Genomic DNA, 144,179 nt, shown 5'->3' with positions numbered 1-144,179 from the left:
ACAACCTGGGTGTTATGATTGGCATCTGAAGTGGAAGGCAATCTTGTGGGACTGACCCCTTATCCTGAGGGAGTCTGTGCTAACTCAGTTAATGTCAGAATTGGGTTAAATTGTAGAATATTCAATCCGTGTTTGCTGAGAACTGAAGAATTGGTTGGTGTGGGAAAACCCACACATCTGGTGTCAGAAGTGCTTTGTGGGTAGAGAGGAAACAATAGTTTTAATGATGTACAGCGCACAGCCCCTGTCTCTAGAGGGGAAAGAGTAATTCCCATACAGTGTAGCACATAAGCACCATCAGGTCAGGAGTCGTGCAGTCTTGTTTGCAACTGTAGCCGCTACACCTACTCAGCATAGTACATCGCAATAAGCACATGCCCCCAAAATATATTGAATTAATGCATACAAGCCTAGCATTGCTTCACTGATGAAAGGGTACTCTTAAAGCCTTGTCTGGTTAATGTTACCCTACAGCCTGCCTGAGTTGGCCTCAGGAAAAACAAGCTGTGTACATTCAGATCTTGAGAGTGGTCATCCAAAATATATACCGTATGAAAAAGTAAGGATATTCAGGTTGAGTAACGATACACTCGGTTTGCAAATAACACATGTTCGTTTTCATGTTGCTAAAGACTCCTTGCTAGGAAACGAAACACTGGTAATTTAATATGCAATGTTCTCAGAGTCCACAGCCAAACCACCTCAAGCTGTGAACGCCTTGGCTCTGAGGAGCCAGTCAGGGTCAGGACAGGGCAGTACTTGGCCTAATGCCCCTTTAGAATAAACCAAACAGTTACAGGAAGTGGTTTCTGTGATTCAGTAGGTGGCACACTTCCTTTTGAGTCACAACTGAATCACAGCTGTGAGAGGCGAAAAAGGCCTATTTCTTTATCCCGTACTGTTTTTTCATTCCCAAATGTAGTAAGTTTATCCCAGTCAGATAATATATCCTGTTTAACTTAACCAAAAAGCATAAAAAAGTAAACCAACCATGAGAAGGCAAGAAAGGTGTGGGAAACACGGCAAACTGAAATGGATCCTCATCATTTCATCAGAGGGCAATATTCTCTGAGGAGATTGAAAAGAAGAGCAATAGTCTGATTTCATTGGGGTTATGAAGGCCCCTGGTTCTCTTAATTCAAATCTGACCTATTTCCAGTGGAAGCAATTAGATCACATTTATATAAACCCTGTTGCTTTAAATGGCCTGCTTGCCTCTTCACTCACTGACCTGGCATGTCTGCTGGAAGGCTGTTCTCGGTGCTGGCCCAAGCATGGCCCTCGTTCAGCTGCGGGTGAAATGACTCTGTTCTGAATGTACTGAATGCTGCTGGCAATGCTGTGAATTGTTTTGAGGCTTAAGGAAAAAGCCCATAGATATCAACAAGTCATAAAAACAGACATATTTTCCCCTCATCTTCTCCCCAGTGTGTCTGTTATTCTTTAGTATTAAAAGTTCTGGGATCATATGTAACACCTTAATAAATAAATAAATTAAATAAATAAATAAATAAATAAAAACAAAACAACAACAAAAAAAAGTTCTGGGACTATGAACATATGTATCCATATTTTCATCTGATGAATTAGATTCTACTACCTGTTGCTTCCTCCTATTCCAATTTGTACTTGATTGGTTTTACGTTGCAGGAAAAAAAAATTTAGGAACTCGTGCTATATGTCTTGTGTTCCTTTTACTCTTGAAGACTAATCATGAGACTGGAATCAGAAGTCTTACTGTCAGGTTAAAATTCCACAGCTCCTTCTGGGAACTCTTCCTTTAGTTTGAAAAACAAAAGATTTAAAGTCACATAGACCTGTGTTCAGATTCATGCTCAACAAAAAATTGTGGGGCTGTGTGCTCTTGGTTAAGTCTCCCAGCCTCTCTGAGCCATCATTCCCTCAGTCCGTAAAATGGGGTTCTAACGCAAGGACAGTGTTTCTGTGAGAACTAAATAAACCTTTGACAGAGTTGCTAGGATCGGTCCTAGCTCATGTCTAGTATTTAAAACAAGCTAGTGCCCTTTCTCTTTATGTACAATACTTTTTCGCCGTGGGCAAAGAACAGGGTTTGGACACAGCAACTGCCTGGGCACGCTAAGTCCTGTCCTTCCCAAAGACGTCAGTCACATCCAGCTCCGTTAGCACTTTCATCAACAGCACCTGCAGTACATGCGATACCAAATGGTACCCTTAATGGAGTGGTAGAGAAGCCCAGTCAGGAAGCAGGTTTAAAGCCAAAGCCGGATCTTCCAGACAGGACAGTTGTGGCTGATTGATGACAGCCAAGTGTGAAGGGAGTCCTCATCTGACACACTGAACTGCGTGCCTAGAGGATGGGCAGGGGAAGGAACCGGCAACAGCACTAGCCAGGTGGAGCAGCCGTGAGGGCCCAGGTCACACAAGGTGGCAGTGGGCAGACAGGTGGGAATGCTAATGCCCAGTTAGATTTGAAAAGCCCACCATCTATTCTCCCATACCTCTGCGACGCCTCCCACGTCTCTTCAGTTCCCCCAGATGGCCGTTCACAGAGGGTGATGGCTTTTAGAGAAGGGTGGTAGTACCCCTCAAAAATGAAGGTCCAGAACAAAATCTTGTACTTACCTGTCCTAGAGTCCTCACCTCATATATTGTTGTTGCCTGGTTTGCCTGTCTCTTGCACTAGACTATGAGCTGTGTGTGTCTTATTTACCCTGTAACCACCTTTACCTGTAGCTCAGTGCCTAAACCATAACGGTTGTTCAATAAATGTTTGCTGACATGAAAGAAAGACCAAAAAAAGATAAGTCAGAAAGAGCATGAGAAACTCTGAAACAGGAATTGGTGGCTTCTGGGGCCAAGGTCCCATAGGAGGACTGGCTAGGTAGGCTCGTTTTGAGAAGAGGAGCCAGATGTCAAACCTCTAGTGTGACAACATGAGGAAAAGAGGACAGAAACTGTTTTGAAACTTGTACTTTGGTGGGGCATCCCCGCTGGACACATGACTTCTGGGTGTCTGGGCATTGTCAGAGCGCAGTGCTGATGTGTGTCTGATGGAAGCTTCTGTTTAAATAGCTACCAAGAGTAGGATGACTCAGCAGCCAGATGAAGGGATGCTCTTGCGCAGCCTCCTTTAAGTGACAAGTCACATTGCCCTGGGTGTCTGTGGCGGTCTCCGATATGACACACGATAGCTTCTTCCTTGCCAGCCATCAGCCGGGGTGCCGAGTCACCCAATTCCTAATCTGGGGACTGACAGCTATTATTTGACAGGCCTGGTATCACACCCCAAGCATGGAGATTTCTCTTTAAAATTGACTCTTATCAATGGGCCCATTTCTGAAATTTAGAGACTGCTTTTAAATTTATATCCTATTTTCATATTAAGGACTCTTGACTGTCTTCAGGATAAAGTGAACATTTGATATCCTAGCAGCTGAGGTCCTACAGAAACTGATCTACACCTATTTTCCCAGCATGATAGAATCCAACTTTGTTTTGTTTGTTTTCCCTTAAGGCTGGCTTGCTACAGTTTGTTTGTTTTTGTACCTGATAAACAGCAGCAGGACAAAACTTTAAGAAAGAGGTCTGGGAGGAAATACTATCTAGTAGCTATTTCCTGAGAATTACAGAAGTTGCCATTATTAAAATTTAGCAGCACAACACTTCCATGTTGGTCATTACAGAGCAGTGTTCTCTGGATTTTTTGTTTCGCAAATGCTGGTCAACTCTCAAGTAGGGATCCAAGAATCACTTAGATACAAGGATCAAAAAGTATGCCTGCAAAAGGAGCACTTGAGATCTTGCTCTTTGGCATATATTGTCAGTTTGGCTCAAATAAGTGCTTATAAATTTTTTTTTAAAATTATACCTGTAAGAGCCCATATATGTAAATTTGTGATTTGGACTAGCTTCAAAGTGCTATGCCTGAAAAGAACTAAATACAATTTCAAACTTTTAATTTTAAGCAGACCTTTAATTGTATCAGACCTGCGGGCAATTAAGTGTTTAAATGCCCGCAGGTCTGATACAGCTTTCACATCACATTTTTGCAAACCCTGGCTCAGATGAAGGGAATAACCCACACCATCCACAATCCCACCCTTCATCTCTACCACCATCTTTCCCACTTACTCCAAACAGCTTTCCTGATTAAAATGTCTCAGCTGCATCAGTACAGTAGTTTCTGCCGTTTTAGTTACCAGCAGTCAACCTCAGTCTGAAAACATTAAATGGAAAATTCCAGAAATAAACAATTCGTAAGTTTTAAATTACACATCATTCTGATTAGCATGATGAAATCTCACACCCTCCAGCTCTGTCCAACCTGGAACAGGAATCATCCCATTGTTCAGTTAGGTTATCAGATCTTTGTCATGCATCACAGTCCTGTGTCCAAGAAACCCTCATCATCAGAAGGTCAATGCTAGTCTATAGCTATGGCACAGTGCCTAAGTGATTCATCTCACTTCATCTCATCATGTAGACATTGTATCAGCTCACATCATCACAAGAATAGTGAGTACAGTACAATAATATATTTTGAGAGACCACATGCACATAACTTTTATTACAGTTTATTATTATAACAATTTTATTATTAGTTATTGTTGTTAATCTCTTTTTACAATTTTTTTCTATATTGACTAAGGTATTACATATGTATCCTTATTGCCCCATTGCCCCCTCACCCCCTGTTGTTAATCTCTTAATGTGCCTAATTTATAAATTAAACTTAATCATAAGTCTGTATGTATAGGAAAAAACAAAATATTTATAGGATTCAGTGCTATTCGTGATTTCAGGCATCCACTAGGGGGTCTTGGGATGTATCCCCCTCAGATAAGGGGGGGTCTACTGTATTGTTACTGCTGAGCAAGGACATTGTTCCCACATTTTGTGTTTCCTCAGAGTTTAGTTCAGTGGGTCCGATACATGTAGTGGTGCTTATTACCATTTATTTCATTTGAATTTGAAAGAGGACCTGTTCAGGTGCCCCGATGCCTCCAACCTCTGCAGATTCCACTCAAGAATAATGGTGAATTGTGACCTTGTGTTCAACACCCCCCACACACACGGCTTTCACTATCTACATGATTTTTATTTGCAATAATAGTTTCTGTTGGCAGATGGTGGTAATTCTACAAATCCCTTTTGGAGCCCAGAGAGAAATGTTACACTTGAGATAAATGTTGGGTAACCGCATTAAAGAGAAAATATATTCAGATATTTTTGTGACTCTAATTCACTTGCGAATTGTACTTTTTTCACTGATTTTCTATAGTTATGAGTCCTTAGGAAATCCATTTTGAGTTGATTATAATAATTTTTAACACTACTGAAAAATGAAATGAAATAAAACCACACTTTGTTTCATGAGTTTATTGTAGATAGCTCATAATGTGTGGATAAGCACACAGAAGAAACTATAGAATCTCTAATCTCACAACCCAGAAATAATCATGATTAATATTCTGGAGTTCCCAAAGCTTTTCCATGCATAAGAAATTATGCGTGTTGACATAAGAAACTCTAAACCTACAGATAATTTTTGTGAGAGTTTATTTGAGCCAAACTGATGACAAGTGCCTAGAAGCAAGATCTCAAATACTTCGGAGAATCACAATTTTGCAGCTTTTATGCATTTGAAATTAAGGAGGGAACGTAAGGAAGGTTACATGCAGGTAGGAGAAAGCAAGGCCAGGGTTGGATTACAAACTAGTTAGGATTATCTGCTTTAACACTTGTCTACGCACCATGACCTGGCCAGTTAGGAATTTATGATCAGATCATCCTGTGATATTATTTTTCATAGAACCACTTTTTTTGTCATACGGAGCATGCTACTTTGTTATCTACTTTTATTTAATTTTTTATAGTTGTTAAGCACTTATTTTATTATATATATTTTTTTATTTTATTTTATTTTATATTTTTAGCCATTTTTATTTTCCTTTTTTGTTACCTACCTTTAAATTTTAATAACATTCGATATGCCACTCTCTATAGCAATACAATAGCTATAATAACTTATTACTTTACTGGACGGGTGGGGTCCCTCAGCCTGGCCGGCGATTGGGGCGATGGGGACAGAGGGAGGTTGGCCAGGAGGAGGGGCCGAGGGAGGTTGGCCAGCTGGGGGAAGGGGCGGTGGGAGCTTGGCTGTGGGAGCGCACTGACCTGCGTTGACCATATGCCCCCTGGTGGTCAGTGCACATCATACCGACCGGTTGACCAATTGTTTGGTCATTTGGTCATTCAGTCGCTTAGGCTTTTATATATATAGATAGATGGCTTTTTCATAATATATTTAACCAAGCCTCCTTATTTTTCTCACTATTATATGAAAGTTACAGGCACTTTTGTCAACAAATATTTCTCTGAATCTCCTATTATGCCCCTGTAAGTAGAGTTTCTGAATCGAAGGTCATGATTTTTCTTGAGATACAGTAAAATTTCTCCTTACAAAATTTGTATCAATTTATACTCCTTCGAGTGGTGTAGATTTTTTAGAATCACCATGAAAATCTCTGCTGCCATATACTTTTAAAATAAAAGTGTGTGTGTGTAGGGGTTAACAAACATTTACTGAGCCTCCTGCTCAGTGCCAGGCACTGTTCTGGGCACTGGAAAAGTGAGTGAACAAGACAGGCAAGGACCCTGTCTCAGAGACCTTAAGTCTTATTGATGCCATTGAACAATAAACAAATAATATTGATTTCAGGCTGTGATAGATGCTGTGAAGTAGAGTAAGGCAGTGTGTCTGCATTTGTGTAAAAGTGGGGGTGGGGTGAAAGTATCACTATTTTAGATAGATGGTCAGGTGAGTCCCGCACAAGGATGCAATATCAAAATAGAAACTGTTTCTAAAACGAATGCCTGATTATTTCAGAAAGCCTTGAATGTGGACAAGTATAAAAAGAAAAAAGTTACCTATAATCCTAGCAATTTGGTTTACAAATTTTCAGTTTTTGTTTCATCACACACACACACACATACACATACACACGCATTTATATATTACTAGGATATTACTGCTTAAGGTATGCATACTCATTAAGCATGTGTAGACAGTGGTTGTCAGAAGTTTGTACAGCCAGTGGGTCTAGCAGAGATTTCAGTGCTCAGAAACAGGGTTTTATTCTGAGGCCTAGTACTTCCCAAGAGTTTTGCAATTGCAGCACCCCTTGGTAATTTGTTAAAATGTTCCCTTTTTCTCTTTCTCCTAAAAAGGCTGTGTGGCATATACATGGGTTTGTTTGTTTTTCATTAAAGTGGGATAAACTTCGTTCCCTTGGGTAGGAAATATTTGCCACAGTCTAGAGATCCTTGGAGAAACCGTGGAAGGCCACAGGACAGGCTCAAGGAATTAGTTTTGAGATGAACATTACCAAGAGGAAAAACTTGCTAAAGCAATCTTGTAGATTCTTGGAGGATATCCTCCCACTTCTGAAAAAAAAACTACAGTCGATTCCTTCTCTGTCAGGCCTCTAAATAGCACCTTCCTGTTACACAAATGTGTTAACTGAGGAGTCTTTTCTGATACTTTTTTCTCTTAAGAGGCCATATTCAATGCATCAGCAAGTCCTGTTGTCTGTATCTTCAAAGTAAATCCTGGCTCCAGCCATTTCCCGCTACCTCTGTCATCATCACTGTGGTGCACAGCGCCATCATCTCTCACCCGAAGTACTGCAATCGACTCCTCACTGGTCAGATTTAATGGGTTTTATACCTTTCTCCTCCTGGTGCACAACCCCCTCAAATAATCTTTTCCTCACAAAGCAGCCAGGCCCTGGCTGCCAGGGCAACTATATCTATCAGCACCTGGGCAGGAAACAGATGTTCGACACAAACTGGGTAATTGGAAGAGAGTTTAATAAAGAGACAATTTACAAAGGTGAGTAGTTTTGAGGGAAACCAGAAAGGAATGGTATGGTATTTCTGGAAGTGGTTCCCAGAATCCAGAAAGGGGAATGCCCAGACCTCACTCAACCCGAGTTCTGGGATACCCTCCTTACAGTCCAATCCCATTCCCCTGAGGCTACCAAGCCAGGGGAGGTGGGTAAAGAATGGATCTGGAGGGGCCAGTAGAAGAAATCCTCTAAAAATGTGAGTCAGAGAATTTTCTTCCTTGCTCCAGATCCTCAAATTAGTGCCTGTCTGAGTTGTTAGAAGGATATACTTTTTCTCCTCTCCTGCTTCCCGTAAGAAGAGCTATTCCTAAGCACACCCTGGCTTCTGTCTCCAGACAGCCTCCTGGGAAGATGGACCTACTTGTCTGACTGATAAGTGAGGGATGGAAAGCCAGGCGTGCTCCTTCACCCCTTTGGGAGGGAGCCAGCCAGCAAAAAACAGGTGCTCTCCTCTGCCATGAAGTAAATCTTCCTCAGGCTGCCCCTGCCTCTGTCACTTGATGCTGACTTCACTTGTCACTCAGTGGTTCTTTCTGCCTAATATTGGAGTTCAGTATCAGCAAGTCCACTTGGCTAACTAACCTAAAGCAGCAACCAACACCTGCACCTCTATTAGTAATAAAGCTGGTGTGTTGGCCTCCATCTGAGCTTTAAAACAGAATTTCTTTCACTCACTCATTAAGTATTTTTCAAGAGCCTATTGTATTCCAGACACTATTCTGCTACTTAAGATACATTACAGAGGGGAAAAGAAAAGAACAGATTAAAATGTCTCACTTTATTCCATCAGTTACTTAAAATCTGGGTGAGGCACAATTTATTGGGGATCTCTTCTGAGGCCTTCAAGATGTATTCAGAGTAAAGTTCTGATTAAAATAGAAAGTTTCATCTTAGCCAACAAGGCTCTTCTGATAGAATCCCTGCTCCTTCTTTCTTCATCTCTGACCATACTCCCTTTCCCGGTCACGTTGGCTTCCTTGGTGTTCTTGGAACACACCACACGCAACCCCTCCTCTGTTCTCTTCATGTGCTGTTCCTTCCACCTGGACCACTCCTCTTCTAGAAGGACCCTTGATCAGGTCTCTCACTTCTGTCAGGTGTCTCTTTGAACATGTCGATGTAAGAAACGTGAAGTCTGTAGATGATATTTATAGGAGTTTATCTGAGCCAAACTGATGACACTTGGTGGGGAGAAAGATCTTAAATGCTTCAAAGAATGACAGTTTTGTACTTTTCTTTTATACATTTGAAATTAAGGAGGGGACCTAAGGAAGATTAAATGGAGGTCGGAGAACATAAAATGGGGATCAGATTACAGGATAGTTAAGGTTATGATTATGCTCTGGCCTGTGTGGATCAGTGGAGAGAGCATTGGCCTGTGCACTGAAGGGTTGCGGGTTCAATTCCTAGCCCCGTGTGCGGATGTAACCAATCAATGTGTCTCTCTCTCTCTCTCTCTCTCTCTCTCTCTCTCTCTCTCTCTCTCTCTCTCTCTCTCTCTCTCTCTCTCTCTCTCTCTCTCTCTCTCTCTCTCTCTCTCTCTCTCTCTTCTTATGCCCTCCCTTCCTTCCACTCTATCAATGGAAAAAATATCCTCAGATGAGGATTAACCAAATAAGAAAAAAAGCTTTAGAAGCAGGGTCTGAAAGGGGACATTTCAAAGGTGTGCTAACCTAAATACACAGAAACAATGGACAAGGCTTGCTTAAGGCAAAGATAAGCCTTTTAGTAAAGAAGTTGCATGCCTGGTGTGTGACTACTCACCAGGACCTGCCCAATTATTTGTGATTTATTACAGCATCCCTTTTTTGTCCACAAATGCTATCATCACAGTGAAGCTTTCCTCATCCATCTGTATACAATGAACACCCACATCTGTTTCTAGTCCTTCTCTATTTCCCTTACCCAGTTTTACTTTTCTTCACGTCATTTATCACCACCACATGTATGTGTCACATGTTTAGAAGACTGGCTGACACAAAGGAAGTACTTTATGTTGACAATGATCAGGACAATGAACATGGACTTACACAATGCTCACTGTTTGCCAAGCACCTGTTCTAAAAGCTTTATAAGTATTAACTCATTAATAGCATCATATCACTTCATACCAACCATCCAAGGTAGGAACTGTTATCACTTGTATTTACAGATAAAGAAGCTAAGGCACAGAGAGATTATGTAACCTGTCCAAGGTCACAGTCTATTAGGGATAGAGCAGAGACTTAATTGAATCCTTGATGGGACTTATATACTGTAGTAGAATAGAAACCTTCTTTTGTTCATGTTCTAACACCAGGGCTTAGAATAATGCCTGGTACTTAGTACAAATGTATTAATAAATGAGTGAATGATATTATCTGCTTCTTAGTTTTGAAAGTTAAAATTATTAATATATGTAAAGGGCTTAACTCAATACCTGGCACATAAAGCTCCATAAAGATTAAAAATAAAATAAAATAAAATAAAATAAAATAAAATAAAATAAAAAGGAAGCTCTCCATAGCCGCCTTACAGTTAACCTTGGCCAATATTAATACCCCCATTCTCTTTCTTCTGAGTAGCAATATATTGTAATGGGTTCTCAACTTAATATTGGAAGAACAGTTTTCAAACTCTGCTTAAATCTATTATTACTGGACTGTGAGCTGGACTAAAATCTTCATACTAAAATCAAATGATGGAATTTTCTCAACTCTCTGAAAAACCTCAAACTAGTGGGATAAAAACTTTAATTTTTAAAAAACATATTTTTATTGATTTTAGAGAGGAAGGGAGAGGGAGAGAGAGAGAAACATCAATGATGAGAGAGAATCATTGATCGGCTGCCTCCGGCAGGCCCCTACTGGGGATCGAGCCTGCAACCAGGTATGTGCCCTTAACCAGAATCGAAACCGGGACTCTTCAGTCCACAGGCTGGCACTCTATCCACTGAGCCAAACCAGCGAGGGCAGAACCTTTATATTTTTAGAGTTTCTTTCGTCGCATTAATTTTTCTTAAAACACCAGAGTGCATCTTATCTGCCAGGTACAAATGTGAGTGAATAGTAGCAAACAAATACTAACAGGAAAAGGTAGAAATAGCCTTACTTGGAAACCAGGAAGCAGCCTTGTTTTGTTTATAAATAGAAGATCAAGGGAGTGTGCTTTCCTCACCAACATTGAATATTCTTGAAAAATAAAATAAATGCATAAATAATCATATATCTATATAGATATCTGAATTTAGATAACAGACACACAGGTAAGTCTTTTTCTACTAAAACAGAGTTTTTTGGATTGAATAAGCACATCTATACTTTATCGCGTGACACAGAGAATTAGTTCCTTGACTTCCAGGATGTTCTCCTTCCTGAACAAATCAGAGAACCATTGAACTTGGAAAGCCAGAACAAAGGAAAAGTAACCACCTGGCAAACCCAGTGTCAGAGATTTCCCAGTGGCTCACTCATCGCTCAAGTGAGGAAACCCTCAAGGACTTAAGCAGAACTGTATTTTTGGTATAACTTGGTCTGAAGTTTCTTTTCTATCCACATGGAACTGTAAAGTGTTTAGAGTGCCCAGAAATGCAGTTCTACAATGTTGCTTAGATGCTGTAAAGATAACTCATTGCCCTAGCCCAGTGGTCGGCAAACTCATTGGTCAACAGAGCCAAATATCAACAGTACAACGATTGAAATTTCTTTTGAGAGCCAAATTTTTTAAAGTTAAACTTCTTCTAACGCCACGTCTTCAAAATAGACTCACCCAGGCCGTGGTATTTTGTGGAAGAGCCACACTCAAGGGGCCAAAGAGCCGCATGTGGCTCGCGAGCCACAGTTTGCCGACCACGGCCCTAGCCTGTTTACTCAGTGGTTAGAGCATCGGCCCTGGATTGCAGGGTCCCAGGTTCTATTCTGGTCAAGGGCACATGCCTAGGTTGCAGGCTTGATCCCCCGGCCCAGTCAGGGTCTGTGTGGGAGGCAACCAATTGATGTGTCTCTCTCACATTGATATTTCTCTTTCTGTGTCTCCCCCGCTCCCTTCCATTCTCTCTAAAAAACAATGGAAAAAATATCCTTGAGAGAGGATTAACCTAAATAAATAAATAAATAACTAAATAAATAAATAAAATAACTTTATATTTTTTTTTGTTTTGTTTTTACTTTTTAATATATAACCATCAAGTAAAGCATGGCCCTGGACAGTGTTACTCAGTGGTTAGAGCATCTGTCCACATACCGAAGGGTCTTGGGTTTGATTCCTGGTCAGGGGCACATATCTGGGATGTGGGTTCGATCCCCAAGCCCAGTCGGGGCGAGTGAGGGAGGCAACCAATCGATGTGTCTCTCTCACATCAATGTTTCTCTCTCTTCCTCTCCCCACCCCATCTTCCTCTCTTCCATGCTCTCTAAAAAAATCAATGGAAAAAAATATATTCTCGGGTGAGGATTAACAAAACAAAAAAAGAAAGAAAATTATGGTTGGTAAAGCTTAGAAAAGAAAAGCCAAAATACTTTTTTTTATACGTTATTTAGCTACCTCCTAGCACCTTGCTTAATTATTTTTGCAAAGTAATTGTCTCAATGTAGGCACTAAATGGCAAGAAAAAGTTTGCAGCTTAAGAGTAAAAATGTGAAAATAACATGTCATTTGAAGGGCCTAATTATGCTTTTGGAAAGGGCACTGAACTGTAGCTATTTTCATTAGTGGGCATTGGCTGTGCAAATTCCCACTTCAACAGGGCCTGCCATTGCCCCCAAACCTTGCCCCTTGTGTAAATATTAGTGCAATTTCCACCGCAAGCATAAATCATGGGGATATTAACCAGATCTCCTTGAACAGTTTCACTGAGTTCCTCCTGGTGGTAATGAATCTCATCCAGCAGTCAGCTGAAACATGTTTATCTTAGAAGATTTAAACATTTACTTGGTGCAAAATAAGGGAGCAACAGCAGCATGTTTAATGGCAATTTTCTCAGCAAAAAAAGGAGAAATAGATGTATGCATTTACAGTAACTCCTTACCTCACAAACACACACATTCCAAATCTGAAAAAGAGGAAGATAAAAAATCCCCACCCCCCTAAAAGTTGCAAAAGAACCCAAACAAAACAAAACAAAACAAAACAAAATCCTCAAAACTTGGAATGTCCCCTTTCCCTAATTTTCCTTTCCTCTTCAGTGTTGGCACTCTATTTCTCTCTCCACTATATCTTTCATCTTGGTAAATCCCCTTAGATCCTCACTATATTATTATTTTTTTTAAGTTTCTCCCACAGGCAGTGTTAGTGAAACCAATCTAGTCTCACAGTACAAACTAGGCAACCAGGGCAGTAGTGTGTGCCACTAACAGAATAAATCTTACTCCAAGAATCAGCTAGGTTCGCACGCACGAGCAAACAAAACAGCAAGACAGGTTAGCAGGTCTCTACATCAGTCTGGAACCCTGTCTGTCTTCCTGGACAGGTTTCCACATCCGCTAAAAAAAAAAAAATTGTACATAATATGCTTCAAAAATTATTTATAGATAGATCTGAAATTCTTGCTTAAGATATGGAAAAATAGATAAAATATTGCAAACTGCCTATTTTTCTTTGGCATTTTATTTATTTTTTATTGAAGGGGGGGGGAGGGAGAGAGAGACATCAATTTTGTTGTCCTACTTATATATGCATTCATTGGTTTCTTCCTGTGCCCTGGCCAAAGATCAAACCCACAACCTTGGCCTATCAGGATGATGCTCTAACCAGCTGAGCTACCCTGCCAGGGCATGTACAAGCTGCCTCTTATTGTGAGCCTGGTCTTGTGATGATACCACACAAGCCTCATCTTGTGATGACACCGCACAAGCTGCTTCACACTGGTGCTCGGCCTCATGGAAGATGTCACGCACTTTCTGTTGCATTTTAAACTTGTCTATTCTTCCTACACAACAAAACAAATAGATTTTCCCATAGCTCTGCTTCAGTTTAGTCTCATATATTGGTGGCTCATACAGGAAGTGGCCTGATCTGTTGCGACTCAGTGTTGCTTAGAATGTAACACAAATGTAAATATCTGAAGATCCAATGCTTATATTTCATTTTTGCTTACCTTTCCATTAAAATCTGTGAACATTTAAAGAATGTTATGTAAAAATAACCTCTATGTTTCCATACAGAATAAAAAAGGATAGAAGACTGCAGTTAGCATTTCTAAAAATAAGGTTAGGGACGTTGCTCTTGCAATGTAATTACAAAGCCACTAATGATTATAGTGAGTTATGAAATGCAGAGGTTTACAAAATTCAATTGCTACTCTAATACATGGGCCACATCAGGAGATCATAGACTAACTTCTAGAAAACATTCAATGCAAATTCACAAATTCATATTCTGCAGTTGTGCACCCTGAATCATAAGATATATTGTAAAATACAAAGTCAAGAATAATCTCTATTTTTATTTTTTTAAAGTATATTTTATTGATTTTTTACAGAGAGGAAGGGAGAGGGATAGAGAGTTAGAAACATCGATGAGAGAGAAACATCGATCAGCTGCCTCCTGCACACCCACTACTGGGGATGTGCCCGAAACTAAGGTACATGCCCTTGACCGGGATCGAACCTAGGACCTTTCAGTCCGCAGGCTGACGCTCTATCCACTGAGCCAAACCGGTTTTGGCATAATCTCTATTTTTAAAAAATAACTGGCGTGGCCAGCATTAGTAAATCTATTTCATTTTCAAGTTTAAGGTTGTTTGTTACTACCTTATGTCTAATCTACTTTATTTAATACTAGCTTTCCCGTTGCAGGAAAAATCCTGCAATAGGATTTCCTGCTGCACTCTACCCTGCCTCCGTTCCTCCCTTGTCCCCCACCTCACCTTCTCTTCCAGCCCGCCCGAGTTTCCCTTCTCCCCCGGCCCGCCTCCGCCCCGCCCTTGTCTCCCGCCCCGCCTTCTCCTCCAGCCCGCCCACATTTCCATTCTCCCCCGGCCCCGCCTCCGCCCCGCCCTTGTCCCCCGCCTCACCTTCTCCTCCAGCCCGCCCACGTTTCCCTTCTCCCCCGGCCCCGCCTCCGCCCCGCCCTTCTCCTCCCCCCCGGCTTGCTTGCTTCTTCGAAGCTTTACTCCCTTCTGCAGCTCTTGGCTTCTTTGGACGCTGTCTTGATATGCAAATTAGCCGCCATCTTTGTTGGGGTAATTTGCATACTCGTCCTGATTGGCTGGTGGGCGTGGCTTGGCTGGTGGGCGTGGCTTAGGTGTAGCGAAGGTGCGGTCAATTTGCATATTTGTCTATTATTAGATTAGATAGTTCACACAACTTTTACAGTGAAGAACATAGTATAGCATATATTCTGGCATTGTCAGTTTATGAAAATAAGGATGGGGAGAAAAATAATTATCTAGCAATATTTTGGGTGATATTTTTCTGGCTCCTCACCCAGTCCACCACTAAGTCCTATCTATTATATATTAAAAATCTACCTTTCATCCTCTTTGCTACCCTCCCTCAGGCCTAGTTACCATCCTCTCTCACCTAGACTAGTCCAGAACCCCCTTCACTGTCTTCCCACTTTTACTCTTGCCTCCCTCCCTTCCCCTGTAATATATTGAGCACACAACAAAGAGATATTTTAAATTTTAAATCAGATTACCTGACTCCCCTTCTTAAAAGCTCATAAAGGCATCTCCCTGCCCTTAGAGTAAAATCCAAACCCCTTAGCTTGGCCCACATTGTGCTGTATCCTCCAGCTCCTCGTGTCCTACCACACTGCTTTTTATTCCCGTGTTCCAGCCATGCACTGGCCTTTTCCCTGTTCCTTTCATGTGCCAACCACTTGCCGCTTCCTCTGCCTGGAACAATTGTCTGAATACTAAATACTAATTGTATTTCCAAACAGCAAAGTTATTGTTTAGTCATTTTCTTTTCTTTGAGCCACTGGGTAGAAGAGTTGGGGGGGTCCCCATGATCTGTCCTCCCCTCCTTCTTGGGCAAGAAGGAGACTCTACTTCCTAGCCCACTTATAGTAAGCTGAGGCCATGTGATCAGTGCTAGCCAATGAAATGTGAGCATGAGGAAGATGTGTCACTTCTGGGCTGAGGCAGTGGACCCTATGATTTTTGCATGGCCAATTCCCCATCATCATTCAGGTTTGGGTTCAAATTCCGTCAGTTTAGGGAGTTCCCTCACCTCCAATCTGCCCAGATGATCCTGTTTTTTCCTCCTCCATTACACTATTTACTACTTGAAATCATTTAGATGTTTATTTAGTGTCCTCTCCTCCACTAAAAATATTAAAATATTAAGTTTCATATAACAGTGACCTTTTTTTTTACCTTTTGCACTGCGTTTTTCCCTATGCCTAGTGTGGTGGCTGACCCATAGCAGTGCTCAAGAAATATGTATTAAATAGATGAACAAAGTGGAAATAAAAAACATTCAACCCATCCACAAATTTCAAGACATCAAATGTGGCAAACCTCATTTAGTAAATCATTAATGCATTCACCCATCCACAAATTTATTCAATAACTTTCACTGAGCACTTACAGGCATTGTACTAGATAATGCAAAAGTGAGTAAAATGGGGTCCTCACCATTGCAGCACTCATATCACGGTGGGACTGTAGGATGTAAGCATATAATTATGATAAATATAGTGAGTACATTACAAAACGAAGATTGGTACCAAGTGCTGGCAGAGCAACATGGAGAGAGGAATTAGTTATCACACATTTATTAAACTGTTTCACTAGGAATCTATATATATAAAAGCCTAATATGCTAAGTGTCCGACCATTTGACCATTCAACCAGTCGCTATGACACGCACTGACCACCAGGGGCAGACGCTCCAACCTATAGGTTAGCTAGCTGCTGGGGTTTGGCCAGTGGGTGAGACTGGCTGGACATGCCCTGGAGCCCTCCTGCTGTCCCTTCCTGGCTGGCCAACCTCCTGCAGCCCCTCCCTGGCCAGCCGGCTCCGATTGGTCCCCATCGGGACTGGGCGAGACAGGCCAAACACACCCTGGAGCGTTCCTGTGGTCCCTCCCTGGCCCCAATCATACACTGCAGTCCCTCTCTCGGCCTGGCCTGCACCCTCTTACAATCCAGGACCCCTCAAAGAATGCCGATCCCCGCAGGCCAGGCCAAGGTACCCCACCAGTGCACGAATCCATGCACCGGGCCTCTAGTACTATATGTTATCCAGTATTTTGATATAGAAGTGCTAAATTGTGAAGCTTATGTTATGCTATGATTGCAATGATCCTTAAAAATCCTCAGAAAAGCATTACCAGTCTAATAAGATGTTAAGAATAGTTTGGCAAATTCAAATTTATTTATTTATTTTTGTTAATCCTCACCTGAGATATTCTTACGTTGATTTTTTAGAGAGACTGGAAGGAAGGGGAGAGACAGAGAGAGAGAAACATCCATATGAGAGAGACACATTGATTGCTTGCCTCCTGCACTCGCCCTGACTGCGGTAGGGATCGAACTTACAAGCCAGGTATGTGCCCTTGATGGGGAATTGAACCTGTGATACTTCAGTTCAAAGGCCTACACTCTATTGAGCCAAACCAGCTAGGGCTAGCAAATTCAAATTTAAGTGGCATGCCACTTATTTTCCAAGAAATGCTATTCTGTTTGTATCCACAAAGTGAAATTGTCATTATGCCTGGGCTGTACAACTGGATGTGGAAACTCTTGTTTTAACAAATAGAATTTGTGAGCCTGGTTAGTAATTTAATGTCTTTGTGCTTTGGTTTTCCCACTGATACGACATAATGTCAGAAAAATTTATTCTCTTAACTTCATAAATACAGAGATCAGAGTGATGATTGTCCAAGGGGAGGGGACTTGGGGGACTGCATGAAAAAGGAGAAAGGATTAAGAAGTACAAGTTGCTAGTCACAGAACAGTGATGGTGATGTAAAGTACAGCACAGAGAATATAGTCATCAATATTGTAATAGCTATGTACGGTGCCAGGTTGGTACTTAAAATATCGGGGGGATTACTTTATAAAGTACTAGAGGCCCGGTGCACAAAATTCGTGCATGGAGGGGGGTTGTCCCTCAGCCTAGCCTGTACCCTCTCCAATATGGGACCCCTCAAGGGATGTCCGACTGCCCGTTTAGGCCCAATCCGGGATCAGGCCTAAACGGGCAGTCGGACATCCCTCTCACAATCCAGGACTGCTGGCTCCCAACTGTTTGCCTGCCTGCCTTCCTGATTGCCCCTAACCGCTTCTGTCTGCCAGCCTGATCACCCCCTAACCACTCTGCTGCCAGCCTGTTTGCCCCCAACTTCCCTCCTCTGCCGGCCTGGTCACCTCTAACTGCCCTCTCCTGCAGGGTTGATCACCTCCAACTGCCCTCCCTTGCAGGCCTGGTCCTTCTCAACTGCCCTCCCTTGCAGGCTGGGTGCCTCCCAACTGCCCTCTCCTGCTGGCCATCTTGTGGTGGCCATCTTGTGTCCACATGGGGGCAGGATCTTTGACCACATGGGGGCAGCTATATTGTGTGTTGCAGTGATGATCAATCTGTATATTACTCTTTTGTTAGATAGGATGACTGTCTAGCAACCAGTATGCTGTACACCTGAAACTAATACAAAATACTATTGAATGTAAACTATAATTGAAAAATTTTAAATATAAAAAAGAAAAATTAAAAATATAAAAAATAAAATAAAGCTTTCAGAGTAAGCCTGTTATTTGAATCAAGACTTATAGGAAGTATGCAAGCTGACTGTGCAGAATTCCAGGCAGAGGGATCTGCCAGTGCAATAGTCCAAAGGCAGAAAGCCTGTGTGGAATGTTCGAAAAGGAAGAGCAAGTGGTTAGAGGTGGCTGGATGGTTCTCTGTGTGTGGGAAAGTAAGAGGAAATGAAGTTACCATGAAGAGAGAGTACAGGATCTCCTAGACCAGAGGTCGCCAGCCTTTCGGACCTCACAGACCACCAGTTGGCTACCGCTGTTTTGGCTTTCACTCTGAATGGAATAGGGAACCACTGAATGGTTTTGAGCAGAGAAGGTACTTGATCTGATTTTTGTTTTTAAAGGATCACTCTGATTGCCTTGTTTGAGAATACCTTGTAAGAGGGCAAGGGTGGAAGCAGAGAAAATATTTGGGAGTTTAGTGCCGTGATCCAGTGGGGAAGTGATAGTGACTTAGACAACGATGGTAGTAGTGAAGATGGTGAGAAGTGGTTAAAATCTTGGTGTATTTTGAAAACAGAGCCATTGAAGTTTCCTGACAATTTAGGAAATGTGGAATGTAAGAGAAAGAAAGGATGTGGGATGTAAGAGAAAGACAGAATTCATTAATGTGTCTGTGGATTGAGTAAATAAAGGGCAGAGGTGTCATTAACTGAGATGTCATCTATGTTTTACTGAGCTCTGCACTGTCTACCAATCAGTATGAACTTAATCAGATTGAAGCATGAATGCACATTGGTTAAGGGTGTAGCTTCTGGAGGCTGACTGCCTAGGTTCTAATCTTAACTCACCACTTACTAGCTGTGTGACACTGAGCAAGTTACTTAACCTTTGCTCAACATTTTTTTATTTGAAATGTGCATACTTGTTGTAGGCAACAGGAACGGCACCAGGTGTCTGACCGGTGGGGTCAGACTGGACCTGGGTTCAGCAACTTCAGTACTTTAGTTCTGGCTAAGAAAAGAATTCAGAGCCAAGACCCAAACTCGCTAGAGAAGATAAGATTTATTAGGCAAGCAAAGAGAAAGTACACTGGAAGAGACATTTCAAGCAGGCGGGTCAAAAAGTTGCCCTGGGGAGTGGGCTAGGGCTCCTTTTAACCCCTCGGATGGAGTGAACTGCTTCCTTCTTCAAACTGACCTATCAGGGCCTGTCCAGCCCCCTTGTTCTCCTCTAAGGGTGGGGAACTATCACATGACTAACCACATGCCAGGGGAGAAAAGACCAGAAGAATCTCACCTGTATGACTGGAGGCATTCTAGGGTGAAGAGGGGATCTTAGGGGTGAGGTCCTGAATAACAATACTTATTTCCAATACCTACCATTCTAGGATGGAGACGGGGTTTTAGGGGCAAGGTCCTGAATAACAATACTTATCTCCAATATCTGCTCTACCAGTTCTTTTTCATAGCTAGATGTCCAGGATGTCCCATCCAGGTGACCTTGTACCTGGCCCATCAACCTTGCTCTGCTCATGTCTGTCAAACTGCCTACAACATAATGACAATAGCTACCTCACAGAGTTGATAACATTCAGTGAATTGATATACGAAAGCACTTAAAAATAGAATCTAACGTGTATATGTTAGCTAACAGAACCGTCTAAACACTTAATGTGAAAAAGTTGCAATTCTTTTTCCCATACCCCGTTAGAGTTGGTTTTTCCCATTTCTTTCCAGAGTGAGTCACTTGGTGACTTTCAGTTAGGAAGTTGTAAACCTTTCTGGGAACTGCAGAATACAGGCTAAGTGTGATTGCCATTTGCCAGTTTGTCAGATGAGTGTTTAAGGAACAAAAGAAGTAACACTCAGGCCAAAGGAAATGTTCACACATTCAAATATTAACATTAAAAGCAATTATTCTCAGATTCAGCCTTTAATTATGTTAGAATAAAGAGGGGAAATGTGTGTAAAAGAGACTTTTGATATCAACTAGCTTAACCCTTCCTTTAGTCATTCTACATTGTTGTTTACCCCGATTGCCAGCATCCATTGTCCTGCTGGGGAGCAATTAGACCTCTAATAGTGGCATAACATCTACTCAAGACCTTTTGATAATAAGGGGTATCTTATTTCAATATCTCCAAAAATTTTAAGGGACTTACATTTCTCTTCATCTTACTCCAATTTGCTGTTATCTGTTGCAATCTCAGTCTCTGTCCTTCTCTGATATCTTTTTTCCATCCTGTTCCTAATGTTAGACGCAGCCTGGATTGCTCCCATTTCACAAAGCACAACTAATACAAGGTCAAGTCTGTAAATCCATTGTTGTACTGGAATTCGTACTAACAATAAAGAGTTACAGAGCTGTACAGTACAGGAAGCATCCTCAAAATCATTACCATCACTCTCCTAAAATCTAGCAGTTAGTCCTTGTCAGAGAGCATTTCTGACTCTGGAAGTCACCACTCCCAGTTATATTTTTAGGGCCCTAGGTCTCTCCTCTCCCATAATCAAATTGAAAAACCTTCTAATTTTTATTTTATAGTGCAGAGCAGTTTAATAGTTGAGCTAAACTCTTCCCATGTAAACTATGCCTTGCAGTATTTCCCCTTCCATAACAAGGAGATGCATTAAGATATCCTATATAATAAAGAGGTAATATGCAAATTGACTGTCATGCCCTTGCACAAGATGGCCGCCCCATGTGATCACAAGATGGCTGCCACAGATGGCTGGCAGGGGAGGGCAGTTGTGGGCAATCAGGCCAGCAGGGGAGGGCAGTTAGGGGTGACCAGGCCAGCAGGGGAGGGCAGTTGGGGGAGACCAAGCCATCAGGGGAGGGCAGTTGGGGGCGACCAGGCCAGCAGGGGAGGAAGGGCAGTGGGGGGGACCAGGCCTGCAGGGGAGGGCATTTGAGGGCGACCAGGCCAGCAGGGGAGGGCAGTTGGGGGCAACTGGGCCAGAAGGGGAGGGCAGTTGGGGGCAACCGGGCTGGCAGAGAGGGCAGTTGGGGGCGATCGGACCAGCAGGGGAGCAGTTAGGCATCTATCAGGTTGGCAGGGGAGTGGTTAGGGGGTGATCAGACTGGTAGTCAGAAGTGGTTAGGGGCAATCAGGCAGGTGAGCAGTTGGGAGCCAGCAGTCCCAGATTGTGAGAGGGATGTTCCCCAAGGAGTCCCAGATTGGAGAGGGTGCAGGCTGGGCTGAGGGACAACACCCCCAACAGTGCACAAATGTTGTGCACCAGTCCTCTAGTGATAAACATAAGAGACATTTATTTCATCCCCATCAATATGTGTTAACTATCCTAGAAGGCAAAACCTGGGATCCATTTATTTAATAATGTTAATTGAGCTACTATATCAGGTACTCTGCTGGACCTTAGAGAGGGAACAATGAGCAAACAATGACTCTGCACTCACAAACTTACAGTCAACTGCATAGATAGATATTGTTTTTAAAAATTTACACAAGTGTATAATGTACATTATAAATAGTATTAAGAAAAAGGTACATGGGGCTATGTGAGTTTATAGCAGATTGACCTCATCTAGTGAAGACTGATTAAAGAAGGTTTCCTGGAATGGAGATTAGATCAGAAAGATAAGGGATAAAGAGGGGTGGGGGCAAAACTGGAAGGACCTGAGGTACAAGGAATCATGACCATATGAGCAACTAAGAGGCCACTGTGGTTTGAGGAGACAGAGAGGGAAGGAGGGTAGAAGGGAGGAAAGTAGATTCTTCCGGGTCTCATAGGTCAGTGACCTTAATACTGTCTACAGAAAGGGAAATAGCCATCAGTTAAGCTATTCTGGCTGCTCCAGGGAAGAATGGAATAGAGAGAGCAGAAGTAGAAATAGGGAGGCCAGTGAGGAGGCTATGAGAGAAGTCCACGCAGGAATTTATGGTGGATACTTTAGGGTGTTGAAAGTGCTCATGGCAAAAATGGTCTGTGTTAAATTGTTTTCTCTCTCTGTGCACTAAATTATGTGCTAGGGGCTCTGTGTCACATTGCATATCCTATATAATAAAAGGCTAATATGCAAATCGACCAAACGGCAGAACAACCAGTCACTATGACACGCACTGACCATCAGGGGGCAGATGCTCAATGCAGGACTGCTCCCTGGTGGTCAGTGTGCTCCCAGAGGGGGAGCGCCACTCAGCCAGAAGCTGGGCTCATGGCTGGTAAATGCAGTGGTGGTGGCGGGAGCCTCTGCCGCCTCCGTGGCAGTCAGACATCCCCCGAGAGCTGGAATGCAAAAGGGTGCAGACCAGGCTGAGAGACCCCCCGGCCCCCAAGTGCATGAATTTTGTGCACCGGGCCTCCAGTTTCAAATAAAGAGACATCAAGGCTTCTCAAACTTGACAATGTTGACATTTTAGATGAGCTAATTTTTTGTTATGGGGCTTGTGCTCACGCATTGTAGGATGTTTAGCAGCTTCCCAGATCTCTACCCACTCGTTGCCATGAGCACCTCCTCCGCTCCCCCAGTTATGACAATGAAAAATGTTCCCTGAACAATGCTAAATGTCCACGGGGACTTGGCAAAGGTAGGGAACACATAAAATCATCCCTGTTGAGAACCACTGTTCTATATGAACAGATTGATTTGGTTGAAATTCTCTGAAAAAAAAAAAATTAAGAATTTCAGAATAGCTTTTCTGAAAATAATTAAGGTGAAAATCACAACAAAACTGAATGTTTGGGGAGGTATTCTGCAATAAAATTTCAATGTGTACAAATAAGAAATAATAAGGAAAAAAATAAACTGATCTGGAAAAGGGGGACTTGTGCATTATCAATTTTTAAAAAAATCTTTATTTTTGAAAGTATTACATAGATCCTCCTTTATCCCCCATTAACCTCTTCCAGCCCGCTCCCATTCCCCCCGACTCCCAGGCCCTCACCACCCCATTGTCTGTGTCCACAGGTTATGCATATATGCATATAAATTCATTGGTTGATCTCATTATCAAATTTTGTTTCATTATTTCAAACTAAGTTTTCTACATCCTTCTATCACTACAGGAAAAAAAAAAATACACCAAGAAACCTTTTTTGCCTAAACTTTTTAAGAAGGTATTTCTCAAGGTTTTCTTTTTTTAACTCCGACAGAATCTTCCGGAATGACTGTGATATGCTCCTGATTATTTACATAACATTTCTTTGAGAGGAAGCAGGCACATTGTAAACACAGACACAGACAGTAAATTAGAATTTGGGCAGATGATGATTTTTTTTCCCCTTCTCGAACATAGGGCCTGGATATTTTAGATTCACATGAAGAATAATTCATGTTTAAGGCATTAGAGATTCTACTTAACACTTTATATTTAGGACTGGCAAAAAATGTGCCAAATAAATTACTATTTTAAAAAATCTCTAAATTCGACTAGCTGTAGAGATTACCTGGGGGGGGAAGGGGGGCGGGGGGAATCTAGCCCTACATTTTGTTCTTTAAATAGTTCATAACTTTCTTTAAAAGGAGGTAAAATTAAATTAGCATAAGGATTTTAGTATAATTGGTCTGACTGAGAGTAGATCTGGTAGGACAATAGTGCGGTGATAGAGGGGAAGGGGGTGGGGTTAGGTAGAGGTGGACAAAGCGGGGATACATGGGAATGGAAAGAGACTTGACTGTGGGCAGTGAGCACATGGTGCGGTGTGCAGATGATGTTTTATTAAGTTGTACACTTGAAACCTGTATGGTTTTATGAACCAATGCCACCCCCCAAAAATACAATTTTAAAGAGAGTGGATCTTTCAGTATTTTTATAGCATAGAAGGCATTTCCTTGTCCCTGTCCCCACCTCCCACATTCTACCACCACGAACTGTCCTTTGGGCAGACTGTTCTCAAAGGCCTCAAGGAAGGAAAATTTCCCTTGGATTTTGTCCTTTCCCTTCCCCAGATGGGTTCAACTGAATGGTCTATGATTGAGTTCCAAGTCATCATTGGCAGATAACCGGAGTTTAGAAAGATTTGTTGCTTTTTTTTTTTTTTCTTTAATGTTCAGAAAGCATTGCATTCTGAATGTAGACCACAAAGTACACTCTTTGATTGGCCTCTTTCTTCCACCCAGAGCACTTCAGCACCATCACCCACTCAGGAGCTCTAGATTGTTTCCGACTTTTCTCCCAGGGGCTAGTACGAATCTGAGTTTACAGATACTGTGGGATCAAACTACACTTCCCTTTAGGCACTTTCAGAATTTAGAAGCTCTGGAGATCTTGATCGCTCGTTTATATAGTTGATCACTGAAGCCAAACACTGAAGTGTAATCTAGAGATCATCAGAACATTTTGCACTGTGTTTTGCACATCAACCTAGTAAAAGCATGCGACTTTCTCTAGGGGCTCTGATGGAACATACGTGTCATTAGCAGACAGAGCGTCTGTGCGCAATGCGATTTCCCTCCAACATATACAATCTGTGTCTCACACAACTGCAGCCCCTGCCTACAATCTGGGCAATCAGTTTCTTTTTTCACAGGGATTTACATTAAGAGAAAACACTGTCTTTGCCATGTCGTTTTACATTTCTTATGCACTGCATCTTAGGGAAAATAAACGTATAACTTTCCATGGGTGGCAAATACTGTCTCCAAACTGAATCCTTGGATTAGAGGAAGGCTTAGGAAGCTGGTTATTGGAGAGTGGGGGCAAATGTCCTAAAAAGCATTTGGTGTCAGACTGAGACACAAAGAGTGAGAAAAAATTTTCTCCTGTGAATAATAATTTCCTCATTGTAATGGGCTTAGTTCTCCTGTCTATGAGAAACATGTTTCTGGTTGCAGGTAATTGAAGTCAGGCTCAAACTGACAGTGAAGGAAATGTACTAGCTCACAGAGCCAAAAGGTGCAGGGGGCGGTCAGGCTTCAGGCGTAATCAGATCAAGGCTCCAGCTCAGCCCCTCTCTGTGTCTGCGTCATTTTTAGCCTGGTTTCCTACACAGTATATAAACAGCTGAAGTAGTCCCACACACGACAGCTTCCTCTGGACGAGAGAATACCAACTCTTTGGTGAGAACAAGGAAGTTTCCCAGAATTTTCTCACAAAATTCTTTTTATATCCCTCCGGTCAGCACTGGGTCATGTGCCCATCCTTGAATGTTTCCACATATCAAAACTACACTAGCGAGGGCTTAAGGCGTACTCTTTATTAGCTCATCCATACCTAAAAGTTACAGAGTAAAGAAAACTATTAACAAGAAGGAGGCATAGAAAACTGGACTGAGATACCTTTTTAAGAAGTTATACAGCCGGGAAGAACCTTCACTAATTATGATCATCCTTTCAGTTGCTACTTCACATAGAGAAAAAAATATCTGTATGGCAGCTTTTCTTCTCTTTTCCTCACAAGGATAAAACCTGAATTTGTAAAAGGAGAAGGAAAGCAGTACTGGTAACACCACCTTCTCTCAGTGCCTGTCAGCACAGGTTGCCATAGCACATGATTTTACTGTTAACGTAAAAACATTCAAACCTGTAAAGAACTTTTGTGAGTTTATTTGAGCCAAACTGTCAACAATTGCCGGGAAGCAGAATCTCAACAGATTGAGATAATGCTCCTGAGCGTGGTGGTTTTGCACCTTGTTTCATACCTTACATTAAAGGAGGGGACGTAGGTGGGTTACATGAAATCCATTGGTGATAGATTAGAGAGGCGGGAGAAAGCCAAGTAGGGGGACCCTCTGGGGTTGGATAAAGAGTAAAATGATGGACACATACTTAGGTGGGTGCAGGATAGTTAACAGTCAACAATTAACACGATAACAATAACAATGAAGGAATTTGTGGTATCTGTCCTGGCACCCAGGCACATTAGGTTGTACCCTGAGGGGTCTGGAGAAAACAGAAGTTACAAGTTACCCAGACATTTCAATGATATGTTATTGTAGATGCAAAAAGACAATAAGCTCAGTTATGGTAAAGATTGACCTTGTCAGGGAAGATCCAGCCTAGGAGGTGACTACCCACCATAACTGCTTTTAAAGTTTAATTTCCGACCATCCTTTGTGGTTACGTTAGGTCTCTGAGTTTGCAAGACTGCCATGCAGGCCTTCCTCGAGCTTGTCAGGTTAGCATGTGGCCCCCTTCGTCCACATTACTTACATATGAAATCTAAAGAATGTGAACAAACAAACAAAACAGAAACAGACTCACAGATACAGAGAACAGACTGATGGATGTGGGGTGGGGGGCGTTGAAAAAGGTGAAGGGATTGAGAAGTACAGATTGGAAGTTACAAAACAGTCACAGGGATGTGTAGTACAGCATAGGAGATATAATCAATAATATTAAAATGTATGGTGCCCATTGGGTACTAGGAATATCAGGGGAAGCAGTTTGTAAAGTGGATGACTGACTAAGCACTATGCTGTACAACTGAAACTAACACAACATAATATTGAATGTAAACTGTAATGAAATAAACTGTAAAAAGTTTATTTAAAAAATGTGATAGACTGTGTGGCTTAAACAGCAGACATTTATTTCTCACAGTTCTGGAGGCTGGGGATTTCGAGATCAGGGTGCCAGCATGATTGGGTTCTGGTGAGAGCCCGCTTGTACGTGGCTGCTTTTGGTTGTTTCCTCACATGGCGGGGAGAGAGATCATCCTCTTCTTATAAAGCCATAGTCCTATCACATTAGAGCCCCACCCTTTTGATCTCATTTACCCTTATTTCCCTTCTAAAGACCCTATCTTAAGATAGTTGCATGAGCATTAGGATTTCAACATATGAATTGGAGGAGGACCACTTTCAGTAAACAGCAGTGCCCAGATGTTAATGATTCCTAAGTATTTGTTGAGCATCTTCTTAAAATACATATATTTTTATTGATTTCAGAGAGAGGTAAGGAGAGGGAGAGATAGAAACATCAATGATAAGAGAGGATCATTGATTGGCTGCCTCTTGAAGGCCTCCTACTGGAGATCAATCTGAGCATGTGACCTTCTGGTTCATAGGTCGAGGCTCAACCACTGAGCAACACCGGCTAGGCTTTTTTGAGCATCTTAACTGTACTCAGGCTGGATCAGAATGTAATAATTGGGAGTGGGCTGGAGTGGAGTGGAACAAAATACTGGGGAGGCTTCACCAGTAGATCATAAACTAGAACAAATGCTGTGAGGTAGAATAAATGCTGTGGAAACTGCAGAGTGGCAGGGATCGATGAGGGTGGAGTGGTCCAGAAAACTTAATGGAGGAGTTGAGGCTTACCCTGGGATTTTGGAATGGGTGGAAGAAAGTAACACATCTGTGACAGGATAGAAACCTGGATCAGGAGGTTAGCAATGGGAATGGAGGGAAAGGGCCAGGTACCATAGAGGTCTTACAGAGAATGAGAAAACTTTATAACTGATTGGCATGGAGAGCACTTCCTAACTGAGGCATGGAATGAATGGGCGAGAAGATTGGTTCTTTTATTATTATTTTTTTAAATATATTTTATTGATTTTTTACAGAGAGGAAGGGAGAGGGATAGAGAGCTAGAAACATCGATGACAGAGAATCATCGACCAGCTGCCTCCTGCACACCCCCTACCAGGGATGTGCCCGCAGCCAATGTACATGCCCTTGACCAGAATCGAACCTGGGACCTTTCAGTCCGCAGGCCGACGCTCTATCCATTGAGCCAAACCGGTTTCGGCAAAGATTGGTTCTTTTAATAGAGATTAGAAATTCCAGAAGGAGGGAGGATATGGGGGGAGCGGGGAGACATTAGGTACATAGGGAACGATGAGGAGTTTATTTTAGAAATATCAGTTTCAGAACTTGGAGAACTTACTGAGTAAAATGTCTGTAATGTCATGGAGAATAAGGGCAAAGAGATGAGAAAAAGGATAGGAAATAATGGGTATTTTGAATCATTATCTTTGGGTTGATAATGGAAGCTAAGGAAATAAATGATTTATTTGAGAAAACATGCAGAGAGATGTATGGAAAAAGAACTAATAGCTATTATCATTACTCTGAAGGGCCTAGCAATAGCAAATGGTATAAGACTCCTGAAAATGTGATGAATTTAATTCTGATTTTCTCAGGGTATGCACAACACGTAGCGCTATGGAAAATGAACATTTGCTGGTTGGCTTGATGGTTGAATGAATGAATGTTAGAAATTTAGAATCCATAATGCCTAGTGTGCCTCAGATGTTTTGAAGTCAAGCAGCTTTCCCACTTCCATTTAATTGAGTGTTTTGAGCATTATTTACTACTCACACACTGAAGATAATTAACTAAAATGCTCTCCTATCCCACTGAAATGTGAAAATTGGACTGGAATGCGTGATGTTTCTCTGGGCAGGATGATTCCCGGGTCCTTGTCCAGTGGAGTTGAAGAATGAAACCATGGACAAAAGGTGGTATAGTAAAAGACGGAAATTTATTGACAAACAAGCACAGACTCCCACATGGGGAGGGGGAGAGAGTCCCACTAAGTTCTTTTTTTCTACGGTTTATAAAGGCTGCAGTTCTTTGTGCCCTGATATCCCCTCTGATTGGTCACTGTCCCCTCTGATTGGTCACTATAGCAACTCCAGAGCTCAAACCTCCCATGAGGTATGTGAGGTTCTCCTCTTCTCCCTTATTGTTTCCCTATTCCCTTTGGGCTTTCCTCTTCCCTCTCTGAATGAGGGGCTTCCTTCCCTTTATTCTGTAAATGTATACCTTCTGCAGCTCCCAGCTCCCTTATTCCATGGAAATGGACCTTCTGCAGCTCTCAACTCCCTTATTCTATGGAAATGTACCTTCTGTGGCTCTGTAGCCCTGTGCTTTTTCCATGGACCCCTTAATTCCTAAAATTACCCAAACCTGCCTATTTTACCCATAAAAACTCCTTTCACCATGAAAGGGTTAATTAGCACAGTTTTCAGAGAAGTCATCTGACAGTCGGACTAGTACAGGTACATCCACTGAAGCATTTGCAGGGGGGAAGGAGCTTGGGAGAGCCTGGCCCTGCTCTGTGACCTAGGTTTTCCTCTATCCTTAGTAATTCTGCCCTCACTGTCTTCTCTCCCTGTACCAGCCCCTGCTACTGACAGTCAGGACTTAGTTAGGGTGCGAAGGCTATCTACAGTGTTCTGCCTTTATTTTTCCTGCTCCCCGCTTAGGACTTAGGGCTGCTGACAATCACACCCAGTATTTTATTTCCTCCAACCTCTTCTCTTCTCCTACTAGCAGTATTTACCATCCTAGTGTTTAGTTCTTATGGGCGCCTGGTGCAGATGAATGAATTTTAGGCTAATTGGGGCTTTCTGAAGACAAAGTCTTTTTTCACCCAGCCTCCCAACCTCCCTCCCTTCTGACAGCTATTCATATCAGTCTGTTCTATGTATCTATGTTTCTGTTTCTATTTTGTTTGTTAAGTTATTTTGTTCATTTTTTAGAGGGAAGGAGAATGTTCTGGGTTCATAATATGTTGATGCTCTAATTTGCAATATTTCAGAATGTGACCTTATTTAGAAAAGGGTCATTGCAGATGTAATTAGTTAATATAAGGTCATCCTGGAATAGGTTAGGCCCTTAATTCAATATGACTATCTATAGATATAAAAGCCTAATTAACCATTACGACCGGACAACTGGATGACCGGCCAGTAGGTATGATGCACACTGACCACCAGGGGGCAGACACTCAACACAGGAGCTGCCCCTAGTGGTCAGTGCACTCCCACAGCTAACCTCCTGTGGCCAGCCAACCTCCCGCGGTCCCTCCCCGTGGCTGACTGGCCCTGATCAGCCCCGATCAGGGCCGGTCCCGATCGCCGGCCAGGCCGAGGGACCCCACCTGTGCATGAATTCATGCACCAGGCCTCTAGTGTCCTTATAAGAAGATGAGAGACTCTGAGAGAAAGCTGTATTCAGAGACAGAGACACACCAGGAAAAGATGGCCATTAGATAATAGAGGCAGGGATTCCAGTGTTGCATCTGCAAGCCAAGCAAAGCCAAAGATGGCAGCCACCACCAGAAATAAGAAGAGGCAAAGAAAGATTTTCCTCTTCTGGACTTGCAATGAATCCTGCTGTGATTTTGGACTTCTAGACTCCAGAATTGTTAGAGAATAAATTTTGGTTGTTTTAAGTCTTCTGATTTGTGGTACTTTGTTAAGGCAGCTATAGGAAACTAGTACAGAGGACAACGGTGCCCTGGCTGGTGTGGCTCAGTTGGTTGGGCATCACCCCATGCACCAAAAGGTTGCCAGTTTGATTCCCAGCTAAGGGCACATGCCCAGGTTGTGGACTTGATCCCCAGTAGAGGATGTGCAGGAGGCAGACGAATGATGTTTCACTCTCATATCAATGTTTCTCTCTCCCTTCCTCTCTCTCTAAAAATCAACTAAACATATTTAAAAATTAATAATAATACAGGGAACAGTGGAATGAGGCCATTTATTGGGCTTATCCTGATCAATATGCTCCAGGAACTCATAAAAGATCACCAGCCAGGGGAATTTGTCTGCTGCTTTCCTGCACAGCATGGGCTCCTCTGGCTGTTTCCTTGCAAGGATTTCCTGGAGTTGGCTCTCCAATGGGAGGAAGAATAGTGAAGGGGAGGAAACATTTCTCCTCTGCTTTTGCAACTTTGGAATTAATAATTTGGAGAAGAATGCAATAAAGTTTAGATAGCGTTTCCTTTTTGCAAAAAAATAAAATAAAATCATGTCATCAAAAGTAGTAACAGTATAATACTTTGACTTTCACTAGTATCATTACTGTAAGGTATCCAAGTTGGCAAAATTAACATCATTTTATAAGCTTAATAATTAGGGAAGTATATTTTAATCTTTCACATCCTTCTATTAACTGGTAAGACTATTTTGTATAACTAGTAAACAGATGTCTAAATTATACAAAGTGATGTCCTAACTCACTCTTTTAACTTTATTAATGTTCCCCAGGATCTACCAGGGCCAGAGGTAATAATTATATTGTTTGGATTGGAAACTAATGTTGAGAGGTTATATAAGTATTGAATTTAGAAGTAGCAAAAATCCATTTCTAGTAGAATGCATCTATAATGTATCAGAATTTCTTAATATAAATGTTATAAGCACTTGTTTTCTTGAATAACATTGGGCTATATACTTTCAACATATAAATGCTAAAAACTATTATAAAACAAATTTATTGCTTTTTGGTTCTATAGAACACCTTGACATCACTTATGTAAGTTGATATCTGTGAATTGGGTTTGAAAAAAAATATTCTTTTGTTTATATGTTGAACTTTGTGCCATTTAACAGTCAAAGACAGTGCTACTGGTTCTACTTCCACTTGGGCATGTGCTTTGGAATTTTTAAACTACTAGTTGTTTAGGATTTGAAGTGACCTCTCCATATTCATGTGTTTACCACATCTCCTGGTTTATTTTCTTTAAACTATTTTTTAAAAATATTTTTTATTGATTTCAAAGAGGAAGGGAGAGGGAGAGAGAGATGAAAACATCAAAGATTAAAAAAAAAAATCATTGATTGTTTGCTTCCTGCACACTCCACATGGGGATTGAGCCTATAACCTAGGCATGTGCCCTGACTGGGAATTGAATGGTGATCTCCTGGTTCATTGGTCAACGCTCAATCACTAAGCCATGCTGACCAGGCTCTTTAGACTATCTCTATATATAAAAGCCTAATATGCAAAGTGTCCCTTCGGGAGTTTGACCGACTGGGAGTTCGTGTGCTGACCACCAGGGGGTGGTGCGGAATGAAGGAAGGCCCTGGCCAGCAGCCGGCAGCTGGGGAAGTGACGCCCTGACCGGCACCTGGCAGCTGCTAGGGACCCTACCTGAGCACGAATTTTGTGCACGGGGCCTCTAGTCCTATATACCGTATTTTCTGGCGTATAAGACGACTTTTTAACCCAGGAAAATCTTCTCAAAAGTTGGGGGTCATCTTATATGCCAGGTGTCATCTTATAGGGCGGGTATATCCCAAACTCTATATTTTAACTGGAAAAGTTGGGGGTCGTCTTATATGCCCAGTCGTCTTATACGCCGGAAAATACGGTAATAAAAGCCTAATATGCAAATTGTCCATTCGAATGGGAGTTTGACTGCTTGCTATGATGTGCACTGACCACCAGGGGGCAGCGCGGAACGTGGCAGGTGTTGGCCACGCGGCGCTGGCAGCGGGCAGCAGTGGAGGCACTGCCGGCCCCAATGGGCCCTGAGGAGAGCCGGACCGCAGCGGGATGGTAGAGCAGGTGAGCAGACAGCACCAGACCAAGGTGGATGCGAGCGGGGCCCAATTGCCCCACTGATCACCCTGCAGACAGCAACCAGCAGCAGTGGTGGGGGCGGGGCCGCAGCCTGGCTCCCAGACTCTGAGGGAGCCAGGTGGGGGCCTGATGACCTAGGTGGAGGGGGGCTCACCAGAGCCCGGGGGCCCAGGTGCTGCCCAGGGCCCAGAGGTCAACTGGAACCTGCCCTTCCACGCCAGATGCTCACGCTTCAATCGCCGGCCAGGTCTATGGACCTCACCTGTGCATGAATTTTGTGCACTGGGCCTCTAGTTTTTTCATAAAGATTGAAGACCACATTCCTCAAAAGTCAAAATAATTTCTTTATACAATAACAGTAAGTCCTCACTTCACATCACTGATAGGTCTTAGAAACTATTACTTTCAGCAAAATGACACATAATTGAACCGGTTTTACCATAGGCCAATTGATATGAACAAGAGTTAAGTTCCCACACATGTTTATGGTCGCAAATGCTTTTCCAAACTTCTAAATAAAGACCTCAAACACTTCTAATATTAAACATTGAGATAAATGTGAGCTATGAATACATTTTTAAAAAGTGAATAAAAGCAAGATCATTCTTTTCCAACCTGCTTATTCTAGTTCAGGGTCATGGCTGGCAGGAGCCTGTCCCTGCAGCTTAGCGTGCAAGGTGGTACTTCACCCTGGACAGGCCTCCCTTCCATTGCAGGGCACACTCACACCCATACCCACTGTCACTCAGACTTGGAGATGTAGGCACACCAATTCACCTCACATGCACATCTTTGAGATGTGGGAGGAAACCAGAAAACCCAGAGAAAACCCACACAGGCTTGGGGAGGGCATGCAAACTCCATAGTGGCCTTGGCAGGAATCAATTTTTTTTTTTTCTCATCAACATTATAACAAAATGACATTATTTGAGGACCTGCTATATTAATAAGATTTTTCTCAGAAATTGAAAAATGTATCTCCCTTCTGTATTTATTTTGAAATCAAGAAATGAAAAGGCAAAATATTTCATCATTTGGTCATGGAAGTTTTGGATTGCTGATTGTTGACATAGGAATTTGAATTCCAAAGGCATATAATTGCCACCCTCTCAATAGTTATAATGTTGTTTCTCAAAAATATTAAGCGATAAATATGCTTTAGGATTAAAATTGGTATATTTTTCACTTGTTAAGTGCCCTAAATCCTCAACTCAGTTACAGCTTGCGAGTCATGAAAACAAAGTTGCTTACTCGGTGTTTTCATCTCTTACTTTTTCTTTGGTGTGCTACAGAGCTTCTCAGACTTTACTGTAGTTACAAATCACCTGGGAATCATGTAAACGGTATTTTGGGTCAATATTCTGGGATGGATTTTTTTTTTAGTTAAAAAACATGTAGCTCTATTACTTTTATTTATTTTTAATCACTTTTTAATTTTTAAAATTACAGTTGACATACAATATTATATTAGTTTCAGGTGTACACCACAGTGATTAGACATTATATAACTTGCTAAGGGAAAAATTTCATACCCATCTGACACCATGCATAGTTATTAGAAAATTACACCATGATTGTATTCTCTGTCCTGTACTTTACATCCCCATGAGTTTTCTATAACTACCAATTTCTATAACTACTAAATCCCTTCACCTTTTTCACCCATCCCCCCAAACCCCTTTCCATTTGACAACAATCACAATGTTCTCTATATCTATGAGTCTATTTCTGTTCTGCATGCTCATTTATTTTGATTTTTAGATGCAATTGTTGATAGATATGTATTTATTGCCCTTTTATTGTTCATATTTTTTATCTTGGTAGTGATGCCACTATTCCTGATTTGGACAACACTTGAAATAGCAAGAATGTAGTGGCCTCTTTTCTCTTTTCTTCTGGAAATAGAACTCTCTCTATTGGGAAATCCATTCTATGTGGCATGAAACATGACCCACATATTGATCAATCAGAATGTCCCCAAACAAGTGACTTAGGGACTCCAGATAGCATTTCTTCTACGACCTATAAAAGCTGGGGTCATCTTTCCTGGCCCATCTAACATGAAAGAATAAAGCTAATATGAAAAAAGGTGTTAAGTAAACAGAGGAGAGATAAGAGTGAGTGTCCAGGGCATTATTTGGATTTCTTGATCTAAATGTGCTTAATAGTTTATCCCCAGAATTACTTGTTAATAACTTTTTACTTAAGCTAGTCTGAGTTTCTCCCTTTGTTACAATAAAAAATCCTAATAAACACCCATTCTTGGCCATAGTGACAAGGGTAGTTTGATAAGTACAGATGATTTAATGCTAAAGCAGAGCCAGATAACTGTCACTCTTAAACTTGAGATATGTACTTACATCATTCTAAAAGTATTCTAATGCAAATTTAGAAGCAATGTGTTAATTTTCAATGTTATAATTGACTTAGAGCTTTATTTCTTTATCCAAAGATGTATAACTTCATACTTGATGGAAGAAAAGAACTTTGGATAGCTACTTTTCCACTCTGTAGATGAAGAAATCAAAATGCACACATCTTGTTCAAGGAAACTTCTAGTTACTGAACACAGAACCTAGGCCTCCCCTTTTGATGTTATCATTCTTCTTCCCATTCCTTATTGTATGAGGATGTTGGGTAGATTGCTTGCTTTTTTAAAAAAAAATTGACTTTGGAGAGAAGGAGGGGGAGAAAGGTAGATGTGAGAAACATCAATTGCCTCCTGTACAAACCCCAACTGGGGATTGAACCCTCAACCTGGATATATGCCCTGATTGGGAATCGAACCTGCCTTCTTTTGGTGTAAGGGATGACGCTTCAACCAAGCCACATTGGCCAGGGCAGATTACTTGCTTTTAATCAACAAAAATGACAGTATACTTCTATGAAGTGGATTATAAACATATTTGTCTGCTTCTTTGTAATATGTTTTTGTATATTCTCATGTATATAAATATATATGAGAATATGGAAGAATCATATAGTAAGGCACATATACAACTTGACAGCTCATCCATATCCTATATAATAAAGGGCTAATATGCAAATCGACTGAACGGCAGAACAACCAGTCGCTATGATGTGCATTGACCACCAGGGGGCAGGTGCTCAACGCAGGAGCAGCCTCCTGGTGGTCAGTGCGCTCCCACAGAGGGAGCACTGCTCAGCCAGAAGCGGGGCTCATGGCTGGTGCGCGCAATGGTGGTGGCGGGAGTCTCTCCCGCCTCTGTGGCAGCACTAAGGATGTCTGACTGATGGCTAAGCTGTCAGTCAGACATCCCCTGAGGGCTCCTGGACTGTGAGAAGGCACAGGCCGGACTGAGGGACTCCCCCCCCCCCCCCCCCGCCAAGTGCAAGAATTTCATGCACCAGGCCTCTAGTATATGTATAAACACTAAAAGATAAATTCTAAATGTGACTCCAGAAGTATTTCTAATTTTACAAATAACTATAAAATTCAGACATTCTTTGAGAAAGATTTTTTTCTCAAAATTTTACTGTTTTAAAAGTTAGAAAAATTGTGTTTTCATAAGATTAGAATAATATGGTAACTTTTATTTTATTTATCTTTATTATTGAAAGTATACAGATGTCCTGTTTTTCCCTATTGACCACTTCTAGCCTGCTCCCACCCCCCATCCCCCTGCCCCAATAGGCCTTCACCACCCTATTGTCTGTGTCCATGGGTTATGCATATCTATATAAAACCCTAATATGCAAATCAACCCAACAGCGGAAAGACCAGTTGGTGGGGGGCGGGGTCAGAGAGCAGGCAGTGCCAGGCTGCCAGCCAATGTGGGTGCCAATGGGGTCCCCACAGTCACCCCACTGGTCGCCCCACAGATCAGCCCTGATTGCCGGCCAGGCCTAGGGACCCTACCCTATATATTGGGAACAGTCTCTTAGATTTAAAAATTAAAACCTGGCAAGGCTACTCTAACACTGAGAAAACAGGATGATGCAGCGATGACATGCATGGACTCTGGCTTGCACATTTGGTGGTCAGCCCTGATTCTGACACTTATAACTGTGTGACAAAGCCCATTACTTAACTTCTCTCTGCTTCAGTTTTTCCACCCATAAGATGGGAAAAATGGTACTACTGCCTCAGAAGGATCATGTTATGTACTACTTTTTATAATCAGGGCAAAAAAATGTAGCTGCCCATACAACAGCAAGATGCTTTTCACCTGTATGAGAAGTATGGTCACTGGTGCATGCAGCATCCTGGTTTGCGAGAGGGATGTCTGACTGCTGATTTAGGCCCGTAAACTGACAGTCGGACATCCCCTGAGGGGTCCCAATTGTGAGAGGGCACAGGCCGGGCTGAGGGACCCCACCTCTGTGCACGAAATTATGCACTGGGCCTCTAGTCTAAAAGCGACTGTTACGACCAAGCGACCGGAACAACTGGTCAACCAGTCGCTATGGCACGCACTGACCACCAGGGGGTAGACACTCAATGCATGAGCTGCCCCCTGGTGGTCAGTGTGCTCTCACAGCCACTCTCCCACAGCCCCTCCCCCCAGCTGGCTGGCCCCCATTGGCCCCTGGTGCTAAACCATTCGTAGAGACCTCCTTCTGGGTTGGGGTTTCGTACCTAGCAGAGCAACTCCCTCGCTGCGATCTATTGAAAGTCAGACCTCAACACAAGGGTTGTCTCACTCCCGTCCTGTCCCTTCCCTGGGGCCTCCCACCTGCTGTGGTGGTGGCAAGGTGGCGAGGGAAGGAAGAGGGGGGCAGGTGGGGAACCTCGTGGTTCCTTCCACACCCAGCCCAGCGACGGTCACCTCCTCTCCCAACCCCGCCGGGGCCTTCAGACCCGCACTGGGAAGGGGAACCAGGGGAGGGTGGTGGCAGATTCGGCCCCTTTCTCAGGGGGGCTGAGGGCTGGCTCCCCCCTTGCGACCGGCGGCCAACCTCCTGCAGTCCCTGCCCCCTACGTGCACGAATTTGTGCACCAGGCCTCTAGTATGCATATAAGTTCTTTGGTTAATCTCTTCCCTCCCGCTCCCCCCCCCCCACCTTCCCCCTAGGATTTATTAGTCTATTCCATGTTTCTATTTCTCTGGAACTATTTTGTTCATCAGGTTATTTTGTTCTTTAGATTCCACATATGAATGAGATCATGTGATCTTATCTTTCTCTGACTGGCTTATTTTGCTTAGCATAATACTCTCCAGGTCCCTCCATGCTATCTCAAAGGGCAAGAGATCCTTCTTCTTTAATGCTGCATTGTATTCCCTGGTGTAAATATATTGCAGCGTCTTTATCCACTCATCTACTGATGGGCACTTGGGTTGTTTCCAGATCTTAGCTATTGTAAATTGTGCTGCTATGAACATAGGAGTGTATATATTCTTTCTGATTGGTGTTTCAGGTTTCTTAGGATATATTCCTAGAAGTGGTATCACTGGGTCAAATGGCAGTTCCATATTTTAATTTTTTGAGGAAACTCCATACTGTTTTCCATAGTGGCTGCACTATGGCTACATCAGTCTGCATTCCACCAGCAGTGTACCAGGAGCTCCCTTTTCTCCACATCCTCGCCAGCACTTGTCATTTGTTGATGGTAGCCATTCTGACAGGTTGAAGTGGTTAATACCTCATTGTGGTTTTAATTTGCATCTCTCTGATGACTAGTGACTTTGAGCATTTTTTCATGTCTCTTGGACATCTACATGTCCACTTGTAGAAGTGTCTATTTAGGTCCTCTGCCCATTTTTAATTGGATTATCTTCCTTTTGTTAAGTAATGATTTCCTGATATATTTTTGATATTAACCCATTAGATTGTTCTCCCATACAATACGCTCCCCTTTTCATTTTGTTGGTTTCTTTTGCTGCTGTGCAGCTTTTTATTTTGATGTAGTCCCATTTGTTTATTTTCTCCTTTGTTTCTCTTGCCCTAGATGTATGGGCAAAAATACTATGAGAGATGTCTGAGATTTTGCTGGCTGTTTTCTGGGGATTTTTATGGTTTCATGACTTACATTTAAATCTTTTATCCATTTTGAGTTTATTCTTGTGTATGGTGTAAGTTGGTGACCTAGCTTCATTTTTTTTTGCATGTACCTGTCCAATTTTATTGAAATACTAGAAACTTGGACATATCACAGTGAGAGGGAACTAGTATCTAAGTGCAAGTACTTTACCTGGTTAAGTTTGGTTCATATATATGACAAGTTTTATAAGGTAGTATCCATAACTTAATGACTTATTAAGTAAAACAATAAGTAGTATTCAAAATTCCTTTAAGCCTTAAGTAATTTTCTTTAGTGAATCTAGAAACAATTCTTACCCAGAATGGCTGGAGTTTTAATTGTAGTCCTAAGTGTTTGCATGTATGATACTAATATGATTCAAATAAATCTCCAAACAATTTTACAAAAAAGAAAAAAACAAAACACTTTATTTTCCACAAGGAAGAGCAATAGGAAAAATCAAATCATTTCCCACATATTGTTTTCTTAAAACAGAGCCTACAAGGACATATTCAGCACCAAATAAAAAAGGAAAAAAAAAAAAAAAAAAGAAATTACAAACAGCCATAGAGTATAATCTATAAAGCAAACATTTAATATTGCACTTTGTTTTGCTAACATTTTGGATTTAACTTTTCCTAATTGAAAAATCAGGAATCTATCTTGAATACTGGAATACAACTGTGAACCTCACGTCTTATGTCAGAAATTGACCAATATTTAGGGAAGAGTAAAGTAATGCCTCTAAATAAAAAAGTAAAGAAATACTCTAATGGGAAAAACAAAACTTTATTTTATAAAGTTTTATATAATTATAATTTTGTGACATATTATTTTGTGACCTAGTGCCAATTGCCAGAATATTGGTCATTCTTGCTTTCATGTGTTATTTATGAGTATATGGTGATAAGTATTCCAATACTATGCATATCAATAATTGTTCCCTAGAAGTTAGACATAAAAAAGAAAAGGGATTTTCTGACAACCCCCCTCCCCAAACAAAAATAAAACCACCAAATGCCCTTTATGCCAAATATTCCATTAGCTTTTTTTGAGGGGGACATTCACAAAATGATTTAACAATAATAAAAAAATACTTCACCCCCATTTCCTTATTATCTAGTATTAGTTTGCTACGGGAGCCCAAACCCTTTAACCGAATCACTTAAAACGCGATTCATTTTTACATTGGGCTTTCTTCACCCTGTCAGCATTTTTCAAACATGAATTGTCTTCCATGTTTTCTTAAAGGCCACTTATGGAAAAGCCTATTTGTTTTGTATGAAGCTTTAAGACAGTATTAACCAGGTCAAGCACCAAGCCAGTTACTATTATTTTCAGTCACCTTATTAACTGAGGGGTTAAATGGCAGGATAGATGTAACACCCATTTCACACATATGTTGTACATCAGAGATGCTGATTTTCTCCAAAAACACCAGAGCTGAATTCCTTCTAAAGTAAGACAATTTTCTGAGTATTCAGAAAATGCTGTTTTAAGTGTCACCATGAATGCTGGTATATTTGTTATGAGCCAACTGTAAATTATCTTTAATATAAACTATAATTTACTGATGTAATCATTTCCCTATCTTATCTACTTATACTCAAAGTCAGTGATTTTTCATGTTTAGCAAAATGTTCTTTAGGTAATGGAAAAAAAAAAACACATAAAAATATATAACATTTATTATTCCAGCATATATTCTAGTATTTATAATTTTGAAGGTATACACTTTTAGAATAAACTGGTTTTCAAGCTTTGTAGATCTTGAGCAGGATAAAAAATATATAAATTGAGCTCTCTAATCATAACTTGATATTTATTCCTGCTCATTAAAATACTCTGCACCAGCAAAAATGATTTCCAACATATGTGTTTGGAGGTAATTAAGTAACTGTGTATAAAAATAAATGTATTTTCTCCTCCTCTCGTGACTGGAAAACTTCCATACTTTAAAAAAAAACAAAACACAATAATTTTTAAGAGCAACAGCCCTTAACTCTTTGCTGGTGCCTGCCATACTGCCTTTGTTTACTCCATTCTTAGCTCTTCTAGTTTCTTCTTATATGTAATGATAAAAAGGGAATGCGGGTGGGTTATCACTTTTGTGTATGTCCCTTTTCCAAATTTCCCTCTCCAAAAAGCCAACCAAACAAACGAAAAAATAACTCAACAGTGCAACAAAACACAAAATAGCATTCCAACAGTTTGGCAAGTGATGCGTTCACCTGAGATTAAGTGATTTTAGGCAGTCAGTAACAAAATGCTGCTTTGCTGTAATAGTAGAAAGGCAACAAATTCTTAAAAGAAACCAAGAAGGTATACAATCTTGACAAAGTCTCTTATTAGCTTCCTCCTCTTATCTCTTTTCCCACATATCTGTTGCGTATCTACTACAGTAGGCTGCAAAACATACAGCAAGAAGGATTGGCTTGAAGGCATTTGATGTTTGTAAATAAATCCACAATAGGATCCAAGCTGAAGAGGTGATACATGGTCAGCCTAGTAGGACAATTCTGAGCATGTGCATACGCAGGTAAAGTCCAGGCTATATTAAATAAAAAAAAATGTCAGTGCGTTTTTTTCATGTTAAAGTTTTTTTTCAAAGCTTTCTTTTGTTCCTTGTTGTGCTGACCACAAACAAGTTTTATATGAGTATCAAGAGTCTGGCATTAATGGAAAAAAAAAAAAAAAAAGCTGTAGTGTGACACTGAACCGCACAATGTAAGCATTGAGCATGTGCAAATTTTCAAATCAAAAGAAGGAAATCATCCCTCTTTATAACGTGGTGTCTTGACACGTATGACCATAGGCTAAGACGACTGCTCTTGGTATGTGCCAGTTTCAAAGAAGAAAAGCTTAGATCTTCAAGCATGTTGGAGCAGTCCCAGAATGTTGCTATAGGCTTCTAAAGCATGATCACTGGTTGTTTCACGTATTTGCCATTTTTCTGGGCAAAAGCAACTCCACTTCCTCTGAAAACGTGTCTCCAAGATACTTCTCTGTCCTCAGCTGGGAAGAGATACAGTTTGGAATTCACATCAACTTGATTTAACCACATGTTCCTTCAACGCGAGGGGCAGGATGGTCTATCATCTGCTGATGGATCAGGATTTGGATCGATCTTAAAAGAGAAAAAAAATTCAAAGTTATTTGATAAGGTCTAGTAAGAATGTAGCAAATGACTAAGATTTTGAGTATTAGTTGATAAATCTAATTAAAAAGGACATACGTAGCTAATATGGGGAGGAAAGGGTATTAGTATTATCTATAAAGTGCCTGATATGCAATTACTAGATTAATAACATTCATAAAAATATGCCTGAATAGTTCTCTTTCACAAAAGCTAATGGTTAAATTTTACCAGTGAATGGAGTTTTACTTAGCACTTACTAGTACTTAAGACTCAAATACAATGTAAAACATCTCTATAGCAATGATATCCTTTTGTAAAGTATCCCTTTAATTCTTTTATTAAAAAAATCTCTTCTGTAGGCTTTAGGAAGAATGCAGTTGTGTAAACAATATTCTTGGTAACTCATGGGTATAAAACTTCAGAAAGGGCCTAGGGATAGTGTATATTAAGAAATAGTAATGCTGAACCCACCAGAGATAGAGAGGCTTTCCACCTTCTCTATCTTTGGAGTGCATTTCATATACACATGCGTTTAATAAAAGTGAATGTATTTTTGTTGCTTCTCAGGTATAAAGGAAAGGGCACAGGAAGGCAAATTATTGGGTTTAATACATTTCTTTTACTGAAAGACCTTTTGGATAAGACCTATTTACTTGCATTTACATGTGGGACAATCCAAAGTGCCTCAGACACTTTAGGTAAATCCCATTTTTGAAGAAAAAAAGCTAAATAACTTTTCTTTCTTTTAATAACTATCCTGTAAAGAAAAAAAAAAAGTAAAAATAGCTTTTTAAGCTCCCCTTTATGTGACTAGATGTTAATTAAATCACAACATGAACCAATTTAGTGTTTTAAAAGTTTTTAATTCTCTTTGGTTCATTTTTAAAAGGAGGAAGAATTTTATGACAAATTACTTAAAAGTAGATATTTAGATTGCCATTCTTTTAAAAATGCCTGGACAGTGAAGAAGCCTCAGATCCAACGAGAAACACCTGACTTAATAAGCAAGACAGAAATGTCTGAATAAAAAGGTAGTAACAAAATCTGTAATAAGAGGGAGAACATTGTTAGCATTGAATAGAAAATTTTATGAATAGGAAAAGTTGGATAGAAAATTTATGTCTAATCAAAAATTTGCAAAAACAGATTGTGAATATCCTATAATCAATGAATAAAGTGCATGTCATATTGGCTAGATTCAAAAGAAAATTGACTCTTCCAGTCATGACTTTGTTGGGGGGGGGGAGGGACGACGACAATTTGTTGAAGAGTGAAACATCCCTTTTATGTCTTATTTGGGAGTAATATTTCATTGTAAAATATCTGTTTCAATTACAGTAACCAAAAGGAAAAAGCTAATTGCAGTGATTTACAAAATTATTTGGCATTATACTGGTATCAAGGCTAACTTTAAAGCCCCTCAAAACATGTATTTTGTATATATGCATTCTGAAGTATACTGAAATTGCTGCATCCCCCACACCTTTTAGTTACTTGCCTTTGTACATGCTGGCTTTTTTTTTTTTTGGTTTTGTTTTTGCACTGGCTGTTTGCTCTTCATACCCGAACTACCCTACCTTTTGAGGAGTACTACTTTTAATAATTTTTCTCAGGGAAGTCCCTCCTGATTTCCAGGGCCCAATATGCTGATCCTCAAATGAACTGTACATTCCTTTCTAATTGTTATATAATATTTTGCTGCTAAGTTTGTTTTTCCTACTAAGGGCCATGTTTTATTAACATAAGGGCCTGTCATCAATATGAAATGAATAAAAATAATCTAACGTGTAGAAATGTGGTTTAAGATGTTATTGCAAACATGTTATTTTCCCTCATGGCTGAGAATGTTAAAATATGCAAGAATTAAATTGGAAAAGGATGATAAGATAAATTCTAATTATTAATCAATGCTTGCAAAATGGTAGTTCTATTGATGCTTTAAAATGTAAATTATTCCTTTAACTGGCATTTTGAAAAGCATGAGGTGAGATTATTTTACCAATAGAAGTGAATAGTCCTACTCAGTAAATATTGACAACCCTAATCTAATCTTTAATCTGTGTTTTTAAATTATGTTTTTCTAAATTATCATAATAAAAAACTAACTGTATTTTTAAAAAGTCTGTAATGCAAGACAGCCAGCCCATTTTATATTTGAGGAGTTGGTGCTTACCTCTGAATAAAGAGGTGGAGGCAAGAATCGAAACTCCTGGATATATGCAAACAGTGGTCCTTGAAATGCTCTCTCAAAGTCATCATAGGCATTCACTGGAGCAAGATTGTTCCGCCTTTGTTCCTCTGTGACCACTTCTGCATAGCTGGGTGGTGCTGAAGGAAAAAGATACACGCAATTCGAACAGCATGTTCTGATGCATGTCAAAATATACAGAAATAGTAGATATTAAAAAGAAATATCAAAGTAAAATAATAATTATTTGTTTTGTGTTCAAAACTAGGGGGATTAGGTTTTAAATCTAACATTAGGGACATATACACTCTTTTTTAGGTATAGACAAAAGTTTAATTGTAAAATATCAGAAGATTATGTTCTTGAAAATAATAGGAGATTAAAGTTAGATATACATTATATCAAATTACCTTCAGGTCTTTCAGGAAGGGATAAACCAAGCCAGTTCATATTCATGCTACACTGACTGCTTACACTTGAGGTTCTGCTACCAAATGGATGTAGAGGAATGGTACCGATGACAAGAGGCAAATTAAGAAATAAATCCATAGCTCCAGGAATATCCACATATACCTAAAACAGTAAAAGGAGAAGCAAGGTTTAGAATGCCAAGTATTATTTCCTTTTAAAAAAACTAATAACCCAGTCTTAATGTTATCTGAGGTCCTCATTTACTTCATTTTTTACTTATATGCATATGATATATAAGAAAAGTTTATCCATATGTAAAATACCTTATAATACATTCACATACATATAAGATAAAATTAATAATTACAATGCAAACTATATAAAGATTTATATTTATTTGTATATATCTTATGTGGAATATAAATATCAAATCTTGGATGTAAGACAAAATGATATCGTTGTGATTTTAAAACTTAAAACCCCTTAAATTTATACATACCATTAGTGAATATTCCACACGGATTATACTACAGTCGAGGATAGATGGAGAAACGGGTGGAATTTTCAGCAACTTGCCATTCCATGTCTCCGTCTTTCCAGATGATAAGGATTCCCCACGCAGGTTAGCCACAAGCTGCTTTACTTCCTTCATTTTCCCTTTGGCATAGAAGGCCTGTGTTTGGTAAATGGCTGCCTTTGGCACCACCATTCGGGAAGAGCAGTTCTCAACCTCAGCAAATATCTGAATTGATTCACCTAGAGAGGGAAAAATTATCTGGTAAGAAAACAAAACAAAACAAACAAAATCCCCAAAACTAATGTAGATTCTTAGGCTAACGCTGGAAAGTTCAGCAGACTACATGGATGAAAAGCTGTCCTAAGAGTGGCAATTAACTTAAGAGTTATAAAAATGAACTACAGTAGCTCTTTAAAAAAGGAGAGGCCCTGGCCGGGTAGCTCAGATGGTTAGAGCATTGCCCCGATATGCCAAGGTCATGGGTTCCATCCCTGGTCAGGGCACATACAAGAAGCAACCAATGAATGCATAAATATGTGGAACAACAAATGGATGTTTCTCTCTCTTTCTTAAAAAAAAAAAAAAAAAAAAAAAAAAAAAAAAATCAAAAAAAAAAAAAATAAAAAAATAAAAGTAAAGGAGACTTAAGTTTCAATTTATGAAAGAAAACTGGATAAGCACAGCTTATGTTATTTTACCACAGAATGCATTTACCATAAATATAAACACAAAAGCTAAGTGAAAAAATATTGTTTTATTGTGGGAATCCACTTCATACGTACCTGGGGTATAGCCCTTCCTTTCGATTTTGGCACTTAAGGATATTGGGCCTGAGGTACAGAACCAGCAACAGAGAGTCTTTTCTTTTGTGCCTGCTTGGGGTGACTGTAAGAAACAAATTTAGACAAAAAGATCAATGTATGAGTTCGGAGAGTAATAAAATGTTTTAAAATACAATCTAAATTCTTGGAGATTTAAAAATTAAAAGCAGTGCTGCTTTTTGTTGGTAGCCAAATATACATATATATGTATTTTTTACTAACCAATGGATCTGAATTATTTTTGTTTTTATATAAGTTCCTATTCAATTAAGGAAAAAGGGTGCAAGGCTTAACACCATAAACATCATTTTAGCCCACATTATATATATTAATTAAAAACCCACCCAACAAACAAACAAAAAAAACCCTTTCCACATTCCAGTTTATCAAACTGCCTTCAATAAAAATGCAGCTTGGAAAGCATTTTGGTTATAAATCCCAAATGCTAACATCTTTCTTTGAGAATGTGAAAATTAATGTGTAAAAAAGGGAAAACTGCACATTTTAAAAATTAATTCTTATTTGCTTAAAGATGTTATCATTTGTTTAAACCAATTAATGTTTTTGAAGTTAAATCTGAATCTTGTGAAAAAAATACAATTAAAAAGGATTTCTTTTAAGGTGAAATTAAATGTTTTGAAGAAAGTGACAATCTCCCCATCGTTTGACATCCCTACATTGGAATAATGCAAAGCAATACGAATTATCCATTATGGTATTTTCAAAGTAAGTGATATTGTGTTAAAATAATAATTAATACTACTGTTCCTCTTGTACTACAATTATCCAGGGAACAGATTTATTTGTTTTAATTTTGTTGAATTTTAAAATAAAGCCACTATTTTAAAATTATAAAATTACAGCTTAAGTTTAGGTGATTATTCTTTAGTATTGGTATGCCAAAACAAAGAATGAAGAATTCAGTCAATTCTTACCAGTAATGAAGGAGTGTTGATATCTATATGCTCAAAGACTGTAAATTCCTTCTTTAATTTTACTGGTAGAAGCCAAGGCCTGTGCAATTCGGCTTTCACCCAATAGCGCACACTGCCATGTCGGCCTTCGAATGAGGTAGCAAGTGGTCTGTGTAGAATATAAAGGTCAATATATTAATATTATACCTCTTTCTAATAATTACACAGCAGGTTAGCATATTGTACTGTTTATATACCAGTGAGGTATCACACATAATTTTTGAAAATTTCCAAAGGGATAAGTCATTGGGGAAAAGTCTTGTTTCCAAATAAAACAAATAGTTGGTAAACATTATAGAAATTTTGCTTAAAGAAGCCAGAAATATACAATCTCTTTAAATAAAGCAGCAGCTACTTTTAATGTTGGTGGCAAAATTATGAAAAATTGGAAATGAATAATTCTTGAAAAGGTCAAGAACTTAATTTAAAATAAAGTTAAGAATGGTTTACTATTTCTATTGAGAAATTATAGACACTGGTTAAATATTCAGACCAAATTCCCTATAGTGCTCCACTATTCATTTGCCAGGAGTTAATATCTTTTTATAGTAACTAATTAAGAAGGTCTAGAAAAGGCCTAGAATAGTCATTATAGTTTCAAAAATTTCACATTTCATAAAGTCCACTGAAATACTAAAATTTTTTTTGTATTTCCCAGTGTTCTCATGTTTTATTTTGGCTGTTTTCAAACTTTACTCTATAGGCTTAAAGAAAAAGAAACATTTCTATTGACCTGTATCAATGGAATCAGAACCTGCAATTTTGCCCATTTTATTACTTGTGAAATATTTTATTTTAGTGAGTTTAGTCTCTTTCTCATAATTTCATTAGAAAAATGCCCAGTTTCAGTTACTTACAAGGTAGAGTGCTAACTTAGATTAGAATGAGTAGTTACGTTTTTAACAAACAATTTTTTTTTTGCATTTTAGAGCCTTGCATTAATTTGCATAGCACAGAGAAATAAAATGCAATAGTTTGCTAGTTTTTTAGAGTTTATTTCAAATGAGTGCTTTACAGATAAGATAAAGAATTATGTACATTTGGCACTTGATAAATTCTTCTAGTAAGTTTATCCTCCAAAACAATGATCACAAGTCCCACTTTGCCTGTCAGGATAATCTGTTAAAGGCATTATTTTAAAAACATTGAATAATCTCTTCTAACCATCTTTTATTACATTAAGATTATACCACTTTTCCATCTTCCTTTCCTATTAGATCCCAATCCTTATATTAAGGTATCTCTGATGGATGTTTCCTTTTAAGTCCAAGTCATATTATCTCTTGTGTGACCTTCTCAATAGCTCTTTGCACAAAAGCTAGTGAATTCATATCCAAAGCACACCACTCCTAAAGTCAGGATATTCCTAATGCGTTTATGTTCTTAGCTCACTGCTGCCGGTTAACATTAGCAGAAAAGAAAGAAGCCTGCATTTTTACAAATGACTTATGAGACTTGATACGTTTTCCCTTTTCTGCTAATGCTGATGGTAAACTAAGCACACACAGGGCTTCACTATTTGACTAGCACCTTCAACTCAAGTTAAATGAAATCTCATTCAAGTTTTAAAAACCTCATAAATCTTGAGGCAGAGTACTAAGAATTAAGCTTTGCTTTCTATAATTTTGCCACACTACATTATAAAATAGCTTTTTTTGTTTTTTGAACACATTGTTTTCCTCTAGCAAGATTCGGTAATGAAAAGGGTTTTTTTTTTTTTTAAACTTAGAATAATTTTAATTTTAAAAGAAGGGATGTCTATGAACAGTGCCTGTTCCTTCTAATACTTACGTCTGTGGAAGCTCGAAACTGAATGCATATTCATGCCTTCCTGAAGGAATAGTGTTGAAGCCTTCCTCGGAATTATCGTCATCTAAAACACAGGAAAAGAAAAGGAACAAAAACCCCGTTATTAAACCTTCACACACGCAGCAGGTGCCACGGTCGGATAACCAAGGCCACAAGTTCTGGAGTCTGAGAGATCTGAGCTCTAACTCCAACTTCATCGCTTCTCCGGGGAAAATAAACGCCCGGGGACTCCAGCTGCCTCATCTGTGAAATGGGCGCGTGCGGGCCGGCGCCCCACAGGCGTCCTCCGGGGGAAGGACCCGCACCGGGAGGCGGTGCCCACTGGGCCACCCGCTCAGCTGGAGACGCCGCTCCCTTTTCGTGCTAAGGGGTTAGCTGCTCTCCAATTATTTTCTTGAATTTATCACATTAACTATATATAAAATGAGAACTGTTCACGTACACCTTTAGAAACCAGTCGATACAGATGTGAATGTGACAGTAACAAAACCATTAGAAAACTTAGTTAAATAGATGTTGGAGCTAAAAAAAAAAAAAAAAAAAAAAAGGCACAGTGATTTTAAATGTCAGTTTCATCGTTAAAAATATAAATTCTTTATTGAACCTAAAAGGATGACCATAACCAGTCTGTCCTAGCAACAGGTAAAAATGTGGTATGTGTAAAAAAACGTGCCTCCGGTTTAAAAGGGGCGGCCGGCCCACACCGCCCGCCCGCACCCGGGACCTGCCCTCCAGCCGGGCGGCCGCCAGCGGCTGGAAGAAAGGGATGACCTTCCTTTTAAGAAACCCATTTATTTTGCGCAACTGGATTATTTAAAACATGTCTCCAAAACATATTAACTAAAAAACAAAAAAAAACAAAAAACAACAACAAAAAAAACACCACCCCCAAACCCCAAAAAACAAAAAAAAAGTGGGAGTGGGGGAATTGTGGATTTTTAAAGTGATTTATTCTTAGTGTTCTAACGGGATCCAGGGCATTTTCTCGGCGTAGACATCTTTGTCACCAGCACTTTACCATGAACGCGGACGAAGTGGTTATCCCTTAACTTTCCCTCCCCAAAGTACTGAGCAGACACGCGGAAAAGGGGCACTTCCCTGATAAAAATGGGAAACGCGCCTCGATGCGGATGCTTTTATCTTATACTATTTCCCGCGTCCTCTGGGCGACCCCTCTGGACGGATTTCAGCACCCAACACCGGCTGGCGAACGGGGGGCCCTTTAAGCCCGCCGCCCGCGAGAGCCCCCGAAGTTCGCCGCCCCTTCCTCCCTCCCCGCCGCGCTCCTGTCTGTGCCAGCTCAGCAGTCTCACTGAGCGAGCGGCGGCGGCGGCCGCGCCGTGGTAAACAAGTGCCGGGCTGTCAATCAAGAACTAGAGCGGAGCAGGAGAGGACCGGCCTAAACCGGCGCGAGCAGATCCCAGCCGGCCGCCGCGCGCCTCCGCCCGCGCGCCCCGCTATACATACGGCATACGTCGCCGGCTCGCGCGCGCGCCCGCGCAGCCTAGCCTGCTGGGCCGGGGGCGGGGCGGGCGGCCGCGGCGCTTCCGTTTTACACGCCCCAGCCGGTGACCGGTTCGAGCTGGCTCGGGCCACCCTGACAACCTTTCCAATGGCAGCGACGGAGACCGGGACGGTGCAGGGTGGGAGATGGGGGGCCAGACGCCCCGGGGAAACAATGGGCGGGGGAGGGAATACTCGCCGAGGCCCTACCCAGCTCTGGATGTTCCCATCACTTTTCCGTCCCTTCCAGCCCAGCCTCTGCGCGCTCTCCCCGGGGTCAAATCAAGGGAGCCGGTCTGTAACCTGTCGGTAGACAGGCTTTGCTTTCGCTCAGAGGAAAGCAAGCGTTCACTGAAGGTGTCTGACGCCTTCCTCTCGGAAAAGAGGAAAATGGGCTCCTGCGAACCCTGCCCACCCAACTTCCCCCGGAATAGGGCTGGCAGCGCAAGTTGCGCCCAGGGCCCCTCGGCACTTTAAAAGGCCAACACGAGCTTTTCGCATCCACTCTTCTGACACCCCAAGTCCTGTGTTTCGGGGCCCAAAACAGGCCACGGTGGGGCGACTGAACGCGACGGGCACCTCCCGAAGCCCGGGGAGGGGCGCGAGCAGGGGCGGGGGGCCGCTCGGGAGGGACCTTTACCGGCGCACGCCGGTTCCAAGCCTCGCCCCCACGGGCGCGCCCCACTCTCCCCACCGCCGGCACCCAATCCAATCAGAGGCTGGCATCGCCTTAGCAACAGGCTAACAAACCCGGCTCCGCCTATCGCGGCCGCGCGGGGCGGGGCCCCCGTCGCCAGGCTAGTTTGAGAGGTCCCGGTTTTAAGTCATTGAAAGTATTCCAGGCTCAGAGCTCGCCTGCACTTTGCAGACGTTCACGGGTATTTCGTGGGGTCAAAAGCCCATAGTTTATTTTACCATGAAATCATGGAGCAGCTAATAAATTGTGTTTGTCCCCATAAGTCGTTATTCTACAGTCTCAACTCTTAAAAAACAACAACCAACAACCTTTGTTTCTTCCCACCATTTTACAAAAAGCTGCAATATCCAGAAAGGTTCAAACAAACTCCTGTCTGTGCTTTTCAACAACCAGGACGCCTGTCATTAGGCATTAGCGCTTCTGATCAGCGTCACTGCTTGGAGAGATGAACTAGAAATATGTCAGGATGCAAATTACCTCTGTGTAACTGAAAACCTAACGAAAGAATTGATTTCACCTTAATATTTTTTTTTAAAAGCAGTGCATTAACGCTGTGGCTGAAAGCATCCTTTATTTCTACACTTGCTTTGGTTCCATTAGCACTTCCTCAGGCATGTGCATATTTAATATTGAAAATGAAGGTAAAAATGTGCTCTGCTTTTCGAAAATAGCCCGCATTTGGACTAAACATCGCATTAAAAAGGAGAAGTACAAAATTACATAACCAGTTTTAACACTATATTCTTCTCGGTCTAGGAATTAAGTCATCGCCACCACCTGACGCGTGCAACCAATCTGCGGAGAGCTGAGGGAGCGCCCCTCCTCGCCACCCCCCAGAACTGGTCCCAAACAGGATTGAACCGCTTCTAACAAAGGGTGGAAACTTAGAAAAACAAGCTTAGAGTCTTCTATAATTCCACAATGTAGCGATTTTAACAACAGATTGGGAACCTCGGGCCCCTTCCAATGTTTGACAACCCTTCATCGCCCCTTTTCTAACCAAAAATCAAAACCAATGTGCCGAATACTTTTCAATTTCATCTGACTGGCATGGGTCTCATTGAATGCACGTTTCAAAGTTAGGCATGATGCTCAGAAAGGCACATTGCCCTAAATGGCTTCTAAGCCTGATTTGAAACCTATGAATATAATGGGTAAAAGTCCTTTAGAATAGAGAATGAATGATAATTCATTTCTAAAGGAACTGCAAATGGGGGGCGGGGGGGGGGGGAGAGACACACGTGGGGTGTCCATACCATATGTCAAAATAAGCCCCAGAAACCCTTTGCCAAGGAACAATGATCAATTCTCTCAAGTCTTTTGCGTGTCAATATTAAACATGAAATAACACCTATTAACCCGCTCAAAGATGTTATTCCATTTCTTGATGGAAGCTTAGTTTTTTAAAAAAAGATCTAAGGTTGCAGAGTACCAGGGGAAAAGAAATCTAACACTGGACTGCACCTTCTGGCAATTCGGTTAAAAACACACTAGCGAAGCCCCTGGGTCGGGTCTCAGCAGAGTTGAAGCGAAGGTGCAAACGGATGGCAAGTGCGTGTGGCACCGGCCGAGCCGGGGCGGGGGGCGGAGTGAGCGCAGTTTGCAGTCACTTTGCAGATGCCTGCGTGCTTCGCGACTCCACACACGATGGATGTCAAGGGGAGTCCACATCTTCCAACTTTGCTCGTCTCTTACCACACTGCTGCGGGTTATGCCAGGAGTAGAATTATATTAATTCAGAAAATCTAAAAGGTACATTCCCCCAAGAAAGCAGGGTTAATGATTTCTGAATCATATAAAAAAAAAAAAAAAACTTACCTCTTTCGTGTCCAATTAAGATGTCTTTATGGTTGAAATATTCTACTTCTTCAGTGTAATTCTGTGTATAGGCGGTATTGGAGCCGGCGTTCCGAGATTCGGTCCAGCGTACTTTCGCATGTCCTCTCGCATGGATTTTAAGAGATTTTACTCTGATTTCCCCAGTAACTTCTAAATTCACCCTTCCTGAGACTGTATCCCCACTGGAATACACAGGGACGTTGCTGTCATTAAGACAGTCAAAGCTTATTGTCAAACTCTTCACCTTTCCCAGCACCATGTTTATAACAAAAAAAATCTATAAAAATATAATGTAAGACCAAAAAAAAAAAAAAAAAGTCAAGATCGCATATAAAATGGGATCTTCACTTAACCCTGATCGATGTCGTGGCCGTGGAGAAAGCTCCCAGGCGCGATCAGCGGTGCCTCACAAATAGTTCATTGAGATTTCTTAAAAAGTCAGGGCAGCAGCAGCAGCAGCAGCGGCGAGGCTCCTGCTCCGCGCTCCCGCTCGTCCCCGCGGTCTCCGTACAAAGACGGGCGGTCGGAGGCTGCCAGCTCACTTTAAGAGCAGCAGCTTTGTGAAAAACAACCCCGCTGCGCATGCGCACGCCGCGGCGGCCGCCCGCCCGCCCCGCGCGCCCCCTCCCTCCCTCCCTCCCGCGCCGGGCTCGCTCCCTCGCTCGCGGGTACAGTAGGTGTGAGCTCGGGGGAAGACGGCCCTGGGACTGCCGGGAGGCTGAACCTGACTTCTCTGCATGGGGAGCTCCTATTGGTAGGCAGGCAGGCTACCGTAAACCCTCGACGTGCCGCCTGGAGCCCCTTTGGAGAGAGAGCACTCTATTTAAAGATAACGGCAGAGGGGGGCATGGGGGGGGGGGGGGACCAGGGTTGGATGGGGAGCCGTTTGCAAAGCCAAGTAAGGATAAACTGCCGAGTGTCCAGCCCAAAAGCGTGCTTTATGGGCACTGCAGGGTTCTGACCGCCGTGCCTGGCTGGGAAGAGGGAAAAAAGTGATGAGTGAGGAGAGATGGGGGCAGGGGAATAACCGGTTGGGCAAGCGGCTGGCTGCTGAGCACAATCTTAAACGAATTTCAGAAGAAAACGTAGTAATAAAACCAGACAAGAAATAGTGTTCTCCGGCGAGAGCCTTCTTGGCTTGGATATTTTTGTTGGTTTGTTTGAAAAAAAAAAACACCAAAAAACAAAAAACCAGTGCTTTGCAGCCAGGGTGGAAATGAACCCATTGGAGGCCAAAGGAATCTTAAAAGAGAATACTGTAAAGAGCAAGGAAGACAAGCAAGCATAGTTTAATCTGTAGGTTTTGCTTTCTCTTCAGCCGCTTTCTTTTCCGTCTCTTAATTAGATAGCAACGGGAAACAGCCAAGTTGTTTGCATGATGACACCGAGGGGAAGAAAGGCTTGACCACTTCCTCGGAGGAAGAAAAAGTCCTTTTTTGAGACACCACCTACAGCTAAAATTTGCAGGGTATGACATGATTATAACTCCTGTGTCCAGAGGATTAAGAATAGAGTTCGGCCTGAAAAAGTACCACCTTTCAAAAGGCAGCATGACATAGTGTTTTACCTGGCATAATGTTTGCAACAAGATCGGAAAAATCTTTGTTGGGAATTAGTGAAGCACATACCATAGTTTTTTAAAAGCATGATTTGGTTTATAAATAGGGCTTAATTCTGCAAAGCTCTAATTTTAATTTTCAGTCTTGGACTGTTCAAAATAAGAATTCTAATACATCTTAAAAGCAGGTACATTTGTCTATTGTGAAAGTTTTGGTAACATGGTATTGCTTTCATAAAATCACAATGAGATTCAAAGTATAACAGCATACACTTATCTAGACTTTTGCAATCAACAGACCTGCTTATTAGAGAACTATAGAAAGAAAAAATATGAATCTGGATATATATATGTATATACATATGTATATGTGTATGTGTGCATATATATATATATATATATATATATATATCCAAATATACTTTGAAGAGTTTTGGCTGTCCCAAGTCTAAAACATTTTAGATTCTTTTGTGTCATATATTTGGATAGGTTGAACCTATGAGTCACAATAAACTAAACTCATTGGGCTTTCTGTTTTCTTTTTTGGAAGAAATGAAATTTTATTTAGTTGGATTTTAGTTGACAAGGCAATATCTTGAACTCAACGGCATTATATGAGGATATAAATATGCAAAATATTTGGATAGTTAATGGGCAGGCCATTTATTTTTGATAGTTATGCATAAAACTATGAATTTGTGTATTTGAGTGGAGAAAATAGTCCCTCTCTTTTTCCTCTCTTGGTTGACACCTGGTGGAAATTCTAGTTCAAGTACTTGGGATTTTGTACTAGCTTTGGTAACAGATACTACTTGGGTTTTTTCGCCACCTAGTGGTAAAGTAGTGAGTTTGCTAAAATGTCAGCTTCTCAGCCTTATATATTAAACATTCAAATGACATTAGGCAAGGAATGAATTTAAAAGTGTAGTGCACAATAAGGTCTTCATTACTAAACTTGTTTTAAATTATTAAGTATTACTGAACAATGGCTGAATTCTTCAGAATTTTTAGTAAAATTTCTTCAGTTGAAATATAACTTATTTCTGAAAAAAAATAAGACTCAGCTGTTTAAATAAACTAGAATTGCATTTAAACAAAAAGAATTCTAAAATATTTATTTGTAGTTTGGAAAATTATTTTATCACATTAAATGACTCATTCGTGTCACTGTCTTATCTCATTCTTTTTTTTTTTTGAAGCTTTTAGGATATAATAAAGCATTGTCTTTGTTATTTATTTTGCTGTTTCTGTGTATTGTATTTTTACTGTCTTTCTAAACACTTTAGTAACTGAAAAGTTGCCAAGAAATTTTTATCCCCTATCATTTTCACTTAAGATCCTACTCACCTTAATTATTGCCTTTCTTCTCTTAGGGTTTGATTATATGACTCAACTTTCTTAAGTGCCTAAACTTGGATTTACTTCATCTTGTTTTCCTCTTATTTATTCAAATTATGAAAACACAAACAAACAACAAACAACTCTGGTGCCTCTAAATCCTTGTTTGCATTTTTATTTCTAAAAGGAAAACATGACTAAATTTTGAATGTTTTCTCTTGTAACTTTTATAACCTCCTCTGTAAAGGTTCCTTGTATAATATCTATCCATTAGACAGCTTCAAATGCTGTACTGTAGCTGTTGGTTATCTTGGGCTTCTGGACTTGCTTCACTGGGCTCTTACTGTATTTTGTGTTACATTTAAGCTATTCAACTTTACCACCAGGGATCTTTCCTGCTGCACCCCAGCCTACGTCTCATATGCCACCTCCTCCTACTCAACTGCTAGCTCTCTGTGCTACCATCGAGTACATCTCTGTCCCCTTTGTTAGCTTGTCTCACTGTTGCCAACGTGCAGTTACATGCTGCTTTCCATGTCCAGAACAACATCCCACTGCTGTGTCATCTCCTTTCCCTTCTAACCCCTCCACCAGATTAGTTGGCACAACTTAATGAAATTCCAGCTGCACAGAATAGTCCCCCTCCCCTTTCTATAGATTTTTTTTTCAGAGCTTAAATGGAAATCTCTTTTTATGGTATTTGATTCTTGGATTTTTAATTCAGTGTCTGTTCCACTGCCAAGTCTGTAGTTTTTTGCTTATTAGATCAAAATACCCAATTGTTATAGAAAAAAAAAAAAAAAAGGAAGTCATCTCAACGGAAAGTTTTGGTGTATGGTTGTAAGAAAAACTATACCAGCAGTCCGAACCTGTATCTTAACGAAAACCGTGACATCCATTCCATGCTTAATTTTTATTTTAACTATCACCTGACAGGCTTGAGTGTTACGAAGGTAAGGGAAGTTTATTTTGTTTATTTGTTTTTTAAGTCTTAATTCTGCATTTGAGTATTTTGTAACTCTGACAACACTTTAACATCTTCAGAATGCAACCAATTGGACTTTGGTGTGGAGATTGGAGATAAGATTTGCTATAGTATTAGCAAAATGAGTAAGACTTGTTTTTATATTTGATAGTTAATTATATGATGTGTTTGTTGCATTCTTCATATTTAGTAGACATTTAAATGTGTTGTGGATTTCATGAGAAAATTCAGAACCAAATTTGGTTTCTGTTCTTCCTCATTAAAAAAATAGTGTGATGTATGTCCTGTGAATACCATTTAATCTATTTATTTATTTTTAAATATAATTTTTTATTGATTTTAGAGAGAAACATCAATGATGAGACAGAATCATTGATTGGCTGCCTCTTGCATGCCCTACACTGGGGACTAAGACCACAACTTGGGCATGTACCCTGACTGGGAATCAAACTAGGACCTCCTGGTTCATAGGTTGACACTCAACAACTGAGCCACACCTTGATTTAAAATGTCCTGGCCAGATGGCTCAGTTGGTTGGAGTGTCATCCCCTACACCAAAATGTTGTAGGTTTGATTCCTGGTCAGGGCACATGCCTAGGTTGCAGATTCCATCCCTGGTCAGGGTACTTACAGGAGATAGCTGATCAATGTTTCTTTCTCAGATCGATGTTTCTGTTTCTCTCTTTCTCTCCTCCCCTTCCTCTCTCTCTCTAAGAATCGATAAAAACATATACTGGGGTGAGGATTTAAATAAATAAATAAATAAATAGATAGATAGATAGATTTAAAGTAAAATCATCTATAATTCTACTATCCACCCACAGATGTACCATTGTCAACTTTTTGGTACATTTCTATCTAGATGTATAAGTAAGAAAGAAGAGCATTGCCAGTTAAGCTACGACAGTGCTTTTTATCATGGAGAATTCTTTGACTACAGATTTATTTAGTGCCTCTCAGGGATAGTCTCTTGAATGGATTTGTAACATTAAGGGCCTGCTAACTTAGATGAGTTAGTAATAGGTGTATGGGACAGTTACTCATCTAGGCTCAAGTGGCATTGGGCCTACAGGTAGGATCAGAAATTCTGAAATATTTTATAACTTTTGACCAGGCACAACTTTATGTAACAAGGGTAAAAGCATTCTAATTATAGTAACTAATATCTTCTTGATGGATATTAAGTTTTAGTGGCAAAATGTAATTCAAAAGAACCAGTTCTCATTCTTTTAAATATCAAATTCATATTTGGCTAACAAACTTTATATTTGATAATCTTACTTGGAGAATGTTGTCCTTCCACTCATCTACATTTTCTCTGTTGATGAAGAGAAAATTATTATAAATGACTTAAAAAACCCCAAACTTGCTATTTACTGCTACTACCTTCTTAATACTGTTTAATGTAAGCAATTTTCAAGGGTCATACACTTAAGGTTAAGATTAGTTTTATTTACTATTGTTAACTATTATCCTTATGTTATCATAACTTAAAAATTATAAGAGAGAATTATTACTTCTTGCCCATCTGAGATCAGCTCAGTTTTCATGCTACTGTCTTTCCTGTTGTTGGGGAAAAGCTGTAAGGAAGAGGGATAAATTTAAGTTTAAAAGTTTGCTGAGGACTCACTGCCTCCAGAATTTTAAGTGTTTCAAATGAACTTTTGTTTCTGGGTCAGGAAACAGGTTAGGTGATAGCTAAACCTTAAAAATCACACTTTTAATCTATAATCTAGTAAATTCACATCTAGACAGTCAGCAACTGGTTTTATAGTTGTTGTTTAGGATAAACATTTTAGTTCATGTATAAACTACTTAAATCAATATATTTTAGTGGAATCATGAAGCAACTGAAAATTTCTGCCCCAAATTGATATAACAATTTTGTAGTTATGTATGAATTTCAAATTATTTTGTTGCAGAGAATGTGATAGAAAGAAATTTAATACTTTAATATTTTGGACTTTGAAACATATGAAGGCTTTTATGGGCATGGACGTACACATGCACAGAGCAAAATAGCCAAAGTAAGGAGCAGAAGTATATCAGGAATAATTTACAAATTAAATAATATGGTCTGATTTTGGTCTTTAGAAAGTAGGAGTAATGCCTGGCCGGTGTGGCTCAGTGGTTGAGTGTCGACCCAAGAAGCAGGAGGCCATGGCACATGCCTGGGTTTTGGGCTTAATCTCCAGTAGGGGGCGTGCAGGAGGCAGCCGATCAATGATTCTCTCTCATCAATGTTTCTCTCTCTATATATAATCAATAAAAAACATATTTTTAAAAAGTGGGAGTAATGTTTCAGTAAAACCAAAATATTTTGTTGTTTTTTAATCCTCACTCTTTAGGGTATGTTTTTCATTGATTCTATAGAGAGAGAGAGGGAGGGAGGGAGGGAGAGAGAGAGAGAGAGAGAGAGAGAGAGAGAGAGAGAGAGAGAGAGGAGAGAGAGAAACAGCAATGTGAGAGCGAAACATTGATAGGTTGCCTCCCATAGGCAGCCCCTACCTTAGCAACCTGGGTATGTGCCCTGACCGGGAATTGAACCCAAGATCCTTCTGTGCATGTGATGATACTCTAACCAACTAAGCCACATTGGCCAGGGCACCAAAATAATTTTATAAGGTATGAGTTAAAAACAAAATTTGGAAGCTAGAGTAGATATCATCCTATCTAATAAAAGAGTAATATGCAAATGGACCATCACTCTAACACACAAGATGGCTGCCCCAATGTGGACACAAGATGGCCACCACAAGATGGCCAGCAAGGGAGGGCAGATGGGAAGGACCAGGCCTGCAAGGGAGGGCAGTTGAGGGCGATCAAGCCTGCAGGGGAGCGCAGTTAGGGGTGACCAGGCCAGCAGAGGAGGGAAGTTGGGGGTGACTGGGCCTGCAGGGGAGGGCAGTTAGGGGTGACCAGGTCTGCAGGGAGGGCAGTTAGGGGCAAACAACCTGGCAGGGAGCATCAGTTAGGCATCAATCAGGCTGTCAGGGGTGTGGTTAGGGGATGATCAGGCTGGCAGGCAGAAGTGGTTAGGGGCAATCAGGAAGACAGGTGGGCGAGCAGTTGGGAGCCAGCAGTCCTGGATTGTGAGAGAGATGTCCGACTGCCCGTTTAGGCCCGATCCTACTGGGATCAGGCCTAAACAGGCAGTTGGACATCCCTCGAGGGGTCCCAGATTGGAGAGGGTGCAGGCTGGTCTGAGGGACACACACCCCCGTGCACGAATTTTTGTGCACCGGGCCTCTAGTTTTACATAATTCTGTTGTCAAGTCATATCTTTTACATGTACTTCTAGAAATAAGAAACACTTCATTTCTACCAGAGGGCTACTTTAATAGGGAGAAGTCTTTTAACTTTAATTTTCCATTATTATTTTTGCAATTATTTGGATCTGTTTTGGTGAAATTTGATAGAAGCCTTTAGAAAGGTGAATGTATAAAAAGAAACTGAGCTGAGCCCTGCCCCCTTCCTTAGGTCTTTCTGCAAATGAAGAAGAGAAGAAGTCACTTGTTAGACAAATGGCTAATGGGAGATTGTTGAAGGGGAAAGACTGATTGTAAAACAGTAATGATCCTAAAGAGGATATTGTGGGGAAGAACAAAAGACCATGCCATTTTACTGTTTCTAGCACTAGCCTTTCTTATCTTCACAAACCTCAATGCTTTTGTGTTCTAATCACATTGTTCCTTTCTATCTCTTCAGTGATGTTCAGTCCAAATGAAACGAAATGTTGGTCATTGGCTCATGGTGACCAGTCATTGGAGGACAAAGCTAGTTAAGTGAACTGCATAAAAATCACAAAATCAAAGGTAAGAAAGGCCCTCAGAGAGCAATGTGAGGGTGAAGGGCAAGAGATATATCCTCTGGGGGATGTGGGAACAGAGAAATATGAATGAAGAGTTATTGTGGACAGAGAGTCCCAAGACTCTTCAGTGGTTAGGCTCACATTCAAAGAGTGGACATGGTGCAGGCATGCTTAGTAATGATAGGAAGTCAAGAAGACTTTTGGGGGGTTTGGAAAGTCTGGCTGATTATGGAAAATGGGAGGAGGCTGTCAGGGTTGGTGGAATGAAGCAGGGTTTTTTTTATTTTTTATTTTTGTTTTTTTTTTTATGGGTGCATAGGACATGTATAAATTAGCTACAAAGTCCAGAAACCACGAGGTAGTACACTAGTGGGGTGTGTGAGTGTGAGTGAGAAAGAGGTCATCATTATAACACCTGGAATACTAGTATATTTTAATACAATTATCTCTCTCTATAAAAGCCTCAGCAATTGTTACGACCGGGCAACTGGATGACCGGCCAGTAGCTATGACGCGCACTGACCACCAGATGGTCAGTGTGCTCCCACAGCCAACCTCTTGCAGCCGGCCAACTTCCCGCGGTCCCTCCCCTCAGCCGGCCAGCCCCTATTGTCTGGGAGGGACCCCACCCATGCACGAATTTGTGCACCGGGCCTCTAATTACTTTATAACCCTATGTATTTTGCTCATTATCTTATTGGCTTCTATTAACAGCCCAATGAGGTAATACTATTACATTATATCTATTTTATAAACAAGGAAACAGACTTAGAATGATAAAGTAACCTGACCAATCTCATGTAGCTACTAACAGGTGGTGCTAGCTGAACCTGTGATCTTAATCAGTAGGCCATACTGCCCGCAAGTCAGTAGGCTTATTTATTAATACCTCCTACAAGAAGGCTTCTGTAAACAACCTCCCCTGCCCTAGTTTGGATTGTGTGTTTCTCATCAGTGTTCACAGAACCCTTTAAAAACCCTATTCCTTAACAACCTTTTTTGTAATTTTTACATTTATTGTCTCTTTCATCATAATCCAAGCCTCTCAAGGGCACTCTTCATGTCTTACCTATTGCTCAAGTGCTAATCATTTTTATATCTCCAGCACTTAGCATAGTGCTCAACACATAATACACACTCACTAAATGTTTATCAATATGTGATAAATTGCTAATGGAATGTTATTTTAAAGCAATTTTTTATTATAAGATTGTAGAATCTTTGGGGAATTTTTTCTAGATGACCATGTGAAACCACATGAGACTGATGAATTAAACATTAGACCTAAGTTCAGACCATAATTTTGTAAATGTATGCTGGTGGCCAAAAGGTAATCATCATGATATTTTATTGTCCAATCCCAGTCAAAGTAAGTAAGAATTACTGGCTTGTACTAAAATAAAGTTTTGTGGTTAGAAAGTAATTTTCATATTAAAAATACATATGTCCATTTTCAGCATTTTTCTACTTATATTACATTTGGTATATTCTTTACAATGGATTAATAAAGAGTCTTCCAGCCTGCTTTTGATTGCTTAGGAAAAATGCAATTGTGTGCCATAGCAGAGAACAAAAGACCTGACTGTAAGAATTTGGGAGAGGTTAAATGAAACTTGAAATATTGTTTATCTGTTTTTTTTAATATAGTTTCATAGCTGACATGTAGTAAAGTATTCTGAACAGCTTCTTCAAGTAGGTAACAGAAAGGTTTATTTCAAAAGTCTTGATTATATAATGTTTTATTTGCTATATATATATTGAGATTATGTATAGAGTAGAGACCTGGTACACGAATTTGTGCACAGGTGGGGTCCCTCGGCTTGGCCGGCTATCGGGGCTGATCGGGGCCATCTCACCCAGTCCTGATTGTGGCTGATTGGGCCAGCTGGCCGGGGGGAGGGACCATGGGAGGTTGGCCGGCCACGGGAGGTTGGCTGTGGGAGCACACTGACCACCAGGGGGCAACTCCTGCATTGAGTGTCTGCCCCTTGGTATTATAACACCTTGTGGTCAGTGTGTGTCGTAGCTACCGGCTGGTTGTCCAATAGTAACGGTCGCTTAGGCTTTTATATATATAAATGCTGTCTTTCTTAGAAATTAAAACCATGAAAAACATTTCTAAAGACAAACATTTATTCATTCATAGGTTTGGTACATTCAATAATTAGGTATGTGAAACCCTGGTGACTAAAAATACATATTATTTTTAAATGATTTTTTTTATATATTTAAAAATATTTTTTTATTTTAGAAACAAATAATTTGGTGAAAAATAATTTAATATGTGCTGTGGAAAAGCAAATTTTTTATGGATTTATGAATGGAAATGGGATGTTACATTCTGGGTACTTGCAAGATATCAGAAAACATGAGCAATGGTGGATTAAGGTTGTTTGTATAAATTTAACTCTTGAAAAGATGACCTAATTTTCCCTTAATAACTAAAAGAAAAACTCTGCTCTTTCATTCATTGCTATCATTATTTATCATGATGTTCAAATTGTTTGCAGTTTAGCTACTGGAAGCCCTTCCATGTGGCTTATGTGATTTCTTGACATGTTTCATCACTTTTTGACTTTCTTTCTGGCACAAGATATTAACCAGTTCATCTTATACTTTCCCTGCCCTAGCCCTGGAATCCCCATTTTAGCCAGAGTCTTTTTAGTAGAGAATAACATTTAGAATGCAAGCTCTGGGTATTAGATGTGCTCTTTGCTTTTGGGAGGGTAGCACTTCAAGGATTTCTCAGTGAGAGAACTAGGTTAATGTATACATACATCTGTATTCTGTCTACCTATCTGTCTGTCTGTCTAATCATGAGTGTACATTGACAACATCAGTTCTAATCCAGCACCTCAGAGTTTATTCTGATTATCACCCTTTCCATGTATGTAACCCTCTTTGACACTGAGAAACCTGGTTCCTATTGGCCTTATTATATTTACTTATCTGATCAGCATCCCCGTTGTGTAATCAGTCTTTCCTTTCCACTGCCCTCTTTTATGTAGGTGCGTTCTTCCCCTGAGCGGGCTCTGCTGTCCACGTCCGACTGTCCCTACATGGATACTCTCACCCTACTCAGGATTGGCCTCTCCACGCTGGACTGGCCGTTGTGAGATGCTGTCTTCACCTGGTATCAGGTAGGCTCTGACTCTCATACTTCTTCCACCTTCTCTCCTCTCCCCTGCCTCCCTGCCCGCCTCCTGCCACAAGCGGAGAAGGTATACAACGATTTCAGTTCAGTTGGGAATGAGAAAAGGAAGAGAGGTCAGAAGCTAAAAGAAGACTCATTCAGGAAAGACATTTTTTTTGGATCAGGTACCAATCTTGAGGGTGAGGTTAAAAGATATGAAAGAGACAGAAGTAATTGATAAAGCCACTTCTCTCAGAAGGTAGAAGAACGAGTTAGGATCCAGAATGCAATCCTGAGGATTAAGTTTTTTTGTGTTTTTTTTTTAATCCTTACTCAAGGATATTTTTTCCACTGATTTTTAGACTGAATGGAAGGGAGGGAGAGAGACAGAGAGAGAGACATCGATGTGAGAGACACATTGATTGGTTGCCTCCCGCATGGGCCCGGACTGAGGCCAGGGATTGAGCCTGCAACCGAGGTATGTGCCCTTGACCAAGAATCAAACTCGGGACCCTTCAGTCCACTGACCGACACTCCAACCACTGAGCAAAACTGGCTAGGGCCTGAGGATTAGTTTTTAGTACAAAGACCACATTCCACTTTAATAGAGAGTGGGAGAGAAGAATGGGTTCAATATAGGCTGGTTTGAAACTTTCTTGGCAGAAAGAGGAATGAATTTACATTCTATGGCTTTTACTTTCCGGCACAGACATTGCTGAGAATGAGTGATTTAGTGGGAGATTTGAGGAAAGTTCTGAAATCACTGTAGAGAATGAGAAAGTGAAATGAGCAAAAACAAACAAACAAACAAAAAAACCAGAAAGATTCCTGAGTGATATGGAAGATCTGAGAACAGAAACTGAAAATCAGTTGAGACGCCAACCTGAACAGTTACAGAAAATTCTCCAACAGCCCTCGGTGCTAGGAGTGGAGAAGGAAGTTTTTATCAGTTAAGTAGAAAGACATGGCAAAGTAAATGGAGAATATTGGCTAGAGAGAGATTGAAATGAAGGAATGGCCCAGGAGTGTAAGGCCCTGCTGAACACCAAGGTGAAGCTGGAGGCTGAGCTGCCACCTACCGCCACCTGCTGGAAGAAGGGGAGGACTTCAATCTTGGTGATGCCCTGGACAGCAGCCCCGCTGTACAATCCATCCAGAAGACCACCACCCGCAGGATTGTGGATGGCAAAGAGGTGTCTGAGGTCAAGGACAGCAAAGTTCTCAGGTGTTAGAGGCAACAGAAGTGGGGCACTCCTTGTGTGTGGGGGAAGGAGGCCAATGCAAAGTTCAGAGGTCATTGAACATTAAAAGAAAAAGAAATGGAATGAATGAATGTTGAAAGGTTGAGGTGAATAATTCTTTTTTTTAATACAAAGAAAATACTTTTATTTGTATAACAAAGACTAAGAAATAGTGACATAATAAAGTTAACAGTTTATGTCAGGACACAACTAGGTTTGAATGGCGTGTAACCCTTTCCTCCCACCTCTTCTAGCCTGCCTTAGAAAGCCAACATTTTAGTGTAAAGGGTTTTATTGAGTAGACTCTACTTGGTGTCTATTAACACAATAATGTTTTTATTTTTTCTGATTAAAATTCCCAATAGTGCTTTATAGAACATCCCAAGATAATTTATTGGGCACATTCCATAACTTTCTCATCACTTTCAGTTATTAAAAAAAACAAAGCAAAACCAAACTAATTTCACTCCAGTGTAAAAATCCAATCTGAAATATGATTCAAACGTAATCCACTCAATTCCCTCAACTAGCATCTAAGCCCTTTGTTGAGGAGAAATATGAGAGATGGCAGGGTTTGCTTATTGGAGATGAGGAAGTACCTCTCCCCACAGGACCGTACACGATTCTGTTGCTGCTCTGGGGGTCACAGAGGATATGGTGGGCTCCTCATAACTTCCTGCAATTTTTTTGGTCCACCACATAACTTCGGACACTCATGTCTTTCGTCTGCCTTTGGTCTACATCCCAGTCCCCTTAAGAAGCAGCTGTCGGGTACCCCAGGCTTTCTCCTCTCTTCTCTGTATTCCTTCATACAAGTCAAATATGGAAATCCTCCTCTGCATCCTCTGGTAGATTAGGAAGCCAGGAATGGGTTAGAGGTTTTCTTCACCTCCTTCTTAAAATCCTATAGCGTGGTCTCTTTTTGTCCCACGTTCCCTGGCTTAGCCAGCAAGTGCTCCTCCTTTAAAATCTCAGAAAATAAACAGGCACAATTCTTGGTGTTCAGATTAGCTCCCAGATTCCCAGGGACACAAGTCAGATTCTGCCCTGACACCCTCATAGGGCTTGCTGCACTATGAAGGCAAGCTTTGGGTGGTCTCTGGGTCCCTGACTCTGCAAGTATTCAGCTCGGTGGCAGACTGTGCATCTCTTCTCCTTGCCAGCACTCACATTACGTATTCCATTGAAACTCTGCCTTCAGTTGGCATCTGGTGGGTTGAGAAGACATACTTCTCTGCCCACCCAGGGCTGAGATGTTGGTTGGGAGTAGCAGAAGTGGTTCTCCTGCCTCCGAATAAGTCCTCAGGAAGGCTTTTGGCCCACATGGTTGGCTAGGTTTTTTAAAAGCATGGAAATATCATGCCTTTTTTTGTCATCATTTTTTAGTCATAATAGCCAATTCCAAGACATCAGGAAAAATCCCTATGAACAGTCTATTACTATAGCTTAAAACTAAACTAAATAATATCCTTCATTCTTATTTGATACTGTAGCCTACAATGAAAAGAAATAATCCACACACTAACTCACAGAATATGGCAAACCAGATCTTTTCAGTGTCTAAGATTTTAAGTTAGGGGAAGTTAAAGCAGCATTAGAAATACTATTAATAAATAATATTTTAGTTGTTTTGTCTGGCTTCCTTTTGGAATATGGTAGGTATAAAATGGCTATCAGAGTGAAGGAGAGGAGTTACTAGTATGCCTATTATTAAATCACTAGAAGCCCGGTGCACGGGGGAGGGGTCCCTCAGCCTAGCCTGCACCCTCTCGCAATCTGCGACCCCTTGGGAGATGTCTGACTGCCATTGGGTGAGAATCAGACCTGGCTGGCCCCACCCCTGTCAAGTCCTGCCAGCGGGGGACGCAAAGTCATGTCCCCGCCCACCCGCGCATGCCTCCTGCGCACGCAGCATTGCCTAACTGCACGCGCCTGCTGCACATGCAGCCTCCTGCTGATCGGTCGTTGTGGGTGAGGGCATCACGACCATTAGCATATTAGCTCTTTATTATATAGGATTGCTCAGCTAAGAACATAGCTCAGTAACAGTGTTTAACTTTTTATCAGAAAGGCTTTGAATGTAATAAGCAGGATTGGTATTGATTTAAAAAAAATAAACAGTTTCCTTTTAGACCTTTGAAATACATTAAAAAAATTTAGTAAATGTCAAAATGCACTTGTTAACTTATGTCTCATAATCCCCTTAACAGAGATTTGAATAAAGATGTATTTTAGGTTCTTCATATTTAGCTTAAATATGAAGATGATTTTAAGCATTCCCTATGGCTAACACATATAATGATGATTATTCCCAGAGTGATACTCTCTTTAAACTTTCTCAGCTGAATTCTTTCTGAGTGACATTTCTGCTAGCCATATCCTTGTTAAGAACTGAATAATGGACTAGGTTAATTAGAGACAGGTAATCTTACCTTGAATTAATCATCCTTCTATCAGAATAAATTAACCTTTTTAGCTCTTATTTTCTGGAATTCCCACCATTCTCGAGGCATTAGATAGCCTCACAAAATTTTAAACTAATTTGAATTTGGAAATGCCCATTACCAATAGAGTTATTAAACTTAATAATCACAGACATTTTCTGAGATCATTGAAGATAAGCCTAATTTAGGCAACTCACAGGCTTGTTTCTTAGCTCTGGGATCTGGGGAGATTCAGTTATCATCTCTGAATCTCCATCTCCTGACTTACAGAATGGAAATAACATATCTGTCTCAAATTGTGGAAATCAGATGAGAAAACACTTACAGTGGATTCTGAAATTCTCCACTGCAGTATTTGGGATTATTAGTATTATTTTGAAACATGTTGAAGTGGAGGCTTCACCACTGTTGAGGTTAACTCTTCCCTAATATCACAGATTCCTTTTCCCTGGCTTCCCTGTATTCATGGCAGGGATAAAAATAATGACAAAAAGCTGCGTGAAATAGTATTCTGATCAACTGGGGACTCCCATAATTTTTTTTATACACATGTGGCCCAGGGAGCAGATGTGTCCATCAGTCTGTCAAACACTGGAGCTCATCAGGCCCACCACGGTACAGATTCACAGTACCCTGTGACAAACAGACTGAAAAACTAGAATGCACTGAATAAGCCTATTTAACAATGCAAATATAAGTTCATGTGCTTTTGAAAGGCAAAACAGTGCAGTGCATTTCACCAGAGGTAATTTGGGAAATATTCAAACATTTGGCTTTAATTAGAAAGGCAGGAAAATGTATGAGAACTAGATTCCATTCGGACAGGGTTTGTTTATCCCTCTCATCTTGAGTTTGAGCCAAAAGCCCTCAATTTTGACTAATTCTTTAATGTTTCTCCAAATTTGGACAGAGCCTTTGGCCTATTTACACATGGATATAGCTTCGTTCAATGTTAGATAAGAGGGATGGTGGCCCGTGCATATCAGGACCTGCCCGAATGAAGAGCAGGAGATGGCCACAGAGTGGATAATGCTCTATGTCGGGGAAGAGGGGCACCACTAGTGAGTGGGTAAATGAGAATTTCGTGAGATGGCGGCAATCCCACCTGGAGTTTCTCTTAGGCAAAGAATATAGGTATTTAGAAAAAAAATTCAATAAACTACTTAAGAATAGTCCTTCCTCCCCACCCTCCACCCCCCATAAGGGAGAATTGCTTTTCATGTAAGGCTCTTGTTTTGGTGATTTCCCTAAAGAGTTGCTAGGTAGGTTTGGAGGTAGAATTTAGGATAGGGCCAAATTTTGAGGTATTTACGAGGAGAATGGAATGAAAGATTCTGGGGAATAGTAGGAGGAGAGAGGAGCCAGCTTGCTGGTCCCTTTAGAGAGGGAGGAAAGGGAAGGGGCTGCTTGGTGAAGGAATGACTTTGAAAAAAACAAAAATGTCTAATGAGGCATTTTTAAAATTGGTTTTTGAGTAGATGATAAAGATACATATTTCAACAGAAGTATACAATCATGGAGTATTGAGTCTCCTTAATATCCTGGTTCCTCAGTTCTTATCCTTCCTCCCACCAAGTAACCACTGTTATTATTTTCTTATGTACCCTCTCAGATTTCCTCATGCACATATAAGCAATATGAGTACTGACTTTTACTTTACTCTTTTGTTTTGTTCACACCAAATTTAATGTATTACATACATTGTTCTGTACCTTAACTTTTTTCACTATAATATATACGTGTGTGTATGTGTGTATGTATGTGTGTGTGTGTGTATATATATATATATATATATATATATATATAATCTAATAATAGACAAATATGCAAATTGACCGCACCTTCGCTACACCTAAGCCACACCCACCAGCCACGCCACGCCCACCAGCCAATCAGGATGAGTATGCAAATTACCCCAACAAAGATGGCGGCTAATTTGCATATCAAGACAGCGTCGAAAGAAGCCAAGAGCTGCAGAAGGGAGTAAAGCTTCGAAGAAGCAAGCAAGCCGGGAAGGGAGGGGGAGGAGAAGGGAGGAGCGAAGTCAGGGCCGGGGCGAAGGGAAAAGCAGGCGGGCTGGCGGAGAAGGCGGGGCGGGCGACAAGGGCGGAGCGGAGGCGGGGCCGGGGGTGAAGGGAAAAGCAGGTGGACTGGAGGAGAAGGCGGGGCGGGCGACAAGGGCGGAGGGGAGGCAGGGTAGAGTGCAGCAGGAAATCCTATTGCAGGATTTTTCCTGCAACGGGAACGCTAGTATATATACACACACACACACACACACACACACACACACACACACACACACATATAGTAGTGCTATCTTTCCTATCACTACATAGAGAGCTAATTCTTTTTCATTGTACCACTGTTTTCCATTATATTGATATACCATAATTAATGAAGGTATTGTGGACATTGGGTTGTTTCTGATTGTTTGCATTTACAACAGTATTGTAATGAGTAAACTTATATAGAGCTTGTTTTGCTTTAGTACATGCATACCCATAGAATAAATTCACAGTAGTGGTATTGTAGGACAAGATATGTGCAGTTGTAAGTTTGATAGACATTACTACATTTCCTCCCTAAGAAGTTGTACCCATTTATACTCCCACCAGAGAGGGAGAAAGGGAGTGGGGGAGAGAGGGTGAGGAGGGAGAGAGAGGGAAAGAAAGAGAGAGAGAGGGAGAGAGAATTAGAAAGGGAGAGAGAGAGAAAGGGGGAGAGAGAAGCTCGCACACATGTACCAGTGCACACACACCAACACCCATACTCATACCCACTACAATTCATTGCTTATATTATTTTTTTCTCTCTTCTGCTTTACCTGTTGTTTGTGGACTCTTCCCCACGTGTCTTCTTCAAATGTTATCCCCATTTGAGAGGCTACTGGTGTGATGAGAAAGTGTGGTGCTCTGGAGTCCTGGCTCTATCCCTTTCTAACTATGAGACCTTGGGCATATGGTTTAACCTCTCTGTGCTCCACTTTCCTCGCTGGTATGACATAGATAAAAATGACACCTACAGCCCTGCCAGCATAGCTTGGTGGTTGAGCATCAACCTATGAACCAGGAGGTCACCATTCAATTCCTAGTCAAGGCACAAGCCTGGGTTGTGGGCTCAATCCCGAGTGTGGGAGGCAGCCAATCAATGATTCTCTCTCATCATTGATGTTTCTATCTCTCTCCCCATCTCCCTTCCTGGCTGAAGTCAATTTAAAAAATATATATACATATATAAAAGAATGGAATGTTGAAACTTGAATTATTTTAATGAGATAAACAACGAAGATTCAAAATCTCATAGTATCATCCAGCTATGTATAGGACAGATTTTAAAACACACAATGGAACACTGAAAAGTGGCAAAAACCTTCATAAAGTACATATGAAGGTTAAACTCATTTGAAAAGAAGCAGATATGCAGTCCTTAAGAATAGAATTTCCATGTCTCATTAATACATCTAAAATATTTCCACTTTCTACTACAAATCTTAATGGTACTGAAAAAGCTGGTTTGAATCAGTTTCTACAATGGTCTTTGGATTTTAAATAACAGATTTGAAAGCTGGGAATAACTTTAATATTTTTTATATGGCCTAACTTTAAATGAACTTATGTGATAAGATATGGCATTAAAAAATATTTTTTCTCCTGGATAGATTAAAATAGGAACAGCAAAACAAGAGTCTGGTGGGATCACATAAAGGAGTCTTGACCTGTAGGAAATAATTTCCCATGATTCTTCAAGATGGCTTCAAGCACAAAAGTCAGTAAGCAATGGACTAACTTTCAGCTCTAAGTTAACTTCTGAAACCGGTTTTCTTTGCCTGGCAAAAAGATTTTTGGGAATTTAGCGCCATCTGCTGGTCAAATGCCAACTTTTCAGATTCCCTCTTGAGACATTTTCCAAGAAACATTGAATTGCTTTACATTTTCTAATAAATACCATTAAGTAAGTAAAAGTATCTCAAATATTAATGTAATTAACTTGTACATATAAAACAAAGACATGTTTCTCTACACTAGGCTACCTATAGTTATATGACAGAGTTTCAATTTTGAGTAAGTTTTTAATATTTGTACTTGATTTATTTTTTGAGAGCATTACACAAATAAAACTGCCACCTAGTTTTTTTAAAATTTAAATTCCTTATTGTTTAAAGTATTACATGAGTCTCCTTTTCCCCCCGTTGACCTCTCCCTGGCCACTCCCATCCCCCCAGTACATTCTCTCAGCCCCCTACTGTCTGTGTCCATTGGTTATGCTCACATGCATGCCTCCTACTTCTTAATACAAAAGAAGATTCTTTTCCCAAGAGAAGTTAGACTTGTCTATGTTCAATAAAATTTAAAATATTTTTTCTTTAAAAGGGCACATTTCTTTAAAAGATTGAGCTACGGATGTATATGTGTACATGCACGTGTATGTTTAATATAAAAATTTTCTTTTTAAAAATGCAAGTAGGAGCCCTAGTTGGTTTGGCTCAGTGGATAGAGTGTTGGCCTGTGGATTGAAGGGCTGTTGGTTTTGATTCTGGTCAAGGACATGTACCTTGGTTGCAGGCTTGATTCCTGGCCCTGGGTGGGGCTCATGCTGGAGGCAACCACATCGATGTTTCTCTCTCTCTGTCTCTCCCTCTCCCTTCCACTCTCTCTGAAAATCAGTGGAAGAATGTCCTCTGGTGAGGATTTTAAAAAAATTCTAATAGGGTCCTTGTTATTCTCTTTATCATAATCCTTTGCTCATTTTTTTCGTACTACTTGGAACAGTCTAAACTTATTTTATTTCTTTGTTTACTTGTTAAACATCTGTGTCCATAGACTATACATTCTATTAGTCATAAAATGTATCTATCTGGTTCTTTGCTGCAATCCTATGGCCTAGCACTGGGCTTGGTACCTAGGAGGTATTTGATAAATTTTTGCTGAATCAACAAATAAATAATTTTTGACAGAACCTCTTGAAGCCTCTCTGCATTCATGATTGCTTTAAGGTGCCTCACTATCTCCATTTACTAACAGGAACATTTTTGTGTTTGCCAGGATTTTGTCTTCAGCCTCTTCTATTTTCCTACACAGCTCTCTAAAGATTAGAGACTCCTAAATCTAACTGTGTAGCCCAGACATTTCTTTTAGTGTTAGGCTATTACTATGAGTATTCTGGATACATTGTGGGTATCTTAAACACATGTTGTTAAAATCCAAACTGTTATTTTCTTCCTGAACTTCTTTTCTTCCTATATAATACAGTATATCAAGGTCAACATTAACACAATAGTGCAATCCACCAACCTAGTAGTCTAAGTCCTCACTGACTTCTGCCCCATTCATTCCAGATCTCATCAGGGAAGTCCAGCCATTGTTGGCCTAGACATGTCTCTCTGTCTGATTCCTCATCTCACCCTTGCTGCCTGTGCTTTTAGCTCATGTCACGCTCTGTCTCAGAGACCTCTTATCTCTTTATTGTCTGCAGGATAAATGCTATGATTATTCTTTAAAAATTAGCTGAAGTATTAAGTATGGAGCTTGTTAGTCATTGTCTTTTCTGGGATCCCACACCACACTGTGCACACGTATAATTGAGCATGTGAATTATTGTGATTTGTCCACTAAATTTTGGATTTTCAGAAGACAGAGTATTACTATTTCCACTATCTAGGAACGTGCTTTCTGTGTAGTTACAGTTGGTGTTCATTGAATGAATGATGATCAGAGAGCTCAGATGGGTAACGCAAGGTTTACACTTGGAAGGTCTGCACTTAGGTTCTCTGACTATTGTCTGTTGTAGTGTTGGCAAAGAAGGGTACTTTGAGGAGACTTTATGCCCTTTTATAATCTACATTTCTTCCCTCTAGTCCACCGATTTTCAACCAGTGTGCTGCAAGAATTTTTAAAATATGCAATGCCTATTTAGTTAGGGGCACTAACCTCTTTTCCCTTAGATTGTAAAAAAAAGAAAAAAAAAAAAAGAAAAGAAAATGACAGCAGCCAATACAACAGTAGCTGTCTGGTGTGAATGCCTTGTCTTGAACTATAAATATATAGGTCATATAATAGAGTTGCATCTTATTGGTCGCACTGCATAATAAGGTTGTGTCTGATTGGTTAATTCTCAGTAGCAGGGGGAAAAAAGTAGCAGAAATCCTTATATACAAGTATAGGCACCTGATTTTTTTAAAAAAAATCACTTTAGAGCAAAAAGTGTAGGTAATTGCAATTTTTGTTTTGTAAATCAATCAAATTTATATCTTTTTTTTTTTTTTGGTCAGATTGGCAAAAATATATTTTTTGGTGTGCCACAGAATTTTAGTAATTGGTTTGTGTGCCATGAGATGAAAAAGTTTGAAAATCACTTTTGTATCCTATAAGCCAATTCCAAATAAATTTGCAGTCTAAAGAAAAATAATGTTATGCAAACTTACACCAGGATGAGCCCCATCGTTCAACCAGTTTATTTAAGTCCATTCTGTAAAGTGACATTCTGTAGGTCCTTAGTTTGCATTATGTAGACTTACAGTTAATTTAAATATGCAGATTAGCACAATGCATTTAAGACTGATGGAAAATTGTCTGTGATATAGTAATTCATGCATTTTGGGGGATAGTCATGAGATATATTACTCTGACTTAAAAGACCAGGTTAATGAGATGAACTCTATCAGGTTTTTATCAAGTCTGAGATAATTTGTATCACTTGCATTTTCATATACCTTTCACGTGATTTAATAACTCATTAGTAACTCTAGCATAGATCAGTGGATTAAAATGGAAATAAACTATTTCAAAACACTAGGGAGTTTTTGTGTTAGATTGGTTATTAAATATTATAGGATACTAGTGACCCAGTGCATGAAATTCATGCACCATTAAAAGGGAATTAATTAGAAGAAATATTTTAATGTTGCTATTTGCCCTTTCTCAATAATAGAAGTGTCAGAGATGAAAGAAAATTAGTAAAATGTATATGAAAATCTTCCTCCTGTCAGAGTCTGGGGCATGCCACGGGAACCAGAGTCAGGTCCCTGCCGACTCACATGTGCCTCGAAATCGCGCGAGACCCAGACCCAGCCGGCCCCACCCCCATTAGGCTAGATCCAGACCCGGCCAGCCCCACCCCCATCAAGCCCCGCCGGTGGGGGGCGCGGCCTCAGGTCACCTGGCCTGGTGCTGGGGGGCGCGGCCTGGGTCCCATGGCCCAGGCCAGGGGGTGTGGCCTGAGGTCCCCTGTCAAGCCCCGCCAAGGCAGGGGCGCGGCCTCAGGTACCCTGGTCCAGCGCTGGGGCAGGGTGTGTGACCTGAGGTCCCTCAGCCTGGTGCCAGGGTGGGGGACGCAGCCTCAGGTCCCCTGACCCGGCCCAGTGCCATGCAGCCTCAGGTCCCTGCTGATTGCTCTTTAAGGCTCTTTACAGGAACTCGGCCTCTGCTCTGGGCGCAGCCATCTTGTTATGGCGTGATGGTCAATTTACATATTTCCTCTTTATTAGATAGGATTCTTGCAAATTGAGGGTTATCTCCCATGGGATTTTATAAATATTTGGTAAATATTTTCATAATCTAAAACAGGGTTAGCAAATTATGGCCAGTGGGCCAAACACAGTCTACTATCTGTTTTTTTTATTTTTAATAAATATATTTTTATTGATTTCAGAGAGAAAGGGAGAGGGAGAGAGAGAAACATCAATGATCAGCTGCCTCCTGCACACCCCCCAGTGGGGATCGAGCCTGCAACCCGGCATGTGCCCTTGACTAGAATCAAACCTAGGACCCTTCCGTCTGCAGGCCAATGCTCTATCTGCTGAGCCAAACCAGCTAGTGCTACCATCTGTTTTTGTATGGCTGCAAACTAAGAATAGTTTTTTTTTTTTTCCATTTTAGAGTGCTTGAAAAAAAATCAAAAGAAGAGTGACATTTTGTAACACATGAAAATTATATGAAACTCAAATTTCAGTGCCCATAAATAAAGTTTTATGGAGACACAGCCATGCTCATTTGTTTATGTTTTGTGTATGGCTGCTTTTGTGCTAAAACTGCAGTTGAGCAGTCGCAGTGGAGATTGTAATGGCTCACAAAGCCTGAACTATTTACTCTCTGGACTTTTACAGAAAATGTGTGCCTACCACTGGTCTAAAACTTAGCAGAGGCTGTCCGTATGCCTGCAGGTCCCACCTCTGTGGTGTCAAGATCTTGCCACTCTCTGAGGGCTTTCTCTGGCCTGAGCACCCTTGCCTATCAGAAGTGTCCACGAATCAACACCTTTGGGAGCAGCCCTTCACCAGTGACAGTGGATAAATACCCCAGCTCCCTCATTCCGCGTTTGGGCATATTCCTTACCAACTGTCACAATCCTCCTTGGGTATCAAGTCCGGTTGCCCACAGTGTTAACGGTCTTGATGAAACCCCCTTCACTGACTTTCCATTCCACCTACCACAGTGTTTCCTGAAATCTCCTCCCAAATCAACTAGAATTTTTGCACAAAGTATGCTTCTGTGGGAAATTCAAATGAAGACAAATGTGAATTATTCATGTATATATATTACTTAGGTGTCATTTTGATGTATAATCTACCCATGTATGATAAAAAATTTATAACTAAACATTTGGGTCATTTTTCTCTTACTACTAAAGGAAAGACAGATTTTATTAATTGATAGTTTTATTCCTCATGACATTTATCAGTGAAATTTATACTGAAAGATGCAGTTTGATAAGTTGCTCATATTTTTGAACATAAATGCTTATTTCAGGAGAGTGATTCTTGAAGTACTGAATTAATCTTTCATATTGCAAAAATGTTTCTTTTATCTTTTATAAAATTTATATTTTCTTTTATACTAATAAAACTTTTCTGCTACCTCTTCAGAAAACTTCTGCTTAAGTTTTATTTTGCATCAATAATAGATCGAAGCAACCTCAGTATAAGGAGTAGCCAAGATAATGTTTTCCTATATGGTAATTAGCTATAGGTTCAGAATGTTTAAGAAGAAATATTTTATAACTGTGGAAAATGTCTATAATTTTCTTTGTATATTTCTAGTATTTTTTCCCTAGTGGTTAGTTAAAATCAGTGAATAGTGTCAGACCTAAACCTCTGCCATTTGTCCTTTGTTCAAGATTCTATAGGAGTCTGTACTTTGAATAGATCTTTAATATTATTGCTTAAGTTATATCACATGTTTTTTTTATATGCCTGATGAACATAATACTAAAGTGTGACAGGGTTAGAATTGATATTTAAGAAATATAATTGAAAGAAAGTGGAGTAATAAAATATTTGGTTTGTTTTGATTACATGGATGTTTTATTTATCAAATAGACTGCCTCATAGTACTTTTATATTTCTCAGTTTTTATGCATGTGTGCACGTGTGTGTGTGCATGCATGGGAATTCATATATGGTTTAAAGATTTTGTAGACAAATGACTACATGAAAAAAGTTGAATTATTATGTTTAAAATACTACTGTTTGTGTAAAAAGGACACTCACATATATTTGTATGTGCCAAGGATGTATTTAGAACAATACACAGGAAGCTAGTAGCAGTACTTTTCTTTGAGAAGGGGAGTGGGAGACTAGGATCAGAAGTGAGAGGGAAATGTACTTTTCACTATATACTCTTTTGTACTGTTTCTGGGTTTTTTGGACCATTTATATGACTTACTAAAGAAAGTTAAAAATAAAGTAGAGGAAGAAGGAACTAAAAAAGGAAAGAAACTACTGGAATTAGAGGCACTCAGGTTTCGATACCCATTAAGCCACTTACTAGCAGTATGATTATAATCACATATGAAACTCGTGCACTGGAGGGGAGTCCCTCAGCCCGGTCTGTGCCCTCTCATAGTTGGGAGCCCTTGGGGGATGTCAGACTGACGGCTTAGCGCTGCCATGGAGGTGGGAAAGGCTGCCGCCATGGCCACTGCGCTCGCCAGCCGTGAGTCCGGCTCAGGGCTTCTGGCTGAGTGGTGCTCCCCCTGTGGGAGCACACTGATCACCAGGGGGCAGCTCCTGCATTGAGTGTCTGTCCCCTGGTGGTCAGTGCGCATCATAGCGACCAGTTGTTCTGCCGTTCGGTTGATTTGCATATTACCCTTTTATTATATAGGATTATTTAATCTTTCTGTGATCATTGATAAAGTGCAGATTATAATATTTATTTTATATGATCATAATAAAATACAATTATAATGCATGTATAAAAGCACTTAACATACTTCCTAGCACAAAGTAAAACTCCAAAAAGTGGTTATGTGACCATATACAATTATTAATATTTAAAGTAATCTTTTGCCCTGCTTCTACAGAAGGTAGGTTCTTTATTTATCCACTCAGTCAATTCATGTTTTTGAGCATTCTGTTATTAACAGGCACAATAATTGGCCTTGCAAGTCACATTGTATCACTTCTGTCCTACTCTGATGGTCAAAACAGTCACAAGATTCAAGGGGTTGGGATGTAGACTCTACCTCTCAATCTGAGGAGTATAAAGAATTGGCAGCCCAGCCAGCGTGGCTCAGCGGTTGAATATCAACCTATGAACCAAGAGGTTATGGTTCGATTCCCAGTCAGGGCACATGCCCAGGTTGCGGACTTGACCCGGGTGTGGGGCGTGCAGGAGGCAGCTGACCAATGATTCTCTCTCATCATTGATGTTTTTATCTCTCCCTCTCCCTTCCTCTCAGAAATCAATAAAAAAAAATTTTAAAAAGTCTTCATAGCCACATCCTTGAAATAATCTTTACCCTGAATCTTCTTACTTTGAGGACCTCTTGTCATCTGGAAAATCTGGGAATGACTTTGGTACCTTGTACAGCTTTTCCCTCTGAATTAAATCATAGCAAATATTCTTAAACTAGAGGCCCGGTGCACGAAATTCGTGCACGGAGGGGGGTTGTCCCTCAGCCCAGCCTGTACCCTCTCCAATCTGGGACCCCTCAAGGGATGTCCGATCCCTGGGATCGGGCCCTAAACGGGCAGTCGGATATCCCTCTCACAATCCAGGACTGCTGGCTCCCAACTGCTTGCCTGCTTGCCTTCCTGATTGCCCCTTAACCGCTTCTGCCTGCCATCCTGATCACCCCCTAACCACTCTGCTGCCAGCCTGTTTGCCCCCAACTTCCCTCCTCTGCCGGCCTGGTTACCCCTAACTGCCCTCTCCTGCAGGTATTCCAATTTGCTGAGAGTTTTTATCAAGAAAGGATGTTGGATTTTGTCAAGTGCTTTTTCTGCATCAATTGATATGGTTATGTGTGATTTTTGTCTCTCAATTTGTTTATGTGATGTATCACGTTTATTGATTTGCAGATATTGTACCATCCTTTCATCCCCAGAATAAATCCCACTTGGTCATAGTGTATGATCTTTCTAATGTAATTATGGATCCAATTTGCTAGGATTTTGTTGCAGATTTTAGCATCTATGTTCACAGAGATATTGGCCTGAAATTTTCTTTCTTTGTAGTGTCTTTATCTGGTTTGGGGGTTAGGGTAATGCTAGCTTCATAGAAAGAGCTTAGAAGTATTCCTTCCTCTTGAATTTTTTTGAATAGTCTGAGGAGGATAGATGTTAGTTCTTCTTTGAATGTTTGGAAAAACTCCCCTGTGAAGCCATCTGGTCCAGAGCTTTTGTTTGCTGGAAGTTTTTTGATGACTGCTTCAACTTCCTCCATAGTTATAGGCCTATTCAGATTTTTTGATTCTTCCTGATTGAGTTTTGGAAGGTCATTTTTTCTAGGAATATGTCCATTTCTTCTAGGTTGACCCGTTTGTTGGCATAGAGTTGTTCATGGTATTTTTTTTTTTTTTTTACAATCCTTTGTATTTCTGTGGGGTGTGTTGTTACTTCACCTCTTTCATTTCCGATTTTGTTTATTTGGGTCCACTCTCTTTGCTTCTTGGTGAGCCTGGCTAGAAGTTCATCAATCTTGTTTATCCTTTCAAAGAACCAGCTCTTTTTTTTGTTTTTGTTTTTTTTACATTTTTTTATTGAGGTATTATATGTGTACATATCTTACCATTACCCCCCCCCCACACCACCCCCATACATGCCCTCACCCCCCAGAGTTTTGCGTCCATTGTTTATGCTTATATGCATGCATACAAGTCCTTTGTTTGATTTCATATCTCCCCCACCTCTCCCTAACTTTCCCCCTGTAATTTGAATGTCTGTTTGATGCTTTACTGTCTCTGTATCTATCTTTTTGTTCATCATTTTATAATGTTCTTTACTATCCATAAATGAGTGAGATCATGTGGTATTTTTCTTTCATTGACTGGCTTATTTCACTTAGCATAATGTTCTCCAATTCCATCCAGGTTGCTGCAAATGATGAGAATTCCTTCTTTTTTATGGCAGCATAGTATTCCATTGTGTAGATGTACCACAGTTTTCTGATCCAGTCATCTTCAAAGAACCAGCTCTTGGTTTTATTGATTTTTTTTTTGGTCTCTATGTCATTTATTTCCCCTCTGATCTTTATTATATCCTTACTTCTGTTCACTTGGGGCTTTTCTTATTGCTCTCTTTCTAATTCTTTAAGTTGTATAGTTAGGTAATTTATTACCAATTTTTCTTGTTTTTTTTTGAGGTAGGCCTGTAATGCTATGAACTTCCCTCTCAGGACAGCTTTCACTGTGTCCCATAGATTTTGAATTGTGTTTTCATTGTCATTTTTTTCCCAGGATGATTTCTATTTCTTCTTTGATCTCTTTGGTAACATAATCATCTACACTAATAAAAGAAAAATATGCAAATTGACCATGCCTATGTGACGCCCACCAGCCAATCAGGAGCTAATATGCAAATTAACCCAACAAAGATGGTGGGTTAATTTGCATACGCAGGCATGGAGTGAAGACTGAAGACTGAAGAGGCTTGGCTTCTCCGCTGCGGCCGGAGCGGAGAAGCCAAGCCTCACTGCGGCCAAAGCAGAGAAGCCTAGCCTTGAGGCTTGGCTTCTGCGCTGCTGCCGGAGTGAAGGCCTGGATCCCAGGTGCCGAAGGAAAACTGGTGCCAGCAGCCAGGGGAAGGAAGGCCTATTGCACAAATCTTCATGCAATGGGTCTCTAGTTGTTTAATAACATCCTATTTAGCCTCCAAGTGTTTGCATTTTTGTGATAGTTTTTATTGTAGTTTGTTTCCAATATTATGCCATTGTGATCTGAGAAGATGCTTGATAGGATTTCAATCTTCTTGAATTTGAGATTTTCCCTGTGTCCCAAAATGTGGTCTATCTTTGAAAATGTCCCATGTGCACTGGGGAAGAATGTATATTCTGTAGCTTTGGGGTGAAATGTTCTGAAGATGTTGATTAAGTCCATCTGATCTAGTGAGTCATTTAGGATTGCTGTTTCTTTGCTGATTTTTTTGTCTGGAGGATTTATCCAGTGGTGTCAATGGGGTATTACAGTCCCCTACTGTGATTGTATTGTTGTCAATCTCTTCCTTCACATCTTCCAGAAGTTTTTTTTTTTATGTATTTGAGTGCTCCTGCATTGGATGCATATATGTTTACCTCTTGTTGTATTGATTCCTTTAGTATTATGAAGTGGCCTTCCTTATCTCTTGTTATGGCCTTCACTTTGAGGTCTATTTTGTCAGATATAAGTATTGCTACCCCAGCTTTTTTTTTCATTTCCATTTGCCTGAAAAATATTTTTCCATCCCTTCCTTTCAGTCTGTGTGAGTCCCTTGTTCTGAGGTGGGTCTCTTGTAGACAGCATATATATGGGTCATGTTTTCTTATCCATTCAGTCACTCGATGTCTTTTGATTGGATCATTTAGTCCATTTACGTTTGATGTTATTATTGATAGGTATCTGTTTGTAGCCATTTTTATTCTTTATGCCTGTGTTCCTTCTTTCCTTTGTTGTTCTTCTTTTTACAACAGTCCCTTTAGCATTTCTTGAATTGATGGCTTAGTAGTGATAAACTCTCTTAGCCTTTTTTTGTCTGCAAATCTCCTGATTTCTCTTTCAATTTTGAATGATAACCTTGATGGATAGAGTATTGGATTCAGTCCCTTGCTTTCCATCACTTTTATTTATTTATTTATTTATTTATTATTATTATTATTATTATTATTATTATTTTTGTCAGCACAGAAGTCTTTTTTATTTTTTCCCACTTATCATGCCATGAATTCATAGGCAATGGGTTTCATCAGCTCAGGCTCCTTTCCATTGGTTTTCACAAAGCGTGCTTCTCTGGGTGGAGCAGGCTGACACTTCACTTGAATCCAGGTACCTTTCTCTTTGGCTTCCTTCTTTTTTTGATCATTTTCCTTCACATGTTTCAGGAAGCTATCTCAGCTCTTAGAGTGCTTAATATGCTCAATACGTACATCAATTCTCTTGGCAAGAATCTTGCCCTTAAGTTGCTTGTTCACAATAATGCCCACTGCATGCTGGGTGACATTGTAGACTCTTCCAGTTTTGCCATGGTAACATTTGTGGGGCATTCCTTTTTGAACAGTGCCCATTCCCTTGATGTCCACAATATCACCTTTCTTGTAGATTCGCATGTATGTGGCCAAAGGAACAACTCCATGTTTTCTAAAAGGCCTAGAGAACATATAGTGGGTGCCTCTGCTCTCTCCCTTTGTGTTAGTCATTTTGGTGAATTACTGGAAGATGGCGGTTCAGGCCGAAAGGTTGCATCACTTTTATACTTCATTCCGTTCCCTTCTGGCCTGATGTGTTACTGTTGAGAAATCAGTTGATAGTCTAATGGGAGATATTTTGTAGGTAACTCTCTCACTTGCAGCCTTTAAGGTTCTCTGTTTGTTGTTAACATTTGCCATTGTAATTACAACGTGTCTTGGTGTGGGTCTTTTTGGATCCTTCTTGTTTGTGTCTCTGTGTGTGTGTGTGTGACTTTTTTCTTCCCCAAATAGGGAAGTTTTCTGTCATTATTTCTTCAAATAGGTTCTCTAATCCTTGCTCCTCTTCTTGTCCTTCTGGCACCCCTATTATATGTATATTACTTCATTCCATGTTGTCCCAAAGCTCCCTTAGGCTCTCCTCCTGCTTTCTAATATTTTTTCTCCAATTGCTCTTCAGATTGGATGTGTTTTTTGCCCCATCCTCTAACTCACTAATTCGGTCCTCCACTTCTTCTAGTCTACTGTTGAAACCTTCAGATGTGTTTTTTTATTATAGTTATATCATTTTTTATTTCCTCTTGATTCTTACATAAGTTGTTGATTTTCTCATCCATCTGGTTTATGAACTGTATGACCCTTACTCTAAATTCTTTTTCTGACATATTGCATGCCTCCATTTAATTTAGTTCCTTTTCTAGCATTCCCCCCTTTTCTTTCCTTGGGGGCATTGTTTCTTTGTCTCCCCATTTTTTTGCTGTCTCTTTCTGGCCCTGGGCACCCTGCTTGGGGTTTGAGAGGTTGAAGACACTATCAGGGCAATGGGTCCGGAAATCGTTAGCCCAGAGACTGAGTCTGCCTTGAGTTTCATACCTTTATTGTCTCTGTTCTGTGTTGTATCTCCTTCTCCCACGGATCTGGTCCTTCACTTGTCTGCTTCAGATGCTCGGGGTGTTGGGAGCATGTGCACAGTTCCTCTGATGTGCGACTCCCTGTGAAGACCTGGAGCCCTCTGGCATGCAATTCGCTGTGCAGGCCTGGCCCCTGTGGCAGGGTGGAACCCTAGATCCCTCTGGCAGTGTACTTGTGGCACCATCCTGTGGTCCCTCTCTGGGCACTCTGGCTTGTTATGGGTCGTCCCAGCAGTGCTTTCCTATGGTCCGGAGTGAGTCATGTGTTGGGTTTCAGCGGGTATGGGTTGCTCTGGGTCGCACTGTCCCTGCTTTCTTCAAGCCCAGAATGAGATGTTACCCGGGTTGCTCCAGTTTGCCCCTCCTCAGAGTACAGAGGGGTTGAGTTGCCCTGGGTCGCTCAGTCCATGCTCCCCTGTTGCCTGGGGTGAGGTGCACGTTGGGTTGCTCCTGATGGCCCCAGCAGGACTGTCCTGGGGGCTGGGGTGGAGTGGGCATGGATTGCTCTGGCTTGCACAGTGAGAGCTCCCCTGTGGCCCGGTCTGGGGTGTGCTCTGGGTTGCTCTGGGTTTCCCCAAGAGCAGGTCCTGGTGGGGAGGGGTGTGGAGTGGGCACTGGGTAGCTCCGGGTCAGGCTAGCAGCATGGTTCTGGGGTCCAGGGCAGGGGTGGGGCACAGGGTTCCCCTGGCTGACACTCACTATGGGATCTTGGAGCCGGATCCTAGGATGCTGGGTCCCAGCAGCTGGTGAGGAGGCCTGGTGCAGGAGCTCACTCTGGTGGCATGGGCTACCTGCAGACATCTGGAAGCCTTCTGGCAGGTACTGCACCACTCACTGTCAGGTCACAGTGGTGGTTCCATGTGGGTTATGGCTGGCAAGTGGTGTTTTCTTGGAATCCTCTGTCCTTCCTTATTGAAAACTAGAGGCCTGGTGCACAAAATGCATGCACTGGGGGCGGGGGGAGGTCCCTCAGCCCAGATTGCTAGAGGGCACAGGCCAGGCTGAGAGACCCCACCAGTGCATGATTGGGGTTGGGGAGGGATGTGGGAGGTTGGCCAGCCAGGGAAGGACTGTGGGAGGGCTCCAGGGTGTGTCTAGCCCATCTCGCTCAGTCCTGATCGGCTGGACCCCAGCAGCAAGCTAACCTACCAGTCGGAGCATCTACCCCCTGGTGGTCAGTGCATGTCATAGCGACTGGTTGACTGGTCGACTGTCTGCCCCTGGTGGTCAGTGCACATCATAGCGAGCGTTTGAGCAGCCTTAGCATATCATTAGCATATTACGCTTTGATTGGTTGAATGGATGACCGGATGACCAGATGACTGGACACTTAGCATATTAGGCTTTTATGATATAGGATTGTCTCCTCAGCTGTGTCTAATTTGTTAATTCAATGTGGATATTCTCCAATTTAGTTGCTTTTCTGGCCTGGCCCTAGGAGGAGGTGCACAGCACTGCTGCCTATTCGGCCACCATTTTCTCTATGCTGTGATTTTTTAAATCTAGCTTCTGTATTAGGCACTTTGGGAACATTATCAATTCTTTAGTAAACGGTTTAGTTAGACATTATATTTTATGAGAATGAAATAATGCAAATGGTAGGTCATCCCTTACCACCTGAAAATTAATGCATCCACAGCTGCTTGCATTATTGTGTGTAGCTTCGAATGTAGGATATTCTGGTTCAGTACATGCACTCCTTGTGAGCAATGTGTTTTTAAAATGGATTGTAGCTTGCATAGAAGGAATGCCTTCTTGTTTGGCAGCTGAGTATGAATTTACTTATTGAAAATACATACGATCTAATGTTTCATTGATTTTTCTGAATAACATGATAATTTGGTCAGCGCTGTCATCTAAAAAGGTCTGGAGGAAAGCCATATTACAAGAAGCAACATCTCAGGTTAGGAGGAAATTATTTTTTTAAAAATAAATCTTTATGGTTCAGATTATTACAGTTGTTCCTCTTTTTCCCCCCATAGCTCCCCTCCACCTGGTTCCAACCCTACCCTCTGCTCTTACCCCCCCTCACTGTCCTCATCCATAGGTGTACAATTTTTGTCCAGTCTCTTCCTGCACCACCCACGCCCCTTTCCCCCCAAGAATTGTCATTCCACTCCCTTTTTATGCCCCTGATTCTATCATATTCACCAGTTTATTCTGTTCGTCAGATTTTTTATTCACTTGATTTTTAGATTCACTTGTTGATAGATATGTATTTGTTGTTCATAATTTTTATCTTTACCTTTTTCTTCTTCTTCCTCTTCTTAAAGAATACCTTTCAGCATTTCATATAATATTGGTTTGGCGGTGATGAACTCCTTTAGCTTTTTCTTATCTGTGAAGCTCTTTATCTGACCTTCAATTTTGAATGATAGCTTTGCTGGGTAGAGTAATCTTGGTTGTAGGTTCTTGCTGTTTGTCACTTTGAATATTTCTTGCCACTCCCTTCTGGCCTGCATAGTTTCTTTTGAGAATTCAGCTGACAGTCGTATGGGTACTCCCTTGTAGGTAACTAACTGTTTTTCTCTTGCTGCTTTTAAAATTCTCTCTTTGTCTTTTGTCCTTGGCATTTTAATTATGATGTGTCTTGGTGTGGTCCTCTTTGGATTCCTGTTGTTCGGGGTTCTGTGTGCTTCCTGGACTTGTAAGTCTATTTCTTTCACCAGGTGGGGGAAGTTTTCTGTTATTATTTCTTCAAATAGGTTTTCAATATCTTGCTCTCTTCTTCTGGCACCCCCATAATTCGGATGTTGGTACACTTGAAGTAGTCCCAGAGGCTCCTTACACTATCTTCATATTTTTGGATTCTTTTTTCTTTTTGCTTTTCAGGTTGGGTGTTTTTTGCTTCTTCATATTTCAAATCATTGACTTGATTCTTGGGATCCTCTAGTCTGCTGTTGGATCTCTGTATATTATTTTTTATTTCAGGCAGTGTATGCTTAATTTCTAGTTGGTCCTTTTTCATATCCTTGAGGGTCTTTTGAGAAATCAGCTGACAGTCGTATGGGTACTCCCTTGTAGGTAACTAACTGTTTTTCTCTTGCTGCTTTTAAAATTCTCTCTTTGTCTTTTGTCCTTGGCATTTTAATTATGATGTGTCTTGGTGTGGTCCTCTTTGGATTCCTGTTGTTCGGGGTTCTGTGTGCTTCCTGGACTTGTAAGTCTATTTCTTTCACCAGGTGGGGGAAGTTTTCTGTTATTATTTCTTCAAATAGGTTTTCAATATCTTGCTCTCTTCTTCTGGCACCCCCATAATTCGGATGTTGGTACACTTGAAGTAGTCCCAGAGGCTCCTTACACTATCTTCATATTTTTGGATTCTTTTTTCTTTTTGCTTTTCAGGTTGGGTGTTTTTTGCTTCTTCATATTTCAAATCATTGACTTGATTCTTGGGATCCTCTAGTCTGCTGTTGGATCTCTGTATATTATTTTTTATTTCAGGCAGTGTATGCTTAATTTCTAGTTGGTCCTTTTTCATATCCTTGAGGGTCTCACTAAATTTATCAGCATTTTCTAGAAGATTCTTGAGTAACCTTATAACCGTGGTTTTGAACTCTATATCCTGTAGTTTGCTTTCCTCCATTTCTTTCATTTGTGACCTGTTTCTTTGTCCACATTTTGGCTGCTTCCCTGAGTTGATAGAGTGGCTTTGTGTGCTAGGTATCCTATAGGGCCCAGTGGCTCAGCCTCCCCAGTTACCTGAGGTGGACACTCTTGGTGCACCCTTTTGTGGGCTGTGTGCACAGTCTTGTTGTAGTTAAGCCTTGATTGTTGTTGGTATCACTGGGAGGAATTGACCTCCAGTCCAGTTGGCTGTGAGAATCAGCTGCGTCTACGATGGGAGAACTTCTGTGCTGGAGACACCCTTATGGGGCAAGACTTGCTTCAGTGGGGCTTTGGTGCTCGCTGAGTCTGCCCCCTGAGTGTGTCCCTTATGGATCTGAGGAGTTGTCATCTGGATGGTCCCACTCTGACCACTGGGTACACTGGCTCTTGGATCTCTAAGGAGGTGCTAATGTAGCCTCTGCCTGAGGCCACCCAGCAGGAGCTACAGAGAGATCTGTAGATTCCTCTTCTTTGTTTGGGTTTTGGAGGTGCCTAGATGAGGCCAAGCTGTGAAGCAGTGCATGCTGCTGTGGGGCCTTGGACCTTCTTTTGGATGTTCTGGGTCTCTCTGACCAAGCTGCAGTTTGTTAGGTAATTTTAGATTGCAAAAGGCCAGGCTATTCATATGCAAAAGCCTCTGTGCACAGCTTGGGTGGGGCGGGGTCTCAGGGAATCCACAGGGCAGAGCAAACAGCAATGGCTTCCCATCAGCCCTGCCCTAAGAGGCCCCTGAGTCTCAGTGTCCCATGGTAATTCCTTCAAGCACCTCTGAGAAAAAGCCGCCCTCGAGTTCCGCCCAATGTCAGACAGTCCAGTTTCTCCCTGTATGAGTCTCGGTCCCCAGAGTCTCACCTGGAACTGAAGTTCAGAGCAGTCAGGACCTTTGTGTTCCTCCCAATTGAGAAAGACAATCACGTCCTCAGTTACCAGCCCTCTCTGCACACGTGCCTCAGTACCTCTGCACTTTACTTCTGTAGTTCCTCTGCGTCTCAGTGTGCTATTCTCTTTCCTTCTAGTTGTAGAATTTCCACTCAACCAGCCTTCCTGTGGTTCTGGATGATGTCAGTTTTGTCTTTTAGTTGTAGTTTTGAAGTGGTTGTGTGAGGCAGCAATTTTAGGTGTTTACCTATGCCACCATCTTGGTTTCTCCGTGAGGAGGAAATTATTAGCAAACTCATGTGCTTTACTTCATTTAACATACAATTAAAAGTGGGTGTAGATTTGGCAGATACTCTAAATGCTTCAGTATCTTACGATTTGGTCACAGAGAAATGTTATAAAAAGAGAAAGGCTGCTGTTGTTAGTTCTATGTTTAACATGTGGTTTCACAACCAAAGGTACTGTCCTTATGTGGGAACTGCTTCCTGTAGTGGCAGCTGTATTTGAAGGTGCAAAACAGGAGCAAATTGTGATGTGAATGTATTCTGGGCACTGAAAGTATGTAGGCAGTGGAGAGAAACAAGGTGTGAAATGTACAAAACCAGAAACTAGTCATGGATGAAAGAAACTTCACGAGAGACTTTGTCAAATTAAAAAAAAAAATCCTAAAAATTTACTTGACATCATGTAGCAGGCATTGTGAAATTAAAGGGAACTTTTAGAATCTATCAGTAATAAGAAGCAAAAATCTGCCAACCATGTTAGAAGAAAAATTGAGTTGCTTTTCTATTCTCTCTTTAGAAGATAGGATCTAATTGTCATTGAAGAGGTGATCAAAGAGTATGCAGATAAAAAATGTAGAAAACAGTGTTTAAAAGTCTGTCAGATATGTCAGATTTAAAAAATGAGTAGTTCATTGTTATTTCTTTTCTCATTCTAAATGAATAATCACTTTTGTGACTATTTAAAAACATTTATAACTTCATGGAAATTATAACTTGCATCTGTTCCTGCCATTCTCATTGAAGCAATTCACCTTACTGCACAGCCTTCTCTTTCTCCCCTTCCAGATCATAACTTACTTCTTTCCATCTTGAAATCTGATTGTAGTGATGACTAGATCCCATAAGAACAACATGTCTGGGTCTATACTACTTACTGCTTGGGCTTCTCATCCCTGGCACAAGGACCCCTTACAATGTTAATGGCTATTCATGTGTTAATGTACCATGGCAGCTGTATGTGTTTTAGGAGAGTTGATATGGAGAGACCGGGCCTTACACTTCTCTTGTGGTTATTACTGTGGGAGTTTGGGGCAATGTTAACTATTTCATAAAGGAAAAAAGCACCAGGGAGACTTTGGGCACCTTGTAAGTCATAACCATTTTCTCTTCCTGTGCTTATTTTTATTTGGGGGCTAATTTGTTGAACTGGGATTGATTGATCTAGGACATTGAAATGAAAACATCCAGAAACTGAAAGAGAGGAAGGGGAGTGGAGAAAAGGGATATGATGCGTTCTTAGCACTCAGAATATGTAGGCAGTGAGAAAAACAGCAGAATGGGAGAAAGGGGAGGGAAGGGAAGGTGGGAAGACATGGAGAGGAGGGAAGGAGAGATTTTGATTTGTACATTTGTATTTGGGTGAAATACAGTAAGTAGGGATTAGCTCTGAGCTGGTAATGAGGACACCTATCAACTTCCTTAGGCAAAGGAGATGATGATAAGGCTTTCCTGATGATTCCATTAGTTAACCTTCAGGAAGTGATTTACTTCCCTGGAATGTCAAAGGTCATTCTTAATACTTACTAATTAAGGTATCACGCTGGCAGTTTCATGAATGATCCAGTCAGATTAGATCGTGGTTTATAAAGCTTTTGGAAACTCTTGCAGCAGTTCTTTGGGTAAAGAAAAGTAGAAACCTTAGGTAAAAATCTCTCAGGTATGAAAAAAGTTAATGAAATCTAATCGTATCTAATAAAAGAGTAATATGCAAATTGACCGTACAGCTGCTACACCCACAAGCCACGCCCACCAGCCAATCAGGAGTGAGTATGCAAATTAACCCAAACAAGATGGCTGTGGCCACGGAGAGAGCAGGAGGCTTGAGTTGCCCCCGGTTATGTAGGAAGCCAAGCTTTCCGCCTGCTCTGGGCTGCCTTGGCCTCTGCTCAAGGCTACAAAGTTTCAATTACAGAAGATAAATAAATCCCAACAAAAATGGTGGCAGCCACGGAGCTGGAGAGAGCAGGAGGCTTGAGTTGCCCCCGGCGATGGAGGAAGCCAAGCTTTCCGCCCACTCTGGCCTGCCTTGGCCTCTGCTCAAGGCTACAAAGTTTCAATTATAGAAGATAAATAAATCCCAACAAAAATGGCAGCAAGCCACAGAGCGAGCAGGAGGCTTGGCTCCGCTCAAGGCTACAAAGTTTCATTTATAGAAGATAAATAAATCCCAGATACCAGGGCTTCAGCTTGGGTTGCCGGGGGGCGTGGCCGGCCTGCAAATCACCACAGGCCCCTCACCCAGGTGTCCCACACCCCAAAGGAACCCCCACCTGATCCGGGACACCCTTCAGGGAAAACCAGCTGGCCCCCACCCATGCACCAGGCCTCTATCCTATCTAATCCTATCTAATAAAAGAATAATATGCAAATTGACTATCACTCCAACTCACAAGATGGCTGCCCCATGTGGTCAAAGACCCTGCCCCCATGTGGACACAAGATGGCCACTACAAGATGGCCAGCAGGGGAGGGCAGTTGGGAGGGACCAGGCCTGCAAGGGAGGGCAGTTGTGGGCGATCAGGTCAGCAGGGGAGGGCAGTTGGGAGGGACCAGGCCTGCAAGGGAGGGCAGTTGGGGGTGATCAAGCCTGCAGGGGAGGGCAGTTAGGGGTGACCAGACAGAAGAGGAGTGAAGTTGGGGGCAACCAGGCCTGCAGGGAAGGGCAGTTGGGGGGGACCCAGGCCTGCAGGGGAGAGCAGTTGGGGGGGACCAGGCCTGCAGGGGAGCGCAGTTAGGGGCAAATAGGCTGGCAGGGGAGCAGTTAGGCATCAATCAGGGTGGCAGGGGAGTGGTTAGGGAGTGATCAGGCTGGCAGGCAGAAGCAGTTAGGGGCAATCAGGAAGGCAGGCAGGCGAGCAGTTAGGAGCCAGCAGTCCTGGATTGTGAGAGGGATGTCCAACTGCCCGATTATCCCGATCCCGCTAGGACATCCCTTGAGGGGTCCCAGATTGGAGAGGGTGCAGGCTGGGACCCCTGAGGGACACTCCCCCCCCTCGTGCACGAATTTCGTGCACTGGGCCTCTAGTTTTTAATATTGAAGGAGGATGGAAAAGTAAATGAAAGCTATATGGATGTTTTAAAATTTAAGCAGAAAGTGAAATAAGCCAGTCAGAGAAAGATAAGTACCATATGATTTCATTCATGTGTAGAATCTAATGAACAAACTAAACTAACGAAGAAACTAGAAACAGACTCATAGATACAGAGAATAGACTGACAGCTGTCAGAGGGGAGGGGAGTTGTGGGGCTGGGTGAAAATGGTGAAGGATTAAGCAAAGAAAATAAACCTCATAGACATAGACAACCGTCTGGTGATTACCAGAGGGAAAGAGCAGGCGAGTAGAAGAGGGTAAAGAGGGGATAAATGGTGATGAGGTAGCTTCTCTCTTTAGAAACTTCTGGTTTTGGGTGTGAGTTCAGTAGGGCAAAGTTGTCATTGCAAAACTGCTGAACTCAATCACTTTCCAGCTCCTTGTTAACTGTGTGCCATAGTGCACTGCAGGTACAAACTTCAACCTGATTACTGAGCAAATTCTATACTTCCGCAATTTGAGTTTTCCATGTACTGTTTTCTCTTTCCTATGATTTTCTTAGTAACTGCTGTTTGATGTGTTGCAAAAGTTTATTTGTTAGCGTCTGTTCTTTGACCTTTTTTCATCTTTGAAATGATACTGTCATCTACCTACATTGGATAGGTGTGATGGAGAGTTTTGCTTTGCAGGGCATTTTCAGACTTTTTTTCTTAATGGGCCCAAGACTATATAATTAACTCATTTATTAAGAGACTATCATGGGAGAGACTCAACTGTACAAAACAATATGTGTATAACTGAGGCTTCAAGAAACAAAGACTGTCTCTAGTGAGCTTAGGCTGAAAAAGGGAATGGATTGATCCAGAAGCAGAGAAAGAAGTGAAAATTCAAGGCCTTGGGAGGGTCAACAACCAGGGTGGCCCCAGGAATCTCTATGCTGAGAGCTCATTGAGAATCTCTTTAGGGCAGTAGACTTGAAATGCCTTGACCCCACATTCCTTCCATCCTGTGTGATTCTACTGAGGGTTCAGATCCTAAGAGAAACAGACTGATTGCAAGTTTGGGCCAGAAGTCTCCCCTGCGCCAACTGTAGTGGGAAAGAATCTTGGGATGTCATAGTCTGGATCATGTTCACATTTGTTTGCGGACCCATCAAGACTCCATGGAATGAAAACCCTTAGAAAGAGCAGGATACTGTCGCCAAAAATAAAGCGATGGAAGGCAAAATAAATCATTACAAATCCACTGGGGCACACTACCAGTAAATCTCAAAAGAATCAGATAGTGGGGAAAAAAAATGATAGTGGGGTAAAATAATTTTTTTTACCCCACTATTTGTCCTAGATACCTGGAGCTGCCATAACAAAGTACCACAGACTGGGTGGCTTAAACAGCAGGCATTTGTTGTCCTCATGATTCTGGAGGCTGGAAGTCTGACCTAGTAAAGCCTCTCTAGAGCCCTGCTTTGCAGACGGCCATCTTCCTCTAATGTCTTCACATGGTCTTTCTTCTGAGTGTGTCAGCGTCCTAACCTTTGTATAAGGATACCAGTCATATTGGATTGTGGCTCACCCACATGACCTCCTTTTATCGTAATCACCAGCTTAAAGACCCTGTCTTCAAATACAGTAATATACAGAGAAGAGGTACTGGGGGTTAGGATTTTAAAATGTGAATTTTGGGGGGCACACAGTTCAGGTTATAATACCTAACTAGTAAGTTGTAGGTTAAATGACAATGCATTTAAGTGGCCAGCATAATAATCTTCAATCAGTGGTAGCTAAAATATTGTTACATAGTCCAGAACATTTGAGTTGACAACAAAATGTCAGTTTATTACACTGGGTACTCTGATACAGAAGGCTAAATCATGGCTCTGGCTTTTAGGAAGCTCAGTAATAAATATTTTGAATGAATCCTTTTAATACACACACATATAACACATATGTGTGCTGTATGTCTAGATATACTATGTAGCACTTTTAGACAACAGTATAGTGATTACCAGAGGGAAAGAGGGGTAAGGGAAAGTAGGATAGGGTAAAGGGGGGCAGTAAATGGTGATGGAAGGAGACTTGACTTGGGGTGGTAAACACACAATACAATACACAGATGATGCATTATAGAATTGTATACCTGAAACCTATATACTTTTATTAACCAATGTCACCCCAGTAAATTCAATAAAAAATAAAAAGAATGAAAATAATTGGATTCAAATGAGTGGCAAGTGCTGCGGTGCAGTGAGTTCACCATGGACCCGATCTGGAGCTTCTGTGTAATCTGTAGCGGTCACCCTGGACAGCGAGTGGGTGCAGCTGTGGTGGGTGCTAGAGGGGAAGGTAGCCATGGTTCACAGTTGCAGTAAATGTCTATTTTCCCCAAAAAACCATGTGGCCACCACAAACACCAGGACTCAGCACTGCTCTTTTTTTACTTCGAAGGTTATGCAATGAGTATTTTGCATGACTTTCATTCAGAAGTTCAGACTCTAAAGGATAATGTCAATATTCTTCTTGATAAAGCAAGTTTGGAAAGTCAAGAAAGCATTGGTTTCATAAAGGCAACAAAAGTACTGATGAAAAAAATTTAAGCGAATATCATGAAAATAAGAGTTTTCCAGAAGTATGGATATAATCCATGTACCAAAAAAAGTTCAGGGGGTGAGCAAGAAGTCATTGACTCTAAACCAGAGACTGCTAGGGATGAAAATCTTCAAAAGCCTGATGTGAAGGATGATGTCTAATCCTGTTGCTCCAAGCAGCTCTGTCTCTAAGAAGATTCCATGTAGTCTACAACTTTCAGATTTTGAACTTGAGCAGTACCTGATATCCCAAGTTCCACCAAACCCTCCACAGGCAGTAAACAACCCAAAGGAAGAGCCAAAAATGTTAACTCCATCTTCCAAACAATCGCTAGCTAAAGTACTCAAAACTCTAAAATGTGCACTAACTAGGGACGATTTTGAGTGTGTGATTCCTAAGTTAACACATTGGTATCTATGAATATACTACGTATCTGGATGAAGATTACACAATGGGACTTAAAAATGTGAAGAATAAAAGTGAAGAATCTGTAGAAACAGAAATAGTGTCCAGTGCCAAAACCGGTTTGGCTCAGTGGATAGAGCGTCGGCCTGCAGACTGAAGGGTCCCAGGTTCGATTCTGGTCAAGGGCATGTACCTTGGTTGCGGGCATATCCCCAGTAGGGGGTGTGCAGGAGGCAGCTGATCGATGTTTCTCTCTCATCTATGTTGCTAACTGTCTATCCCTCTCTCTTCCTATCTGTAAAAAATCAATAAAATATATAAAAGAAAACACAACACAACAGAAATAGTGTCCAGTGATAGTACCACTCCTGGCCTTAAGAACCAGCAACTGGAAATAAATGATGCTGGATATACCAAGTCTTCCTGGCACCTACATTCCATATTCCTTGCTTGAAAATTCCTCTTACAAAGAACCATACAGCTTTGGTATCCACAGATTATCCCTTACCAAAAGCAAATAGTTCATCAAATGATTTGGAAATGAAAGACTGCACATCATTAGTTTTAAATTCAGACAAAAGCTTTGAGAATTGTGTAGCTCTCTCTTCCTCTGTGATTTCTTAGGAGAATCTGCTCAGAACACCACCACCTCCCAAGGTAACTGACTTATTTTGTTTACACATTCCTCTGTGTCTTTCCCCATTTCTAAAAACCAACCCATATCTGAGATGAGCATGGACACTGATGTCATAATATGCTTTTTATTAAGTTTTGATTTAGTTTAACCTTAGTCTTGTTGACATGTAGCTCAGCTATTGTTTTTAAACATCATTACTGTTTCACTGATTTCAAATTTACCCTACTTAATTCGCCATGGATTAAGTAATACTAAGAAGCAGGATAAAAAAATTTTAAAACTTAAGTGTTAGTGTTTGCTATTAAAATAAAGCCACCTCCAGTCTTCTCTGAGCTGGGTAGTTCCTACTGTCTGTGAGAGCGGGCTTCTTCCTTAACCCTAACCCTGCCCTTCTCCTGTCTCCAGAGTCTCTTATCCCTTTTATTTCAACACTAGAGGCCTGATGGATGAAATTCATGCAAGGGGCTTGGCCCTAGCAGCCTCAGCCGGCCCTCACAGCCCCGGCTTTGTCAGAAGGTCATCTGGACGGTCATTCTGCTGTTCGGTCTAATTAGCATATTAGCTGTTTATTATATAGGATTGTTGTTTTTTTTTAAACACAGTTGTTTATAAACAACAGCTTAATTACAAATGACAGCTTAATTTAGGAAAAGAAAAACTTACAGGGCATGATACCTGCACTTTAGTAGGTCTCAGATGTTGGAATCAGGGACTCACCTGCTGTCAGGATGTGTGTTTTTCTTCTTTTTTACTTCAACTTTTTACTTGGTGTTAGTTTCATCCTCTCAACTCAGCTCTTTCCAGCACATGGCAGTTGACTTCTCCAGGTTCCCCTCCAGTGGCTGCCCAGAGACCCTGAGGCCTCACTCTCTCTGGAAGATTCTGATGACTCTTCCTGGGTCAGGTGCCTTCTTGGGACTGTCAGCTGTGATACAGGAACCTGGAGACGGAATGCATCTGGAGCTGTCTGATAACTTCACACTGCCCTGCCCACCACGCCAAAGACCCTTCCAATTTAAGTACAGCTGAACAGTAATTTTATCTAGTTAAGTTCATAAAAGTCCTTTGGCAAACGTTTCAGATTATGGCCAGTGGGAAAATAAGGACCTAGCATATTGTGAAGACCAGTTAAGAATTTGAGAAGGAACAGTTGACAAGTATATGAGAAGGTGCTTCACAGGCTTAGCCATGGAGAATTTGAGGCAGTAGAGTACCCTCTTCCATGACTGTGCCTTGAAAGTCAAATGTGAAGATGAGCCCTGGCCGGTTTGGCTCAGTGGTTGTTAGAGTGTTGGCCCTCGGACTGAAGGGTCTCGGGTCCAATTCCTGGTCAAGGGCACATACCTCAGTTGCAGGCTTGATTCCCCGGGCACAGTTGGAGTGTGTGCAGGAGGCAACCATTCAATATGTCTCTCTCACATTGATGGTTCTCTTTCTCTCTATCTCTCCCTCCTCCCTCACCTCCACTCTCTCTCTCAAAAAAAAAAAAAAAAAATCAATGGAAAAAATATCCTTGGGTGAGGATTTTTTTTAAAAAAAAGTGAAGACATGCTCTCTTTATTTTGTCAGAAAATTGTATTAAAAACTAGTAAACCTGATCATAACATATTAATACATTCTCATTGTAAAAATTAAAAAAAATATACAGAACTACATAGATGAAAAAGTCAACATATCTGTTCCCAATTTACCCCCTTAACTCCCTCCACTCCATTTTCTTCTTGAATGGCAGGCATGGTTAGAGTTTGGTTTAAGTTTTTTCTGACCTTTAAAAAAATATTTTTATAATCATACTAGAGGCCCGGTGCATGAAATTCGTGCACAGAGGGGGGGTTGTCCCTCAGCCCAGCCTGTACCCTCTCCAATATGGGACCCCTCTCACAATCCAGGACTGCTGGCTCCCAACTGCTTGCCTGCCTGCCTGCCTGATTGCCCCTAACCACTTCTGCCTGCCAGCCTGATCACCCCCTAACCACTCTGCTGCCAGCCTGTTTGCCCCCAACTTCCCTCCTCTGCCAGCCTGGTCACCCCTAACTGCCCTCTCCTGCAGGGTTGATCACCTCCAACTGCCCTCCCTTGCAGGCCGGGTGCCTCCCAACTGCCCTCTCCTGCTGGCCATCTTGTGGTGGCCATCTTGTGTCCACATGGGGGCAGGATCTTTACCACATGGGGGCAGCTATATTGTGTGTTGCAGTGATGATCAATCTGCATATTACTCTTTTATTAAATAGGATAGAGGCCTGGTACAGGGGTGGGGCCAGCTGGTTTGCCCTGAAGGGTGTCCCGGATCAGGTGGGGTTTCCCTTGGGGCGTGGGGCGGCCTGAGCGAGGGGCCTGTGCTGGTTTGCAGGCCGGCCATGCCCCCTGGTAACCCAAGCGGAGGCCCTGGTATCTGGAATTTATTTTCCTTCTACAATTGAAACTTTGTAGTCTGGAGCGGAGCCAAGCCTGGGGCTCCCTCCGAGGCCGGCAGCCATTTCTGTTGGGGTTATAATTGAAACTTTGTTGCCTTAAGCGGGTGGGCCCCGCCAGGGTGTGCGGAAAGCTTTGCTTCCCCTGTTGCCAGGGGCAACCCTGGCCTGTTCTCTCAAGCTCCATCCTGCCGCCATTTGTTTGAATTTGTTTACCTTCTATAATTGTAACTTTGTAGCTTGAGTGGAGGCTTAGGCCTGGCAAGGGCAGGCAGAAAGCTTGGCTTCCTCTGTTACCTAGGAAACCTTGCTCTCTGTGGCTGTAGCCATCTTGGTTTGGGTTAATTTGCATACTCGCTCTGATTGGGTGGTGGGCATGGCTTGTGGGCGTGGCTTGTGGGTGTGTCGGAGGTATGGTCAATTTGCATATTTGTCTATTATTAGGTAGGATAAGAACATAAGACTTGGGGACATTTTATTTGGACAGAAACAGATATTATTCTAAGACTTTTCTTTCTTCCATTAAAAATATTGGTTTGAGTGGAATTTTAATACTAAATCCTACTACTGACCTATCTTCTCTCTAGGACTCTAAAATTTTTAAAAAAATTAATTCATTTTTCAAATAATTCTTTGTTGTTGAAAGAATTACATATGTCCCCCTTTTCCCCTCACTGACCCCCTCCAGCCTGCCTGCTCCCCCCCAGGCCTTCACCACCCTATTATCTGTGTCTCTAGGACTCTTGACTAAGGAACAATGTAGGGCAGGCACAATATAAGTAACTAGAGGCTGGGTGCATGAAATTCGTGCACGGGAAGCGGAGGGTCCCTCAGCCCGGCCTGCACCCCCTCCAGTCTGGAACCCCTCGGGGGATGTCTGACTGCCTCTCACAATCCAGGACTGCTGGCTCCTAATCTCTCACCTGCCTGATTGCCCCTAACCCCTCTGCTTGCCTGCCTGATTGCCCCAACCACCTCTACCTGCCTGCCTGATCGCCCCTAACTGCTCCCCTGCTGACCTGATCGCCCCTAACTGCCTCTGCCTTGCCCCGCACCTAGGACCCAGGATTCCCTCCTCTGGCCAGCTGCAGGCACCCAGGACCCAGGCCGGCTTTGCCTGGGCTGGCCGTAGCCGCAGGGGACCGTGGGCAGGCAGCTTCGCTCAGGCCACAGCTGCAGGCACCCAGGACTGGGGCGGGTGGCTTGTCATTGTCTCAGGCTGCAGCCGCAGGTGCTGGTGCCCGGTACCGCGGGGCGGATGGCTTGTCCCTTTCCTGGTCTGCAGCCCCAGCTGCTGGCATCTGGGACCACAGGGCATGTGGCTTGTCCCTCTCCTGGGCTGGGCTGCAGGTGCAGGCTCAGCTGCTGGTGCCCAGGACCACAGGGTGGGCGGCTTGTCCCTCTCCTGGGCTGCAGCCTGGCTGGTCCCCATTCCTTTCTTGCAAGCTCATTTGTGCCTGGCTGGTCCCCATTCCTCTCTTGTGAGCTCTTTTGTGCCTGGCTGGTCCCCATTCCTCTCTCACGAGCTCATTTGTGCCTGGCCAGTCCCCATTCCTCTCTCCCCAGTGTTGAGTGTCTGAGCTGTTAAGTCATGATGTTGTGAGGGTGTGACAACCATTTGCATATTAGCTCTTTATTATATAGGATAGTTTCTAAAATAGAAAAGCTGGGCAAGTGCCCACATTAGGAGGAACATTTCCCTGTGATGTAGCAGTGGTACATGAGGAAGAGGCCTAGAAGTCTAAGCAGGGCTTCTTGCTCCTGGCTTCCTAAGTCCAGGTACCTATCCAGCCTGTGGGTAAGCCTGGCTGGCCTGCCTCGAGGCCAGGCTCTGCTCTAAGAACAGACAGCAGAGGAATAGGAAGCAATAGAGAATCAGTGGAACCTATTCTTGCCTTTAAGGAATAGTAGCTCTGTCACTATTTGATCTGAGAATGAGACTAATGACACTAGCAGTTCTTCTCATAGGAGGCAGAAGAGTAGCTGGAAAGTGAATGGAGAGATGGCCTGGGAGCACAGGTAGGAAATGCCCCCTCTCATGGCCTGATGGAAAGATGAAGTAGATGGATAGCAGTTGCTTCTTTAGCAAACATATCTTGGAGATCTTACCATTTCTGGACACAGAAATTTAAATCATCTAAAAGTCTTATATTATTCTGTAACTTAACATTTACATATGATTTTGGAGTTTTAAAAACTCTTTCATAATTTCTTTCTTGTTTCACTCTCTCAACATTCCTGTGTAAGGCTTAATTGATAGACATGGGAGTAAAGCCTTAAGGGGGTCTATGAATTAAAGATTTATGAATTCCTGGTTCAGTTTTCTTTCTATTACAGTACACTGCTTCTTGTTAAGTGCTAGTTTATTTAAATTAAATAGTTGCTACCATTAAAGTTATCTACACTATTAAAAGAGAAACATGCAAATTAACCATCACTCTGCTACACCCACCAGCCAATCAGGAGGGAATATGCAAATTAGAAGGAGAAAGATGGCAGCCACCCAGCTGCTCCAGGCATGGAGTGGCCAGGAGGGGCAAGACGCCTGCTCTGAGAGGGCGGGCGGGGAGCAAAGGGATCTACAGGCGCGGTACTCTGGCCACAGCGAAGACGAAGACAGCAGACTCCAGCCGGGGTCTGCAGTGAAGACGAAGAAGGCAGACTTTGGTCGGAGTCTGCAACAAAGGCGGCAGACTCCAGCTGGAGCAGAGGCCTGGGTCCCAGGTGCCGGAGGAAAACCGGTGCTGGAAGCCAAGGGAAGGAAGGCCTATTGCATGAATCTCTTCGTGCAACGAGCCTATAGTTTGTTAATAAGAACCCATTTTCTGAAAGCCCTAATTTTAGCTCTCTGCTGTAAATCTGATTCAACAAGTATTTATTGAAAACTATTATTGACATGTTTATTTAATATTAGTTTTTGATTCCCATCATCTGAACCCATCCCTATATTCAGGATAATTTTTCATCTTATTGAGTTGTTGGGGCAGCATTTGCCTATAATTATGAAGCTGAAACAAACACTCATTTATCCAGCCTCCCTTGCAGCTAAGATATAGCCTTGGCCAATCTTTTGTACCCACCATAGACTTTGAATTGGTAGCTAGTAGCCCAAGATGTAGAGGCAGAAAATCCTTTCTGCTGGCAGATGGTTGGTTGCCATGGAAGTGTCAATATCCACTCTCCTGGGGCAGTTTTGCATGTTCTGTGTTCTGATGGTGTGGTCTCTGTCATTCAGCATCCAGCAGTGGTGTGGGCTCTTGTCCTCATTGAATTTTTTTGGGCTGTGGTCTTCAATATTGACTGGTCTTTTTTATTCCTGCTCATTGTCTAGGCCTGGTTTTCCAACATTTCAGTAATTTTATGAGCTGTCAAGTAACCTTTCATTTTAAAATTTGCATACGATAAATTCACTCTTTGTGGTAGAACAGTTCTATGGATTTTGACAATATAGAGTCATGCACCCACCACCACAGACATGATATAGAAGAGTTCCATCATGCCTCAGATTCCCTCATGCTTCTCCTTTGTAGTTACTTTCCTCCCCGCAAACCCTAACCTGTTCTCTATCCCTGTAATTTTCTCTTTTCCAGAATCATAGAATATTATCCAATAACCTTTTAATAATATTTCATTATTGTGATATTAATAACCTTAAATAAGTATTAACATTTATTTTCTGCTTAAATAATAGCTATAAATTTTTGGATGTTTAACATTTGCTTTATTCTGTTTTTACTAAGTTACATTAATAAACTCACTACAATTCTAATAGGTAGATCCCCTTAGTATTCCTATTTTACATATGAGAAAGCTGAGGCATACAGATGTTACAGAATCTGTCTGAGGCCACAGAGGTGATAGGAGGCAGAGTCAAGATCAGACACAGGCAGCTTGGTACCAGACAGAAGCTTTTAACTCCTATCTATATTGTCTTGTAAATCAGCCAGAATTGGTTTTCCTTGCTTGCAATTATGAACTTGAATATTAGAACTGGTGAGCAATGGCTCAAAGTGTACACTCTCGTGGATGTTACCACTGATTGGGGGAAATAGACATTATTGAAATGATGCCACCAATGAATGCATAATTACAAATGTAGCTAAGTAAGGAAAGGATCACAGTCTGTTAGAGTTCCTCATACACATACCTGATCTAGAATGGAGGTCATGGAAAGTTTCCCTGAGCAAGTGATACTTTTACGGAGATCAGAATATGTTACTAGATGAAGACTGTATGGGCCTGTGGAGCACGCAAGTGGAGCCTTCAAGAGGAAGCCACACGTGCAGAAGCTCTGAGGCAGGAGGCATGGGGAGTTAGGGGGAACCCCACTGCTAGCCAAGGTAGGTGAAGTTAGAGGTAGGCAGGTGGCCAAATAACCAGGGCCTTGTAGGCAACATCAAGTACTTGAGAGGCTTTGCCTCTCTCTGGTTCAAGATAACACTGAACCATATGCACACAAAGCAAGAAAGTGAAACAGAGGACAATGTGCATAAAGGACTATGCTCTGTTTTCTCATGGAGCAGGACTCATAATGGGAAGGTCATGGGCCCAGGATCCCTTGCATTGCCTGGAAGGTATTCTGGACCACTTTCCTTACCTCAGTAGGTTTTTGGGAATAGATTGGGATTCACTGATGTGCATGGGAGCACTATGAGGCTGGCCTCTGCTCATTGTTCGGTCCAAAATTGTTACAGAATTTCTTCAAACCTCACGTCTGTAAACTGCAGGGTGCAATACCTTGTGTTTGGTGTCCATGAGTGATTGATAGGTATTTCAATAAGCACAACAAAGTAAGCAAATAATCTCTTCTCTCTGAAGACCCAGACTTCATTGAAAGTTGACAATGTTAGAGTGCAGCACCATTTCATAGAGGAGGACAGGTTAGGGTTGCAAAAGTAGTGAATGGAAGAGCCAAGTTTCTGACCTCCAACCTACATGATGCATATTTTGGTACCATATTTCTAAAACAGATTGACAAAATGCATGGTTTAAATGGCTTACTTTGATAACACTGGTAGATGCATTTCTCTTTGATAGAAAATAGATGTAGAACCCTACATTGTTTGGCTCAGTGGATAGAGCATCAGCCTGTGGACCAAAGGGTCCCGGGTTTGATTCCGGTCAAGGGCACGTACCTTGGTTGCAGACTGCTCCCTGGCCTGGGCCCTGGTTGGGGCTCCTGCAGGAGGCAACCAATTAATGTGTTTCTCTCACATCCATATTTCTCTCTGTCTTTCCCTCTCCCACTCTTCCTAAAACTCAATGGAAAAAATGTCCTTGGGTGAGGATTAACAAAAAACAAAACAAAAGTGAAGAAAATAGACATAGACATCTAAGAAACACACAGTTGAATTTTTCCTAGATACTGCATGTGCGTTTTCAGTAAACTAATTTAAAAGTCAGTAACAGAAGGCCTCTGATAAATTCCTTTTACTTTTCATAAATGTACATTTGACTAATATTTTATAACACCCAAATGTGTGGGCATGAGTTTATGCTGAGAGGAAAACGTTCATGAATCTGTGAACTCAAGAGGACCACAAGGCATTTGGAAAATAAATTAATATTCTGAAGTGTATTAATTAATACTTTTGACTACTCTGACCAGTTATGATCCTCAGAGATATATACCCCAATTTTGAATCCAATTAAAATGGTATTCAGAAGTAAATTAACCCATGTACATTCAAATCTTGATATAAAATGACATAGTCTCTAGACACCAATTAATTAATCAAACATGCAAAAATATGTCAAGAAAATTATGAATCCATCTATTCTGATGTTATATTTCAAAGGTCTTCAAGCCCCTTATATATTAGAAGTATTCTATACTACATCAGTTCTTCTTCACTTCATTTAAAAGAGAAACCAGAAAAAATATTTCACCATATGCTTGTTTTAGATGCAGTGAAAAAATGTTCTTTTCGAAGCATATGGTGATATAATTAGGTGTCCGGATACAGCAAGTTGGAAAAAGAATTGTTTAAACTAAATTGAGACAGTTGGCTGCTCTGTCCGCCCCCCGCCCCCTTCCATATCAGAATTGTCTCTGGATCATTATTGTGTGTTGTTTTTTTGGGGAGCGGAGGAGAGGTGTTATCATTGTTTTAATAAATGTCTGCTGTCACCTACATAGCTTAGGTGGACAGAATTTGAAGACAGTTTCCCTCTTTCACTGTGTAAACTATGTGCTTTATTTCCCAGCCTCTCACTGAGGAGTTTTGACATTACTCCCGCATCATTGACGTTTGTATAAGGTTCTATAGCTGGAAGTCTGCTTTACGAAAGGATTAGCTACCTTTCTTCATGTACCTCATGGATTATCTTCTGCTAATGATGAGAGGGCCTTGCATTTTTTTCTTTAATAAAAGGGCTTGTTTTAAAATATTTCTTCCTGTTTTGGTATACTCAATCTCTGAAGGAAAGAAAATGTTTGAAAATAGATTCTATAAAAACACTGGTTATTTGTTATGAGAAATTAAAATTTTAAAAAATTCATGTAATCTGGAAAACAAAACATCATGGTTTCAGATGGTGTTGGGCGTGAACTTGTATACTGGTTTTAATAACTCATTAGGATGTATAAACATTAAGGATAGTAGGTTTGTCTGAAAAAATATTTCACCCTATGCTTGTTTTAGATGCAGTAAAAAATATTCTTTTAAACATTTTAAACAAGTTTATGAGTAGATCTGAATAATGAACCTTTTGTTTTACACCAGTGCCTTATATTTCACTGATTACCAGAGTCTGGATTTTTTTATTTTAATTTTTTTAAATCCTTGACTATAATGAATAATATGTTGTTTTCCACCCAATTCATTGCTAACTGATATGGTTTCGCTATTTTTAAGTCTATTTTTGTATCATTTAGAGTGGGTATTCATGGTTTTGCTTAACAACTAAAACTGTTAGCAAATAAATTTGGATTGTTCAGCAATATGCATAGAGGATAGATGCTATTGAGAGTGATGACTCATGATCATTCAATGGATTATTTACCTTGCTTCTCTTGTGATGGTTTCTGTTGTTACGAATGCCAGTGATTGGTCAGGTGCTCTGGAGCCGGGCTCTGCTGAGCTGGAAATGGTGTTCTCCAGTGCAGCCTGGGCTGCAGCACAGGGGCCACATGTCCTGGGCCAGTAGGGAGACTTATAGGGTCAAGGGGGAGAGGGCACTGATGCTGCTGGCCCCTTCAGCTTCAGCCTAGAGTCCACCCCTGAGGATGTGCAAGCTGTCCTTGCCCAGCCTGGGCTGGGAGAGCACTGCCGTTCTCCTTGTTGGTGACATGAATTATTTTCTCTGGCTTTGCCAGCACAGTTCCTTTTTTGCTTTGTTTCCACCTTGTATCAGGGAAACAGTCCCTTCTGAGGTGAAGTGCTGTAATGAGCCAAATCCTACTCCCTAGTGCAATAGTATATAAACTTCAGTGTATATCAGAATCACCTATAGGCTTGTTAAATACAGGGTGTCCTCCCAAAATGTTTGCACACTTAAACAGCTGATAGCTCAATTTTGAAAATGAAATGTATTTTAATAAATACTGCCTTTATAATTATTCAAAGTGTGTGTATACATTTTTGGAGATACCCTATATAGATTGCTGGGCCTCATCCTAAGTTTTTGATTCTGTAGGTCAGGAATGGAGTTGTTTCATTTGCATGTCAAATTAGTTCCCAGATGAAAATGATGAACTGGTCTGGGACCCACATTTTGAGAATGACCCCTATAGTGCAACTCTTGAGTGCCTGTCTATGGCCAGTCATCTCTGTGTCCCAGGGAAGCGGTGAAATGTTCTGCTTATTGAGCTAGGCCCCAGCCACCTCCCATTTATCTTTCTGTTTTTTTTGTTTGTTTGTTTGCTTTTGCCACAGGGCTTGGCCACTTAAGCTTCTCTCTTTTTGATGCTTCCACTGCAAATTGGGTCATTAAATGGTTTTCTTTCTTCTCCCATGAAGCCTGGTTGTTTAAAAGAACAACTCTCCTTTTCTTTACTGTGACTGAAGACAAGTATCCAGGTGCTTTTCTCTCTTTTTCTTTTTTTTTAACAAATAGAATTAAAAAAAAAAATCCTCACCAGAGGAGTATTTTCCATTGATTTCTAGAGCAAATGGAAGGGAGGGGGAGAGACAGAGAGGGAGAAACACTGATGTGAGAGAGACACATCGATTGGTTGCCTCCCGCACATGCTCCAAGCAGGGTCATGGATTGAGACTGCAACCGAGACACATGCCCTTGCCCGAAATCAAACCCGGGACCCCTCAGTCCACAGGCTGATGCTCTCTCTACTGAGCCAAACTTGCTAGGGCCAGGTCCTTTTCTCTTTGTGGGTTTTCCACTGATCACTTTGGAAAAATGAATTTAATAAGATAAATACACTTAAGAAAGTTCCAAAGTTTGCAAATTCTAACTGTTCTCTGGCCCATAGTCCCATACTCCTTTAAAATGGTAGCTGGAAGGCTCAGTGGGGTTTTCTCTTGGCATTTGTTTCTAAGGATGTTTTTCGCAGCAAAGTCAGTCAGAGAAAGACAAATACAATATGATTTGACTTATATGTGGAATCCAAATAACAAAATAAATGAACAAACAAAATAGAAACAGACTCACAGATACAGAGAACAGACTAGACCAGTGGTTGGCAAACTCATAGTCAACAGAGCCAAATATCAACAGTACAACGATTGAAATTTCTTTTGAGAGCCAAATTTTTTAAACTTAAACTTCTTCTAACGCCACTTCTTCAAAATAGACTCGCCCAGGCCGTGGTATTTTGTGGAAGAGCCACACTCACGGGCCCAAAGAGCCGCATGTGGCTCGCGAGCCGCAGTTTGCCAACCACGGGACTAGACTAATGGTTGCCAGAGGGGATATGGGTTGGGGAACTAGGTGAAAAAGGTGAAAGGATTAAGAAGTATACATTGGTAGTTAGTCCCAGGGATATAAAGTACAGCCTAGGAAATACAGTCAATAATATTGTAATAACTATGTATGGTGCCAGGAGGGTACTGGAAATATCAGGGGAACACTTTGTAAAGTGTACAAATTGCTTAACCATTATGCTACATGCCTGAAACTAATACAAAATGATATTGAATGAAAACTGTAATTGAAAATTAAAGTTTAAATAAAAAACAGTGCAAAGTCTATAAAAAACTAAATTTTTAGCAACATCAACCAGTGCTATCATTTTGCTGAGTATTAAGTCCAAGTCATGTTGATAGCAGGAATATACTCTCTTGGATAAACTATATAGTATTGTCTATGGAAGAAAGTTAATACTTGATATTGTTGTGGGTTGAACTGTATTCTCAGAAAGAAGTTCGAGTTGTCATCCCCAGTGTCTGTGAATGTGACCTTCTTTGGAAGTAGCCTCTTTGCAGATGTGATCAAGTTAAGATGAGGTCATGTTTTAGGTCATATTGGTGGGCCCTAATCCAATGACCAGTGTTATTACAAGAAGGGGAAAAGTAAGAGAAACAAACAGGAGAAAGCCATGTAACTATGGAGGTAGAAATTGGAATGATTCGTCTTCAAGCCAAGGGACACCAAGTGTTGCAACCACCAGAACCTACGAAGAGGCCAGGAAGGCTTCTTCCCTAGAACTTTCAGGGAGAGTATGGCCCGGTTGACACCTTAATTTCAAACTTTTAGCCCCCAGATCTTTGAGGCAATACATTTCTGTTGTTTTAAGCCATCCAAATTTATGGTGATTTGCCATGGAAACCCCAGGAAACTAATACACTTGGCACTGGGGGTGGTTTGTTTGTATTTTGATAATAAAGGAGGAAATGTGTTGCAGCTATTATTGATAGATTGATATGGAATGTTGGCACCTCTTCTCTTCCTTGTCCTCTTGGGATAAAAAATAGTCCCTTTTCAAGGAAGGCAGAAACTGGAGCAGAAAAAATGAGCATGAAAATCAGAATAAGACTTAAGACATCAAAGTTCACTAGACACAAGAAGGACAATGGTGTGGGACATATCTCATTTGGCCCTCTCTATACATAGTTCACAACATGGCAGCTTGTTTCTTTAAAGCCAGCAAGAGAGAGAAAGTCTCCTACCAAGATGGACATTGCACTCCTTTTTTTAAAATTTGTTTTTTTTTTAATCCTCACTTGAGGATACTTTTCCATTGCTTTTTTAGAAGGAGTGGAAGGGAAGGAGAGAAGGGGTGGGGGGCGGAGAGAGAGAAACATAGATGTGATAGAGAAGCATCAATTGGTTGCCTCCTGCCCAACCGGGGCTGGGGATTGAACCTGCCACCCATGTACGTGCCCTTGACCTGGAATTGAACCTGTAATCCTTTAGTGCTTAGGTTGACGCTTTAACCATTGAGCAACACCGGCCAGGGCAACATTGCAGTTTTAAGCAATGCAGTCACTTCAATGTAATTATGAGCATCTCATTCCCATTCCCATATTCTATTGGTTAGAAGCAAGTCACAGATCCTGCCTACATTGAAGGGGAGGAGGTTATATAAGGGTGTGAATACCAGGAGAAGGGGAATCACAGGGCCAACTTTGAGTTGCATGACAAAACTGAGTATATGTCTGCTCAGCTAGAGTCTACATTTCCTAGCTTTCCTTGTAGCTAGGGGTGGTTCTAGGTTTAGGCCAATGGGAAAATAGCAGAACTAATGGGTAGAAGTTTTGGCATCTGTTTTAATAAGGCAGTCTCTTGCCATCCACTTTCTCTTTTCCTCTTACTGCAAGTGACAGTGGACATATGGTGCTAGTGAGTGGCCTCGACCCTGCAGATGAAGAATAGGGGGTGATAGAGGAACAGCATGAAATGGAATCAAACCTGGGACCCTCAGTGCTTAGACTGACGCTTTAACCATTGGGCAACACTGGCTAGGGCAACATCCCTGCATAACCTTATGAGGAGAGCCACATTGCCAGCCCTGAAAGCTGAAAGGCCCACATCAGGACTGTTACATGACAGTGAAATAATCTTCGTGTTTTTTTTTTTTCTAACTATATTTTGGAGCTGCTTTGTTATAGCAACTTAACTTATAACTAACTTACAGCAGTTCATTCTGTAGATAGACTATCTTAACATGGTGGGCCAGCCACACGGGACACCCTGAATCATGTGAACCTCTCATAGACCAACCTGAACTGCTGGAGGATAGGATGCACAGAGAGCAACATACATTCACTAAAACAGATTTCACAAGCATTTATACAAATGAAGAAAGACATCACCTTAAAAGCAAACTGTTACATAAATAAAAGACATTACCTTAGAAAACATGCTTATAGGAAAAAAAATAGATTCTAATATTAACTTAATTTTCTTGGGATTTTTAAGGATTAAAAGATAATGACTTTAATAGGTAGCTCACTGTTCTAGTTATCTATTGCTGTGTAACAAATTGTTCCACAACTTGGTCTAAAACAACAGGAATTTTATTTTTTCCTTATGATTCTGGGGAGGAGGTTAATTGGGCTCAGCTAGGTAGTTCTTACTTGGGGGTCTCCATTCAGTGGTAGTTAGCTAGTGCCTAGGGCTGGGTCATCTGCAGACTCACTTCCTCACTTGTCTGAGGTTGATGCTGGCTCTTGGCTGCAACATCAGCTGGGCCTACTGACCAGAACACCTCCATGTGGTTCTCAATGAGGCCTTTTCTCTTTCTCATGACATAGTGATTGAGTCCAAGAGGGAGTGCCCAAGGGGCCCATGTGGAAACTCTATTGCCTTTTATAACCAATCCTTTGCAGTCTCATCACTACTGCCATCATCATAGGCTCGCCCAGATTCAAGGAGGAGGGGACATATGCCCTCCGTGGGAAGGAGAAGTGACTTCTCAAGGTCACATTGCAAGAAGAGCGTCTGGAACGGAAGGGCTTGTTGTGGTCATGTTGGAAAGTACTAGAAGTCACAGTCCACCCTTGGGCCACAATTTAAATCCCTCCAATGTGCAAAGTACTTTTATTCCTTCCCTTTCCACTGAGTCTCATCTATACTAATAATAGGATAATATGTTAATTAGACTGGATGTCTTCCGGACGTCCTTCTGGACAAAGCTGCAGTGGCTGCGAGGGCTGAAGGCAGGCAGCCATGGCAGCCGCTGGCCAGCAGCCATGGTGGCAGCTGCTAGGGCCCAGGGCAGGCAGCCATGGCGGTGGCTGCAAGGGCTGAGGGCAGGCCGCCAAGGAGGCTGGCAGTGGCAGCAGCAGAGGGGTGATGGGGGCAGCACTTTCCCCTGATCACCTGGTCGCCTCCTGCAGAGGGAGGTCAGAGGCAGCAGCAGTGGCGGGGTGATGGGCCAGAGGCAGCAGCAGAGGTGGGGTGATGGGGGCGGCACCTTCCCCTGATTGGACCGGTTGTCTCCCATAGAGGGAGGCCAGAGGCAGCAGCAGTGGCTGGGGTGATGGCAGTAGCGCCTTCCCCTGATCGGCCTGGTCACCTCCTGCAGAGGGAGGCCTGACTGCGGCTTAGGCCCGCTCCCTTCTGGGAGCGGGACATCCCCTGAGGGTTCCTGGACTGTGAAGGGGGGCAGGCCAGGCTGAGGAATGCCCTCCTCCCCACGTCCCGGGTGCCTGCGGCTGGCCAGAGGAAGGGAAGCCCGGGTCCTGGTTGCCTGTGGCTGGCCGGAGGAGGGAAGCCTGGGTCCCGGGTGCGGGGGCCAAGGTAGAGGCAGTTAGGGGTGATCAGGCTGGCAGGGGAGCAGTTAGGGACGATCAGAGGTCTCGGATGCCTGCAGCTGGCCTGGGCAAAGCTGCCCAGGGTCCTGGGTGCCTGCGGCCAGCCAGAGGAGAGAAGCCTGGGTCTCAGGTACGGGGGCCGAGGCAGAGGCGATTAGGGGTGATCAGTCAGGCAGGCAGGTGAGCAGTTAGGAGCCAGCAGTCCCAGATTGTGAGAGGGATCCCAGATTGGAGATGGTGCAGGCCAGGCTGAGGGACCGCCCCCCCCCCAATGCATGAATTTCGTGCACCAGGCCTCAAGTATTATAACATTTGCTCAAAAACCAGGATCTTGTTGTCATTGAAAGCAGGTCTCAGTGTGGGTGAGATTTTTAAAATGTGGTTTCTTGAGTCCTCTTTCTCTCAATCCAAAGACCTATGTACTAAAGAGACAGACTTTCTGTCTCCCACACCCCTACCTACAATTGTGGGATAGTTCCTTGAGAGTAAATAAAGCAAGAGGGACACAGCAGTCACTGATTTACAGCATGTTTCCAGAGCCTGGATTAGGGCTCAGTTTACCTGCCTGGCAGGTGTTCATCATAGCTCTTGGCTCCACTCTCTGGGCTTTGGTTTTGCCCTCAGTCATTCCCTCCCCCACCCCACCTTTTGCCCCTGTCCCCCCATTAAGAAAAGCAGAGTTTGCAGTTGAGTAGCCTTCTCAGCCTGGTTCCTGCCTGTAAAGTAGTAGGGGTTCAAAGTCCTATTCTTGGTATTTACCTCTCCATTTTAGTCGCAATTGTCAGTGGTTCCACCAGAATAATTCCCTTAAACACATTGTGTGTTTGGGTGTATTTGAATGCATCGCTTTATTATCCTACTTCTTCAAGCTAAGCCTTTCTCTACCTAGGGCTCAGTGTAACACTGTTGTGGGACGATATCCGTAAGATTCTTGAAGACTCAGTTACTTAACTGAGAGGCTCTGCAGGCATGCTCTGGTGATCCTTCAAAAGCTTTTGGTCTGATTGAAAGGTTCTATGAGGTACCACATTAGATCTTTCTGAAAATCTTAATAAAGAATTTTACCACCATGCCCTCAGTTTCATTTTTAGACGCTGTTTTCCTGCACTGGATTTCATCTCTACCCAGAAGCTACTTTAATTTTAGAATCATTTGCTGTCTAGAGAGGCTGGGAATAAGAAATCATTTTATTTTCAAACCCAGCAATCTTGGCTTCTCTATATTTAACAGTTCACTCTTTAGCTTATCTCTTTCTTTGTGCATTTCATCATAGGCAGTGAGAAGAAGCCATGTGGCAATTTCAGCATTGCCTGAAAAAGCTAGATCTTTGAGTGCATTAGGTACATTTCCCATTTTTCACATGATCACAGGTGACACTGGCGCAAAACTTTGCATCTCTACGTAACAAGTACAGCCTTTTCTCCTGCTCCCAGTGACATTTCTCAGTTTGCTTGAGTCTGCACAGACAGCCTCCTTGAGGCCCTCTAGGCTTTCACTAATGCTTTCATGGAGGTTTCTTAGGTTTTCACTGACAGTCTTTCAATGTTCTTCCCCTTTCTGCTCACCACCTGATCCCAAGGACCGTACTACAGGTTTTAGGATTTTGTTACAGATGCCAGGATGTTTCTTAATTATCTAATGTCATAAAAATTCACCCCAAGGCATAGGGGCTTTAAACAACAACAATCTGTTCACAAGTACCTCTTATGATTCTAGGATAGACTGGCTCAGTTAGGCAGTTCTCACTTGACCTCAGTCTGTGGTAGCAGTTAGATGGTGGCTCAGGGTATTTTTGTGGCCACTAATCTGACACAATAGTGTATCAGAGTAATTTAAATTTTAAGTCCTATACAGGAACCCTCAATGGCTAATTACAACAGAAGGAACAAAGAACCTCCTGAAAGTATATTGTGTAAATTATAGGATGGAATGTAAAAAAACCAGACTCAGATAATGTGAACAAAAGTCAGTAGAAGTCAATGACAGGGCTGCACTGGATGAAGGATGAAAGAGAAGGATATAATCATCAGAGGAGTAGAATCTACCTTGGCTCTTACCTTGAAATATGGAGGTTATGGGAGAATGTGCCCACCTTGGTGTGTATTAGTAACTTCATGATTTCTGGCATTTGATTTTGCAGATTATTTTATAGTAATAACCACCCATCAGCTTTCACTATTAAAACCTACTCATCTTTAAAGCGGCAGCTCAAATGCCAATATTTCATAATGCTTTGTTGTTTACCAATTAGAATTGCTTTCTCTCTCCCCTAACTCATAGGCCACTGTTTCTCCTGTTATGAAACTTACTGCACAATGCTTAGCATTAAAGTATGTGTTAACCTGCCTTATCAACCTAACCAGGTATAAGTTCCTTGAGGCCAAAGGCCTTGGCTTAGTTTCTTTATATCCCTAAAGTATTTCAGAGCAATGGGTGCTCAGACATAGCTGTTGAATTAATAAGGTTGGGTGCCAAGTTAGAAATTATAAAAATAGCTTGGTGGTAAAGTTCTACATGACCATTTCCTTTTCATTGCTTGAAAAAACATATAGATCATTTTCTTGCCTTAATGTGTCATTAATTAAAAGCTTTCAGAACAGTCATATGCAGAAGCAGTTTTTAAATTTAAAAATAATTTGGTTTGAGATTGATGATTGATATTACCTCAGAATATTGAATGAGATGAAATAGCAAAATCTCTCCAAATAATTACTGTTTCTGATCTATAATTTTAACCAATGACTTAAAGTGGACTTTTGTTTTCATTATTATGTAAGTGCTTTTAGTGATTACAAATAGCTTTGCTGTTAGATCAAATATATATTTTCTTTAGTTAAATGTGGATGTGCTTATAAGTTTTAGATTAATTAAAGTATGGTTGAGAACCTCTATTTTTACTTTTATGCTTCCATTTTAATGCTCAGTGAAGATAGAAAAGCGAACATGTGCAAAATCAGATTTCAACAAAGTAAAAGTTTATGTACAATGGAAGCTTATAAATTTGAAAATAATTTTTATGAGTGTGGTTTCAAGAATTATACTCTTGAAACCCACATAATTTTATTAACCAATGTCACCCCAATAAATTTAATATAAATAAATAAACAAATAATAAACTATCAGGTTTGAAGCAGAATTATGGTGTAATAAAAATGTCAGAACTGGAAAAAAAAAGGGTGTGGTAGCCAGCCTTCAAGATGATCCTCAAAAACCTCCAATATTCAAGACCTTGTATAGTCCCCTCCCATGTTGTGCCAGGTTTGGTTTGAATGACCAATATAATATGACAGAAATGGTTGAATGTGACGTCCAAGGCTAGGTCTAAAAGACAGTGAGTACCTCTTCTGCCTTGCTCTCTTGGACCAATCACTCTGGGGGAGTCCAGCTGTTATATCATGAGGTCATTTAAGGAGCATTCTAGAAAGTTTCACACTAAAAGGACTGACACCTTTTGCCAAAAGAGTCAGTGACAACTTGCCCATCATATGAGTGAGCCATCTTGGAAGTGGATCCTCCATTCATAGTCAAACCTTAATATTACTGCTACTCTGGAACCTAAATTGTGACCTCATGAGAGATCCTGAGCCACAGAAACCTCAAGACAGAAGATTATTGTTGTTGTTTTAAGCTATTAAATTTTTGGGGTAATTTGTTAGACAATCTAATCTAATAATAGAGGATTATGCAAATTTGTCTGTTACAGCGTCATGACCGGATCAGCAGGCTGAGTCCCCGCCCTCTGCTCAGGCAGCTGCAAGGCCCGGGGTAGATAGGATACGATAGGTGCAGGAATGGAAAAGGGAAGGAAACTGCATGCGAAAGGGGGTGGCGACAGCGGGGGTGGGGGGTGGGCAAGCAGGTGCGCCCGTGAGGGGCAGGGTACAGGTGGCGCGGAGCAGGGACCCCCGCCCAGACACGGGAGGAGGGCAGTGGTGGCCGTTGGTGGGGAGGTGCCCATGGGTCCAGGATGGAGTGGAGGACGGTCCGAGGTCTTCTGGGCAGAGGCACTCCTGCTTTGCGGCAGCAGTGCCCGGGCCACGCGGGCCTCGGCCACCCTTGCTGGATGTCCTGGGCAGGGAATGGGAGCAGGACAGTGGTGGGGAGGCCGGGAGGCCTGGGCTGGGGGTTAATGTCCCCCATCCCCCCAAAAGAAGCTTTAAGAAGGGAAGGAGGGAGGGAAGAACTTTATAAAGGAGTCAGTAGAGAGCAGAGTTAAAGAAGGAAAGAATGTATGAGTGAACTGTAGGAGCTATAACAAAAATCAAGTATAGTTGTGTACTGGGGACAGATTTTAAAAGTAGGAGTCAGAAAAGAAAAAAGATAAATGATAGTGAATAATTAGGCAGGTAGATAGATATTAAAACAGTGGAAGTAAGTAGAGAAGGATGTGGATGAGAGAGAAAGAGGGAGGGAAGAAAAGTTTTAAAGGGGAGCCGGTAGAGCTTAAAAGGAGAATGGGAAGAAGGAAGAAATGGGGGAGGGAGCAAAGTAGGTCTGAGGGAGGAAGTGAAGAAAAAAATTAAGGTGGGAAGGAAGGAAAAGGGGAGGGAGGGCAGAGGTAAAGATAAAGGAAAGAAGGAATGTGGGGAGGGAGGGTAGGAGAAAGATGGGAAGAAGGATGATGGAACAGAAGTAGGAAATAAGGAGGAAAGAAGTTTATAAATGATGAGTCAGTAGGAAAAAGTTACATAAAGGAGAGAGAAAAATTGTGTGAGAGGGAGAAGCCAATGAGGAAGTCAAATACAATTGTGTGTGAAGGGGATAAGATTTTTAAAAAAAAGTTAATAGGGTTGACCAGGCTGGCAGGGGAGGGCAATTAGGGGTGACTAGGCCGGCAGGGGAGGGCAGTTAGGGGGGCTCAGGCCAGCAGGGCAGAGATTGGGCCTAAACTGGCAGTTGGACATCCCCCGAGGGCTTCCAGATTGGAGAAGGAGCCGGTCAGGCTGAGGGAACCACCCCCCGCACGAATTTTGTGCACCAGGCCTCTAGTAATAGATAACCAGTAAAGAGAAATATTTGTTAAACTTACAATGTGCAAATATAAGGCAAATAACTGCGATGAGGCTGAGGACACTAAAGATTTCTTTAATTAGATAACCATAAAGCTCAAAGCTCATAGTGCAGATACTTTTTCCAGTAAGCAGTATAGTTGTCAAGAACTAAGTAGAAAATGTGTTGGGCATAGATTTGGCAAAAAAAATTATTGTTTTTTACTATATGATGACTTGAAGATGGGTACCATACTGTACATATGTTCAACTGTGACAGCTAAAGTTATTTTTCCATTAGAGACTTTTGCAACAGGCTCTACCAATATACATTAAATATGTAGCTCTATTGATAAAAAGATATCAGTTTAAAGATACACATATTTCAGTAAAAATATGATCTTACTATTTTTGAAAGTTCAGCATCATAGCAAATGACACATGGATTTGATGACATTGCTGGTTGCATCTCCATATGGGGCACTGAGCATGCACACACATGGTAATGCATGCATCACCACGTATTCACTAATGAAGCAAGGTAAAGAAATAGAAAAGCTTTTCATTCCTTCAACACGCAGCTGGTGTGAGATGCCAGATGTAAAACCATTGATGTTCTTGCCAAGTTCTCAGGATCATGACATGATTTATTTAAACTCAGACAATCAAGAATATGTTGATTTAAAGAAATAGTTTGAGACTGATTAGTAGGTGAATAGAAATATATTGAAAAAATAAACCATTGGCTGTGTATTAAACATAAAAGTCTTATTCACAACTCTCATGATTTCTCTGTAGGTTATTGTGGTTTTCCTCAGAAGAAAGAGTTAATGACTCTACATTATAATCCCTCAACTCCTACAGAATTACTTTATAATGAGGCATGTAAATTCACAAAAGCTGTAATTGAAAAAATAATCTATGTTATTTTGAAATGAATATTGCAGATGCTTGTCCAAAATGGGTAGTAAATGACATGTCTTCTTTTAATAGTCTCAAGCATTTCCTTTGACACTTTAAATTTATGATATGAGGATTGATTGTAATAGAGACCAAGCTGTAAGGTTTCTTCCAGAGGGTTATCACTACCACCTGCAGTATCAGGACATGAAGCATTACAAGGGTTGAAGATGTGTTTCCCCCTCAGAGAAATTTTTTTATCTGGCAATAGGAGCCACAGGGGGGCATTTTTGGTGACTTGTCACCATTAGGGGCAGTTTGATCTAGAACCATTGGAAAAGGGAACTTTTATCAAGGTTCTGCCAGGTGCCAAGCATTCTGTTATCTTACTTGACTCTCAAAATAGCCTTGTGTTTCAGTAGCACAGTTCCCCTATTCAGCATGAAAATGTCCATAATGGGCATTTTTTCCCCCTCTCAAATTGTGGCAAAATCTACATAACATAAAATTTACCATTTTAACCGGTATTAGTTCAGGGGCATTAAGTACATTCACATTGTTGTGCAACCAGCACCACTTTCCATCTCCACAGCAGGCCTTTAAATCATACGTAACTTCTCATAAATAAAGGAGCCCTTCGTTTTTTGTTTTGTTTTGTTTTTAAATCTCCCTCGAAAGGAACAATGATAAAATTATATTGACATCCTATATAATAAAAGCCTAATATGCAAATTGTCCCTTCGACCAGTTCGACTGGGAGTTCGACCAGGGGACCGGGTCAGCCGGCCAACCAAGGGAAGGGAGGCCCTGGCCAGCGGCAGTGGCAGGCAGCTGGGGGAAGGGAGGTCCTCTCTGGCAGCCGGCAGCCAGCAGCTACTAGGGACCCTACCTGTGCACGAATTTCATACACTGGGCCTCTAGTATTTTATGTTTAGTTAACCTGATAGACATTAAATATTTCAGTTCCTACTAGAAACAAGATATCACACTAGCAGTTTAGAGGATATATTGACTAATGAGACTAAAACCGCACTCTACAGTGTAGAATGGAATTCTGAAGTCTGGCCTTGATTCCTTTAGGAAATACATTAATTTACCACATCTAGAAGATCTTTGCTATGGCAGGAGGCAGGTATTTGGTATGTAGTTGTAGCTCTCTTGGAACACCATTGAAATTATTATCAGTGTGGGTCTCATCTGTTCCTTCTCAGTTTGTGAGAAGAAGAAGGAGGAGGTGAAGAGGAGGAGGAGAAGGGGAGCTAGAGAAACCTCTTTATCACAATAGAGAATTCGCAGCATTTAAAAACTTGATGCTTCTAATTACATACCCTCTACTCTTCACCTACTACCATACTACCTCTCCTTTGTAGCATCAACTACATTATACTTATACTAGTGGCCTGGTGCATGGATTCATGCACATTGAAAGGAAATTAACAAGAAGAAATATTTTACTATTGCTATTTGACCTTTCTCTATAATAGAAGTGTCAGCCGGATTCACGATCAACAATGGAAGATGGAAACACACGTGTGCAATTGGCGCCAGCGAGAACTTTATATATATAGATAAACTTTCTTAATTAGACCTGCTTTCTGATTTAGCTAAACTTTTTCCAGCCCAGTGAAGCACCCCAACTTCTCTTTCAGGTAATTGTCAGGAACACAGCAGTAAATATCAACACAAAGCAGATTATTATTGTAGATCATGCAGGAAGAACAAAGGGTGAAACGCTGTAGCAGTGTTTGACTATATTTTGCGCAGTGAGAAAACCTGAAATCATTTCCAAGTTCTACCATTTCTTCTTTTCATTTGGGTCAAGTTTCTAAACTTTCAAAATCTCCATTTCTGGCAAATGAAAAGAAAATAGGATTCCACCGAGTCTCCTATCTACCTACTCCCGGACTTCTGTGAGGATCAAATGAGATGGGGCACATGTAAACGCTTCACAGACATTTGGTTAAACTGTAAAAAGTTTGCACCTGGCTATAAAGCAAGTCGTGTTTCTGGGCTGAAGAAATTCTAAGGAGGCTAGTCGCTAGGGAGAGAAAGCCGGGCGTTGCTACATGATGTCATTACCTGGCGCCCACAGCCACCCTTTCTGGGCTGGGCTGGGCTGGGCTGGGCTGGGCAGTGGAATGCATTTTGTGCCATGGGGTCTTGGCAACGTTGGCTGCGATTGGGTGGGGTGTCGCTCCAGAGTGGTGGCGGGGCCTGTGTCCCACTTGGGGGAAGCCTAGAGGGAAGCTGAGTGTTGGTTTGTTGGCACCAGGTCCGCGGTGCCATTCTTTTTTTAAATGGCCAGTGTGTGTTATGGCAGCTCCTGCGTTGAGCGTCTGCCTCCTGGTGGTTAGTGCATGTCATAGCTACCAGTTGGATGGTGGGATGGACACTTAGGGTTTTATATACACTGAGTGGCCAGATTATTATGACCACCTGATGTTTGTAGGCAAATTATCTGTACATGCATTGTATGGGATATGGAAGCCGAAGGCCTGTTCGAACACCTTTGCTGTCTGCAGTTACCAAGATAAAACGTCTCCAATTCGCACAGGAACACAAGGATTGGACAGTCGAGAATTGTAAAAAAGTCATGTGGTCTGATGAATCCCGTTTCCAGTTGCATCATGCAGATGGCAGAGTGAGAATTTCGCGGAAACAGCATGAAAGCATGCACCCTACATGCATGAGTACAACCCTTCAAGCTGGTGGGGGCAGTGTTATGGTTTGGGGCATGTTTACTTGGCATGATTTGGGCCCTTTAATTCATGTGGAACAACGTGTGAATAGCACAACATACCTAAGTATCATTGCTGATCAAGTTCATCCTATCATGTTGATGGCGTATCCCAATGGAGATGGCTTCTTCCAACAAGACAATGCGCCATGCCACGGTGCTCGTATTGTGCAGGAGTGGTTTCAAGAACCTGAGGGAGACTTTACCTTGCTTAGGTGGCCCCCACAATCACCAGATCTCAATCCAATTGAGCATTTGTGGGACGAAGTTAAAAGAACCATCAGGCAGCTGGTTCCACAACCATTAACCCTTTGCACTAGCTTGCTTTTTCCTCGATTCCTTTATTCTAATGCTAACCGGGTGGAGTCACACTCGACATCTGAGTGCAAAAGGCTAAATCTCACAGAACTGGACAGTGCTATTCATCAGGCATAGTGTCAGATTCCTCACATCACCTTTCAACATCTCGTGGTGTCAATGCCAAGAAGAATCGCTGCAGTATTGAAGGCAAATGGTTGCCCAACGAAGTACTGATGGGGTGGTCATAATAATCTGGCCACTCAGTGTATATAGATATTCATTTGTGTAATATTTTGAATATCTTTTTTTTTCACTGTGCTCTGTGCTACACGAGAAGAGATCTTCCTTGGTTCCTCAGTACCTACATAGTGAATGATACATAAGAAGTGATCAATAAATATTTGTTGGGTAAATGAATGAATGAATGAATATATCTCTGAACTTGTGAATGTTTTCAATCAAACTATTACCTGATTAACAATGCTACATTGAAGAAAAATGAAAAGATAATAATTGTACAGAGTAACAATATATTTTTCTAGTTAAAATGATGAAAGGATACCCAAAAGTAAAACATGGCTTCATTATAGTGCTTTGCTTAAAGAATTTATTTTTTATTTGATGACATATAAACCCAAGGTCTGGACCATTTTCAATCATTAGAAGTCCCATGACTTTCCTTAATGCACCAGATTTAGTATGCCAGCCAAATTTTCATAATTATATGTTTCCTTTGTAAAATTCCCAAAGAGTGTGGATTTAGAAGATAATTCTTTTTTCCCCCCTGTTGGACATTATGGCCATTTATTGAAACCACCAGTGTGTAATGCAGCTGGTAGAAAATATCAACTTGGGCCCCAGCCATAGTTATCTTGTTTGGCTCAGTAAACTACCACAAATTATAAATTTGATTTAGGAGAGTTTGATGGTTAAAATGATTAATAATAAAAAAGGGGAAAACTTGAAATTTCTATACAGCCCCTTAAGATTGTCTTTTTAAACTACTATTTACTCATGTATCAGTGCTAAGAATTTTACATGTATTTTAACTTTACCCAACCCAGTAAAGTTGGCACAATTATTGGCTTATATTTTTAGATTAAATAACTAACTGTGGCTGAGTGAGCTTAAGCAACCCAGCTATCACTATAATCCAGACTTTTCCTTCTTTTTGTACTGGGTGCAAAAATACTATGTTTATTATCGATAATGTGATAAAGTATTAAAAACAAAATAAAAAAGCAACAAGAACCCCTGAAGCCAGAAATAACCATGATTTACACTTTGGTGAATGTCTTCCTACTTTATTTTTCACGGTTATGAGTCTCGTAAAATATTATAATATTGTATATAGTATTTTTCTTAATTCTCACCCAAGGATATTTTTTCCATTGATTTTTAGGGAGAGTGGAAGGGAGGGGGAAAGACAGAGAGAGAAACACATCGCCTGGTTGCTGTCCCCTCCCTAGGTGATTCTTTGATATTCTAAAGATTGAAAAGCACTGTTTTGAAAGCAGTATATCTGGAACAGTTATTTTGTTTCTGCATTTATTCATGTAAAATAATTCCTGAACACTCAGTCTGTGAGGGACACGATGCCAGGCATTAAGGGTCATAAGGAGACAAGTAAGACACGGTTCTCTCTTGCAAGAATAGGACCCAAGTCTACTAGAGAAAGTAGTATCCTTGAGTAAAAATAACTACAATTTGAAGCAATATGTTTTGCTATAAAATGAAGGCAAGTGAAAGCTCTATGAGAGAGCAGAAAAAACTTCTGGTGGGGAATCTATGGGAAGGTGAAGTGAGACTTAAGGGAGTGAAGGACATCTGAGCCGATGTCAAAGTGTGTATGTGTGTGTGTGTTGCGGGGTGTGGAGGTGGGTTGGAGATGGGTTTGAAATGTGTAGGAGTTGGGAGATGGTATTGCAGGGAAAAGAAATGCTAGAGTTAGGGCAGTAGAGTGTGGTGGGGAGTGGGATTATAGCCAGCATGGCTGGTGCTCAGGAAAATAGAAGGTAAAACTGAAAGGCAATTTGGGGTGCATTTGAAAGTAGCTTGGAATATCTTTGTACAGCAGAAAAGGGGGAATTACAGAATATTTCTGATAAGAATAGTGACCCAATCAAGGCAGAATTTAAACTCGAAGTATATCTGCCAGATGGATTATTTGGAAGAGTTAAGGGGCTATAGTCAGGGAGCCAAGTATGAGATCGAAACCAAATTAGAAATGAAGCAATGGGAAAAGAAAGCAGCAGGGAATTGTAAAGTGCTGAAGAAAAAAAAAAAAAAAAAAGCAGACCCCACTTGGTGTTTAGTTCGATATGATGGGGATGGCTGAGGAATGAAGCAAGATGACATGTTTGGAGCCAGAGAGAACAAATGTACCCTCAACAAACAAGGAAGTCAGCAGAAACTGATTCTTGGGGAAGTTTAATTTTAGAAATTCTAAGTCTGAGGTGCTCCAGGGTATCCAAATTTAACCCCTATATGGCATCTTTATAGCTGGGGGGTCTCAGGCAAGTCTATTCCATTACCAGACAGTCATGCGGTTAACTAGTTGCCCACCTCACTCTCCCCAGTGAGTTCCCTACTCTTACCCCAGGGTTCTCCAGTTCTCACATGCATGGGCCACAGCAGGTCTTTTCTGGACATTGTTGAATTCAAGAGGCTGAAGAATTTGAAAAACAAATATTTTTTACCTTGTTAATATCGATTACTTCTCATACTAAAATGTCAGTGGTTCACTGTGGCAACTCATAATGGTTCTTTTCACTGGATCTTAGCAACAATGCCTTGCTAAGATCCAGTGAAATCACGGAGTAATTTCACAGAGAGAGGATCCCATCTGACCACCCAATACAATTAAAAGTGTAACTGGAACTCTGGGAGAGGTCAGGGTTAGGGAGTGAGATGGGTTGATTAATTTGGGAGTTCTTTGCATGGAAGTTAAGTGGGAAAGCAGTGGATTTCCTGTATATATGCTTCAGCAAGTTCTGTTTTACAGTTTTCATTTTATTGGTGGCTGGCTCTGTCTTCTGAGATCTTAGTGTACTAGGGCACAGTGAGTCATTCTCTAAATGACAAAAAGTTGTTTTCTTCTTTAGTTCTATGCTGCATTTGTCTCTAATAAACTTCCTCTTATCTGGAACCATTTTGCCAGTATTTCTGTTTAGGCAATTTTCCTGTCCCCAATTAAGGTCAGGGAAAAGAGAAATCACCATCTCATCAACAGTGTTTATGGAGTAACTTATATGCCCTTAGTATCATTCTAGGTGTTTCCATTATTTTGTATGAGTGAGTGAAATTAGATAAAAAGATTTACTTTTATAGGACAATTGCTTAAAGTTAGTTGTTGAGAGAGGTCATTCTACATATGGAAGAAATGGTTAGGTTGGGTGCTAACTGGTAATTGGTAATGGAACACAAGATCTTACATGTTCTTGATAGAATGTGAATACATTTTATTTTTTCTTAGTCTTTTTAAAAAACATGTTTTTTTATTGATTTTTTTTTTAGAGAGAGAGGTAGGGAGAGGGATAGAGAGATAGAAACAACAATGAGAAAGAAACATCATTGATAGGCTACCTCCTGCATGCCCCCTATTGGGGATCAAACCTGCAACCCAGGTATGTGCCCTGACCAGGAATTGAAACAGTGACCTCTTGATTCCTGGGTCCACCCTCAACCGCTGAGCCACACCCATCAGTCTACATTTTCAATTATATTTCTTGCTGACATAATAGGTTAAGGATTATTTTTCATTTACTTCCACACCCATGTAAGCAGAACCCTTATCATTGAGCTCATATCTCTTTTTATATATGACTACTTTTTTATCTGCCACATCTTTCATATTGGATTGTATGTTGGCCAGTGGAAGAGAAAATTCCATTTTTTTCCTTTAAATCTTTTTTTTTCAATTATTGTACATATTGTAATTAGTTTTGAATTATGTTCTTTAATTGAGAATGGTAAATAATTTTCTTCCTATATACAGCAGATATTATGCAAATGACATAATCTTGTTATTTGCATTAAACATATAAAGATAATAGTGTCATAATTCAACATGAGATATTTTTGTTCTGCATAAATAGGACATTTTATAATTTAGGGAATAATGGTAGGTCAAGGTTTAGGGAGTAGGTCAGTGAAAGACTAAAGTAATGTAGTTTCTCTTTTTCTGCAGATTTCTATGAATAGACCAGAAGCCGACCTCTTTGGGAGGCTCGTTTGAGGAAAATCTGCTTTACAAGTCTTACCTTCTCCAGCTGGAGCCCCAGCCCCTGCACGCAGCGTCTCACTTGCTTCCCCTCTAGCACTGTCCCCTTCAGAAGCTCCTGCCCTAACCTAGGCTCCTGCTGTTTTCTGATGGAAGTAGCAGAAACACCTCACCTTGTGTGCTGGACACGGGGGCTATACCTGGGAGCGGTACTTTTCTTCTGTATCATCTCTGTTCTAACTGCTCTCTCTGCGTATAGCTTTACTATAGCAAAAGCTGAACTAGGTGAACTTCAGGCTAGGAAATTTTCCTTTCCAATTTTTTTTTTTTTGAGTTAGAGAAGAGTTGCTCAAATAATTTTCTTGCTTACTGATACTTTTCATCCTGTTTTGTGCGACACACCTAGTTGATTAATCATCTGATTACTACTGGCAGGATAATGGACAAGTAACAACATTTCTAAGATTATTTTTCCTATCTAAAAGTGGGCGTAACCACACTCCAATTCTAGGTTTAATTCTGAGAATTAAACAAATAAGGTTAATGCATAATGCCTAGAACACATATTTGATAGAAGAATCAATTTGGTTCAATTTGCCACTAGTATTGTGATATACTCTAAATTCACTGGTGATTCTGAATTTTGGAAATGGCTGAAAAAATTTTATATTAACTCACTATAATAGCAACCACTTTTTGTGTCCGTACTATGTGTGAGGCTGTGTGTTAAGTGCTTGATATTAACCTGTTTAATTCTCACTATAGCACTAGGAGGCAAGTTCATGACCTCTATTTTTGGATAGATGTAACTTGCCTAGTGGCAGCCTGTTGAAGTCTGTTTAACACCAAGGTCTGCACTCCTAACTACACTGCCTTCCTGTGACCATCTTCTAAATTCTGGTGTCATATTTTGAAAGTACAAAACACAAACCTGAGCACTTTTTCTTTTACGATGATTTTGAGATTAACTTGCAGTTGGAGTGGAAAAGGTGATGGACTTGGAACTCTATGATGTATACCATAGATTGGGGTATATGGGGACAGCTCTTCTTCCTTTTAGTATTGTAAACATTGGCTAAGGACCTGGACTTAGCCAATGGGGACAGCTATTGGGGACATATGGGGACAGCTATTCTATAAACATATGGGGACAGCTCTTCTTCCTTTTAGTATTGTAAACATTGGCTAAGGACCTGGGCTCTGGAGTCATATTTTCTGGGTTGCATCCCAGCTCTACCACTTAGTAGTTTTGTGACCTAGTAAGCTCAGCATTCTGAGCCTCAATTTTCTCATCTATAAAATGGGAATATTATTACCCCACTTTTTGAGTTAATACATGTAGATTCCTTAAAATAGTGGTTGATACTTGGTAAACCCTATTAAATATTATTAGTATTTCTATGTCTTTCACTTTCTATCTTTCTTCTGGCTGTTTCCATATGTGCATAGTTGTACTTTTGCTAAAGGATGCATAGATTTACTTAAAGATGTTGTGATGCCTGTCCCCAGGATCACAATCTGCTTTTGACGATTTTAATAAAGGGAAAAGTTGATTGTTACTCTTACATTTCTTCCATCTTCAGAAACAATTATTGCTCAATAATTCATGAGATTAATAATATTTTAAGTGTTTAATTCTGACTTCAAATTTATGAAATTGAAACCTGCTAAAACATTAATGTTGACAAAAACCAAATATATTGAGTGACCCAGTTGGCCTTGTCATAATTTCGGATTAGAAGTAAAAGCGAATTTAAAATATGCTGCTCTATAGAATCTTTGTTATTTTTAGGCATGTGTTGTAAGGTAGATGGTTAGACATCTTAGCCTTTTTGCCGAGCTCAAGGAAGAGTTAATAAAGTTATGTAAAGTGCATCAAATTCCTCAAGAGAAAAGTGTTATATTAATACCTGCCTCACAGTGATGTTCTTATTTTTAATGATAGAAAGATTGTAAATTACCTTGGTATTCCCAGTCACATCATGATGAAGCATCATTTCGTTTTATTGCAAGGAGCTCTAAGTTACACAGAAAGTAAGTTAAGGGTGAAATAATATTCCAGACTTTATTTTACAACCAGAAGTACATAAAGTAAAGAAAAAACCATTTTGTTCCAGTTGTGAGTTGTAGAGTTGATCATTTATATATTTGCTCTATTACTTTTGGGAGGGAAAGACTTATAATGCACCACTTAATCGGGCATCCATCATTAAAGTTTATAATGGCAGAAATAGCGGGGATGATACAGAGACCTTTAAGGAGACTGGTATTTAAATATTAAAAATTAAATTCCAGTTTTAAAAGAGTCAAACCCTTTTTTTATATGATTACTATTGAGTTTGGCATTTTTGAGACATGTCTTAAATCGATACCTGTAATACTTACCAACATCAGTAGGGAGAATAGTATTGTAAACACATATTCTTGCCGTAGGGTACACTTTAAATGTCTAAACACTAATCAATATAGAGAAATTAAGTATTGACTAAAATAGGTTTATAATAAGTAATTATTGGTTTGCTCTTTTAGAAATTAGACATTTTCACTTTGGGAATAAAGAGTAAATTTACTGTCATGAAATTAAAGTGTTTTTGACCTTTCGTATGACTTTCCTCTCTCTATGAAATGATTAGGTTTAAATATGATTGCACAGCTGTATTATGTTGCAAGCATCAATTTTTAATTATTATAAGGTCAATGTTAGAACAAATGTGATTAGTACAGCACCTCAGTACACTTATTTACTTTCCACTGAAAAACCACTCTGTGTTTACCAACACCAACCCGAATCTCTCTCTGCTGATATGACTAATTAGATTTATGCCAGATCTTCCCCCCTTCAGTGTTCATCCAATGTATGTTATTTTGTTGATTCTTTCAGTTTTTAAAAATACGAATTGCTTTATTTATTTGTTCCTTCATTTAATTTCCTATGTCTGTGTGTACGATCCTAGATATTAATAACTTCACAATTCTCCTGCCTTTGTATAAACATGATGTGTTAGCCTGGGCTGCAGTAACAGAATACCATAGATGGGATGCTGCTGCAAACAACAGACATTTTTCTCTCACAGTTCTGGAGGCTGGAAAGTCCAAGATCTAGGTGCCAACAAATTTAATGTCTTGTGAGAGCCATCTTTCTGGTTCACATCTTCTGGTTTTGTCTTCACATGGCCTTTCCTTGGTGAGAGGAGAGCAGAGGGGAGTGGAGGGGAGAGCGCTGTTCCTTTTTTTCTAAGGGCATTAATTCTATCGTGAGGGTACTACCCTCATTACTTTAGCTAAACATAATTACCTCCCAAAGGCCTCACCTCCAAATATCAGGACTAATTTATATGAAACCTATCAACAGAGAAATGGAGTTTCCCAAGAGTACTAGTAAGCTGATTCTAACTGGTTTTGTAAGCTACTTATTCGCCTATTTTAGCTCCCCTACTGCCTCTATTCTAGCTCCCCTTTACTACCTACATACTAAAATATTCATGAATAATGTTCTAAAAACAGGGATAGAGAAACTCTTTTTATTTTAAACAGGGCATTGTGAAAGCAAGCATAACTAAAGTTTTAGAAAGATCATGAGTATATGATTTAATAGAATGTGAAAGTCAGAAATATTGCTGATAAAGGTTAAAATCATGCTTTATTTCTCTCAGCCATGGAACTTGGTCAAAAGCTCTTGAACCTGCAAATATTAATGCTTTTAGAGATCAGATATCTGATATTTAATATTTATTAATATTTTAGGTTGAGATTAGCATTGGAAAGTAATAAAAATCAAAGGGGAGAGAAGGTGATAATGGGGCCGGGGGTGCTCAGCCAAGGCCTCCAGGAACCTGTGACATGTGACCGGAGGCCTGGGTGATGTGAGGAGCCAGCCTTGTGAATGTTTGGGGGAAGAACATTCTAGGCAGAGTGAAGATCTCACTAATTCACATCCTAAGGCCCACTGCCAAACCTTCCCCTCATCAGGCACACTCCTCATGTACTTAGATACCCTCTATTTTTTTTTCAGCCTCAGGGAAGTTATCCTCTTGTCCCAAATCACTTTCCATTGATCCCTTAGGCCTCCAGGTTCTATGGCTTCTCTAAGCAGAATGTTTCCAAATGGCCTGTTAACTTTAACCTTTGGCCTCCAGGAGGCCGGGGTTCATTTGCTCTCTGGTAGTGGGAAAGGATAATATCTCTCATTCTTTTGGGACTTCAGAGAAGCAAGAAGAAAATACAAATGATTATTGTTAAAGATTATCATGATAAAATGTTTTGCAGTCTGGTTGACTACAGTGTCTATCAAATCCATAGAACCAATCTTCAAAAAGGCCCTGAGTAGGTTTTGTATGGTCAGTATCTTTAGGTTAGAAGGTATTGTGTGGTTGACATATATGACTGTCTTTAGCTGTGGGTGACAGAGTCCTGATACAGGTGACAAGGTGCATAGTAGTGTCAAGCCACTCAGTTTCTCTGAGCCTGAGTCTCCCATGGATATTGTATAGATGAAATAAACTAATGCATGTGAAGTTGCTTTGTGGTTATATTAGGAGATATTAGATAAGAATGATCATTTGCAATCAGAAACAAATTTAATTATGAATCCTGCTTCTGCTGCTTACTAGTTGTGTTTAAGTTTCTTTCCTGAGCCTTGACTTCCTCATTTGTCAGCTGAAAATTCATTTGAAATATTTTGGTAGCTTTCATAACTGGACACTGTATTAGAAAATAATAATAATGATAATAATACCCATGAACTCAAAAGTTTGAGGAATAAGTAACTTACCTACAGTATCCAGTACATAATTTGGTACATAGTGGGTGGAAGTAACTATTATTAACATGTTCTAGGAGTAATGTTCATATTTCTAGTTCAGATATTTTCCTTGAACTCGAACCTTGTATATCCAACTTCATACTTGTTATCTCTCTGCTTGGATCTATTGTAGATATTTCAAATGTAACATGTCCAAAAAAAGAAACCTTCAATTTTTTTCTTAAATATTTTTATGCCACCTTTCTTATCTCAGTAAATACAAAACTATAATTTGCTTAGGTCTTTGAAATCTCTAATCATCCTTGACCCGTTTCCTTTCATATGCTACATCCAAGTTAGCTGACACACTATGATTTTATAAGTAAAAAAAAAGAGGCTTAGAGAGTTTAAGTAATGTGTACATGGTCCCAAACTTTTCTTTTTACTATTATACTTTTATTATACTATTTTGAGGTATCAGGGCATGAGTGGGGATTCTTCTTTATCATTTTGGTTAATCAAAGGAACTAGTATATGTGGGTTTAACTTTCATGTAATAATTATCATCTCTAACAAAAACCAGAGGATATAAATGCAGCCAGAACAGTATGAAGTACCATTCAAATAAAACTATTTGTTCTGAAAGTCCAATTTTAATGGGACCACAAAAGGAAATTTATAGTATCAGATAAATATAACACTGATGGAAAGCCAATTTTGTATGACCTTACCCTATGAGGTGCTATCATACAAAACTGATGGCATCTTTCAGAATCTGTTAAGCTACAACATAAGTAATAGAGGGCATTGGAAGTCCCTTCAAATATCTACTTTGTTTAGTCATGAGGAAATCTCCTGGACAGTAGGAATGGCAATTATTTTCTTCCAAGCAAACTAAATACTCTTCTCTGCTGCCAAACATTAGTAAGAAGCAGCAGACAAAGGGCAAGGTGAAAAGAAAAAAAAAAAAAGCAAAATAAAATTTATTTATGCTAATTTAAAGAATGCTGAGTATTTAGTTTTTAATTGCAGCAAAAAGGCGCTAATTAGACCTGCATTTGATATTGAAAGCAGCAACCTTCTCTCTGATTTTGCAAACTCATTTTTAAATGAAAATATAGGAACCCAAGAAAGTAATTTGATTAAAACTCTTCACTTTAGACATTGATATTCACCACATTTTTTTATTGCAGTCTCTTTGAATATTAATGATCTATTTACTTTTATGATGCTTGTCACTGACATATATAACTCCTAGAAGTTGATGTGGTAATACACTCATCATTAGTGTTTACTGATGTGTGAATTTAACATTTGTATAAAAGATGCTTCTCACAGTCACAAAATGTTAATTAAATTGTTTAAGTATAAAAACACTTCTTTTGAGCAACTTTAAAAATATATTTTTTTATTTCAGATAGGAAAGGAGAGACAGAAATAGCAACGAGAGACTCATTAATTGGCTGCCTCCTGCACGCCCCCTACTGGGGATTGAGCCTGAAAACTGGGCTTGTGCCCTTGACTGGAGTCGAACCTGGGACCCTTCCATCTCGGGGCCAACACTCTACCCACTGAGCCAAACCAGGTAGGGCCTTTTGAGCAACTTTTTATTTAAGCATTTAAAATAAATATATTACACATTAGGAGATTCCAAAAACATGCATTTTGGGGTAGGTTCCCTCTTAGAGTAATTAAATAGGTATCTGTTTTTCCAATTAAGTATTTTAACACCAACTTTAAATGTAATAAGGTAATATTAAAAGGTTATTTATAGAAATATAGCTTATAAGGCCAAAGGATGATGAACTTGCCAAAAAAAAGCTAGTACAATTTTTAGCTCTTCTAAAGCCATGGTGTAAAGAAAGCTTTGGAGGTCCTGCTGATGTATGTCCTTTTGGTGGGAGCACCTGTGGCCTATTGTCTTAGTCTGTGAAGGCTGTGGCTTTGGGGGGGGGGGGGCGGGGGAGATAAACCATCCATGAGAAGGGATTTCAAACCATGATAATGAAGCCAGTTTTGAAAGTCATGGGAAGGTTCAGAGAGACAAAGACATAGGTATATGTATTAGCCCTCTTAAAAAAATATTTTTATTGATTTCAGAGAGAAAGGGAGAGGAAGAGATAGAAACATCTATGATGAGAGAGAACCATTAATCAGCTGCCTCCTGCAGAGCCCACAACCCACGCATGTCCCCTGACTTGGAATTGAACCGTGACCCCTTGGTTCATAGGTCACATTCAACCACTAAGCCATGCTGGAGGGGCTGTAGTAGCCCTCTTTGATTTTTTTCCCCCCTAAGAATGATGCATTGGTTAGCTGGTGTACTTGCTATACGGGTTAGTAAATATTTTTAATTTCACCATGGCTTCTGTCCACTACGTATTTTCCTTAAGTGTGTCAAAAGCTATTGTAATGAGCAAGTTTTTTTTTAAACATAGGATACATTTTCCATAAAAGTCAGTGGGGATTATGAATAATATATAATATACTTGCGTTCCCGTTGCAGGAAAAATCCTGCAATAGGGTTTCCTGCTGCACTCTACCCAGCCCCGCCTCCGCTCCTCCCTTGTCCCCCGGCCCACCTTCTCCGCCAGCCCGCCCCGCTCTCCTTCCTTTTCCCCCGGCCCTGCCTCCACTCCTCCCTTCTCCTCCCCCTGGCTTGCTTGCTTCTCCGCAGCTTTGCTCCCTTCAGCAGCTCTTGGCTTCTTTCTAAGCTGTCTTGATGTGCAAATTAGCCACCATCTTAGTTGGGGTAATTTGCATACTCATCCTGATTGGTTGGTGGGCGTGGCGAAGGTGCGGTCAATTTGCATATTTGTCTATTATTAGGTAGGATATTTCTGTATATATGTCCAGGAAAATATTTTGAAAATATATGTTCTAGAAAAATATATTTTGCATGTATATTTCAGAAAATATGCATGTATTTTTACATGTGACTCCTTACATAGTTTGAGTTATATAAGGAGTCATATATAAAACATCAATGGACTGATGCTGTATTTTCAATTTATTTAGGGGATTTTTGGTGTCCTTTATGGCCTGGCACCCTGAGCAGCTGTCTAGCTTACCTGTCTCTTACTTGATCTTTGGTTGGATGGCATGATTATTGGAAAGATATATAATAAAATCAAATAGAGTTTAACTGTCTGGGATACAGGACTCTTAAATTCATCCTAGCCTTAAAATGTCATAATATAAAATCACAATGCCTCGCTGATGTGGCTCAGTATTTGAGCATTGACCCATGAACCAGGAGATCATGGTTCAATTCCCCGTCAGGGTATGAGTCAGGGTGGTGGGCTCCATCCCCAATAGGGGGCATGCAGGAGGCAGCAGATCAATGCTTCTCTCTATCACAAGATAATTTGGTATTCAGGGATATAAAAAAGTATCTTGATGGAAATTATTCAGCTAATTAATTGATCTGTCTTCATATGTGTCTTTTTTTAATTGATTTTTTTTTTTTTTTAGAGAGAGGAAGGGAGAGAGAGAGCAAGAGAGAGAAACATCAATATGAGAGAGAAACATTAATCAGTTGTTTCCCATATATGCCCCCACAGGGAATAGAATAGCATCCTGGGTATGTGCCCTGACTGGAAATCAAACACACCACCTTTTAGTATATGGGAGGATGATCCACCAACTGAGCCACACTGGCCAGGGCTGGAGGATGTTTTGGCATTCTCTTGGTCCTTACAGACCTATTGAATTTGCTTAATATTAACTATCAATCACCACATGAAACTTTCTGTTTTATAGCACATTCAATGTTTAGATATCTGGGGATCAATGACTTATCTTGAGTTGCTGTTACCCTGTTTTCTTACTTTCCCTAATCCTGTCTTGACTTGGCCTATCTACTAGTTTTCCTCATTTTCTACTCCTGTGGCCTAGATTTTTTCCTATCGTATGTGAAGTTTTTTTCCTGTCTTAAGACCTTTGGGTTTTATTCACCCAAAGTTCTCTGCTTTGGCTCCTTTATACCATCCTTTTTTCAGCTCAAATGTCTCATCCTCAGAGACCTTTTCTGGCCATCCACTCCAAAGTAACTCCAAACTCCACTCCTGTTTCCGTCTTCTTATTTGACTTTATGTTCTTCATAGCATTCATCAGTACATGGAATTATCCTCCTCAATTGTTTGTTTGTTTATTGTATGACTCCCTTTAATCTTGTTTATCCTCCTTTTTTTATTATTATGTGAGGTCTAAGAGAGAAGAATTTTTTTTTGGGGGGTGGGGGTAGGGGTTGTTTATTTCAGTTACTGCAACACTCTCAGATGGCCTGTTGCATAGTAGGTGCTCCATAAATATTTGTTGAATGATCTCTTCCATTTTCCTCCCCATCAGGGTGGTCTTTGGGAACCAGCTCAACCCAGGAGCTCTTGATTCTGCCCACTGGTAACTGCAGGACAGCACCTCACCTGGTCAGTGGAAGCAGTACCGATGGGGAAGGAATCTGCTTTAACAATTTTGGAAGAAACTCAACTTATTAAACTAAGGTTAAATTAAAATATTGATACCTTAAATTTCTTATTAATATTTTTGTGCTTAAAGTCTGTGTTTATGCTTCATCAGCCAGAATTAGGATAACTGGATATCAAAATAAAAATATTTTAAATCATTTTTATTACTTTTCTAATTGGAATAAGTATTACAAAATTTTAAATGCTTTTATTAGCTTAAAAGATAGGAAGGCTATTTGCTTTCTTCTCACTTAAATAGTATATATGACAACTTAAGCAATGGAATCAATGGTTAATTATAATTTATCTGGTGACACATAGTGGGTACTTTTCTCTCTAGGTGTGTAAGATGATAGATTCCAGAGCAAATATATGGTTTTCAAGATTCTACATTGAGAGTTTCCTGTAATAAATTTGGAAATTTTTATTCTTTAGGAACATGTAAGTTGAGACTTCTCAAACTCATCCATATCCTATTTTCTCCTTCCTGGCACAAAGGAGGATACTGTTTTCTCCCAACCTTTCAGTTGGGAAGAACTGTGGAACTAGTTTTGGCCAATGGCCTATGAGCACAGGAGTTGTAATTTAGTCATATAATTGTTGATTGGGTACCTATAACTCTCTCTCCCTCTTCCACAGTGTCTCAGGAGGCTGTGACATATTCCAAATGGTACAGCCATAAGATGGTAGGTCCTCCATAAACCAGTTCCCTCAGTGACTCTCTGTAACCTGTATGGAGTGTGTAGCATGAGTCCCTGAGCCACTGAGTCCCTAAATGGCTGTGGACCTGTTTGGGGTACACAGCATGAGAATGAAATTATAGTGTTTGGTCACTGAGGTTTTGTGGTTGGTTGCTACTGCACTGTAGCCAGTCTTAAATGTACAATGTAGTTGAAGAAATGGGAACTGGGGTTGATTTTTATTAGTGTATTTCTAGTAGAAAAAAAATATCAATATTTAAAGAGTCACTTTAAACTATCTTGCATTTTTTTTTAAAGAACAAACACATTTATACAATGTATGTTTGATTTTGGTAAAGGGAAACACTTTGTGTATTTCTGATTTTTCTTGATAGTATGAAAGGGCAAACATCATGTACTGAGGTCTCTGGTTAAAGTATTACAGATGCCTTGATCATCTGTGGAGACAGAGGAAAAAGCTCTAAGTCTTCTGTGGTTTTAATTGGCAAAACCATCTTTTATTCCCACTTAAGAGTAGCTTCATTTATTATCGCTTAGGATATTTTCTCAGCCTTCATTGTGCCATAGAAATTACCATTTTTATTACTACAGATTATTCTTGTTTGCTAATTCCAAAGATGTCCAAAAGCAAGAACAGCCTCCTGCACTGTTAGACTTTGGAAGAGAATAGTAAATCAATGGGTAGATAGGACCATATATCATATTAAACACAGGGAATTCACCACAAAATCATTACACTAAAAAGGGACAATTTTGATTGATTAAAATGGGATGGGCTGGATAGTGTTAAATCACCGTGAGTGATATGACATTATAATTTTACATAGCATATTTCTGCCAAGACAATGAAGGTAAAAGGCATTGTCACCAGATGATAACAGACAATAAGAAGAATCCTGATGGTAGATTTATTACCTGGTTTAGATTTAGAAAGAAGTAATTCTTGCCCTGTTCCACTTATCAAATGACTGTAAATTCAGTGATGATGTAAAACTCTAAGGCAGAGCCACTTATAGGTTTGACAAAGTACCAGCTATAAAGTATTTATTGTTCTCAGTGGTTCTGCCTTACACACTTAAATATTTATCAGAAACATAAGCCCCTCTGATAAATGTTTCTGATCTTTGTGGCTAGTTTTTTTTTTTTTAACTTTTAGGTTTTCATCAGAAACTACATCTTTATTTTTATTATGTTAATAACTTTGAGCTAACAAGTTGAAAAGGCAGTATGTGAATTTCAAAATTTTGCTTTTAATTGTGAAATGTTTGAAATAATATTCTTAGTATAGAAATTAGGACTTCCTTATTTTGCCATTGCTATAGAGGTGGCCCAGCCAAATTTTCTGAATTCTATCCTTGTGTATATTCTAGATGAACTTGAAGATAATGATAGGCTAGGTCCACTCTGATAAAATGTATGGTGTCCTAAGTATGGTAGGTGATGGCTTTAGCGTCTGTCTTCCTATCCTGTTTCTGAAGGACACAGGCACAGGCAGTTCCTTACCCTGGGCCAGGGGAATTCTTGCTTGGGAGCACAGCTGAATGGACCAAGGATTAACACCTGAGTCAAAGGAAGGCAGCGCTATATTGGCCAGTGATCTGTGGGGTGGCATGTCATGGTGAGAGAATCCCAGGAAACAGCATGCTCCAAAACGGAGTAGGAGACTGGTCTTGGTTAGAACTTCTTAAGGCATTCACATGTGAGACACAAATGATAAAGCAACTCAGAAGTGCAAAGACTCACAGAAAGAAACCCATCGGTACTCTCCATAAGGTTGCCACCACACACAGAAGCCAAAGGTGGAGGGAAGAGGAACAGAGTCACTGAGTAGTAGCAAGAGAAGTGATATTGTAGAAGAAACTGAAATAGGAAGGTGAACCTTGACTTAAAGGAGGAACAGATGTGGGCTGTGTTGCTAGAGGAAAGCTGTTGAGATGATTTTTTGGTTATTCCTCAATTTGGGTATCCATAAAGCACATTAACTATATTAAACACAGCTTCTCACTCTTCCTCCAACTTTGAAAAGTCTAACATATCTAAGAATATAATGAATTCATGTGATCACAGAGTTTCAGCTCTGCAAGAGAACTTAGAGACATCTTGCCAAAATGTTTTTCTCTTTATTTTTATTATGAAGAATTTCAGTGCCAGGGAGGATAAACAACAAAGTCTCTTGCTTTGCTCTACCAGCTGATCATATACTGTGATCATAAGCTTTTTAAGGCCACAAACATGTCTTAAGTAGCTGTTTCTTCTGACCCTGGTACAAAGTAGGAGATCGGTAAATGCTTTTTGAATAGTCAGTCACAGCAAAGTATTATGGCATTTAATAGTTTAGATTTGCTTGTAGAGGTGGTCAATTCTAAATAGTTAAAAAGAGGATCATGCTAAAATAATTGAAAGACTTATTAATCTTTCCCAATCTATTTTGTTAATGCTTATTCTTCTGCATGCCACACGTACACACATTTTTACACACACTCAAATAAAGGAGTTATTAGCCTTGTAAGCTGCTTAAGAGGTTTTATATCCATCAAAATTGTCCTGGAAAATTCATTGCACAAGGCTGGCATTTGGGGTTCAAAACTGCATGGGCAATGGGGCACTGACAGCATCCAACTAATTTACAGTTAGCTCTCCACACTTGCTTAGATTCATGGATTAAAAGTGAAAAAGGTTTTATGTTTGGAACATATTCTGATTCAAGGATAAGGAAGGTTAGTATGAAGCTAAGTTCTCTGACCCTGTAATAATTTACATGGAGCTTTCAGTATCGGATCATTTTCTTGAATATCAAAGGCTAAAGATTATTTGGAATAAATCAAACCTTGAAGTCTCTGGGAAATATTAAATGCCTGTTGAGCAGACTGTTTCATAGAAGGAGACCAATTAGTTGACATTTTTTCAATTTTAGCCACCTCTGTGAAAGAACAACAATAAGAGCTGTCAAAGTTGCATTTGCCACTCAATATTGTTTTAACTTTGTTTTATTTTCCCCTGATATAAATCCTTCAAAGCCAGAATAATAATTCTCTAAAGTAGCACATAGCAAAGAAATAATTCTATTTCTAATTTTCATCTGGGTTTTTATCTTGGGAGGTATAAAGACAAAGCCTTAGTTTTGGACTAATTCTGAATTGTGGTCTTGATTGGAAGATTGGGTTCCTTTTTGCTAAGAAAGCTTCCTTATCTAAATGTCCTACAAAAGGACTTCTGAGAGTTGTGATGATTTATGAGACATTGTTAAGGGATTGGGCGCAGGAAAGAGAAACCCAACAATTTCTATACTGCTCCCCTTTGCAGGAGCATGTGTATTTTAGGTCAAGGGCATATGCAGGAGCAATTTCTGACCATTCACAAAATACGTTTACTTAGTGTGCTAGATAGGGTTGTTTGGATTCTATATGACACAGCAGTCTTTCTCTAAATTCTGGAACAAAATAAATCCTAAAGAAGGCAAGATCAAGAAAAGTTTCGAGTCCTTATTTGTGTGACATGAAAGAAAGAAAAATAAAGGTTTGATGAAGGTCTTATAAATAGGTGCAATTTATATCATGTGCTAAGTACAAAAAACCATTTCAAATGTTGAGGTGTGTCTGCTCAAGGAGACCTTAAAATTGTCCTCCCAGTGGCTCAGGATTGCTAATGCTTGTAAGGGAAGTCCTCAGCCCTCCCTAGGAGATCAATAAGATCATCTTAATATCCTCATAATTCTTTATGAGCCAGACCTTTGCTTTAGGAATTAGTTCTAAGAGACTCAGGGGACTTAGGCTATCCTAACCTTATAGAAATACAGAATTTGAAAATGGTTCTTTCTAGCTTGGTAAGTTCTTATTCTGCATTAGCTAAGCAAATTTTTATCTCCCTTGAACTAGGGATGTTCTTGAGCCTTGGGAGACCAGCTTATAAGGTAATGTTTAGAGCAAATGAAGGAGTATATAAAGCTCCTTGAGTGGGTGTCTACACAAGGTATGGGCTATGGTTATAGACTTGCTATAGGTCCACCAAACAGCAGTATGAGGGCAAGTAGGATTGGTGAATATTGAAATTCTAAATAAGTGTTGGTCCTTTCATTGACTACTTAATTGTGGATGGTTAATATCCATTAATTGTTGCTTTTATTTATTTATTTAATCCTCACCCAAGGATTTTTTTCCCATTGATTTTTAGAAACAGTGGAAGGGAAGGAGGTAGGGGGAGAGAAAGACAGAGAGAGAGAGACAGAGAAGACAGAGAGAGAGAGAGAGAGAGAGAGAGAGAGAGAGAGACATCGATTGGTTGTCTCCCACATGTGCTTGGACCAGGGCCAGATATCGAACCTGTAACCCAGATATGCACCCTTAACCTGGAATTGAACTTGCAACCCTTCAGTTTGCATGGGGTGATGCTCACTGAGTAACACTGGCCAGGGTAATGTTGCTTTTTAAAATTGAGATGGTTTTGAAGCTAACTTTTTGTTATATTTGTGTTATCACATATCTATTCTTTCTATTCATCCATTAATTCTTCCTATATTTTTTGATGCATTTCAAAATAAATTGTAGACAGCAATTAGTATTCTTTACCCCCAAGCACTTCAATATAATGAACATTAGAGTTCAGTATTAGTTTATGAGTTTTTGAGGTAAAATTTATATACCGTTAAAGTTTCAAGTCTTGTGTGCAATTTGATGATTTTGGCATGTGCCTGCACCTGTGTAACACAAACCACTTCCTGTCACTCAGAAAGTTTCTTCGAGTACTTCCCAAGCCCACCCCTGCTCCCATATCACTCTTCTGATTTTTAGGACAGTTTTGCTCTTTTAGGGCTTCATATAAATGGAATCATTCATATCTACATTTTATAAGATTTTCACTGAGCATGTTTTGAGATCCATCCATACAGTTATGAGTATCAGTAGTCCATTTCTTTTTATTGCTGAGTAGTATCACCTCAAATGTAATGACTACAATTTATTAATTTACCTGTTGATGGACACCTATTTTCAGTTTTTGACCATTATGATAAAGTCACTACAGGTCTTTACATGGCCATATGTTTTCATTCCTCTTGGGTATATCCTTTAGAGTGGAATTGCTGGTTGTGTAAAAATTTTTCTAAGTTGCTGCATCATTGTACACGCCCATCTCTAATGAATTTAATCTTTTAGTTTTCCTAGGACAGTGGTCAGCAAACTCATTAGTCAACAGAGCCAAACATCAACAGTACAACAATTGAAATTTCTTTTGAGAGCCAAATTTTTTAAACTTAAACTTCTTCTAACGCCACTTCTTCAAAATAAACTCACCCTGGCCGTGGTATTTTGTGGAAGAGCCACACTTAAGGGGCCAAAGAGCTGCATGTGGCTTGCGAGCCGCAGTTTGCCGACCATGGTCCTAGGCCATTTGTACTTCTCAGAAGTAAGAGCCTGAGATGAACACAGGAATATAATTTTCATCATAACATAACAAACCTGGGCTGGGAGTGGGAGGAGAAAGCAACTTTCTGACTTAATCCAGAGTCCTTGCTTTACTGTAGTCCCTTCAAGACAGGGAGAGAATGTAGCTATTACACCTCTGTGACATAGCCGACAGACTAAGCTCTACTCTGCACAGAACGCATTACGAGAGGCTATATACCAGTATAATGTAGTGTAACCTACCCTGCCTGTGTTTTTACTAAATCTATAAGCCTAATTGAGGACATTAGTGGCTATAAGCATAGAAAAATATACATATAGTTCTCTAAGTTGTTAAGTTCCTATATCTTATATTTCTATTATTCACGTTCAGTACATATTTTGTACTTTATTGAATACACGCTTCTCCTTCTCTATAAAAAAACCTGATTTATAAGTTTGTCAATTTTTCTTAACCATAGGAATTGGCTAATTATGTGGCAAGACTTTAGCAAAGGCAAATCTAATATCTTTTTTTTTTTAAACAGGTAAAAAGCCTTTCTAAAAGTGGTGCATGCCTATGAAGTTTCCACATGTTAGAAAATATATATGCTTTTCTAATTTTTTTGATAAAGAAGCATCATGACAGTTGGGATTTTTGAGATATAAATTTTTAATGACCTTACATGTGCTTGCCAAAGTTATTTTCCTCCCCGCCTCCTTGACTGTTTTTCTGTAGAATTCTTTTTTACCAAGGCTGTTCTACAGGACCCTTGTGATTACATTGGACCCACCTGGATAAACCAGGAGACTGCCTATTTTAAGGTCAGCTAATTAGCAAACTCACTTCCATCTGAAGCTTTAAAGTACCTTTGCCATGTAATTTAGCATATTCACAGGTTCTAGGATGAGGATGTGTGCGGGAGGGAACTAGTCTGCCTAGTACATGTGACTGAATTAACAAATTAATTTGATTATCAGAAAGAATTCATTTTATGAACAAAGTCATTTGCTGCTCTTTGCTACCTTATTCAGAACTGGAATCTTGAGTGGTTCTCCCTTGGATAGAAAGCTCCATGGCTCTGCCTGCCCTGCTTTGTTGGTACCGGTGAGCAGAAACCTCAAACCCTGGGTCTGTCATCTCTAGGGGAACCTTTCTCCTGGAGAAATTGCAGAAGGGAATCCCCACTGGGTGGAATTACTAGAAAGTGGTGCCGGGACCACAGCTTGGTTGGCAATTAAAGCACAGATTTCTGCTCCACCTTAGCAGGTTAAAACCTGTGCACCGCAGCCCTCCAGCCTCACAGTTTCTATTGACCCAGTCCCTTGCTTCCAGCCTCCACCTCAGACTCTTGCGTGCTCTGTACTCCGAGCCACCTGGGCATAGCCCAGCACTGAGCACAGAGTGGACCCCTGGACCCTGTTTTGCTGGGATCTGTTGGTGGCAATAGAAAACCACACTCTCTTTAGACAAAATTTAAGCATTTTTCAATAAAAGTTTACAGATTTCTAGCTACTTAAGATGATTTAGAGTCATCACAAGTAATCTTTATAGTAAGTGAAGAACAAAACAAAATCAGACTTCATCTTCTATGACGAATCAAGGCCCAGTGCCCTGTTCTCTGCGGAGGCCCGAGCAGCTAGTCAGAGAGCCCAGAGGAGCCAGGAACCCTGGAGAAAGCAGGGGGAGGTGTCTGACATCCCATAAAGACAAACTTTCTCCACTAGGCTCACTCAAAGTAGGATTTGGTTGCTATAGCTTTAATACGCTTGGACATTTGGGAGAAGACTTTTCGATGCTTTATAGTCATTTTTTTATTCCACATCCTCTCCTAAACCCAGACATACTAAGGAACAGTTGACAGTACACAGAGGAATTTAGAAAGAAGTTTTAGAGCACTCATGCCAAACTTCATTCGGTTCCTCACTTCCTTGGGGCTGTTTTGAAATGGAAAGTTGTGATAGTTTATAGCAGTTCCTCGGGTGTCTTGGGTGACAGGAAATGCTATTAAACATTCTCCCACTTGACTTGGGACAGTACTTAGCTTCCTAGGTAGGAGGATTTGCCGTCCTGGAACTAAAGGTTCTAAGGGTTAGACCAGCCAAGAGAATTCAGGAAAAAGTTTTTGTGTGATAATAATGGACTTTCAAGAACCTTCAACAATAAGGTCCTGACATTGCCCAAGGTTATTTTAGACACCTGTGAAAAAAGTCCAATTCAGATTACCTTGAGCAGAACGAAAACGCCATGGCTCTTGTAGCTGGTATAGCTCATATGCCTGAAGGAATTGCTGGAGGAACCAGGACTTCAGATCCTAGAAGTGCCTCTGGACTTCCTCTTTCTATCCAGCTTTGATCTCTGCTGGCCTCTGATTAGCTTTGTTCTGCACACAAGCGCTTTTCAAACAGTGGAGAAGATGCCTGCTGCTAGCCCCAGAGTTTTATCTTCCGGACTTAGTAACCCCGGAAGAGTGAGAACTCCTTTCTGCTAGTACAGTTGTAAGGAAGGACTGGTCTTCCTCGCCTCCTATGCGCAAATTCTCGCAAAACAAAACCAAACCAAACCGCTTTGTTAACAGATAGGGCATTATGATTCGACAGTCTTGGCCTCCATTTCTGTGAGCCTTTTACTTAATACCCATTACTAGGAAGTGCCCTGGGAAGGAGGTTTTAATTCAGAGGGGCTGGGACTCGGGTGAGGAGAGTGAGGCACTCACTTCAGATGCAAAACATAAGGAGACATTTAACAATTCAGAAGCCACGATAAATAACATTTTAACGCAACATTTTAAAAAGTCAAATTGGCCAACTATGCGATGTGGATCGACTGCCTTTTTGCTACATAAAGTTTTATTGGAGCCAGGGCTGAGATGAGGGTGAGCTGAGTGTAGCAGGGTCATTTAAGTACAGGGTCAGATCCTGTCTTTATTTAAAATTGCGATATTTTGTTCAAAAGTTGTGGAGCAAGCAGAAAATATGTGCTGTAAGGGTCACTGAAGCAACTCATTAGGGCGTAAAAAGGCTGATCTGATTCTCTTTCCTCTGCCTGAGGTTAGCAGGGAGATCAACACGGGGGATAGGCAGGGAGAGCTTTAAAACCATCGCTTTTGTTTTCCCTGAAAAAGTGTTTGGAGAGAGTGATCCATTGGCATGCCTCCTGTATACCTGCCCCCTCATGCATTGGATGTAACATGTGGGACAGTGCACCTGAAGGGAAGGACACAGGTGCTTAGAGGAGTTCCACTTGCCTGGGTCCCTGGTTTGCACTGGTTCAGGGTAGCAGGAAGGGAAACCCCCGATCTTCATTCCTTATAGATTTTAATAAATGAATGCTACCTTCCAACCAAGTCATTCAATCCTAGTTTATGGCAAGAAAATGGGGCAAGCAGTGAGGGGTGCTACCAGAGGGTGCCAGGGAGAAAAGTTTCCACTCATGACTCCAAGGCACCCTTTCTTTGCTTTTAAATATTTGAAAACCCTGTTTTCATCCGATAAAACAGGCCTGAGGGTTGACTGGAGTGAAGGCTGCCATTTGCAGGCATACCTTAGAGATGCTGAAGGTTTGGGTCCAGGTCACCACAATAAAGTGAGTTGTAATATTTTTTTGCTGGTAGAGGATCTTGCCTTCAATTTATAAAAAAAAAAAAAATGCAACATCTGTAAAGTGAAATAAAGCGAGGTATGTCTGTATACTCCTGACTAAGGAAACACCATACATCTGAGCTTTTCCACTTCCCAACCTTCTAGTTATAAACATCAGGGTTATAAAAAGCTGGTGACTACTAGGTGCCTACTATATGAAATTGTTTAGTGTTGTACTTTGGTTATGTACTACCTGGGTCTTGTCCTACCAGTGGTGCAAAATCCAGTGGGGGGATCTTAATGAAGCCAGGCAAGTCATGTCAGGAACCACCCAATAACTGCCCTGAGCCGGAGAAAGGGAAACTGGGGAGAAGAGGCAGTATCAAATACGTCTTCATGAAGGAGGATGTACTAGAGTCAGACCTTGAAGAAAAGGCATTCCAAGCAAAGGGAGCAGCATGAGTAAAGTCGCAAATCTTGGGATATTTGGGAACTGGTAGGATACTTAACTGGTTGTGAATCCAGCGGATTACCAAACATGTTAAACACTCTTTATGGACCAAACTCTGGTGCTTTTCATGTATCATTTGTTTTAACACCTTCAAAAAACCATGATGTAGGAACTAGCTCATTTCATAAATGATAAAGCTAAAATTTATAGAGGTTAACCAATGTTTCCAGCCCACATAGATAATATTTAAGGGAAAAGGCAGAATGAGGTTGCTATTAGGCAGATTTTGTGTATGTATGTGTTTAAAAAGTTTTCCCACATCTTGAATAATTGTTTTCAATCACCTGTGTTGTACATTCATGACATAAGGTGTGGGTGAAGAACCTGAATAGATAAGTAGCAGGCTTGATCTTATATTTTTCCGTCTTAGGCAGGCAAGAGAAAAAGCCAGTAATCAGGTGCTAAACACAGTGACAGTTCACTAACAAACATACAGGATGGTGGAAACAGAGTGAGGGAAAGGCTTTTGGTGCACTAACACAGAAATGGGAGATCCTCACTGAAATGACCTCTGGTTTTCAATGCAGCAATTTCTATTTTACACTTAATTGGAATAGATCGGCTAGTGTTACCCTGTATCACCACTAGATGTCACAGTAAGACTAAAGTTAAATCACTCTTTTTACTCTGCTTCTTTGGCCCCCTTTCCTGTAAAAGAAGTGGATTATGAACTAGTAAGAAGGAATTAATACATTTTAAGGGGGAGGGAGAATTTAAAAAATGAATTGCTATTATCCTAAATATAAATTTTATTCTACATTTTGTATTACCTTTTGGAGAACATTGCATCACTCTCAGAAAAGTAAAGTTAACTCCCAATAAATATCTATTTAGAGTCAATATTTTACATTTGTTTTGGTTTGAAAAAGTACTCACTGAAAAGTAGGTGCAGCTCTATTATTTTTAAAATTTTCCATTTAAAATATTTTTTATTGATTTCAGAGAGGGAGACGGGGAGAGAGAGAGAGAGAAGTATCAATGATGAGAAAGAATCATTGATCAGCTGGGGATCGAGCCCACAACCCAGGCATAAGCTCTGACCACCGAATTGAACCGTGACCTCCTGGTTCATAAGGTTGACCCAAAGCCACACTGGCTGGGCAAAAAATTTTGGATTGTTTACTTGTGATGTTTAAAATTGTGATTTTAATAAAAAGAAAGCAGACATAGATGGTGCCTTGTGGCTACTGTTATCCACATTTATGAAAACAGTGTATGTTCAGAGTGATATGGCATTGGTGAGATATTCTTTTGATTCTACGATCTGGGTGAGTTTAATAGAAGGTAGCTCAGCTACCTTTATGGATGCTGCTTTACTCAAAGATATCTTGCTAAATTCACAGAATTGTATTGCTTAAATGATGTGAAGATTTTTCAAAAGGAATAAGAATTCAGATTTTCCCTCCCCTGTTGTAGTCCTTGCATTAATATGTAGATTTTATTAAGGAGTAAATATTCAGAAGTTTGGACTAATGATTTTACTTAGTATGTTAGAATGTTAAAGCTATTGTTTTATGACTGTTAATGGTTTATATCACATTTTGTCCTTTGCTCTTGGCCTCTCTGGCTTGTTGGCAGAGCAACTCCATCCCAATGGTCTCTGAGTTCATGGCTCACTGTCCTCATTAATGTGAGTGCTTCCTTTTCCTTATTTTATTCACTCTTCAAATTTAGTGCCTTATGTAATCTATCCTTTTCTTACCAGCGGTCAGAGCATCTTTTACTAGCTCTTTACCTTTGATAGCAACGAAGAAGATGAAAATAAGTTTATTTCCCCCAATTTACTCTGGTGACCTGTTAGTAGTTCTTACTACTTCCAATCAAACACAATAGATTGATATTTATTCCCAGGGAAAAGACTAGATATTTTGATTCATGTGGAATTAGCCTTTGTGTCATCCCATTTCCCACAGTTGCCCAATTTTTCACGGTTACTACCCCATTTCATCCAGCTATTTCCTACATTCTGCCTCTCGGGGAGTTTCCTCCTTACAGTTCTGAATGTTTGGAATTATGCTAGACATGAGAACAAGCTTGTCATCAAGGTTATGTTTGTCAATGTCTATCATTAAAGAATGGTTTTCTTTTTTTCTATCATGAAAACAAACATGGGAAGAAACCAATATATCAGAGATCTAGGTTAACTTCACACTCTTCTTTTTTCAAAACTTCACTTTGTATAGGAAGGCAGCATTAAAAATCTTTCCTCCATATAGTCTACATATGAAAACTCTATAGGGATGAGACATATGATTAAATGATACCACTTCTCTTTGAGGACGTAGTACATGCATGCTGGCCTTTAGTTGCTGTCAGTAATTTTACTGTGGGGATAGCTGGCAGGCACAATAATCAGCACCAGAGACTGGATACATAGGATACACTTTTTGTTTGTCTCAGTCCTGGAGATCTCATCTTGTTCTGCATCCAGCTTTTCTTAGGCTTGGCCAGTGCTGGCTTGTTATTGGGGCCTGATCAGACAGCCTGAAACTGCCTTCTCCCTGTCTGTTAGGAGATA

General features: G+C 40.8%; 1 protein-coding gene, 1 long non-coding RNA gene and 2 pseudogenes across 4 annotated transcripts; 2 read left to right on the top strand and 2 right to left on the bottom strand.

The window, feature by feature from the left end:
* Positions 1-39,122: 39,122 nt before the first annotated feature.
* ARRDC3 (arrestin domain containing 3) lies at positions 39,123-53,133 on the bottom strand. Of its 3 annotated transcripts, none has more exons than XM_008162025.3 (8): positions 52,602-53,133; positions 48,566-48,647; positions 46,736-46,883; positions 45,762-45,864; positions 44,962-45,218; positions 44,462-44,624; positions 44,037-44,191; positions 39,123-41,851 (listed from the first exon to the last, which is right to left on the bottom strand). In XM_008162025.3, exons 1-8 carry the CDS (start codon positions 52,879-52,881, stop codon positions 41,795-41,797), a joined length of 1,245 nt encoding a protein of 414 aa, XP_008160247.1. In that variant the 5' UTR covers positions 52,882-53,133; the 3' UTR covers positions 39,123-41,794. The 3 variants fall into 3 exon arrangements, with proteins under 3 accessions (XP_008160247.1, XP_054571039.1, XP_054571040.1); XM_054715064.1 differs by lacking the exon at positions 39,123-41,851 and adding an exon at positions 42,635-42,907; XM_054715065.1 differs by lacking the exon at positions 39,123-41,851 and having other exon boundaries at positions 44,073-44,229.
* Positions 53,134-53,281: 148 nt separating this feature from the next.
* Positions 53,282-70,874, top strand: LOC129148716 (uncharacterized). Its single transcript, XR_008555677.1, has 5 exons — positions 53,282-53,376; positions 53,968-54,090; positions 60,212-60,318; positions 63,323-63,454; positions 70,791-70,874. It is a non-coding gene; the product is annotated as an uncharacterized LOC129148716 (long non-coding RNA).
* A 10,353-nt stretch (positions 70,875-81,227) lies between these two features.
* Positions 81,228-81,741, bottom strand: LOC129148715 (60S ribosomal protein L21-like; annotated as a pseudogene).
* An 11,068-nt stretch (positions 81,742-92,809) lies between these two features.
* On the top strand, positions 92,810-94,927 carry LOC103305367 (spindle and kinetochore-associated protein 3-like; annotated as a pseudogene).
* Positions 94,928-144,179: the final 49,252 nt, after the last annotated feature.

The sequence above is a fragment of the Eptesicus fuscus genome, chromosome 4 (assembly GCF_027574615.1).
Source record: "Eptesicus fuscus isolate TK198812 chromosome 4, DD_ASM_mEF_20220401, whole genome shotgun sequence".
Lineage (NCBI taxonomy): Eukaryota > Metazoa > Chordata > Mammalia > Chiroptera > Vespertilionidae > Eptesicus > Eptesicus fuscus.
Note: the sequence above shows the minus strand (reverse complement) of the source record. Positions and strands in the feature narration are given on the sequence as shown.

Bases quoted from the DNA above. Each gene is read 5' to 3' on its own strand.
- ARRDC3 (XM_054715064.1), bottom strand. From the start codon at position 52,881: ATGGTGCTGGGAAAGGTGAAGAGTTTGACAATAAGCTTTGACTGTCTT. The intron at 45,865-46,735 runs GTAAGAATTGAC...TGTTTCTTACAG, and splicing joins TCAACACTCCTTCATTACTG to TCACCCCAAGCAGGCACAAA. The intron at 45,219-45,761 runs GTACGTATGAAG...TTCCCTCTCTAG, and splicing joins AAGGAAGGGCTATACCCCAG to GTGAATCAATTCAGATATTT.